A 144,179-nucleotide genomic window follows, 5' to 3' on the forward strand; every position below is an offset into this window, starting at 1 on the left:
TTACCATCGGCTAAGTGGTAGATACGACAGGTTTCGGTCATACAAATGGAGTCGATGCCCCCACCCTGGTCATCCTATCAGCTTATTAGTACTATTATTATTACTATTATTTGCACTATTATTTCTATTCTATCGTTTTATTGTTCGTTTACTTTCTTTCTTTTCTTTTAACACATTTCATGTGTTGTCATGTATTATATCTTATTATGTCACTGACACAAATGTTCAAATATGTTTTTGGAGGGGGGGGGGGGGGGGAAAATCAGATGATAAGGCACCAATTTCATTGATTTTGATCCCTATATTTACTTACTAGATGTGGCTGTGGTATTAGGACCACCATAAATGTTGTCTTAATTCAACTTTAAAATACTGAGTGCAATTTTACACCTAGCCCTAGATCTCCCAACATTTTTTCACAATAATATCTTTCTTCCCTTCTCTCGTGTTATTGGTCAGTTCATTCCACTCGTTCAGACATATTATATTGTCGTATTGGCTCTTTTTGCGCCGCAAGAATTCCACCCACTGCCGCCTTACGTCGCCCAAACTTACACAATTTGTAATACATCGCTATCCTCTGCATAAACGCGTAACACACTTTGAGATAAATTGTTGATGGTGTACAGCAACCAGCCATAAACAGATTTTAGGTTACCTTATTCAAAAGGTACCATTAGAGTTTCGAATTTTTCACAGTTCATCACCAAACGACTTTCATATTTTCATCAAAACAAATAATACATCGATTTCCTGTGAGTTGCCCTAAGATAAACAAACTTGTAACAAAAATTATTGCGCTCCAGATTTGTGTTGGAATGCAACTTACGTGAAATGTCGTTCTGGCGCATTTGCTTTTGCAGTTTTCTTCCAAAGAAATACAGTCTCAAAGATTTCTCATATTTTACTATCACATAGGTTGGCTTGCATAGTAACATACTTTCGTTTGGTCACAAAAAGAATTTCCAACGCTCAGCACATGTTTTGATTCACAACATACTAAAACAAACAGAGAGTTCACAAAGTATGTGAGTGCCAAAGATGCGATACAATGATACAAAGATATGGCATTTTTGGGAAGGGAAGCGAAAATTATTGTTGTTTTAATCTGAAAAAAGTATTTTACATTAAATGTAGGGCATTAAATACAGAGAGAGAACTATAAATATGAGATTTTATGAATCACAGCATTACAAACTAATTTTATACAACGAGAGAGAAACAAATGTGGACAAGGAAGTATGTGATGTCTTTACATGCTATTTGAACATTGACGATGATAACACTTTAAAATTAATAAGTATTTAGTGCCATGAAAAATACTGACTATTGTAGGTACACACAATATTACAAGATTAGCTTCTTGATGTGCAGGTAGATGAACAAACATTACTTATATTGGAGCATGCAAAGCACTTTCTGGAAGTTTTCAGGAAACGAAAGTTAGCCATTGCATTCTGCTCGTTAAGGATATGATCAGGGATAGTGTATTTGTGTGTGTGTGTGTTTGTATTTCTGCTTACAGATTCATAGCGGATCATTTTCCTGCCAAATGTAATATTTTCATGTTGTTTTCATTGTTTCTCACTGAATGATTTTCTTCTACAATGTGGGCTGCTAACGTTGATTTATTCAAGTTTCCAAGTCATAAGGCATCAAGTTGGTCTGACAGGCAGAAGTTCTAAGATTAGGCTCAAAGAAAACATTAAGGTGGTCAGACAGGCAGAAGTTCCAAAATTAGGTTCAAAGAACACCTTGATGCCTTAAGGATTCGAAACTTGAATAAATCTACATTTGCAGCCCACATTGCAGAAGAAAATCATTCGATGAGAAGCACTGAGAACAACAAGATTTTACGCCCACATTGGAGTACTTTAATCAATCCACATACATTTAAGTCTTAATACTAGTCGTAGATTTGGCTCTCCTCTTCTGCTTCCAAAACTTCTTCATCCTTTCCGACCTGGCTGCCCTTTCTTCATCAGTTATGGTGTATTTTTTGCTTGTAAATGTCTTTAGTTTAAACCTTGTGTCACTGTTTTTCAGGATCTTCTTCTCTTCTCTGCCTTGAATTTTTTGCATTGTCAAGCCTAACTTGTCTAAATCATCTTGAACTTCTTTGAACCAGTTGTTCTTGGTCTTACTTTTCCAAAAGTAGGTGAACAGTCGTTTCAGTAGCCTGGTTTATGGTAGTCTGGAAATTTGGCAGAAAAAAGCAACCCTCCTTTTCCTCACTGTGTCAATTATTGACTCAGTTTCTTGGTATACAACTTCGTTAGATAATAGTCCCAACTGTCCCTATACTTGGTATTTTTTGTTTATAATTGGTCTAAGGATTCTTCTGTCTGCCTTCTGTAGTTTGTCTGTGGTTGATTTGGTGTTCATCTTGAACAGTGTTTCACTAGTATAGGTTACTTCAAGTTTAATAGCAGATTGGTAGTGTCTGAGTTTTGCATTTATTGAGAGACATTTCTTCTTGTATGTTGGCCAGGTGATGCGTTGTGCTTGTTTCAGTTTAGGTGTTCTGCTTTCTACTGACATTTCCTCGTTTGAATTCCAGCTCATAATATCCCCAAGATATTTGCATTTATTTACTATTTTAATTTGTTTGTTATCATTCAGTGTAATGGCTGGTGTTTCAACCTTTAAGGATGGCATCATTTCTGTCTTTTCAAACGAGATACGTAGTCCGACTTTTGCTGCTATTTTTTCGTGTTCGTCAATTTGGTGTTTAGCCTCTTTCACGCTTTTTGCGAGCAGCGCTAAATTATCAGCAAAGGCCAGGCAATTGAGTTTGATGTTTCTGCCAGTCTTGGTTTTTGGTTGGCATTTCTTATTACACTCTCGCATGACTTTCTCCTGTGCGCAGTTAAATAGTAGTGGTGAGAGACCATCCCCTGTCGAAGTCCCGTCCGGATTTCAAATTATTCAGATAGTTCCCCTCTGAAGTTAACTTTTGATTTAATATTCGTAAGGGTGAGTCCAATATGATTAAAGAGTTTCAGGTGCAATCCAAATTCCGCGAGGTTTTTAAAAAAATTGTTCAAATGGCTCTGAGCACTATGGGACTTAACTGCTGTGGTCATCAGTCCCCTAGAACTTAGAACTACTTAAACCTAACCAACCTAAGGACATCACACACATCCATGCCCGAGGCAGGATTCGAACCTGCGACCGTAGCAGTCGTGCGGTTCTGGACTGAGCGCCTAGAACCGCTAGACCACCGCGGCCGGCGAGGTTTTTAAGTAACGACTCACGATGGATACTGTCATATGCTTTCTTGAAGTCAACCAAAGTGCTGACCAGCTTCTTGTTTCACAGTCTTTGATGTTTCATGATCCTCGTACAATTATCTGCAAATCAAACAAGTAATCTTATAATATTGTATGAACCTATAATAGCCAATATTATTTATGGCACTAAATACTAATGAATTTTAATGCACTATCATCATCAATGGTCATTTAGCACATAAGAACATCACACACTTCCTTGTCCACATTTCTTTCTCTCTCGTTGTACAAAATCCCTTGTATTTATAGTTATCTCTCTGTATTTAATGCTCTACGTTTAATGTAAAATACTTTTTTCAGTTTAGCACAACAGTGATTTACGCTTCCTTTCCGAAAAATGCTTTATCTTTGTCTCATTATATCGCAGCATCTTTGACACTCACATACTTTGAGAATATATTTCGTTGTAAGAAAACTGCAAAAACAAATGCAAAAGATGGACATTACACGTAACTTGCATTGGGCAACTCATCAGCATTTAATTTCGTCTTCTTCCTCGTAGACAAAATCAGTGGCATGCTGGGAACCAATGTACCATATGGCTGTTTAGCCAACAGTCCTGTAGTCTCAGCAATACTCCAAGTCTTCCAAGCAATAATATTTGCATCTGAAAATGCTTCAAGGCCACCGTAATCTGCGTGGTTGCCCCACACAACATCCAGTGTCAGCCATGTACTATCTCCAAACACTGCTTGTACATCATAAGTGAAGTTCAGACGCAGTACACGAAACATATTTGGACCTCCAATTAATTTGCTGTTTATTAAACTGCCCAGCCAAGTCTATATCAATTGCTTTTAAGCTCCGATACACAGGTACACTGCGCCGCCAGCGACGACGGTAACCTAGACGTCGCAGAGGCATTGCTGAGGCACGTTATCTTAGAATATATCATAGACCTTTAAAGGCAGAAGGCCAACAAGAAAACCTTAAAAAATCAAAAATTCAATGAAGATGGCAATAAAATAATTTAAAACCCAAAAAGCAACATATGCAAGTTGCAACACAAATGGCTGAGGGCCACAATTAAATTTCAAAACTTCAGAATATATTACCATAGACTTTTAAAGGCAGAAGGCCAGCATGTTTAACAACAAGGAATCTTAAAAATCAACAAGATAAAAATACAATTAAGATAGCACTAAAATAATTTAAAGAAACAACATATGCAAGGTGCAATACCAATGGTTGAGGGCCACAATCAAACTTCAAAATTTCAAAATATATTACCATAATCTTTAAAGGCAGAAGGCCGCAGTGTTTAAGCTTGGAAGATAAATTTATAAATTAATTTGCAAGATTTTAAGAAACAAACAAATAACCGTGAGCCTAAAATTTAAAATAGCTGACAACAGATAATTAAACACCGTTGGCACTCAGAAAGCCGCCAGGGAGGTCGATCTGCCCTCGCTCACTTAGGCGAGACAGGTGGTGAGCCCAACTATACTTGATCCGTCGGAACCCAACCAGGGGACAGCCACGGAGCGACTGACACAACGACTTGCTTGCCACGAAAGAGTACATGAGAATTCAGATCAAAAGTTACGAGCGTCACTATCCACAAACCAAATACATTTGTGTACTAAGCTGCCAAAACTGCACACCATGCGCCGGCCGGGGTGGCCGAGCGGTTCTAGGCGCTACAGTCTGGAACTGCGTGACCGCTACGGTCGCAGGTTCGAATCCTGCTTCGAGCATGGATGTGTGTGATGTCCTTAGGTTAGTTAGGTTTAAGTAGTTCTAAGTTCTAGGGGACTGATGACCTCAGAAGTTAAGTCCTATAGTGGTCAGAAGAGCCATTTGAACCATTTGTTAGCCCTGACAACTCTACGAAAATGCCGCTGATCTCGATTGTAAAGTGAAGGCCGTCGGCCATTCCGTTGTGCGTGGTGAGAAGTAATGCCTCCCGGCACACATTTGACTGACTGGAAGACCCGAACTCCCGACACGAACTGCCGATGAACTCTCCTGCGACAGATAACAACCGGGAAGTAGCAGCAGTCTTTCAAAGATACTACAAGAGGAGATATATCGATACGCGGTGCTAACGCCGCTCACGGTCAGGCAAAGCAGCAACTTAGTGAAAGTAGCAATTTAAATTAACGTAGTGAGGTGGAAGTACATTAAAAACAGGGTGTAAAATACATGATGGCAGGAACACGAGCCACGCACGGCTCAAATGCGTTGTGTGCAATGTCCAGTCATGGAATAATCGGTGCGACATTCCTTGACGGCACGGTGACTATTGAACGGTACGTGAAGGTTTTGGAAGATGATTTGATCCTCATTATCCAAAGTGACCCTGATTTCGACAATATATGGTTCATGAAAGACGGAGCTCGACCCCATCGAAGCAGAAGAGTGTTTGATGTTCTGGAGGAGCGCTTTGGAGACGGCATTGTGGCACTGGGGTACCCAGAGGCCACTGGTTGGGCCTCGACTGGCCACCGTATTCTCTGGATGTGAACACTTGGGACTCCTTTTTGTGGGGCTTTATTAAGGGCATGGTGTACAGCAATAACCCCAACACCATTGCTAAGCTGCTAACAACCATTCAGGAGGTCATCGACAGCATCGATGTTCCAACACTTCAGTGGGTCATGCAGAACTTCGATATTCGTCTGCGCCACATCATCGCTAATGATGGCAGGCATATCGAATGTCTGTAGTGAAGTTTACATGTTGAATAAAGTGTGTGGACGCTGTAGTTTCCAACTAATTTACATTTGCTTTCATCTAGTTCGATAATTGTCACCCTGTATAATTGTATGAGACATATTGCGAGAGATATGACATCATATGAAGCCGACCTCGGGGAAGATCAGTTTGGATTCCGTAGAAATACTGGAACACGTGAGGCAATACTGACATTACGACTTACCTTAGAGGAAAGATTAAGAAAAGGCAAACCTACGTTTCTAGCATTTGTAGACTTAGAGAAAGCTTTTGACAATGTTGACTGGAATACTCTCTTTCAAATTCTAAAGGTGGCAGGGGTAAAATACAGGGAGCGAAAGGCTATTTACAACTTGTACAGAAACCAGATGGCAGTTATAAGAGTTGAGGGACATGAAAGGGAAGCAGTGGTTGGGAAGGGAGTAAGACAGGGTTGTAGCCTCTCCCCGATGTTATTCAATCTCTATATTGAGCAAGCAGTAAAGGAAACAAAAGAAAAATTCGGAGTAGGTATTAAAATCCATGGAGAAGAAATAAAAACTTTGAGGTTCGCCGATGACATTGTAATTCTGTCAGAGACAGCAAAGGACTTGGAAGAGGAGTTGAACGGAATGGATGGTGTCTTGAAGGGAGGATATAAGATGAACATCAACAAAAGCAAAACGAGGATAATGGAATGTAGTCGAGTTAAGTCGGGTGATGCTGAGGGTATTAGATTAGGAAATGAGACACTTAAAGTAGTAAAGGAGTTTTGCTATTTGGGGAGCAAAATAACTGATGATGGGCGAAGTAGAGAGGATATAAAATGTAGACTGGCAATGGCAAGGAAAGCGTTTCTGAAGAGGAGAAATTTGTTAACATCGAGTATAGATTTAAGTGTCAGGAAATTATTTCTGAAAGTATTCGTATGGAGTGTAGCCATGTATGGAAGTGAAACATGGACGGTAAATAGTTTGGACAAAAAGAGAATAGAAGCTTTTGAAATGTGGTGCTACAGAAGAATGCTGAAGATTAGATGGGTAGATCACATAACTAATGAGGAAGTATTGAATAGGATTGGGGAGAAGAGAAGTTTGTGGCACAACTTGACCAGAAGAAGGGATCGGTTGGTAGGACATGTTCTGAGGCATCAAGGGATCACCAATTTAGTATTGGAGGGCAGCGTGGAGGGTAAAAATCATAGGGGGAGACCAAGAGATAAATACACTAAGCAGATTCAGAAGGATGTAGGTTGCAGTAGGTACTGGGAGATGAAGAAGCTTGCACAGGATAGAGTAGCATGGAGAGCTGCATCAAACCAGTCTCAGGACTGAAGACCACAACAACAACAACAACATGACATCATAAACACTGAGATATGTGAAAAAATGCAGCATAATGATGAAGTTTTAATACATTTATTCCTTACCACCAACACACACCTACAGTCGAGTCAAATCAAGGAAATCCGTGACATCTGGCGTCGTCTTTGAGAGCTTTCAGCTGTGAAGGGCAAACGGCTGTAAGCCGAAAACAATAGCCGTCAATAGAGCTATGACGAGGCGAAGCCACACAGACGTTTACAAAATCGTGTTGTAGGTAAGCGAAGCAGTTGCGCTATGCGTACAGAAACTGCCCGTGACCCTCTCACACTGGGTCTACCGCAGGAGTACATATAAGGTTTCATTTCTAACAGAAAATTGGCAGAATGAATACCCAGGCAATGCCGGGTTTGTAGCTGATAAGTGCGCAATATATATTAGGAACTGTTTTGAAGAAGATGATGTTGATGTCGAGAAATAAATGGGTTCCTTTAAAAATAATCCCCTCAGTTTTTGAACACGCCTCGTATGTGGTATTGAACGCATGTTGGAAGAAAGCTGGATTCTGTCATTAATGACACAGCTGCCGATGGGCCATTAAACTTCCTCTCGAGGAATAGCAAATAATTTAGAGAAGTTTGCGACTTGCACTACATCGGAAATAACGAAACCGAGCGCCACCCAGAAGGTATGTACTCGCAAGCTGTTCCTTTGGCCGGCGCGGCGCTGCATACTGTATAAAGCCGGCACAGCGCCGCACCGGATGACGTCACATGGCGGCCGGTATTTGTGGCGGCGGGCGCGCAGAGAACCGTCAGTCGACGTTCAGCCACCGCGGGAGAACCAGCGCAGCAGCAACCCAGCGCACCAGGTCAGTAGCCTCTCCTCTCATCTACAGCCGCTCGTTAACTGCCCAGTTTCCATCAGCTGTACTGTATTCGGTTGATTTTAACTTCTCTTCAATCGGGTCGATAATCAGTGCAACATGCCAACTCCTCTCTACGAAAGATTTATTATTTCTAGCGATGGCATGTAAATTGTGATACCACTGTGGCCCAGTTCGCGGTAGTCCTCTGAACTGTTACATGTCATATAAGGCTGTAAAAACACTTAACATGACACATTATGTGCTCCGCAAGAAGTGAAAAATCCAGTACATAAATTGACAGACAGCAATTTTCAAAGCACTTCAACGTGATTCCTGCGATGCATAAGGTTTGATATTGCAGAGTCAATAAGGGCAAGAAACAGTGTTAAATATAGTTTGAAATCTGATGATCTACCAGCGCAGATTGTTCAAGAAATTACCGTCAACTAGACATAAAAATTACGGAATGAAGTAATCTGTTTTGTGATGTTTGTCATGGGACGAGAGTCAGTGACGCACAGTTTTGTATATCAAAAACCCTACGCACTATACGACGGCGAGAAGCCAAGTAACACTGTCCATAATGATCAGCCACGGGATGGAGCGTCAGGCAATTGCTACTTCAACCAAGGAAAGAACATAAGTCATTGAGTTCAATTTCAGGAGAACACGGAGGTGAGGCAAAGGCCCAGGAATCCAGTGGGAGCCGAACACTTTCATTATTCAAAATGTCCTGCAAGATGCTGAAATCTTATTCATGAGTGAGTTTCACTTACTCCACTGTCGTCTCGATTTTTATACGCCGGTTTTCGTGCACTAGGGTCTCCATTTCTCTTGCGCTTCCTGGTGCTTAACAGAGAGATGGTTCGCCGTTTCGTTCTCCTTCAGTTAGACTTCTCTGACCACACTGCAAGCGTCTGCGACACGAACACTGTGTCATATCATGGTACAGTGTTGCCGTAAAAGGATATGATCGTATGACATTCTTGGCTACTTGGTGCAAGAATCTGTGTTTGACGTCATTATGGCTACTTACGCGTCTCTGTGATGAATATGAGATAAAATGATTAGGACAACAGGAACACTCATTCCCCGAGTAAAGAAAATCTCGGACCTAGCCGGTCATGGATTGTTGCAAACAGTGATTTCCATCAAAAACAGAAAACTAATTTGTAAAATACTCCCCTGTACCAATGGGCTGCAACGCCTTTCATTGGCTCCTCTATCAGCGTGCTGCAGTAGTGTGCGGAAGTGGATTTCATTGTGTACAGGTAATGCAGACATGTACCTGTAACAAACAAAAAATTATTTACGTAACTTCATGCTAACGAAAATTTATTTAATAAAAAATTTTCAAAGTAAAAAAGCCTTTAATGCCTAGACCACAAGTTTCCTATTACAATTACAATACGATAACTAGTTTCGGTTGCTGTCTATAACCATCTTCAGATCGTCCAGAATGTAACAAAGCGATGAATATGCGTTGGAAAACATCATTAACTGTAGTCACGCAATGACATACATTCGTAAATATCAAGACAATGACAGTACATAGTTTAAAAACTTCGTCGTGAGCAAGTCGTGCTGTAGGCCGTAATCTGGCAGAATGACGGTAATAAAGGGAAATGGACAGATGCATGAGTAAAAGTTGCATCAGACGCTCATTTCTGCAGTAGTTTAGCTGGTATTGTACTGAGAACAGTGTATGCAACCATTCCAAGGATTGTCAGCTTTTCCGTAGCCTGGCTTACAAAGGATGATCCTGCATGGCGTATGAAATAGTCATCTTTATGAAATGTGCACTGGTTGAAGAATAAAAGGATAGTGTTGCATGCCTACCAGCCCGACAAGGCACGTCAAAATTAATATCTGATCACTATTATGACTTCCTCTCATACGTATAAAACTTCTGGATTATGAACGAAGCGCGAAAGTTAAGTTTTTCTGTGTATAAAAGTAGCTGCATAACGTCCAACGAATCCCCTCACACAGATGCAGATGACATGATGTATGCAGAGAAAAACGGCAACCGGATAACACAAAAAATGTGCCGCAAACAGCGAAAACAATTTTAAAACCGTGCTGTGACGTATACTAAATAAGAATTAAAGAACCCACTGATAAAGCCGATATTTGTTGCTGAACTAGTTTGGGGCCGGCCGGAGTGGCCGAGCGGTTCTAAGCGCTACAGTCTGGAACCGCCTCGGGCATGGATGTGTGTGATGTCCTTAGGTTAGTTAGGTTTAAGTAGTTCTACGTTCTAGGGGACTGATGACTCATAAGTTAAGTCCCATAGTGCTCAGAGCCATTTGAATCATTTGAACTAGTTTGGGCAATAAATAAACAAATAGACAGACCCACAATTCCCATGTTGTCTATGATAATGTATCTGTTATGCCTATCGTATTTTACCTGTCTGTTGTATGTAGTGAGCATGGTGTGCAACAATGAGCTGAAACTGACGCAGCGAGAAGCGAAATTGTATTTAAAAAAAAATTTTAAAAAAATAAAAATTAGTATTTTATGTCCCACTGAGGAGAAGTTCGTTTAAGACGAAGTACATATTTGGAAGTATAGGGGAGGAAATCGAACGTGTCCTTTCACGACACGCCTTAGTCGATTCAAGAACAGCCCGGATAACTTAGTTCTGAATGAACTGGAAGGTAGGAGACGAGATACTGGCAGAAGTAAAGCTGTGAGTACCGGGCGTGAGTCGTGCTTCGGTAACTCAGATGGTAGAGCACTTGCCCGCGAAAGGCAAAGGTCCCGAGTTCGAGTCTCGGTCGGGCACACAGTTTTAATCTGCCAGGAAGTTTCATTAGGTCTGGATGTTGGACGAAAATTTCGCTTCTGCCGAATGAGAGCCCATTACCTTTACCAATGGACTATCGAGCTTGGTATTTATGCAAAAGTAAGGTGTAAGTGAAAATTTCCTGTACTCGAAGATGGATCCTCCAAACTGGATGTGTGATTAAGAAAATTCTGGAAATTTGTGGTAAGTTCCTAAGGGACCAAACTGCTGAGGTCATCGGTCCCTAGGCTTATACAGTACTTAATCTAACTTCGCTAAGGACAACACACACCCATGCTCGAGGGAGGACTCGAACCTCCGACGGGGGGAACCGCGCGAACCGTGGCAATGCGGCCAAGACCACGCGGCTATCCGTTGCGGTTTGTGATTAAGGAGGGTTTCATACTTATCATTAACAATTATCAACTTTTACTCTCGAAAACTAATCGAACATAATATTTCGAAAATCAACAATTCTGCCTTTTTGCAGTGAATGATCTCCACTGATTTTCTGAGCAGCGTTTTCAAAGCTACTGTATATGTATTGGAACGGAATAATTACTTTTCCCCCTTTCACCGACGCAGATAGGCTAAAGTAATTCTTTTCTGTACTGGAGAGTCAGATCAGTACACTCTGGGGTAGACTGAGTCTTCGTACTTCAAGTTGGAAAAAAAAAATAAAAAAAATAAAAGATCAAAGATTAACTACGACAACACAGAGAGGTCTATTTCGACGCCGATCAGAATAGATCTACATCTACATTCGTAATCTACATCTACATTTATATACCGCAAGTCATTGTACGCTGAATGGCAGAGGGTACCCTGTACCACCACTAGTCATTTTCCTTTCTTGTCCCACTTGCGAACGGAAGAGGGAAAACCGGCTGCCTGGAAGCCTCCGTACCAGCCCTAACTTCTCGCGACTTATCTTCGTGGTCCTTACCCGAAAAGTACGTTGGCGGCAGTACAATCGTTCTGCAGTTAGCGTAAAATGCCGATTGTCTAAATTTCTGCAATACTTGCGAAAACAGCGTCGTCTTCCCTCCAGGGATTCCTCTTTGAGTTCACGAAGAATCTTGTGTGCTGTTCGAACCACTGGTAACAAATGTAGCAGCCCGGCTCAGAACTGCTTCGATCTTTCGACCTGGTGGGAATATCAAACCCTCGAACACTAGTCAAGAGTTGGTCGCACTAGGCTAATACATGCGGCCTTCTTATGGACCAGCTACAATTTCCCGAAATTCTCCGAATAAAACGGAGTCTAGATTTTTAACAGACGTGACTGTGTCAAGTAGCACCCTCATAATGCTGCATTCGAACGTTGCAGGATTGTTTTTCCTATTCACCCGCGTTAACTCACATTTTCCTACGTTTAAAGCAAGCTGCCATTCATCATACCAACGATAAATTCCGTCTAAGTCATCTTGGATATTCCTACAGTCACCGTATGACGAATGCTTCCCGTACAACACGGCATCGTCAGCAAACAGCCGTAAATTGCTGTTCGCCCAGCCTGCCAGTTCATCTATGTAGACAGTGAATAAGAGCTATCCTATCACACTTCCTTGGGGCAGTCCTGATGATACCCTTGTCCCTGATGAACACTCGCCGTGGAGGACAACACATTAGATTCTATTAATTAAAAAGTCTTCGAGCTACTCACACATCTGGGAACCTAATCTGTATGTCCGGATCTTTGTCAACCGTCTGCAGTGGGGCACAGTGTCAAACGCTTTCCAGAAATCTAGGAGTATGGAAACTGCTGTTGTCCGCCATCCATGGTTTGTAGAATATCATGGGACAAAAGAAAAGGCTAAAGTTTTAAGCGAGAGAAGCTGATTTGTTTACAGAACCTTTCCTGTCTCAAGGAAATGTATTTCATTCGAACTGAGAATGTGTTCAAGAATTCTGAGGCAAACCGATGTTAAGGATATTGGTCTGTAATTATGAGGGTCCGTTCTTCTACCTTTCTTGTCACTTGTGATTTTGTGCTACGCGAGGGACTCGCGATAAATGCAAGCTAAATAAGTGGCCAACGCCGTGGAATACTCTGTAATAGCGAATGGGGCTGCATTTGGACCTGGCGACTTACTTGTTTCCAACACTTTGAGTTGCTTCTCTATGCCACGGATGCCTGTTTCTATGTCCTCCACGCGGGAATCTGTACGTCGATCAAACAACTTTATGTTTGTACTATCGTGCTGCGTGAATGATTTCTAAACATGAAATTTAAAACTTCAGCCGGCCGAAGTGGCCGTGCGGTTAAAGGCGCTGCAGTCTGGAACCGCAAGACCGCTACGGTCGCAGGTTCGAATCCTGCCTCGGGCATGGATGTTTGTGATGTCCTTAGGTTAGTTAGGTTTAACTAGTTCTAAGTTCTAGGGGACTAATGACCTCAGCAGTTGAGTCCCATAGTGCTCAGGGCCATTTGAACCATTTAAAACTTCAGCTTTTCTTTTGCGTCTTCTGTTGCCACCCCAGACCGATCGACGAATGACTGAATAGAAGCCTTCGACGCCTTAGTGACTTTACGCATGACCAGAATTTTCTCGGGTTCTCGGCAAGATCTTTCGCTAAGATCACGAGCTAAGCTACATTCTGAAATGACCATCAGAGCAGGAGACTTGACTGTACGGTCAACAATGGAATTTGTAAGAGTTAACAGTTATAAAATTTCTACCGAACAAGAACTCAAAGTGCCTATAGTTTGGAGGTTAGCAACTCTGTTAACTAGTTCCTTTTTCTTACCCTAACGAGTCCTCTAGATTAGTGTCATCTCGCTTTGACATTCATACCCTCCGAAAAGCAATTGGCGCTTCTTGCTTCATTAATTCATGTATGAAGAAATTAGTATTTTAAGCTCTTCTATTAACTAAACAGCTTGCACTGTTTACCTTCTAATAACTAACAACATTCACAAAAGAAGGAACCTTATTTTAGTATTTAAAAAATTCTGTCACTTTATGACAGCCTGATGCCACACGAAGTTTTCGTAATTTGGTAAGAAAAGATATACTTCATTACTTTACAGCCTACACTTCAATTTACTTTTAGCATGTAAAATCTAGCGTATAAGTGCTATAATATAAAGACTATTATTGATTTCTTCCTCTGCGAAAGGCTTTTCTAAAATGCCGGGGGATTTTGAGATCAGCTTCGATATTTTTCAGAATTGCCTCCACGAGATTGTTCCTTGTCGTTTGTGCTCCTTGTTAGGAGGCAACATTTGTGGGAGAGAAGATTTTGTTAACAGTGTAAAGATGGAAACGAAAACAAATATTAATATATTGTAAAATAAGTAATTCGATAAGACGATCCATAAACTTTTACCTCAATGTTTGGTATGTAATACGGTACGAATTTCACTTGTAAGGCTCCTTCAAAATTATACGCAAGGCATCGCATTACTCATTTCACGAATGGGGAAAAGATACTGATCCGGCTATGTAGGTATAATCTGCACTATAACTGTGTAACTTTTTGCATCTGTATGCAGCAGATTATAACCCAATTCACTTTTTGACGTTGAGTGAATCTCGGGACAACTGGCGCTACTACTTTTTGTATCATGCAGAACTGAATTGAAAACATGAAAACATGCGGAACGGATCTGAATCTCTAGGCATTGTTGAAATGATATGAGAGAAGACAGCCAAAATGCGCGCTCTACAACTTTTACAAGGAGGACATCCAAAATTATGTAGTTCAGAGAATATGTACATGTACCGCGCGAGTAATTTTATCTGGGAAGTGGCTCAGAACGGACCGAAGATCTTCAAAGCTGCTTAATCATATACACCAAGGCCATGCTTCTGGTGAATGACTTTCTGGTAGTTTCTCTGGGTTCACATTGATTATTTATTAAACTCTGAGGAATGTTGAAGACAGTATACATGATAAACACTTATATGTTTCCTTAAAGCACCATTAAAATAGCTTTATACAAGCAAACTATTGTGTTTCGAAAGCCTCCAGAGTGATGTTCCATATTCCATGTTCCATTTCAACGTACTCTTGCATGATCACACTGATGCTTAGGCACCCCAGCTGAAGAGATATACTTTTAAAAATAGCGCAGTACTACTATAAACGTAGTATTGAAAGTTATTGATATTATGGAACTCGTTCGCAAGTAATCGTTATTCGTAGCAAGGAGACAAATACTAGTACATAGTCAACAATAGACCATCGAAGTTTGCAGTCTAGTTTTCAAATGGCTCTGAGCGCTATGGGACTTAACTGCTGAGGTCATCAGTCCCCTAGAACTTAGAGCTAATTAAAGCTAACTAACCTAAGGACATCACACACATCAATGCCCGAGGCAGGATTCGAACCTGCGACCGTAGCGGTCGCTCGGTTCCAGAGTGTAGCGCCTAGAACCGCTCTGCCACTCCGGCCGGCAGTCCAGTTTTCACTCAAACACTTTTTCCCCCAGTGATAATTTTTTGCACTGAGAATCCGAAGGGAATATGTCGATGCATTGTGAGAACTACTCAATGTCGGAATTTGAATGTTATATGAAAACAAGCGCAGTAAAATCCGCATACAATCTGAGAAAACAACAAGTGATATATTTGAACCAGTTACAATCTAAATTCTCATGTCACTGCTTTTCAGCTATTTCACTATTAGTTTTTTCGTCGCGTTTCAAAAGTCTTTTCGACTTTCCCATCACTCTGCTCACAGTCTTTTTAGTGTCTCGTACACTATCATTACACCGAAAATAAATTCTTTTTGGAATCATGATAAATGGATTTTCAAGCACCCTAAATAACTGACAAAACGATAAAAGTTTTCACGGTGTATGTGATTCTCTTTGTACATACTGCAAGTTTTGAAGGCTTAATGTTTCCCTGGATTTAAGAGCCACCGGTGGAAGATAAATTTAGTTCAGCCTACTTCAGATCAATTTCACTGTGACTTTTTGCTTCTGCAGGTTATTATCACCAATTTCAGTTTTCCGATATCGTTACTGTAATACACTCATAAGATCTTAATGAAAATCGACTTTCGGCCCTTATTGAATTTTAATTCAGTTTCAGATTCTGGCACTCAAGTTTGCTGTACGGTATATTCGCAATCTCGTGAGGCTGCATCCACTTGGAGACATATAGAACACTTTTGGAGACGAAAGGCTGGAAATAAAGCAACGACATTTGAATGAACATTTAAAATATAGCACTAACATTGAACAGACTACAAGCCAGGGACTGATGCTTAATGGCTGAGTGTTTCCTTGTAATTTGAGGGAAACAGTCACTTAAAATTAAATAATTTACTTTATATTTGACGATGAAAATGTTTTACACTTCGAAAAAAGTGTGATAGTAAATTGGAAAATTAAAGGTGGTTGAAGGAGTCCATTTGTTCTCTAAGGAGATACGCAGGGAATTTTTTTCAGCGGAAGTTCTCTGTTTCTTGAGATGTTTTCTGTTAGTGGATTTTTGCATATGTAGTTCACTGAGTGACTGCTGTGATGTTTGCTTCCAAACACATTCGTGTCTAGCCGTAGTAATAAACCCAAACTACCCTGTCATCTGAATTGACACAAAATGAATTTCATTGATGATACATGTACTTAGCGAACAAACATACTTCGACAGTCACAACTGTTGCACCAGTTTCACTGATGTGTTCCTCCTGGATGGAAAATATTTCCTACTGAAATGTAATGTTATCAGTTACTTTCAGTGGTCAGGTCCTAAGACAGTATTTGGAAGCTTTCAGTCTTTAAACCATCGGTTTCTGGCCAAATGACCCTGACACGTCAAACGTACTCCTTTAACCGTCTTTAATATGACTATGATTTACCGTACAGATCGTATCCATTGTACTCCTAGGCATTAATAACACACGGTGATATGAATTCCTATCATACAACCACATACAGGGCCAATAAGGTGGATATAATTACCATGTAGATCTTTGCGGTCCCTTTATTTTAGTGTTACACTGTATTGAGTGCAATTTTTAGTGTTCAAATAAACCTGTCTGTTCGTGCAATTTATGGCCTTCAAGCGTGTTTATTGACAGAGTACACGGGCGACCGCACACTGTAATTCCGTAAGGCAGCCCTGCAGTTAATGTCATTGTATAGTGTAAAATGAAAATGTAGGTGTTACTGAAAGCTAGTATTTACTCAAAACGTAATCAGTGATTAGCAGTACACTCCCCACCAACGACAGTAAATAGATTACGAATGGATCTGAATATTTACTTTTTCTCACAGTTAAAAGAAGTATATCACATGACTATCTTTTTTAATTCTGACTGTCTGCAAAATTCATTTCAGCAGTCCATTTACAACCTTAGGTTAGTATATTTTATTAAAAAAGTCTTGATTTAGGTACTTTCTGAAAGGAAATATGTGAATCAGGAAATGCGTTTGCATTCAAATGTGTCTTGAATACCGTCTTTAATTAGTAGATGCGGCTGTATGCGTAGAGGAAAACCATCATCAACACAGAAGGTGTACTAAATTCTAGAATGATGATACTAAAGCAGAATCCACGTGGTCTATACGGCGAGTACCCTTAGATTAACCGAGATATTTGAATATTTGTTTTCACCTCCTGCGGCGCATTTCTCGCCATCGAATTTCAAATGTAACGAGACTGTGAATTAAGATGGTAGTTGTTCTTATTTCTTCGTCATACCTTGTTTTCTGGAAATGAACATAAAACATTTAACATTGTTGCCATGATCTGTTAAGTACCGACGGAATATTCACATAATGTCATCTTCTCCAGTTTTAATTTTACGAGGGCGTGCTCTAATGAAATGCCTCCGAATTTTTTAAGTGACGTCTCTTAAAGATATTTTAATAAAAAAAATTGTTGGCATCCTTCTTCTACATACCTACATATTTGCAGCCCTCTGGCGCCATAGGGCTCCGAATTTTAGCGTGAAACGTGACGCGATGTCATATAACTATGTCGGTGCATGAAAAAAAGCGAGTTGTAATCGAGTTTCGGATTAGAACAGTTCATCCACACATTGAGCACTCTCTCCTTATACCGAGCTAGGTGGCGCAGTGGTTAGCACACCGGACTCGCATTCGGGAGGACGACGGTTCAATCCCGTCTCCAACCATCCTGATTTAGGTTTTCCGTGATTTCCCTAAATCGTTTCAGGCAAATGCCGGGATGGTTCCTTTGAAAGGGCAGGGCCGATTTCCTTCCCAATCCTTCCCTAACCCGAGCTTGGGCTCCGTCTCTAATGACCTCGTTGTCGACGGGACGTTAAACACTACCCACCTACCTACCTACTCTCCCCTTCAGCTTGATAACATTACAATGCCAGAGCGTATGCGAACACTGCAACATCTGCAATTGCACGTTGGGTTCTCTGTCACCGATCATCCTCCAAGCAATCCAGACGTGGCCCGATCCAATTTTCATCTGCTTCCGAAACACTTTCGACAACGTCACTTTGATAGTGATAGGCGGTGAAAGCAGATGTGAGGTTGTGGATCCTTCAACGCAGTCAAACATTCTACACTGACCGTATCAACAAACCGTTTTCTCGTTGGGAGAAATACGTTCGTTCCGAGGGTAACTAGATGAGAAATTAATATGTAGACAGGAAGAATAATGATGTAGAATATTAATAACGTTTGTTTTGTTTAGAAAGCTGTAAGAGTTTTGACATAAAAAATTCGTAGGCATTCCCTTATATGTTTTATAGTTGTTATGGAATTCATATTTTACACATTACTTATACATCATGTTTGTAAAGCATACTTTCTTCATTCACTGAAATCACACATATCCTGCAGATAACGAAATAAATGATTCCGTGATACGCACGTTGTATACAGTAGCTGTAGTAATAATTTTATACAGCTCCTATCTTGCCCGAATGCGGCTCTAGATGAAGACATCTCAGCAGCTTCTGTGTCGGTGGCATTAAGTGTGGAAGAATGATGAGAGATTGGAGTCGTTAGCACCGAAAGAGGTGGCGTGATAGGTAACGGCCTGGTCAGGAACGGGGCTCAAATCTTGTTCCGGGCATTCAGATTTAGATTTTACGTGCTTTCCCTGAATTGTGAACGATGGATGCTGAGAGGCTACTTCTGAAAAGAACACAGCTAATTTTTCTCTTCGCCCTTGTCCAGTCTGTGCTAGTGGTCTGTCTCTACTGACCTTGTCATCGACTGGACGCTAAACCTTGCTGCTCTTCCCCCCTCCCCCCCCCCCTCTTTTAAGAGTTTAGTGTCATATTTGAGTTGTTGATAACGAGAGAGAAGAGAATGGATGAAATCCGGTGCTGGCTCTCGAATTGGAACCAGGGCCCCGTCAATTTATACGTTCGCAACGGATCACACTCTGCGGTACCGCATGCTGTCACTTGTAATACACAGGTGAGAGTTTGGGAACTTAACCCAGAACAATTATGTAAAATCTAGTGGTCAGTAACTATACGCCACTATCTCTCGTTCCATTATCGGCCAAACTGCGATGATAATTACTTCCACCACTAGTATTCGAAGCGGATGACTCCAGATCGAGCGCCGCTGCAGTAAAGTTGGTTCGTGAGCACGAATATGGAGGTGGCTGCAGCTCCGTTCACAGTCCCCATAGTTTCTAATATTACGAACTGGCCGTGCTGAAGACGAGCAAGTGCGAAAATCCAGTCGCGTCGCTGTTCAGACCGGGTAACGGGTCCGCCAAGAGACCGCTGGCGAGAGCTGGTTAGCAGCGGCGGTGCCTGACCTCCAAGTGACGTCACCGCCGTCCGGGGCCCGCCACGGATGCTGGCGGCAGACAACCATCGGCAACGTGAGGATGCCTTGCAGCAGCAACGTGCCAGCAATTCTTACGTCTGAAGCACACGGAAATAGTCACCGGCCGCTTTGTTTGCTTTAGCCTTTAAACTATCACCATCTGGCACGATAAGTTCTTCCTTTATTAATTACGACCCGCGAAATCCTGAAAGACTTCCGAACAAAGGAGTAAGGAAAAGTTCATGTAATCATCTGTCGTATTGCCAATAAAGATCCCATTAGAGTCTGCTATATGGAAATGGAAATGTCGTGTGGCTAGGGCCTCCCGTCGGGTAGACCGTTCGCCTGGTGCAGGTCTTCCGATTTGACGCCACTTCGGCGACCTGCGCGTCGATGGGGATGAAATGATGATGATTAGGACAACACAACACCCAGTCCCTGAGCGGAGAAAATTTCCGACCCAGCCGGGAATCGAACCCGGGCCCTTAGGATTGATAGTCTGTCACGCTGACCACTTTTTTTTTTTTTTTTTTTTATTTTTTAATCTCATTTTGTTCGCTTTTGTTCGTTGCATGTGCTCGGCGCGGACTCAGCTACCGGGGCGGACAGAGTCTGCTATAATGTTGGTTACATACGTATTTCAAAAGCAATGAATGTCGTTATATTATTTTTCATATTTGTTTCCTAGCTACGTGTTTCGACTCTGGCGTTAATTTACATGTATCGAACAGGCAATCTGAATCCTTAGTTGCTATGTATCCCAAAAATTATTTTGTACTCTTTTGTTTGTATAAATAAGAACTAAGTTTTATTCAAGAAATGGCTCTAAGCACTACGGGTCTTAACATCTGAGGTTTCAGTTCCCTAGATTTAGAACTACTTAAACTTAACTAACCTAAAGACAACACACACATCCTTGCCCGAGGCTGGATTCGAACCTGCGACCGTAGTAGCAGCGCGGTTCCGGACTGAAGCGCCTAGAACCGCTCGGCCACATCGGCCGACTAAGTTTTATGACTAAAGATAAGCAGCAGTGGCTCGAATCTCGTCAAAAATAAACATATATGATAACAGTACAGCAAGATTTATTAGCATGTTGCGGAAAATATATACAACCTTCAGATCATGTTAAGAAACGTGTAATGAAGGGAAACTGCTTCCGAATGTTTGTGAAGCTCGTATGTATAAGAAGCGAAGAGGGAACGGAAACAGAATTTCAGAATGGGAGTGAAAGTTTAAGGCGAATAGGTATCAATGATAAGGTTCACAATTGAAGATAAGAGCGGTGGGGAAGAAATGCTAAATAGAACAGTCAGCCTGTTTAGCACAAAATTTACGAAATAAATGGTTCAAATGGCTCTGAGCACTATTGGACTTAACATCTGAGGTGATCAGTCCACTAGAACTTAGAACCACTTAAACCTAACTAACCTAAGGGCATCACACACATCCATGCCCGAGGCAGGATTCGAACCTGCCACCGTAGCGGTCGCGCGCTTCCAGACTGAAGCGCCTAGAACCGCTCTGCCATACCGGCCGGCTAAAATTTACTACTAAAGTAGTAGATAGGTGAATAAACCCAAAATGGAGAAGATACATACAGAAATTGATGGTTACTGATCGCTTCAGGTCTACTCCACTATATTGCAGTAATTTAGCTCCTCCCATACAAGAATATCATGAGCGATCCTGAACTTCGCCGGCCGCGGTGGCCGTGCGGTTCTGGCGCTGCGGTCAGGAACCGTGGGACTGCTACGGTCGCAGGTTCGAATCCTGCCTCGGGCATGGGTGTGTGTGACGTCCCTAGATTAGTTAGGTTTAAGTAGTTCTAAGTTCTAGGGGACTGATGACCTCAGATATTAAGTCCCATAGTGCTCAGATCCATCCTCTTTTTTCACATTATAAACGATGTTTTTATTATATTGTAATACCGTGTGCGCCATACGGTAGATAAAATAAAATAAATAAGCCCTTCTCCAAAGGCAGTGTCCTATTTCTTGTCCCCTCCTCACTCGACTGAGGTTGTATTCCATCATGACAGAACTCGACGAAACGTTAAACTCTATTCTGTCTTGTTCTCCAAATATAGGACTATCACGCATATGAAATAAAAAATAAAACGTCACGAAATCGTGTATTCTTTTTAGGCTCATTTTTGAAAGATATTCAATAAATTCCGTAACATGATACGCTGGCAGCTAACTTCCTTTAAGAGTAAATTCTGGTCCTTTCTGTGTTAACAGCTAACTGCACGAGGAGTTTTCTAGCAGTACGGCGCTCGCTCGCTTACACGGAAGCGGCGGAGAATTACGCGACGCCGCGGCAGGCTCGCTATTGACTGAGCGCCGGCAGTCACGAAAGCGCAGCCCGCAGCCCAGCACAGGGAAAGGGTTGCGCGGGAAGCGTTCTTTCTCTATCGTGGCGCGGCTAATTCAGGCACAGGCCGCAGTCTTCCCCGAGCACAAGTCTCGGTCACCTCACTCCATAGGGGAACAGGGTAGACAGTCCAGGAATAACAGTGACTCTCTCTTGAAGCCCCCAAACCTATGGGAGGGATTGTTGATGTTGGGCTTTCTACTTTCTACATCTATACTCCGCGAGCCACCTTACGGTGTGTGGCGGAGGGTACTTATTGTACCACTATCTGATCCCCCCTTCCCTGTTCCATTCACGAATTGTGCGTGGAAAGAACGACTGCTTGTAAGTCTCCGTATTTGCTCTAATTTCTCGGATCTTTTCGTTGTGATCATTACGCGAGATATATGTGGGCGGTAGTAATATGTTGCCCATCTCTTCCCGGAATGTGCTCTCTCGTAATTTCGATAATAAACCTCTCCGTATTGCGTAACGCCTTTCTTGAAGTGTCCGCCACTGGAGCTTGTTCAGCATCTCCGTAACGCTCTCGCGCTGACTAAATGTCCCCATGACGAATCGCGCTGCTTTTCGCTGGATCATGTCTATCTCTTCTATTAATCCAACCTGGTAAGGGTCCCATACTGATGAGCAATACTCAAGAATCGGACGAACAAGCGTTTTGTAAGCTACTTCTTTCGTCGATGAGTCACATTTTCTTAGAATTCTTCCTATGAATCTCAACCTGGCGCCTGCTTTTCCCACTATTTGTTTTATGTGATCATTCCACTTCAGATCGCTCCGGATAGTAACTCCTAAGTATTTTACGGTCGTTACCGCTTCCAATGATTTACCACCTATGGCATAATCGTACTGGAATGGATTTCTGCCCCTATGTATGCGCATTATATTACATTTATCTACGTTTAGGGAAAGCTGCCAGCTGTCGCACCATGCATTAATCCTCTGCAGGTCCTCCTGGAGTACGTACGAGTCTTCTGATGTTGCTACTTTCTTGTAGACAACCGTGTCATCTGCAAATAGCCTCACGGAGCTACCGATGTTGTCAACTAAGTCATTTATGTATATTGTAAACAATAAAGGTCCTATCACGCTTCCCTGCGGTACTCCCGAAATTACCTCTACATCTGCAGATTTTGAACCGTTAAGAATGACATGTTGTGTTCTTTCTTCTAGGAAATCCTGAATCCAGTCACAAACCTGGTCCGATATTCCGTAAGCTCGTATTTTTTTCACTAAACGTAAGTGCGGAACCGTATCAAATGCCTTCCTGAAGTCCAGGAATACGGCATCAATCTGCTCGCCAGTGTCTACGGCACTGTGAATTTCTTGGGCAAATAGGGCGAGCTGAGTTTCACATGATCTCTGTTTGCGGAATCCATGTTGGTTATGATGAAGGAGATTTGTATTATCTAAGAACGTCATAACACGAGAACACAAAACATGTTCCATTATTCTACAACAGATTGACGTAAGCGAAATAGGCCTATAATTATTCGCATCTGATTTATGACCCTTCTTGAAAATGGGAACGACCTGCGCTTTCTTCCAGTCGCTAGGTACTTTACGTTCTTCCAGCGATCTACGATAAATTGCTGATAGAAAGGGGGCAAGTTCTTTAGCATAATCACTGTAGAATCTTAAGGGTATCTCGTCTGGTCCGGATGCTTTTCCGCTACTAAGTGATAGCAGTTGTTTTTCAATTCCGATATCGTTTATTTCAATATTTTCCATTTTGGCGTCCGTGCGACGGCTGAAGTCAGGGACCGTGTTACGATTTTCCGCAGTGAAACAGTTTCGGAACACAACGAGATGTGGGGTTTGGAGGCGATTATAAAGCGGACGCAGTCTCTAAGAATACCTGTTTGCAGAACTATCCTACCTCGCTGTTGTGCTCTCATCTCACTTACAGAGTTGAAAATCATGAGTGATTTGGTAGAAAAAAAGTCGGCAGTAACTACGGCGACAAGTGTCGTGCGATACCTCTTAATATCGCGTCGGGCATCCTTTTATCCGGGGTAGTGCAGCAACTGGCCGTGGCATGGACTTAACGACTCGATGAAGATGGTGACAATATAAAATTAATTGTTGGTAATGCGGGTGTCAGGTTGAGATTCATTGGGAGAGTCCTTAGAAAATGTAGCCCATCAACAAAGGAGATGGCTTACAAAACACTCGTTCGACCTATAATTGAGTATTGCTCATCAGTGTGGGACAGACGAGATAGAGAAGATCCAAAGAAGAGCGGCGCGTTTCGTCTCAGCGTCATTTGGTAAGCGTGATGGCGTTACGGAGATATTTAGCAAACTCAAGTGGCAGACTCTGCAAGAGAGGCGCTCTGCATCGCGGTGTAGCTTGCTGTGCAGATTTCGAGAGGGTGCGTTTCTGGATGAGGTATCGAATATATTGCTTCCCCCTACTTATACCTCCCGAGGAGATCACGAATGTAAAATTAGAGAGATTCGAGCGCGCACGGAGGCTTTCCGGCAGTCGTTCTTCCCGCGAACCATACGCGATTGTAACAGGAAAGGGAGGTAAAGACAGTGGCACGTAAAGTGCCATACGCCACAAACCGTTGGGTGGCTTGCGGAGTATAAATGTAGATGTACATGGTAGCCCCCTGCGGAAATATTGAGCCATGCGCCTCTATAGCCGTCCATAATTGCGAAAGTGTTGCCAATGCAGGATTTTGTGCGCGAATTGACCTCTCGATTATCTCCCATAAATGCCTAAGGGATTTATGGCGGGCTTTCGAATTGTCCAAAATGTTCTTCAAACCAATGGTGAACAATTGTGGTCCGGAGACACGGCGCGTTGTCATCCATAAAAATTCCATCGTGTTTGGAAACATGATATCCGTGAATGACTACCAATGGTCAATGATCGTTTCATTTGGACCAGAGGTCTCAGTCCATTCCATGTAAACACAGCCGACCACAATTATGAAGCCACCACCGTCCTGCATAGTGCGTTGTTGACAATTTGCGTCCATAGATTCGGGGGATCTGCGCCACACTCGAGCCCTACCATCAGATGTTACCAGCTGATGGTTCAAATGGCTCCAAGCACTATGGGACTTAACATCTGAGGTCATCAGTCCCCTAGACTTAGAACTACTGAAACGTAACTAACCTAAGGACATCACACACATCCATGCCCGAAGCAGGATTCATACCTGCGACCGTAGCAGCCGCGTGGTTCCGGACTGAAGCGCCTAGAACCGCTCGGCCACAACGCCCGGCCTGTTACCAGCTGAAATGTGGACTCGTCCCACCAGGGTTTGGTTTTCCAGTCGTCTAGGGTCCAACCGATATGGTCACGATACCAGGGTGGCGCTGCAGGCTATGTCGTGCTGTTAGCAAGGGCACTTGCATCCGTCGTCATCTGACATAGCTCCTTAAACCGAAATTTCGCAGAACTGGCCTAACGGACATGTTCATCGTACGCCCCACATTGATTTCTGCTGTTATTTCACTCTGCACTGACAACTCTACGCAAACGCCGCTGGTCGTTAAGTGAATGCCGTCGGCCATTGCGTTGTCCGTGGTGGGCGGTAATACCTGAAATGTGGTATTCTCAGCACACTCTGGACCTCGGAACATTGAATTCCCTAACGATTTCCGAATTTAAATGTCCCTTGAATCCTTGCATCTAGCTTCAACTACCGTTCCGCGTTCACAGTCTGTTAATTCCCCTCGTGCGGCCATAATCACGTCGAACACCTTTTCACATGAATCACCTGAGTACAAATGAGAGCTCTACCAATGCACTGCCCTTTTATTCCTTGTGTACGCGATAGTACCACCATCTGTATACGTGCACTATCCCATGACTTTTGTCACCTGAAGTGTATACAGCTCAACAATAGAACATGGTGAACGGAGTTATGAAACGATATGATAGACATTGGGTTCATAATAGGACATTTCCTTGTGATCCACAGATGCATCCTTAAGAAAGAGAGGACAGAACAGTGTGAAAGGAAACGCTATCAGTACACCACATTTGAAAATTATGTGATTTATTTGCTAAGGGCAGCCTGCAATGTTCTGAGGATCAGTCATCAGTCTGATCTGACAACACGACTGCCGCGAAAATTCTAAAACTGCATATTGAGTAACATCTTCTACATAAGCCACTTGCGCGACTGCGGGAGAGGGGGGAGGGGGGGGGGGGAGGAAAGCAGAGGCAGATTGTAATGTGTAATAGCGAGTGCATCAGCCACTTTTTATCAATTAATCAGTCATGGTTATATGTAGCTCTATTTTTGTCTCTCTTTTATTATTAATTTGTATGTTCTTTTGCTAAGTATTCTCTTTTTCATTTGAGGAGTTTCTTTGACGGTTCAGTGTATTATCCGTGTTGGTTGGTACTATCTTCTGGTAAACCTTCCGGGATGTAAGGTCGTGGTCCATGAAACTCTTCAGCACCTAGCGTTTCGTCCAGAGCTGCGCTGGACATCTTCAGAGGGGTGTCTCTCCTCCGGTGAGTCTTGCCGTACAAGTCATTGCGTCGGGATGAGGCTCAAGAGACAAGTAACAGTCAAGTTTACAATACAATCCACAGTGACCGAAACACTGACAAACTTCACTCAGACAGGCCAAAAGATCTTGCAAAATGAAGACGACAAATCGATGCAGTGTAACATGCAACGCCGGGGGACAATCGCTGAAAAAAATCTGCACATGATCAGAAAGCGTAAATTGTCATACAGGTAGTGGTTGAGTCGTAAATTCTCCATTACCAGTCTGTTATAATAAATGCATCTCTAGTTGGAACAACCTTGCGCAGCTCTCTTAAAAAGTTCAATCTGACATCATTCTCCACGGAATTGATGCTCGGACTCATTTGCGGTCGCGAAAGTCCACTGTGACTCTCGTTCCAAAATTAGGTACAAACAATGACAATGCATTATATAACCTCCTCTGGAAACTTGAGAAGGTCTTCCACAAGAAGCCCCATGCCTTTCGTACGAAACGCATGTCTTCTGTTGAAAATTTGTGTGAGTGCAGTTAACACCAAAGACGAGAAAGGATAAATGCTTATCATCTACGGCGATTGTAAGTTAGCAGGACAGTTAAGTGTAATGATGTCGTCTTATTTACAGTACGGCTACAAGTCGTGCAGTAATGTAGTACTTTTAAACGACGTTTAACATTTCTACCGTCTCTTTGTTGGTCTTCGTTGCGCCCAGAGAAAGCTTCCAGTGAAGGCGGTTGACTGAATGACCAGTGCGCATTTTCTCTTGATGTTTTATTTGTTTTGTGTCAACTCAAGCAAGTGGACGAGTTTGTATTATCGCTAAATAGGAGAGACAGTGTCCGGATATGATAAGCGAGTTAGGATAGCAATCATTAAAACAAAGGAGTTTTTCATTGTGGCGAAATATTTTCACGAAACTTCAGTCACCAACTTTCTCCTCTTAATTTTATCGTCGCAAATTGCTTAGGTAGAAATGGTCATCACAATAAAATAATAAAAGACATCAGAGCTCGTACAGAAATATTTACGTGTTCATTTTTCTCATACGCTGATAGAGTGGAATGGCAGAGAAACAGTCTGAAGGTTGTTCGAAGAACCTCCCGTCAGGCTCTTAATTGTGAAATGTAGAGTAGCCATGTAGATGAAGATGTAGATGTAGTTCCGTGAGCCCAGGTGCTTTCTCTGTTTGCTAGTACAGGAGGGTGATAGTTTTGTGTAACTTTTTTTAATAAAGTCGTGTTTATTGAATGGTAAACTGTGATAAATTTTTGAACAGATTATGAGAGGAAGTGGATTACCGAACAAAAAAATGTAGGGTGCTGTTTAAAAGAGACATACTGCTGTTCATATCCCTTAGGACAAAGTTACAAGAAAGGCAGTTATGCTCGTTAATGTCCTTCTGTCAGCTAAACAACATTTTCTTGATACATCTTTTTGGGATGTTCTAAATGTACTAGCTTTCAACAACATAAGTGTTTTCAGTTATATAGGGTGAACATGAAGTCTTTCCCTGATTACAAAAAAATTATTTCTAAGGACATGCGCTAGATACAGCTATGTAGTTTGTTGCAAATGTAAGCTTAACTCGTGAAATTTTTGTGGATAAACTTCTATACTTTACGTGGCACGACATTTACAGGAATTTCAAACATGAGTAGAGTTTCAACAAGATAGTGCACCGTCACACTAGGGTCATTTTGTTCGCAAGTTCTTGGATGAAACGTTCCCATGCAGATGGATCGGCAAAGACGGTCCACGTTCACGGCCACCATGTTCACAAGATTTAATTTCTGTAGAGTTACGTTAAGGATGAAGTGTTCAGTTCACCAGTTCTTCATGTGCAAACTCTTACGGCACCAATACAAGATGCTGTCGAGGGGCGATGACGAAAGACATGTGGGATGTATCTGTAAAAAAAGTTTGAATTAAGCTACCATATGCAACAAATCGCGTAGTATATTCTTTAGAAACAAATTTTATTGTTGAACTAATGTACGGAAAGTCGCGGTTGAAAATTACGATTTATTTAGAAATAAAGGAGTCGACTCACAGAAAGGCAGATGCGCTGCGTCGTCTGTAGGCACACAAACACTACGGAGCTTGCCTAGCTTTCGGCAAGCACTTCCTTTTCCTAGCTTCAGTAAACACACACACACTCACATGCACACGCCTGTCTCCCTGTATTGTGCTCAGTCGATTGCTCCGTTATTCCTAAATGATTCGTAATTGTATTGTTGAAAGCTAGCAGAACGTGTTAATACGACGTTTGCTAAGATGGACGAAGCAGGTGGTCGGAAACGCCTGCAGTAACAGCTAGCGTCTGCCAGTAGCCAACGAATAAGGCATATGTGGGTCGCGAGACGATCCACATTCCAGGCGGATGTTGCTGCGCTACGTGCTCGGGAATCCCGAAGAGACCAGCCCGTCGCCTTCCAGTTGATCGAGGAGCGGCCCTGGCCTTCGCAGTGGACGACTTGGTACATACGCAGCTATTACTCAGCTACCGTAAATGCTGAAAAACGCCCACTGACAAAAGAATCTGAAAACTCAATACACTACGTATGTTACCGAGCACTGGCATAATGCCTATTGGAGATTGTATCCATGTGCTTAATATAACTAGCACTTAATTTTGAACGCAGTTGCTGTATCACCAATGCTATTGTTATTGTGATAAATGTCAGATGGTTCTACAAGTGAGAAAAATATAAATTAATGCCTATGAGTAGGAAAAATAATCATTAATGTTCCAATTCAGTATTAGCGGTGAACTGTTTGAGAGTGTCTCGCCGATTAAATATTTAGGCATAACTTTGCAAAGCGACATGGCGTGGAGCGAACATATAAGGTCGGTTGTAGGAAAGGCGAATGGGCGACTTCGGGTTTTTGGAAGAGTCCTACAAAAGTGTGGCTCATGTATAAAAGATAGCGCGTACAGAATACTTGTGCGACGCATTTTTGAGTACTGCTAGAGCGTTTGCAGTCTCCACCAGGTCCGATTAAAGTTAGACGTTGAAGAAATTCAAGGGTGTGCTACTAGATTTGATTTTCGCTAAGTGCTGTGGGGAAGGTTTAGAGAACTGGCAAATGCGACAAACTGCAGAACGATCCTACTTCCGCCAACATTTATCTCGGTTAAGGACTCTGAAGACAACATAAGAGAAATGAGGGCTCGTAAGGAAATATGTAGACAGTCATTTTTCCCTCGCTCCATTTCCGAGAGGAACAGGAAAGGGAATGACTACCTGTAATAAAACTACTCTCCGCCATGCACCGTATAGCGATTCTCGGAGTATTGATCTAGACGTTGAGTAGAAAATCTTGTATATCTGTTAGTGACTTAATTGCTTCTGTGTTTCTCTCCTTCTCGATTCTATATTTGGAAGAAGTTCTTCCAAATTTCGCCACTATAAACAAAAGTCAGTAAGTAACTAAAAAACTGCGCGTTTTTTTTACATATTGCAGTAAAGTCAACAAAATAAAGCGGACTCTCACACATCGAAAACATTACGTTAAAATGGCATGGTACAAAGAAATACGCACTTGAAAATGGGAATCATTTCCCGAAATCGGTCTAAGGCGCTGCAGTCACGGACTGTGCGGCAGGGCCCGGCGGAGGTTCGAGTCCTCCCTCGGGCATGGGTGTGTGTATTTGTCCTTAGGATAATTTAGGTTAAGTAGTGTGTAAGCTTAGGGACTGATGACCTTCGGATTTAAGTCCCATAAGATTTCACACACATTTGAACATTTTTTTCACGTTTCCCGAAACGCGTCGTGTAAATTATGAATAAAATAAAATCGTGACAGGTAGCAGAAAAGTTATTTATAAACAAACCATTAACATTTTGAGTGCCATGCCCTTAATATATGTTGCCTTCTATCCTGAAAAGACTGACATGTTCGTAATATTTCGAGCACAGCATCTTACTTAGGACCGCCAAGTCCGTAATGTTATTGGGTGCCAATCCCAACTACGATTCTGTCCCGAAATATTACGGGTAAGGCATTCTCACGAACATTGTTCTTCTTCTTTTTCGGCGTTACAGCCCATGAAGGGCCGGTCCTTGTCGATCACCAGTTTTCTACATTCCTTTCCCGACTTCGCTAGCCACTTCCGTACTCCTAACTTTTCAGAACCGTCTTGACATCATCCTGCCGTTGCAGTCTCAGTCTAACCACTGAGCGGCTATCCTCTGGCTTCGCAGTTAGCACCTTCTTTGGCAGTTGCTGTTCTTCCATTCTCCACACATGTCGCAACCACTGCAACATTCGTGCCTTTGCTTCTACGGTGGACGGTGGATTTTTAAGAAGTTCATAAAGTTCTACATTACTCCTGATTCTCCAACCACCATTTTCATATACTGCCCCATATATTTTGGGCAGTACTTTGCGTTCTCGTGAATCCATGGCGTTTCTGACCTGTCCGTGTTTAGAACATATCCATAACAACTGGTTTTGTAATTGTTTTGTAAACTGTCGTCTTCAGCTGTCTTGAAATGTTGGAGGATCCAACATGCTAAGGAAGCTGTAATAGCACCTGTTACCTGCAACTGTACTTGCCCTTACCTCTGTTGGTACCATATCATCTTCCGTAACAATCTTCTGAAATTCTTAAGCTGATTTACTCTTTCAAACCCTTCAGTCTGTCTAACGCCTCTGCATCTTGTTTTGTTTCTCGTTTTCATCATACGTTTTTTTATTATTATTATTATGACCAACCGAAATACAGTGACTTCACGTTCGAACACTACATAGCTTTCCAGGAAATATTCTCTCTTTCTCCCAAGTATGGCTATGCCGTCCGAAAATGCCATATTCTGAATGGTCCTGCTGGAAAAGTACTACCTGTTTAGCATGGTAGTTTTCGCATGACAGCTTTCAGCGCCATGACTACATACTTTTTACGTTGCAGGGCAGTCGCCCCTGCACTCTACCGCCAGCAGGGCTGCCCCACTACAGCCTGTTGGGCGGCTGTCTCTTCCGTCAGGGATGGTTCCTTAGTTTTTCAGAATTCCTCCTCCTACAAAGCAGTAGATTCCTACTGTCACGCTCAGTAGGCAGCCACTACGTTGAGACAGAAAAGGAAGAACGAAAGACACCCTCGGACCTCGAAACCTAACACCGATGATGCCGACACAACCAAGTGTTACTCAAGGGATGCCGATGGGAAAGACAACAGAAACAGCCTGACACAAGTAAGTGGGGTGATGTCAGACTTAGCTAAGAGCCCATGTGATTACCATTCCCATACTATCAAGAAAGGAGTCTCTATGGGGCTACACTTTGTCTGGAGTCTCACTAACTAACTAGTTTCGCGAGGGTGACTGCCACCAGTATAGTTCAGTGAATCTCTGAAACAAACAGACCTCTCTGCCAACTGCAAGGCGACAGTCCAGGGGGATGTCCAACATTGAAGGCAACGTATTATTATGGGCATGGCACTGGAAGTGTTAAAATTTCTCTGAAGCCTTGGTGTATCTGCCAGGATAAATGGAAAATGTTTCCCGCGGTAGCACTTGCCCGACCACCGCATACCTTGCGATAGGAATGGCAATCGCCGTTTCTCGCCGCGTCACCAATCATTAGTGACGGCGGGACAGCCGCACAAGCGCCAGCGGCGAGGTGCCGCATTACGTCATAGCCGGCCGCAGCATCACCACCCGAAATAAAGCAGGCAATTTGCTCTGTCCACGCCGATCATTATTTTTTTTTCCACTGGTACCCCCGGGCGTTACGTAGGCCTTTGACCGCTATGTGCAGTGGAAAATTATTCACAGGAAAAGGATGATCTCACAGTCTATTTCGAGTTGCTTTCTCACTATAAATGGAAGCGGTCCTTGAGCGTTTATGAATAATGAGCAACATTTCTCATGTAACACATTGCCACATTCCTCAACAATCAACTATCCTTGCGGCTTACATTAACTTTTCGCTTTGTACTAATACCACAGCATTCTGGAAAGCTTATGCAGTCAGGAGTACCTCCCCAGCATTTCGCCTTTCGGTAAGGTGTGGACTTCGCTCTAAAACAAATCTTCGTTGAATATAAGTGTTAAAAGTACTTTTTTTGGGAAATCACGCCGGCCAAGGATTTTATTTGTAAAAGACAAGAGTACAGTTTTCCGCATTCCCACATCCGTAGTACGGAAAATAAAGAAGAGTGAAGTGGCTGACGTTTCAGAACAAGTATAAAAGTGCACTGCTCACAGGAACCTTTGTTGAATTTCGCAGGCGGCGTAACCTCCCTAGCTTACAGTGTGCCAGACTTAAAACTACTGAATGGAATGGTCAGTCAGGCTGCTTATCAGTGTCTTACGCAAGAACAACAAAGCAAACGGATGCGGAAAAATAATAGCAGAAAGAACAGCAGATTGCTTGACTTCAAAACGGGGAATAGTACGAGGGGGTGCTGAAAAGTAATGCCTCTAATTTTTTATGTAAAACTCTCAAAGCTTTTTAAACAAAACAAACGTTATTAAAATTCTACATCTTTATGCTATATGTCTACATAATTATTTCTCAAAATAGTCACCGTGGCTACTAACACATTTCTTCCAACGAGAGACCAGTTTGTTGATACCGTCACCGTAGAATGGTTGACTTTGATGACGGAGCCACAATCTCACCTCTGCTTGAACCGCTTCATCACTATGAAAGCGAAGTCTTCGAAAGTGTTCTTTTAGTTTTGCAAGCAGATGAAAATCGGATGGGGACAAGTTGGGACGGCAAGGATGATGATCGATGACAGTGAACTCGAGGCGTGGGATCGCTGCAGATGTTGCAGCGCTCGTGTGTGGTCTGGCATTTTCGTGCTAAAGGGGAGGATGATCCCTGTGTGGACGAAACCTTCGAATTCGAAACTCGATTACAGCACGCAGTTTCTCACGCACAGTTGCACCGCCTTGTTAAACGCTACAATTCTGAGTCCTCCAGCGGCAGAGAGCTGCAAACACTGTATGTAGACATAGAGACTAGAGATGTAGAATGTTAACTGTGGTGTCACCGCCAGACACCACACTTGCTAGGTGGTAGCATTTAAATCGGCCGCGGTCCGTTAGTATACGTCGGACACGCGTGTCGCCACTGTCAGTGATTGCAGACCGAGCGCCGCCACACGGCAGGTCTAGAGAGACTTCCTAGCACTCGCCCCAGTTGTACAGCCGACTTTGCTAGCAATGGTTCACTGACAAATTACGCTCTCATTTGCCGAGACGATAGTTAGCATAGCCTTCAGCTACGTCATTTGCTACGACCTAGCAAGGCGCCATTATCAATTGTTATTTATCTTGGGATGCATGTACAGTCAGACCGATGTTCACCAATTATGGATTAAAGTTAAGTATTTCACCATCTGCGTCCGTTTTTCTAAGTTCTAATTTCCTTGTCATTTTCCAGACCTCACGCCAGCCTGCGTGAGCTTAAACGCGTGCCTTTCGGCTTCCTCCAAACCCCGTGAATTGGCTCCTGCCAATTCACAACATTAGCAACGTTTGTTTTCTTTTAAGAAAACCTTAAGAATTTTCACAAAAAAATTCGGAGGCAGCATTTTTCGCCGCGTCTCCGTAGATTAGAAAGGCTTTCGCTATGCAGGATATCCCGGGGGAATCGTCAACGTACAGGGATATAGCAGGAACTATCATTCGAACCAAACAAATCTAGTAAACATGTTCTCTAAAATGCGTATCTTAACAGCTAGGAGCACTTCTTCATTAGAAAAGATATGTTTCACAGTAGCGAAGATGAACAAGTACTAAGAGCTCCTAGCTCTTAAAGTATGTAATTTACAGTCCATGTTTAATAGGCTCTGACATTTCGAGTGATCGTTTCTGTCATACCTCTGAATAGTGACCACCGCTCCTACGACACCCTGTATATACTAAAACTGCACATCTCCCATTTAAGTTGGGGTAACTTCTACGTTATCATGAAGTACTACACCTTGCCACGCCATTCCATAACGGTGATTTTCGACAGACCCTTACACATTCTTCATTCTCCGATGGACATCTACAAGCGTCAGACCTTTGGCAGCCAAGAAAAGGATAACAGCGCGTTGGTCCTGTTTGGACGCATTTGGTAATAGCGTCGCCACAGTTTAAGCTTCCGCATTCACCACACGCACGTTCGAGAGACAACGAATGCTACACTGATCCATTGCCAACATGTCGATGCTTACATGCCGTCGCGCTGTTTCATATACGCTGCAGCAACGCCCTCAAATGGAAACTTTTTGATCGCCCCTTTTACATATAGTTTGCAGAAAACGATTGTGCTCCATCTGTAATGATCGCGTTATCAATGGAATTTTTTTTAAGTCCTGCTCTTCCTTCCTTGTATCAGAAAGTAACATTATGTACTGAAAAACAGCATGTATGCACAATGGATTTTACAAAGCTGTTTGTTTGGAGGGTATCGCACTGAAATGAGCCTTTTCTACTAGCAAATTCTTATCCCCCACAAAATTAACTGAAACGGATGTAAAGCACAGTGATTATAGAAACGAGTGTTGACGTAAGTATCTAATTCCACTGCTTGTTTTAGGTCAACGCGGCTTCACACACTGTTACACATTACACAAAAGAAATTGTGCAAGGGGGCAGAGAGAGCAGGAGCTTGAAACAGTGATCTGATACGGCTACGGTTCGTGTACGCTATACAGGTGTAAATATAACGATTCGCTCATTGCGCTTTGTTTATTCGGTTGGCCAGTGTGACGTAGCAGTACGGAAGTGGCCACAAAGGTGCCTCTGCATAAAAGTCTCCCACTATTCTTGTTATGAGATTTTTGAGCTACACAGTAGTCTATAAACTAGGGAACTGATGCAGCTTCTTGGATTTGAGAGTCTGCAGTGGAATATATACGTTACATAAACACAGCTAGTCACTAAAAAGATACTCAAGTGATGGAAATTCAGTTGAGGAGAGAGAAAGAGTGTGTGTGTGTGTGTGTGTGTGTGTGTGTGTGTGTGTGTCCACATCTTCTACGAAAGATGCAATATTATTTTAGTGGGCTATGATAATGTGCTTCTCTGGTTAATACATTTGCTGAATACATAATTAGTAAACTTGTTTTGCGAAACGAACAATTTCTATACGTTACGTGGTGGGACTATACAAAAAAGAAACAATAAATCTTTTGAACAACCAAATGTACTGAGATCACTGCCTCATGGGAAACACACACACACACACACACACACACACACACACAGAGAGAGAGAGAGAGAGAGAGAGAGAGAGAGAGAGAGAGAGAGTCTAGGAAGCACGCTAACAATGAATCTCTGAACTGCTCAGTTCGCTGGAGTGACACTATTCGTAAGTAATATTCAGAATTAACTGATAGTTAATGAATACATCAATGCAGAAATTATAGTCCTATGAAGTGTCAAAGGAACCTTGATATCAGAGGTCTTCCGAGGAGGCGGCCTATGTCATGTTGTCAAGACAAGTAAGCTTGTTTTAAGACACCATAAGTGCATTGTGCACTTCTGAAGGTTGATGTGGATTTTGTGAGAGAAAAATCGAAAATACTTGGCGAGAATCGGGGTCCACGGACGTTTGGCATGATTTGCACACATTGTCTAAAGCGGTAAACGAAGGAGTAAGTGACTAAGTCCGTTCGGACGTTACACCTGCCTACGTGTGCATAATTTCGAAAATCAATGGGATTTAAGTTACGCGAATGTACAAGCGTATGATCTGCGATTAATTATTTTCGACAAAACTGTAATTACAGATATTACTGAGTGCGGATAAATTCCTACAGGGACATTTCAAATAAATCTTCAATAGTGCAACACAATATTAGGCTGCGGAAACATATATCATAGTCTTCCACCCGGTACCGATATACGAGTAATTTCTTGGTTTTTTTTTTAATCCACCTTTACGTCTCTTTCCATCAGCCATCTACATATAATTTCTGATCCGTAGTACTTAATTCCTAAAATTTATTAACAGGTTTATTGATAGCTTAAGTAGACTGGAACACCACACTCTGATTATCTAAGCAGGATATACGACCTTAGCTCTATACAACAGGACCGAGAAGGTTACGGCAAACATTTCCCAATAGGATTTTCAACAGGACGGCAATGCAGCGTTTCTGAGTTGTCCCCAATGGCTGTTGAGGAGTGTGCGACTGATTACGCTTTAAAGGGTCATTGAACGATAGGGGCCTTTATAAACAGAAGTATGGTTCAAGTCTGCCCTTCCTCATATACTGTTATACAGTAGTGTATGTATTTGAATTTTATTTGATTTCTTCCCTTCTATCACTTGTTTCATTTAATTGTTAAACAGTTTCCTGTTCAACATCAAACATACCAAAGCGACAAAACTCATTTTCGTGTGTACACGCTTCATGTCAACCGAATAAAGCTTAACGAATTCTATAAATTTTCTCTAAAGATAGCAATGTTACATTTAAAAGAAACCTTGCTGCAGTGACATTTCGGAGTGTGGTGAGAGGTTTATTTCCTGCATTGTGCAGACTGAGCCAAGGCTACTACAGCTTTGGGACATGACTGAAGTGTTGTATGCCGCTGCACGCTCTAGGTCACCAGGAAGCGGCCTTTGTGCTGCTGCCGACGGGCATCAAGCGAACATCCGCCGCGGCCACAGACCGTGAACCACCCACCGGTAGCTGGTAACACATCCACTACACGTGCGATGCTCTCCTCCTGCTGTTCCTCATATAGCGACAAGTTAAAAACATGCCGTGAAGTGGCACGCGAACCAGTTGTTTGAATTACACCGAGTAATCCCTACAGTGCTCTAAGGGTGGTATTGGTTCGGTTTCCCGTGCGTACGCACGTTCTTCGTGACTTCCGTTTCTGCGTCAACAGAAATAGGCAATACGATACCTACAGTAGATTTTAAGTTTCAGCGAGATAGGGCGCTCCTGATTTCCTCTAAAATTTCACATTGTGGAATGTGATCGTTTTAGTGGTCCACGGGTTATGGTATAAGGAGGGATAATGTCGCTTGGGCGTACTGGAGTAATAGAGAATTGCTGTGCAGGTGGTTCGATGAACACTCTGCCATGCACTTAAGGATGATTTGCGGAATATCCATTTAGGTGTAGATGTAGAGTGAGTGGATTCGGACCGCGGTCGCGAGTGTGACTTCGTACGGCGCCACGTTTCAGTTCTCGTGGGAAGGCCGCTCTGCAGGCCCCCTGCGCTAGGTATTACGTGTGCGCGGCGACAGGCGTGGCCGGCCAGGCAACCCCGTCCCACGTGCCCGCCGGCTGCGGAACCAGCAGCGAGTGGGCGACGACCCGGCCGCAGCGCACCCGTGTTTGGCCATCCGCGCAGCCAGCAGCCTGACTCCCACGCTCCGCTGGACGCCGTAAATGGAGCACAGGGCCGGCTGCTGGCCTTGAGATTGCATAAATAACGCCGGCCGCTGCACGAATTAGCGCCCCGCCTCACCTTGTCGCGTAATTGTTTCGCAGACTCCTCGAAGCGCAGGCGAGGTGACTGTCTGGTCTGGTAATCTCTTTGTTCGAAGACTATCACACAGCGGCGTCCCTCCTCGGACCAAATCGTTGTTCGGCACATCACCTATACTCGGGTTTCTGTGTTCCCAGTTAAAATTTGCGTAACATAGAGGGAATCTTGCTTCGTCTTTCACTTCTTCGTTCCGTGAACGTTTACCCCGTCTAGAACGGACTCCGCTGTTCTCAAGTTTTGGCAAATTTATTTAACTTTGCCGTCGTATACCCTTCCTGTCGCTGCAGCTGCCGGTTACCTAAAGGAGGGAAGTCGTGTTTATCGCCTGTCTCTGAATTGCTATGTGTGATCATATTTTGTTTGGGGACCAGTTCAGCATTTGCCTAAACGAGTGTAGGAAACAGCCTAAAAGCCACACTGTCCGGTGCGGAGTTGATCCTAGTCTGGCTCACCTTTGTGTCCCACAAGCTAACACTGCGGGGAAGATCACGGTGGAAGTCTGCACGCTAGCTAAATCCACTTATAAATCTCCTATGTGTATTCACGTATCCACTGTTGGATAGTTTTAAACGAAAACGTCACGGTTTTATTGTGTGAAAGATTACAAACTTTCTCAGACTGCGCTCTGTTACAACGCACATGATGGATATCAACATACATTTCCCGTGATCAGATTTATGTGGGAAACTAATCGCATCTACATCAATTCGATTAAATACGTCCATGTACGGAAGGAGTAGCCGACAACCACTGGTATCTTGCTATACCACATTACTACGTAAGTAAAATCATGTAAAGTTATGTGAAAACTTTTTTTTCCAGTGCACACAAAACTCATTCTGACGGTCGAGTGTACTAACTAAAACTTTCAGTTTGGTTGGTAAGCTCCACTGTCGGTCTGAGTTTGTGTGCATTGTGAAAATGTTTTCTCATAGTTTTACGTCATTTTACTTATGCATTAAAATGGTTCAAATGGCTCTAAGCACTATGGGACTTAATATCTGAGGTCATCAGTCCCCTAGACTTAGAAATACTTATACCTAACTAACCTAAGGATATCACACACATCCATGCCCGAGACAGGATTCGAACCTGCGACCGTAGCAGCCGCGTGGTTCGGACTGAAGAGCCTATGCATTAAAGTGTTATTATAAGAAAGACATTTTCACATAACTTCATGTGATTTTACCTGCGTCGTGAAGTGGTACCTGTCTCCGTAACTGAGGTCACTAACGCACGGTTGTGTGCCGATGCTTGACTCGGATGTAAGTCGGTACGAATCCAGGTGGTGGAATTTTTTCACTCCTAGTATTTGACCCTCAAGAGGAGGAGAGATGGTCCGCAAAGTTCCTGATGGGGCGTCTGCGGCTCCTTAGAGTTGACACGACTCGGTGGTGATGGTTGCCCCAGTCGGTACGACGTGGAACGGCGTCCGTCGCTCACGACACCACGCTGTAACTAGTAGAAAAACTCCTCGCGTGGTTTAGTCATAGTTCAGATACCGTCTTTCGTGATTAATGTCAATATTTCGATAGAGCAGCGCGTCGAAGTGTATAAGCCGCTCTTGCTTCTTCACTGATGAACGCGGCAATTGCACACCTCGATGACGCGATGACTCCCTTTACCTGAAATGATGACCACCAGTTTTCATTTGTTGTGAGTCCGCGACAGACCTTTCATCTTGCGCGAACTGGCTACCTGTAGTTCCTTTTATTATGTCCGGTTAGATAATGGATGTTGAATATTAATAATATAAGGTCTTGAATCTTCAATTCATCACCCAAGTCGTGGCCACATTATGGCATTGCGAGGATGTTGATAAATTGTTATTCCGTCGTCAAGACGTCGTTACGTTGCGTGTTCAATAACTACACGGCGTAATTCCAGAGATAACATATACTTAAGCAATGTTCAGAATGCGTCGTAATCTTGGGGCAAATCGATGACTGTTCACTTTTAAATAACCATGAATTCACTTTTCAATTCATAATATTCTAATTGTCAATTAATTGTCACTCGAGACCGCTACGGTCGCAGGTTCGAATCCTGCCTCGGGCGTGGATGTGTGTGATGTCCTTAGGTTAGTTAGGTTTAACTAGTTCTAAGTTCTAGGGGACTAATGACCTCAGAAGTTGAGTCCCATAGTGCTCAGAGCCATTTGAACCATTTTTTGAATTGTCACTAATACACATGATAATGTCTATTCAGTTATGTAGGCGACATGAAGAATAGAAGTTTGAATTCAATTTTATTGTTCTTTGTAATTAATTGTCCCTACGCTGAGCAAGCACACCGATTTCTCTCAGGGAATTGCTTCCGTTTTTATTAGTAATCCTTTCGCTGACGACTCGGTGCAATTGTAAGTTCTTCGTGTTTGCGTTTGTCTGTTACCTACTCGAGACTAATAATTGTTTTTCTGTCGGCGATCTTTCTTTTTCAGTGTCTTTGAATGTTCGTGCTTATTCAGTATCACGAAGATTAAGTCCCATCACAAATCTCACACGATTTAATTTCGTCGTTAATCTCCGTATCCCGTTATCTTGCTAACGGTAAAGATGACTTTGCTTTAGTATAACTTCTGAATAATACTTCAGTCGATATTGCAAACTTTCAAACTTCCGATTAGCTTAAAACAATCTAGCAGCGCTTACATGCATGCTACTATCGCAATAGTGCTGGAGAGCGACTAGATAGCAACTGAAGCTAACATTTCCATTTCCGAGTTACATTGTAGTCACATCGAACTTCCTTTTCGATGCGGCCACAACTCTCTTCTATGGTAAATGTTATCTTTGGCCAATTTACCATCTAGGCTTTAACCTTCGTTATTAGTTATTTTGCAATTCTTTCTTTGATGTTTTTGTTGCGTATCCTATCATATTCTTTCATTCAGTCTCTATTTCATGATAAATATTATTATTCACATGACATTCCTGTTGATCAAATTATCACAAGTGTAAATTTTGTCGTCAGTAGCTGTCGTCACTGTCAGGATGACTAATTTTCCTACTTCTTTTACAACAAAGGGTTGTTTATTAAGGTTTCTGTAATTGGGGCATTATACTGATCACCAGAGTTTATTCCATTTTCCTGGGTTAAATTCCAAAAATTTAGACAGTCTCTGCTGAACCGAGCGAGGTGGCGCGTCTGCTGAACCGAGCGAAGTGGCGGACGCTAAACCCTTCCTTCCTTCTCTCATGAAGTGAGGCCATGATCTTTCCGTCGAATAAGGACGTTAAGCTCGGCGGACCCTTCGTGCTATTCGCTAGGAGTAGGCCACTACCATGACAAGCCAACGCGTCTTGACTATGTGGCAGGTTAAGTACCAATGTGCTATTTCTGAGGCACCTCGCGTAGTGGTGATGGGACCCTCTGTAGCAGAATGGGCCTCTATTGGACGCGAGAGGCAGGCTATGTGACAGCTCCGGTTTCATCCCTTCCAGTCCCTTCATCCATTACAGCACAAAACCCAAAACTACACTGTACGAGCATTCCTCAAATTCAAGCGCGCGGCACAGCTACACAATTGACATTTCGGAACAGGTCGGATGATGGCAACGGCAAATAGCCTCCACTAGCGGCGATGCAGGATTCTTGCATCTGATCCCCCATATGCATTCCATGAGCATGAGACCTTTTTCACTGGTAAACCGGTATGGAAGAACAGAAGCCTGTGTCTGTTATCCACGCATGGGCTGAGAATGAACCGCTTCGCTTGCTCTTGACCATTTTACCAGTTTTTTCCTGAAATGGAAATAAATTTGCAGTAAATCATCAAATTTACAAATATTCTTGTTAAGAACTACATTTGGTATCTTGCTTTCAGTTGCAAACGGAAAAGGTTTTGTAATTACTCAACACGCTAACTCACAACATATAGTGTCTGTGGGAGAAACACGATTCTTTTAAATTCACTCCGCAACTTCGCAGCACTTTGTATGTGGGAAACCACCTGAAAACCACATCTAGGCTAGCCAGCTAAACTGACCTCGTCGTTAACCCGCAAAGCGGATTCGATCCGGAGCAGGCTTGCCTCCCACAATCGCGGCGGCGACGCGTTAACGCTCTCGGTTATCCAGGTGACACTTCGTTCACCTCCAGTTGTGTAAAACAAAATTTATTTCTGCCTTATTGGTTATCTTGATCATTACGAATGATACGAGGATGTATTATCATTAAGTAAGGAAGACTTCTAGAGTATACGCTGGATATGACAAACGGTAGATAAATAACAAAAGATACACCGACAGAGTGGGTTACATGCTGACTAAATTGTAATAAACTCAGGCATTAAGCCAGCTAATCATAATGCACTAAAACTGCTAAGACTTCCACTGCACATGTGTTATGACAAGAAACGACGGTTTTCACGAACACGCCGGCCGCTGTGGCCGAGCGGTTCTAGACGCTTCAGTCCGGAACCGCGCTGTTGCTACGGTCACAGGTTCGAATTTTCCTGACTGGGGCATAGATGTGTGTGACGTTCTTAGGTTAGTTAGGTTTAAGTAGTTCTAAGTATAGGGGACCGATGACCTCAGATGTTAAGTCCCATAGTGCTTAGAGCCATGTGGACCTATTTTTTTCACGAACAGCGCGGAAACTGATGATCGGCGGCCATGAACCAGCAAAAGCGCGGATGAAAAGCGGCCGATTGTTCTCAGCGGATGGGAGGTGGAGGGAGATCGCCGTAAGAGTACGTGACACCTTCACGGCCACACTACGTTTTAAGTTTGTTTATATTGGAATATGCGTGAAATGAGTTCGTTGCGTCATTAACAAAGTGACTTCTGACTCCTATGGCACAGAAATTGCGTTTAAAGTTACGTAACTGAAAGACTAGTGCAAAATCGGAGTGGGGAATTATAATTAAGTGTTTATTGTTAATAGTGTCGCGGTTCATAAGCTCTACCTGGCAAAGATACTGTCGACGTAGTTACTTCACAAGTGATCGTAGCAAATATTGTCAGTGAAAATGCGTCAGCAATTGTGTTTTGGATGTGAAAAGTTGCTTCACATAAGCTTCCATAAGATTAGTACAGAATTTTGAATAACAATAAAGTAATTGTTTTTACATCACGAAGGTCAATGTTTCATGTGGACTCTTCTAGGGCAGTTTGATTTTTGACGAGTCTACTTCACACGGACACAAACATAGGATACCGCGCCATTTAACATTCGATTTAACAATATTGCTTGTCTCTCAGCTAGTTACATTGCTAACTTAGTTTTCTGATTGGGCTATACCCCGTTTAGGCGCCATCATGAAAGGTAGACACTATTGTCAGTATACTATTTGACATCGTTTATTACTTTGTCATAGTTTCTGGCTTATTTATCCATAGCAGGTCGAGAACGGAAATGGAGAAATGCGAATATCCGGACGTAGTTTTCTAACGATGTCCTTGAACATTAAGTGCATCATACTATATTTTTTGTTATCTTCAAACGAATCTAATATTTAATAAGGACGATGGAAACGAAATGCGCCTCAAATATTTCACTTTCGAAGAGCCAAAGGCTGGGCACTCTGCGCTCAGTTTTAGGCAAAAGCAATGTCGAACAATGAAAAAAGGAAGAAAGACTGGGTTTAACGTCCCGTTGACATCGATCTCATTAGAGACTGAGCACACGCTCTGATTGTGTCAAGGTCAGGGAAGGAAATCGACCCTTCGAAGGAACCATCCCGGCATTTGCCTGGAGTGATTTAGGGAAATCACTCACGGAAAACCCAAATCTGGATGTCCGGGGCCGACTGGGGTGGCCGAGCGTTTCTAGGTGCTACAGTCGGGAACCGCGCGAGCGCTACGGTCGCGCGGTTCGAATCCTGCCTCGGGCATGGATGTGTGTGATGTCCTTAGGTTAGTTTGGTTTAAGTAGTTCTAAGTTCTAGGGGACTGATGACCTTAGAAGTTACGTCCCATAGTGCTCAGAGCCATTTTTTGGATGGCCGGACGCGGGTTTCAACAGTAGTCCTCCCGAGTGCGAGTCCAAAGTGCTAACCAAAGCACCACTTCGCTCGGTTCGTACAATGATACAATTTTGCAGGCACATTCAGTGACATATGTTGTACTGCGTTCCGAATATAGTTAGTTGTAAAGAAGTAGTAAATTAAAACGTCATGCCTGGAGCTGAAGTTTTATTGCGTGCCAATATAAGCAGAAGCTAGTTCTTCACGCGTGTAAGTGTCTTTGACGTCATACCTCCTATACCGGGGCCAACTACATAACGATCCATGCAACGAACTTGTGACGTCACACTAGTCGGCTTGTCCGGCATACTTCGCGAACTCTCGGTGCTGTGCAGAGCTCGCGGGAAATCAATATGTAATGGAATAGGTACCCACTGAAGGTCTTAACTTTGGCGAGTGCTGTCGAGAGATTGTATGCTTTTAAATGCCCAGTCAAGAATTACTAAACTCGTCTGAAGTAGTTACTTGCTCCCCACCGGGCACGGCTGCTGGCATTCACGTTGCCCGACGTAGCGCCCGGCGTGTCTTTCTCGTGGGTCTCGTCCTACACATTGTGTCGTACAATGATATAGTTTTGCAGGTATATTCAATGGCATATCTCAATCCTGTCTGTAAACTGTGTTGCGAATAGAATCGGTACTGAAAGAGTACTAAATTGAAACGTCATGTCTGATGTGCTGCCGTTTTATTTCACGAAAAGCGAAAACGTATTAAGCGATAAACTTCTTTCCTTTCGTCACTTTTTTGGGGGATACCAGCGAGAAAAAGTTTGCCAAAGTTTTGAAATTACGTGTTAAATTAGCTGGAAGTTTTAAGTTCTCTTACTGGCAAATACTGGATGAATAAAGTCCAAGCATTTGCGCACCATCAGTTACCCTGCCTTAAGACCAACCACAGTTCATAACTGCAGTACTCGAGTTACTGCGTTAAATCTTTCATGTAAGGTTACAGCTCTTATTGAGCATATTACGACAGCATTTACAATTACGCAAAATAATGAAAATAAAATTTTTGTTGCCCCTGGAAGCCGTTTGATAGGCAACCTGCGACTGGTTCCGGGTTCCGGAACAGTGGCTTAGTAATACAAATATTAGAGAAATCACCCTAACTTAGTGCATCTTGTGCAATTTCCAGCGTTACACATTGCGCACATTGTTGTGTGCTTTTGACCTCTTTGTAACAGGATGAGTGCTTCTCTCTAGGCCAGGCCGCCTGGCGTCGTGGTTGTGGAATGTAGCTGACTCCTCGTGGATAACTTGTGTTGCAGAATGGGAGGCATCACTCAGAGGCCGTGGACACCCACCAAGAGGCGTGGCCCGATCGCCGCGGAGTTCTCCGGTCCAGGACCGGCCTGCGTCACCTTACCCAACCTCATCGGTGAGTACCACATCCATCTACCATGGTGCAAGACGCATTAACACCACAATTTGTTTCAAGTTAGTCTAAGACAATAACATTCTTTTTACGTGTGGAGAGTTTGGCATTCACTACTGCAGGCCCATATTCGTTTTACAAAAAGAGAAAAATATGAGGAGGATCAACATTGGTGCTGGCCATTGTGTGAGGTTCATTCAAATGAAAACTGGTCAGTGCGTCTACCTGTCCGCAGCTCTGTCTTGCGGTAGCGTTCTCGCTTCACGCGCACGGGGTCCCGGGTTCGATTCCCGGTGGGGTCAGGGATTTTCTCTGCCTCGAGATGTGTCTTTCATCATCATTGACTCGCAAGTCGCCGAAGTGGCGTCAGCTAAAAAGACTTGCAATTTCGGCGGCCGAACACTCCGCATGGGGTCTTCCGGCCAACAATGCCGTACGATCATTTCATTTGCAGTGCGTCTACCTCCGCCTTGTACGTAAGGTGGCACCACGTAACTGCGGGTATGGTGACGCCATCTATTGGTAGAGATACTGACGCGTGCGCATCGTTTGATGTTGCATAGCGCCAGTGTGGTTTCACGCCAAAGAGAAGATGGTCACACAAGTTATCGTCAACTATCGAACATGCAGTCGGGTAAGCAGAAGTGATTCGATTTTTGGAGACCGTGAAATGTATTGGTGGATGAAGGTTGTGTATGGTGAGTACAGTCAGAGTTGCCCGCATCTCGTGGTCGTGCGGTAGCGTTCTCGCTTCCCACGCCCGGGTTCCCGGGTTCGATTCCCGGCGGGGTCAGGGATTTTCTCTGCCTCGTGATGGCTGGGTGTTGTGTGCTGTCCTTATGTTAGTTAGGTTTAAGTAGTTCTAAGTTCTAGGGGACTGATGACCATAGATGTTAAGTCCCATAGTGCTCAGAGCCACAGTCAGAGTCGTTCAAGTGTTGTTGGAATGGCGCAAACGATTCCTTGAGGAGCGCGAGTCACTGGAAGACGATGTTCATCCTGGACAGGCTCTTCGTGTCATCACAACGGAAATGGTTGCCGAAGTGAATGCTTTACAGAACCTTAGACGAGCCATCAAGTCGAAACGCCGAGGCATGTTGTCCAATGGCGATATCCTCCTGCATGATAATGCCCGCCCACACACGGCCAATGCGGTGAAGAGTGCAGCAGTTTCGGTGGGAAACGCTGGAACATCCACCGTACAGTCCTGACCTTTCACTGTGTGACTTTCATGTGTTTGGACCTCTAAAACAAGCTATTCGCGGACATCGATTCGCAATGGACGACGAAGTGTGTGACTGGGTCCAGGCCTGGATCCGACAGCACCCTACTAGCTTCTTCAAGGATGGAATTGACCGGCTAGTGTCGCAATGGGATAAATGTGCCGACAGTTTTGGCGACTATTTTTGAGTATGTGTACTTTGTGTAACCACATTTCTGAGTTAATAAAATCGTTACGGTTGCTTTACACTAGTGATAGGGTTTCATTTGAATGTGCCTTATACTATAACTGTAACACCATGAAGGTGGATTTACTTACCATTATGACTCTCCTCTTCTTCAGTGGTCCACACAGACTAGGTCTGTGTGATCTCTTCTTATGGGGTAAGTCAAAGATCGTGTGTTCCTGCCTCCACTGACACTCAAATTGAAGGAAGTATAATTAATGTGACCATGATGTGCTATGACGTGTGTGGCAAGAATTTGACTATGGTATTGACGTTTCCCACGTCACAAACGGTGCCCGTATTGAACACCTGTAACGCGAATTAAAACCTTGGAGAGGTGCTCTATCTACTACAGTGTGTCTGATTTTCGTATGTCTTAAAATTTCCTCGCAGTCATCTTCTGCAATCCTGGAGTTACTTACAAATGGCTTTACTTATTCGTTGTTTACGTCGCGGAATGTCTTCCATCGGGGCAAATCGCTGTTCACTACACTGTTACGAAACCAGCAGTGCCGCAGGTGTACTGCTCTTGTAAAGCGTACCTTACTTTACCCTCAGGTAAAGATCTTCATCATTTTGGGTAGTTTATACACCACGGATGTAGCGGAAAAAGAGCTTATCAACACATTTTCAGTTTCGAAACATCTACAATGTTACGGAGTAGCCTTTGTATCATTTTCATGGATGATTTCTCGAGCTTCTTTGGAATGCTTTTCACCGTTCATAATCCAGAGCGCCTAAAGTACTCATCAGTCAAATTATTCCGTTTCGAAATATAGACACTCATAGTTTGTAGCGTAATGCTTTTTTGTAGCGTTAAATTCGAGAAAATTTGCAGTTATTGTTTGAAATCATCGTCCACGGTTTCTTTAGGATTTTCAGTATCGCATGTTGCTAATGATCCCGTCGAGTGAGGTGGGTTGTCAGCCTTTCAGTGTTTCACCAACATACGTTCTTACCCAGACTATCGAAAAACAACTCGCCGTCATCGATCCTTACTCCACTGACACTGGCGCCAGAATGAACGCAAAGTCTAAATTTAGCCTGCACCACCCAGGAGCCCGTATTACCTCATCTGCAAAAAATAAATAATATACTCCGCCTGGGTATGTGTCACACTGCTTGCACCGTAACTACACAGTGAACAGTTGTTTCCCTACTAGGAGAAAACATGCAGCAGCATACTCCACTATTACAAAAGTCAAAAAACCACTTTTATCCAACACAGCTGTTTGTTACTTAAACATTGATCAACTTTAAACTAGTGATGAAAGTTTTTTTTACCTAAACCAGGTTTGGAACCAACCGTGTCAACAACCACCACATAACGCGTGCCCTAGCTACCTCGCATACGCAAGCAGTGTATTAGTTTTGAAACGGTAGACTTCGCAATAGACTGACCATCGGGCACGAACTCTCCACCAAGTGGAGCACCCCGTCATTCGCAGAAGAGTTCTCCAACACAAGAGGAGTCTTGTGTGTGTGTGTGTGTGTGTGTGTGTGTGTGTGTGTGTGTGTGTGTTTTATGCAGATGTCGGAACAGAGCCGTGCTTGTTCTGCCAGCAGCAGCAGCGACATACAAGGAACAGCTCTTGTGACTGCGACTAAAGTCGTTTGAATTATGTCAGCTTCCCCCCCCCCCTCCCCCCCCCCCCCCCCAGCTAGTTGTCAGCTAGACTTAAGTATCACATTCGTTGTTTTGCCATTTGCTTAACAGTTCTTCAGACGAATACGGCAAGCCGTTGGAAAAGAAGTGAAGAGTTCAGCCTCCCGTCGACATGGAGTCCAGCATTCTCGGAGCACTAGTGCAAATAGAGGACTGGTGGAGATAGTGTCCTTGAAGATTACAGAAAGTTAGTCCAAAACACTGGAATCTCTTCCCTTGCGAAGACTCTTTCCGAGTGACATTCGCCGGCATCAGCTTTTGCTGCTAATTATGATACACCCTCTAAGCATATTTTGCACTTACGCGCCTCTGACACATCTCTCAGCTTGGCGTCGCAAGTGCCGATTGCATCGCGTGGGACTTAAACCGACCTTCTATGAGTCTTTGGTGTGGAGGGAAAGGAAGACAGAAATATCAGATTACCGTCCAGTCGACGAGGAGATCATTAGAGATGGAGCAAGCATTTTGCTTGGGGCAGGAAATCGACCTTGGTCTTTTCATAGGAAGCAGACCGGCATTTGCCTCAAGCGATTTAGGAAAGTCAAGAAAAACGTAAACCGGAATTTGTACCGCTGTCCTTCCGCATAAGATCCCAGTGTTTTACTGCTGCACCACCTCGCTTCGTGGGTGTGGATGGAATATTCTCGAGTTATTAGCCGATCGACAGCAACGTGATAACGATTGACATAGAGCTAGATGGTTCGAATACTGACAGGGCAAGAGAATATCAGGTCATAAGACATTGTATTTTTGGGGCTTCTCGAGAGATGTAGCCTACGTGTAAAAACAGGATTCCACCCTTCCTCTTCTCCCATTCCTATCACCGTCAGTGCACCACGGAAGTACGCACCATAGTTACCGACTCAATACAAACAACAACTGACCGGTGGTACAAGTAAGCCATAGAAGTGCGTCCTGTGTAGAATGGTTTGCTTCCGATTAAGGTAAGAGGCGAGGCACTGGCAGAAGTAAAGCTGTGAGGACGGGGCGTGAGTCGTGCTTGGGTAGCTCAGTTGGTAGAGCACTTGCCCGCGAAAGGCAAAGGTCCCGAGTTCGAGTCTCGGTCCGGCACACAGTTTTAATCTGCCAGGAAGTTTCATATCAGCGCACACTCCGCTGCAGAGTGAAAATCTCATTCTGGAGACTTAGAAAAAGTACCTCAAGTGAACCTTTAAAATCAAACAACGAGATGAACTCCATGCTGCATGCCAAATAGTTAAAGAAGACTAAAACCTACACCTCCAGAGGATTCTGGGGAGTAACAAAGCGCTCTAAAAGTCAAAGTTAGTCCCATCAGCAGTGATGAGTTTTGAAGGCAGGGCAACAGTTCCTCGCTGCTTTTTTGAAAAGGCCCAGTTGCGGTGGTTAGCCGATGCCATCCTCCGACACTTTAGAGAAATGGAAACCGAGTATGAGTTTATAGTATGGACTACTGCTACTGATTATGCTGGTGTAGTGTTTGTTTGTTAGACGTCATTATAGACATGAAAGAAATGGAGAGAATGAAACCGAATTTTGGGATACAGCTTGTTCGTTTGGAATATCACCAATGGGACGCCAAGCTTAATGACACACCTGGCAGAAGAATTACCTGGTCAGTGTCACACGCACATACTCCATGAGACACCTATCAGAGATTTGGAATGTGATGACCAGTTTCTACCACATGATCATTATCAAGTGTGATCATATACATACATATGCTAATTGCAGGTCTTACATACAGTCACAAATAAAAAAGGGCGAAGTTTATCCAAATGTAATGATGGCCCACGTAACGACGCGCCACTTAGGCTCAAAATGGTTCAAATCGCTCCGAGCACTATGGGCCTTAACATCTGAGGTCATCAGTCCCCTAGAACTTAGAACTACTTAAACCTAACTAACCTAAGGACATCACACACATCCATGCCCGGGGCAGGATTCGAACCTGCGACCATAGCAGCAGCGCGGCTCCGGACTGAAGCGCCTAGAACCGCTCGGGCACACTCATTAGTTTCTTGAGACAAGATGTTCTACTGGCACTTTGTTGTGGCTGCTGCCAACCATTCTGATCGTGTTAACATCCATATTAAATGAGCGGAATAACAGCCGCCGCTCTCGTTTGTGTCCTCGTTACTCTGGCGCCACTAACTATTGCTAGTAATGACACGAGTAAACCTGCGGCCGTGTCTCGCGGACTACGCTTTCCAGGTGCGGTTTCATCGGTAAAACACCCGGCCGACCTTCGCGGGCAAGGTGGTTCGCTTTGTTGTCCGACCGCCTGGAGCAGGCGGGTCACCGGCACCGAGGCCTGGGTTCGATGCCCGCGCGACCCGATCACGGGAAAACGCCGGGCAGCTGTTAGCCGACACCTGCTTCTCACTCGCAGTTTTCCTCCTCATTACATACACCGTATCTTCTTGTAGAGTGTCTCCTATGTGACTAATAGAAGAAAGATTTCTTGTTATTATGGGTATACGATGCTTTCCCAATAATTAGAAACAGCCCATACATTTTTATTTTGTATTCTGTTTTTTAGGATTGTGCGAATTCTCATTTCGATTGGGCCCGCAGAGCAGTACACGTCAAAATACGATATTTTGAAAAGATTAGGTCCAGACTAGGTGCTATAAGTTTAATATTCTTTATTACGGTAGCTGTTTCGGCTTTATTGCCATTCTGAAATAACCTGTGAATAGCATTGGTGAAATTATTTACACATATGGTGGTTGTCTATATGAATAATTATACATTGGTACTTACGTCTAGTTTGAGTTGACGACCATACTGTACCTATAGCAAACTGTTGTTTTCCAATTCGTAGATACGACGTGCCACGCAGTAATCATAAATGTATGGAATACAGTTTGTCACTTATTTGTCAAATAAACGTTAAATCGTACGTTATACGAAAGAGCTATCAAATAAGTGACAAAATGTGTTCCACACGTTTATAATTACTACATGTCGCGTAATCTCTACAAATTGGACAACGACAGTTTACTATAGATGAAATACGGGCGACAAATCAAACTAGAAGTAAGCCAACCACCATATGTGTAGATAATTTCACCATTGTTCTTTGCAGGTTATTTGGGAACTTCAGTAAAGCCGAAACAGCTGTCGTAACAAAGAATATGAAACTTATTGCGGTTAGTCTGGACCTATCGCTTTCAAAAATTCTCCTGTAGTTTCACGTGCACAATTTTCTGCTACAGATGTTTGTCTGCGTTTATTATCCCTTACATAGGATGTGGGGCAAGCAATTACACGTACCGTAACTGAAAACTCTTAATTCTGAATGTGCTAACTGGGACAGAAGAATGCAATGGTTAATTTAGGCATTGCTGAAAGTTCCTTATATTAGGGCAATGTCATAAAAAAGCCGCAGTTGTTCTGGCCACTTACATACATTAAACAAACAATTATTGAGTCGTGGTCTGATTATGTAGTTTGGCCGATAATTGCCTGTTTTTAGAGTTTACTGTATTGTCTTCAGAGACGAAATAATCGCTCAGTTTTGGAAATGAATCGACATGAATCTTAAATGAGAAATAGTCCTAGTGTCTCTTGAAGTAATTTACTGAATTCAGCGTCTACCATTGCTCCAGCTCATTTAGTCACTTAGTGAGCCTAAATCCCATTATTTTTCCCAGGACACAGTCGAACGGAAACTCTACAAACTATCCCCTATGGTTTGATATACCTGGACGTTTGGGTACAGTACATTACGGACATTAAGTAAAAACAGTTAATAAGAGACATTTACCAAGATTTCTGATTGGCTTAAGAATTGGAAGTCAGACAAGTACCATCTTGAAGAGATATAGAGGTAACATAGAGTGTGCAAAACAGAGTGATAAAGACAATACTGTTAACACTGTATAATAATATCTTGGTAGCAGCTGACAACAAATTGTTCACTGATGATGTAGTGACTTCGTAGGAGATAAATGTAACGGAAAACCACGGAAATTATTAAGTACTCCAAATTTTGACAGGATTCTGAGCGTGGCGATAGGGAAAAACCTGTAAATAAGTTAATCTACAAGTGATATAGCCAATCACAGTTGGAATGAACCTTGTACAGGTACAAACAAAAGGCACCACGGTCATTCAGTCAACCATCTTTAGCTGAAGATTTGTTTGAGCACAATATACATTGTGTCCATAAAGTCCGTTTACAAATTCCAAATTTTATTACAACGGCATTTGTTGAAATATTTTAACAACATTTCTTTTATTGTAATCAGTGTTTATAAAAGTTTTTGCCAGTGTTTAATAGACCTCTATATGGGCGCCTTTAGTTGCAAGAAGCACATCAAGACTATACTAGATTTCTTGCCGTGTTCACTGTAGCATAGCGTCAACAGTGGTAGCAATGGCATTACGAATCCTTTGCTTCAAGTCAGCAGTGTCCCGTATCTGTGTTTGATGCACGATATCTTTTGCATACCCCCGTAAAAAAGACAAGGGAGTGATATCTGGCGAACGCAGTGGCCAAGGAATTGGCCCATTCCTCCCAATCCATCTGCCTGGAAATATTTCATTGAGGAACGGACGAACATGCAGTCCCCAATGTGGTTGGGCACCATCTTGCTGGAAAATGATAGTTGGTTGCAAGTGAATCAGTTGTGGTGCGACATATTCGGTCAGAAGGTCGAGGTAAACATCTGCAGTAATATTGCTGACTCGCTGAATAAAAATGGACCAATTATTCGGTTGCACATGATTCCACACCACACATTCAATTTTGGACTATCCCAGTGAAGCTTCCTAGTCACATGAGGGTGTTCAGATCCCCAGATTCTCACATTGTGTCTGTTTAATGTCCCAGAAACATGAAAAGTTGCCTCGTCACTGAAACAAACTCGCTTGAGGAATGCTTCATCCTCCGAAAAGCGTTCCTGCATGTTGAGTGCAAACTCTGTCCGTTTTGGCTTGTCATTTGGCTCAAGTGTCTGTAGCAGTTGCACTTTGTAAGCGCACAACGGTGAGTTCTTGTACAGTTGAACGTGGTAGTTGCAACTGTCTGGCAGCAGTGCGGATGGACTTCGTAGGTGAACGAGTGAAGGCATTTAAAATGCGATCGATGTTTTCCTCGGATGTTCTTGGTCGCCCGCTCCTCCCTTTATCCGACAGTCCATATCTCCATATGTTTTTGTGCCATGCACGGATTGAAGGAATCGATGGTGGATCTCTTCCATACTTCGTTCTGAAGTTTCGTTGAGTCTGAACATCCGATTTTGTCTCTATAAACCAGGACACACATTGTCCCTTCTCTTTACGAGTTGCCATTTTATAGAGTCTCAGTTCCATCCGCCAACAGAGTGGCTGAAACACAAAATTTTAGTATATATAAAAACTTTAAACATGATTACAATAAAAGAAATTTTGTTAAAATATTTCAACAACTGCCGTTGTAATAAAATTTTGAAGTTGTAAAGTGACTTTATGGACACACTATGTATAAAGAAATTGAAGGTAAAAATGCTACCCATCGACGACGAATCTAAGTTATCAGAACAGTAATTGTTTTCATTTCTTTACTGTCAGCCAACACAATTCTGTAATCCACTCCAATAGGACCACAGCTGATTTTCCAATTATTGTCCAACTGAGTTCCCATTCAGACTCTAACGGCTCGACGTTGACCGAATTTTAAGCTGTACTCTCCCTTTATCTCCTAAACGTCTGTCTGGAGATAACTCTTGAATTCTGCTCTTTAAGAACTCTAAAAAAAGGCCAAGGCACAAACCTAAACGGATAGAAAACTACAAAATAAATGAAAATTTGTGGCATGGCAGGATTTTTTACGTCATGAACTAATTTGTTACTCTTGGAGCAAATTAACACAGTACTGAAACTTCCTAGCAGACTGAAACTGTGTGCCGGACCGAGACTCGAACTCGGGACCTTTGCATTTCGTAGGAAAGTGCTCTACCGAATGAGCTATCCAAGCACGGCTCACAACTTTACTTCCGCCAGTACCTTGTCTCCTACCTTCTAAACTTCCTGCGAGCGGGAGAGCTTCTGTGAAGTTTGGAAGGTAGGAGACGAGGTACTGGTGGACGTAGAGCCGTGAGGAAGTGTTGTGGGTCGTGCTTGCGTAGCTAATTTGGTAGAGCACTTGCCCGCGAAAGGCAAAGGTCCCGATTTCGAGTTTTAATCTCCCAGGAAGTTTCATATCAGCGCGTACACCGCTGTAGAGTGAAAATTTCATTTTGATATCACGCCAGTATTTGTGAATGGGCTGAGATGGGAAGTAGCCGAGCCATTCTGGTCGACGTTCGAGTGAAATCACAGAAATTTCCTAGGAGAGTTGCACACGCCTTGTAAGGAGCGAGCGCAAGTAAAACTCCTTGGCTGTCCCGTGAGACGCACGTCAGTCCGCCGCTCTGTCGCGAGTTCTCCGAAAAGCCCGGGGACGCGGTAGCCGAGGAACTGGTCTGTTTTCCTGTTCCACCGACCGCTGCGTTTCTGCTGCTTCGGGCTTTCCACTCGTCTTTCCATACAGGGCGAGCCGGCTTCCACAGCCGCCCATGCTGCTTATGGAGAGAAAGCCTTTCTCAGAGTGGAGCTCATTTCGTGCCTTCTCGTGTATCACGCTTACACTGCTTTGCAGTTTTACTGTCGTCCGCTTGGAGAACTTTCTTCTAGTCCAGTAATATAAACTGGGTATCCCTTGGACCGCGAATGTCACTAAGGGAGTAACAGAGGTCGAACGGCTGCAGCCGAATAAAAACTATACAAAATAAACAAATGCGTCTTTTTCGTCACCCATCACGACCATTTAACTGCAAAACTCTGCATCTGTGGACAATCGATATTTGCATATGATGCTGTCGTCTGCTGTGTAGTTAAGTGCTCAGAAGATCAAAGCAGTTGAAAATGATTTAGACAAGATATCTGTATGGTGCGAAAAGTGACAATTGACAGTAAACAATAAAACGTGTGAGGTCATACACATGCGTACTAAAAGTAATCCGTTAAATTTCGGTTACAGGATAAATCAGACAGATTAAATGTCTGGCAGTTGAACTAAAAACCTATGGATTACAATTACTAGCAACTTATATTGGAACCATGATATAGAATATGTAGAGGGCAAGGCGAACCACAGACTGCGTTTTATTGGCAAAACAGTTAGAAGATGCAACGTATTTACTAAAGAGACTGCCTACACTACGCTTCTCCGTCCTCTTCTGCAGTGCCGCGCAGGGTAACCACGTGGTCGTTGGCGTCTTTCCGCTCCTCGCGCGGCTCCCCTCATCCGAGATTCGAGTCCTCCCTCGGGCATGCGTGTCTGTGTTTGTGTGTTGTCTGTAGCGTAAGTTAGATTAAGTAGTGTGTAAGCCTAGGGACCGATGACCTCAGCAGTTTTGTCCCATAGGAACTTAACAACAATTTTCTTCTGCAGTATTGCTGCGCGAAATGGGGTGCTTACCAGACAGGATGACAAGAACTCTCTTGGCAGTCGATCCTATTCCTCAGTAAGAACGGTGCGGAGGTCTGGAAGTGTCGGGATGCAATTCACTTCCCCAATGCAGCCCTGGCATATTCTGTAGGATTCAGGTCCGGGGATCTCTATGGCCTTGACCCTCAAAAAACTTAGCAGGGGGAGCGACTGTTAACAAGTTTTTGAAAACAGCCATAAGTCGCACTTCGTATTTTTATAAAAAATGTGTATAAAATATATAAAAAATACAAAGTGTGGCTTGTGACTGTTTTCAAAAATATACTTCAAGAAATTCATCCACCAGAGCAGCTCGATGCGGACGGGAGTTAACGTTCGTAAAGAGCAAGTGTGGACGAACTCTACCTCTAAAAAGGCGAACACGTTGTAGCAGTACCTCAGTTCCATACCTCTGAGCGTTTAATTATTCCTCCGACCACCAACGAAGATTTCGTGTGGCCACTCAGCATGCCTCCCCACATTGTGACGCCATCACTACCAAACCGGACTCCTTCCATGAAGTTCCCCAGGCTGTACCGGCTACCAGGTTCTCTAGGTAACATGCGTCTAGAATCATATTGCAAACTGAAGTGGGACTGATCTGTGAAGAGCACATTCCTTCCTTCATTCAAGGTTCAATTTCGATTCTGCCGTCTCCATAGTACATGGCCCCGTTTCTGTGGTAGAGTGTGCTGTTCTGAGACTCCGATATGCAGTTCGTCTTTAAACAGCAACTCCTTAGGCAATTACAAACTCTGCAGCCAATTGTCTTCAGGTGCACTCAGATTTCGTAACGAGCGAGGTAGCGCAGTAGTTCGCACACTGACTCGCATTCGAGAGGACGACGGTTCGAACTCGTGTCTGGCTATTCTGATTTAGGTTTTCCGTCATTTTCCTAAATCACTTGACGCAAATGCCGGGATGGTTCTTTTGAAATGGCACGGCCGATTCCCTTCTCCATTCTCCCCTAATGCGAGCTTGTACTCCGTCTCTAACGACCTCGTTGTCGACGGGACGTTCAACTCTAATCTCCTCCTGCTCCAATTTCGTCGAGTAGTTACGGCCAGGTATCGGTCCTGCTATGGAGTGATTATTCTTGCTCGACCCTGTACTGGCCTAGGACATATACACTACTGGCCATTAAAATTGCTACACCAAGAAGAAATGCAGATGATTAACGGGTATTCGTTGGACAAATATATTATACTAGAACTGACATGTGATTACATTTTCACGCAATTTGGGTGCATAGATCGTGAGAAATCAGTACCCAGAACAACCACCTCTGGCCGTAATAACGGCGTTGATACGCCTGGGCATTGAGTCAAACAGAGCTTGGATGGCGTGTACAGGTACAGCTGCCCATGCAGCTTCAACACGATACCACAGTTCATCAAGAGTAGTGACTGGCGTATTGTGACAAGCCAGTTGCTCGGCCACCATTGACCAGACGTTTTCAATTGGTGAGAGATCTGGAGAATGTGCAGGCCAGGGCAGCAGTCGAACATTTTATGTATCCAGAAAGGCCGGTACACAACCTGCAACATGCGGTCGTGCATTATCCCGCTGAAATGTAGGATTTCGCAGGGATCGAATGAATGGTAGAGCCACGGGTCGTAACACATCTGAAATGTAACGTCCACTGTTCAAAGTGCCGCCAATGCGAACAAGAGGTGACCGAGACATGTAACCAATGGCACCCCATTCCATCACGCCGAGTGATACGCCAGTATGGCGAAGACGAATACACACTTCCAATGTGCGTTCACCGCGATGTCGCCAAACACGGATGCGACCATCATGATGCTGTAAACAGAACCTGGATTCATCCGAAAAAAAGACGTTTTGGCACACTTGCATCCAGGTTCGTCGTTGAGTACACCATCGCAGGCGCTCCTGTCTGTGATGCAGCGTCAAGGGTAACCGCAGCCATAGTCTCCAAGCTGATAGTCCATGCTGCTGCAAACGTCGTCGAACTGTTCGTGCAGATGGTTGTTGTCTTGCAAACGTCCCCATCCGTTGAATCGGGGATCGAGACGTGGCTGCACGATCCGTTACAGCCGTGCGGATAAGATGCCTGTCATCTCGACTGCTAGTGATACGAGCCCGTTGGGATTCAGCACGACGTTCCGTATTACCCTCCTGAACCCACCGATTCCATATTCTGCTAACCAACGCGAGCACCAATGTCGCGATACGATAAACCGCAATCGCGATAGGCTACAATCTGACCTATATCAAAGTCGGGAACGTGATGGTACGCTTATCTCCTCCTCACACGAGGCATCACAACAAAGTTTCACCAGGCAACGCCGGTCAACTGCTGTTTGTGTAGGAGAAATCGGTTGGAAACTTTCCTCCAGTCAGCACGTTGTAGGTGTCTCCACCGGCGCCAACTTTGTGTGAATGCTCTGAAACGCTAATCATTTGCATATCACAGCATCTTCTTCCTGTCGGTTACATTTCGCATCTGTAGCACGTCATCTTCGTGGTGTAGCAATTTTAATGGCCAGTAGTGTATGTCCTGTGTGCGTCTCGAAACCGTGGCCGAATCCTCGAAATGACACTTCTTAGCACGTTCAAGGATACGGAGACTTTGGTCAGTGACTGGCCTGCTTGCAGGCGGTCGAGTATTGCACCCTGCAAAACGAGGTTCATACGGAGTGTTCGTGGCATTACGTTGTCAACTTCACCAAGAGACTACACTCTGCTCATTATGAGTGGCCAACAAGACTAAGACATGAATGGTCTCATGCACTGTTTGTGTTTACATTTCGGTTAAGCCGCTGTTCACAGCACGGAGCACCCCTTTCCTATACATAGCGAACAAGTAGGATTCGCAGGTAAATATTTACAGTGATGTTAGATGTTTGCTCACCTTTTCTCTCTTCATTTTCGTGTTTTCGTGATTATGCTTGACTTTTGGACACTAATTCATCGGCAAATCAGCACAAATGCCGACGGTAAGCCGTATTTGGAAATAAACTTGTTCTGTTTACTTACGGTACTTGCTACTGACTAAAGCCTACTTCACTTTTCGTCCTAAAGCTTTCATTCAGTTCTGCTCGCTTCTGTCTCGCGTTTGTTTTTACGGTAATATTATTTGAACGTCAACAGTGATGCGCAGCAGTACAGACCGGTTTACTGACAGAGAGTCGGCTGATATGCATAACTCGTGTACCGATTCACTGAATGCAATGGAAATGCGGCACGACTCTACACTGAGCTGTTCCCGCAGCGATGTTTATCACATCCCAGTACACTTGCTTCGGTCAGAGGGTTGGTAGAATCCTCTGTGTTCTGTGTTGTACGTTTTGGTGGTTGAATATTATTCTATAAAGAGACATCAGACACCGTGGATCTTTTGTGCCAAAATTCTCAGAAAATATACCTGAATAGCCCTTTAAGTGTTGTCGGTGGCGTTGGGGGTTGTACTGTATATGTTAATATTTGTAGAACTTACAACCGAGCGAGGTGGCGCAGTGGTTAGCACACTGGTCTCGCATTCGGGCGGACGACGGTTCAATCCCGCGTCCGGCTATCCTGATTCAGGTTTTTCGTTATTTCCCTAAATCGCTCCAGGCAAATACCGGGATGGTTCCTTTGAAAGGGCACGGTCGATTTCCTTCCCCGTCCTTCCCTAATCCGATGAGACCGATGACCTCGCTGTTTGGTCCCTTCCCCCAAACAACCCAATCCCAACCCAGAGAGACAGAGAGAGAGAGAGAGAGAGAGAGAGAGAGAGAGAGAGAGAGAGAACTTACAGACTCATGTTCATCAGAGGAATTGAAGAAGAAATTAGGAAAGTGCCTGATGACGCTGCTGGAGAAATATGACGTGAAGCATGAAATGAAATGATCGTATGGCATTGTTGACCGGGGGTCCCCATTCGGGTGAGTTCGGCCGCCGTATTGCAAGTCCTTTTTAGGTGACGCCACATCGGCCACTTGCGGGTCAATGATGATGAAAATGATGATGAAGGACACACAACACCCAGTCCCCTGCCGGGAATCGAACCCGGGGACCTCTACGTGGTAGGCGGTAACGCTACTGCTACGCTACAGACTGAAGGAACACAGCTCTGTTCCTTCAAGATTATATGGCCTCCCCAAGCTCCACAACGTAAGAGGGGCGTTCAATAAGTAATGCAACACATTTTTCGGAAAGCAGGTTGGTTTTATTCAGGATTCCAATTCATCGTATTTCCAGCTCTTTTGGCTAGAAAACCAGTTCAACGCGACGGTCTTACCACCCTACTGGGAGGGCCTGTATGTTCGATGGTACCATCCTACTGGTCGACGTCGGAGCCAACGTCTCGCTGCATGTATAACCTCCCCATCATCCAAGTACCGTTTCCCGGGGAATGCATCCTTCATTGGCCCAAACAGATGGAAGTCGAATGGTGCGAGTTCTGGGCTGTAGGGTGGGATAAGGAAGAACAGTCCAATGAAGTTTTGTGAGCTCCTATCGGGCACGCAGGCTTGTGCGAGGCCTTGCATTGTCGTGGAGAAGGAGAAGTTTAATTGCATTTTCTGTGGCGACGCACAAGCTGAAGTTGTTTCTTCAGTTTCTTGAGGCTGTATGAGGCCGACTGGCACGCGAGAAATCGGACAGGTTTGCGCGACTTTGTTGCCATGATGACGGACACCTCACCAACGACTCAACGACTCACCGTGCTTTTGTTCACTACCAGGTCTCTGTAGACATTCTGAAAGCGCCTATCAGTATCTGCGCTGCTCTGGTTTTCCGGCAGAATAAAGTCATTTACAGTTCCCTGCTTGGAAAGCACCTTCGTCACAGACGCCATTCTGAAGGCTACGTATAACGCCGCCACCTATGGTAAGTTAATGAAACGACAGGTGCTGAAGCAGGAATATTCGACGATGTCCCACAACGAATTCCGTATTTTTTTCAACCGAAACTGGCCGAAGAAAAAGATCTGTTGCATTACTTATTGAAGGTCCCTCTTAAACATAAACAAAATAAGTGGTTCAGAAGGTGATGGAAGTTATAAATCACGTTTGAGGCAGATATTAAAAGCATTGCCGTTTACGTCAATAGTGAATAATATAAATCTACCTACTTATTGGTTGGCCAAATATTTAGCCTCGTTGTTGAGACCTATTCTAGATAAAAGTGAGCATCATTTCCGTAATTCAGAAGATAGTATTAGTAGGTTAAAAACTAAGGAATCTAAAAACTATGGCAGCTTTGACTTTTGACGTTGTTTCCTTGTTCACAAAAGTACTTATTGTTGGCTCTCTGTCACAGATTGGAAGCAAGTCTGAAGAACATATAACGGCATTATTTAAGCATATGCTAAACTCCATTTACTCTTTATTTGATAACCAATATTTTGAACAAATTAATGCTGTTGCCATGGACAGTCCTCTCTCACCCATGATAGCTAATTTATTTATGGAGGATTTTTAAGAAAGAGCAATCAACTCTGCAGTTTTAAAACCGATAATTCTCTGCAAATATGTCGATGACAAATCAAATGGCTCCATGCACTATGGAACTTAACATCAGAGGTCATCAGACTTAGAGCTACTTAAACCTAACTAACCTAAGGACATCACACACATCCATGCCCGAGGCAGGATTCGAACCTGCGACTGTAGCAGCAGCGCGGATCCGGACAAAAACGCCTAGAACCGCTCGACCACAGCGGCCGGCTATGTCGATACACATTCATAGTTTGGTCCCATGGCGAGGACAAACTGATCCAGTTTCTTGTACATCGAAACTCCATTCACGAAACTATCATATCTGCAATGGAACCGGAAAAGAATGGCAGTCTACCGTTTCTGGATGTACGAGGCGTGTTTTTAAAGTAAGTACCGTTTTGAAATTCTGCCGTTGCAGCGTCGCAGTCGGCATTTGGCGCATGCACGCTGTGTACTGCACTCTGCTGGCAAGCCACGGACGCCATTACAAAGTCATTCGGCGTGTTTACGTTTGTTTGTGAGTACTTGAAATGCCTCCTCCTATTGAGAATCCAGACGACTGTGAAATAGGCGCTGTGATCCGGTTTCTTAGTTCTAAAGGCTTCAGATCAGTGAGTGTATAGAGAAAACTTAGTGGGCGATGGAATGGTACGGAAACAGGTGAGAGCTTTTAAAGATGGCCGTACGAATGTGCATGATGAGAAAAAAATGTGAGCCACCCTTAGTAATTACTGACGGTTTGGTGCAGAAAGTTGATGGAAAAAGTGAGAGAGAACAGATGCTTTACGACTTCGATATGACTAATAAGTGTTCCTGCATTTGACGAAGCACCTGGGTGGTCAACACCACGACAATGATGAAGATGTCAAAACGATCGTGTTACAATGGTCGTGTAAATCAGGCGACGGGTTTCTGCTAGAATAGTATTCCAAAGCTGGTCGTACAATACGAGTGCGTTAATATTGGTGGAAATTATCTAGAGAAGCAGGTTAAAGTACAACCTCTCGTGTAAAAATAAAACAGGACTCGTATTAGTTAAACAAAACATCCGATTAAGGGAGCTCTGCTAACGAAAACGCCCAACCAACCAAAAGATGAGCAAGAAGAGACTTATGTGGAAAATATTTATTCAAAAAGTGCAAGAATAATGAAGAAGAATACAGTAGGGGTTAACTTCCTACCGCGTGCCAAGACGACACCCCTTCTGGGGTCTATGAAGGATGATTTGCTTTTACGAACGGTAGGTATATGTGAAATTCCTTGTGAGAGTGGTAAAGGTACATAGGACAAACAGTACGCACTGTAAAAGAACGTTGCATTGAACACCCGCGATACACTTGCCTACTACAGCCTAGCAAATCCACAGTGGCTGAACATTTTATTTCCACTGTCTATATCATGTATTACGGGGAAGTTAAGATACTGACCACAGCCTCATCCTACTGGGATTCAGCGGTCAAGTAAGCTGTGGAAAAACAATTAGCAGACAACCTGCTTAGCCGAGACGAGTGTTGCCAGCTAGAAAAATCATGGAAAGCCCTCATTTCACTTTGTGCTCTCAAAGGAAATATTGTTCTAGGTCTTCACTGCCTGGCATTCCAACACATGCCATAGATAATAACCAACCAAATACTCCACAAGCATTGTGGATCCATTGACTGTGCTTGCTTTGCCATACTCTTAGAGGTGTAAAGTTTTGTCTACGAGTGACGCTACTGTTACCAATAGTACTATCGTTGACGCATGCGTGTTTACTCCACAATGTTAAGAGCGTTAGAAATCCTGCAAGCGACTCACCTTGAGAATCGCTTACAGGTTGTCAGCTGAAAAGTAATATCCTGGATCCATTCCCAAGAAATGATGGTATAATTTACAAGTCACAGCAAAATAATAAGGCACAGAATTTCACCAACGAGCAAGAGAAAACTTCATTCAAAATAGACAAACAACAAAACGTTTGGAGGACAACTAAAAACCAGCCACAGCTCAGGAGAAGTCAAATACAGCCGTCATGACGTGGTATACGGATTTATACCTATGGCTGATTTCGGATGTTAGCCACTGGGCACACACAAGGTACAAAAAAATGGCCAACGTATCAAACACTCTAAAGTAGTTCCTTAGGCTAGCCCGGACATACACAGCTCGTGGTCGTGCGGTAGCGTTCTCGCTTCCCACGTCCGGGTTCCTGGGTTCGATTCCCGGCGGGGTCAGGGATTTTCTCTGCCTCGTGATGACTGGGTGTTGTGTGATGTTCTTAGGTTAGTTAGGTTTAAGTAGTTCTAAGTTCTAGGGGACTGATGACCATAGATGTTAAGTCCCATAGTGCTCAGAGCCATTTGAATTTTTTGAACCGGACATACAAAATCTAAACATTGTAATGTCTCTGTCACGACAGCCCAGAATATATATACAATGTCCTAAATACACAGTAGGATCCCTTAGACCCACTTCGACAGTTAATTGTAAATCCTAACGCTGTAAGCAATCAATGAGATCTCCACAACATTGCTTTGTGAGATGTAGTTCGCAAGAATCGAGAGTCCTCGCCTGAAAAACTGGTCAGGCAATCCCTAATCATTCCGAATATATGATATTCAGAAGGAGATAAATGAATTTATCCCTAGTTATCATTGTCATGTCACTATGTGATGACGGAGTGTATGTTTACCCTTGCACACGTCTGCCATAGCATGTGTTGTGTGTCTGGCGTTTATTAATACCGTGTATCTCTCTCTGTCCTCTGCTGCTGCGTCGTTGTCCTGTATGACTGTGACCACTATGGTGAGTACTGGTGGCAGAGCATTGGATCACTGAGACCTGTAGGTGCACCAGTATCACTAGCGCCTTGAGTCCTTAGCTGCACGCTCAGTATGCATGCACTCTGATGTTTGGATTTCCACCATCTATAACGACTCCTCTATTCCTGTTCATAGCATAGACAACACCATCATAGTACTGCACTTGTTGAGTGTGTTGCTTTTAAAAATATATACACAGAAGTAATGAGTATGCTTTGTGTTTTCTCTTTTGCATAACTTCTTGAAGTAGTTTTACAGTAACAAATCGTGCACGGTATATAGTCACATGTTAATGAATTACATGTTAATGAATTACATTCATACGACACGTTTCAAAGAATAAGAACAGTCTTGAGTTCGTCTGCTGCCAGTCCTGATGTGATACTTAGCTGAGGTCTTTGAATGACATCATTCTCATTCTAAACGGCTGCAGTAATATTATCGTTTGCGTATCTTGTACTACGAATGAAAAGCAGACATTTACTAGACCGATTTAAAGTCAAAAGCAATTGTTTTATTTAATTATGGATTGCCTCAATGTTTGTTGAGAGAACACCGTAACATGTTTATTCGAGCACCAAACCGGAACAAATGAAGTGTACCTGCACGGCGTTATGCCTACACAGAAAATAATTTATTAAACTATGACTATTTACTCTATGCACAGATTTTATGCCACCGGCTTACACATCCGTAACAGTTTCACACGGAACGCTTGCTTTCGAAAAAGACATTATTACTGTACAGAAAATTACGAGCTATGACACAATCCTGAATTTAAGAAACTCTGGAAGAGGAAGGAAGGCCGACTGGATATTTAATGTGCAGCGCTGACGAAAAGTACTGCCGGGAGCAAGTGAAAACGTAACAAAACAGAAATATACGAGAAATGTTGTTGCAACACTCCAGTCCAAGTGAAACGGATTTCGTGACGTAAAGTTTGTTTCAGTTACCCAGCTCGTCCGCGAAGTCAACTCATTCACACTCCCCCACTGCAAAGTCAGTTACCTGTACCAACACTGTTCTAACCTTCAATCCTTACCCCCACTGTAACAGCTGCAATCAATCCGATCTCAATCACTCCTGTAAGTTTACAGCTAATATCCCACCAACCAAACCTGAATCGACCGTATCAGTCCGCCCTAGCGACACACGACTTCACCCAGACAACTCCCAACGTTCTGTTCCCACAGCTAAAGATATCATCGGCTTCATTACCACTGTCTTTCAAAGTATACACCAGTTTGAGCGTCCACATGTCCTCCATCAAGTCACCCTAGCTGTCAGCTCAGTTTTCCTTTAAATGTCACTGCCACGTGCTCTCGAACCACTCCCACTTTCGATCTTCCTGCCTAGACGCTCTCGCCTAATTTTTTCCTACTCAAACTTATGCAGCGAATCCAACCCCGCAGCATCCATCACCATGCCACACCATAGCAAGATCTCTCCTGTCAGTGCAATCTTCACAAACCACACACAAAATTATCTTTTTATATATACACCTCCAACGCCACCTCCTCATCTTCTGTACATTCTCCATCATGATTTATTCGCACGTATTCATTACCTGGAGCTAGTCATCAAGCAAGATCCCATACCAGAATCATTTTCAGCAGTCTATCACCTCCGAGCAGCTCAACACACAAAGTCAATTCGACTGATCACCGTCCCTCTTATTTGAAAATAATGTAACATTTTTATCACGTTTCGATGTTTTTAATACCATTCTTAAATTAACTGTAGGCTGGAGAGCGACTACAACGCTGTTGCCAGCCCGGCCCCGCATAAGGGAATGAAGTGGCAATAAAGAAATAAAAATAAGTTCATCAGCTTCTGTCTTATTAATCGGAAGTATAAGGTTTTATTGTAGCCCAGAATGGAGATACGGTATACGAGGAGGATTTTTTTGTGATTTGGGAGTTGTGTTACTCTGAAACATTAATTTCTGAAGATTAGATGGGTAGATCACATAACTAATGAGGAGGTATTGAATAGAATTGGGGAGAAGAGAAATTTGTGGCACAACTTGACTAGAAGAAGGGATTGGTTGGTAGGATATATTCTGAGGCATCAAGGGACCACTAATTTAGTATTGGAGGGCAGCATGGAGGATAAAAATCGAAGAGAGAGACCAAGAGATGAATACACTAAACAGATTCAGAATGATGTAGGTTGCAGTAGGTACTGGGAGATGAAGAAGCTTGCACAGGATAGAGTAGCATGGAGAGCTACATCAAACCAGTCTCTGGACTGTAGACCACAACAAAACAGCAACAAATCAACATTAATCATATGTCATCCTTTCATTGGTTTCTAATGGTTCCTTTATAGTGCAGTTTCTTTTCATTCAGGGGTATATATTTTTTATCTTCTAGTCGAAGTTTTTACTGCTCCTTTAAACATAGATTCCTGCACAAGGAAAATCTATGATTTACTGCGTAAATCTGTGACACATGAAAGTTACTTGCGACTTGCTTTACAAGTTTCAAGTACTACGACATATACGTTCGTGCTGTATCTCCAGCTCAGCTATCACTGCGTTTACAGTTCCATCTACATGATTACTCTGCAATTCACTCTTAAATGCTTGGCAGACGGTGCAAGACATAACTTCGAAACGTTATATCTATCGTTCCCCTCTCTAATACGGCATGGGTCAAATGAACACCTAAATATTTCAGGGCGAATCCTGAATTTTCTTATTTGCTAGCTCAATAAAAAATTTTGGCATTTGGAGGCGACATTTGTTGATTGAAACCATGCGAACACCTATATTTTCATGGCATTCCGACTCGTTTATCACATCTGTGATGATCTATCCCCCATTTCGTGATAACGCAAACAATTTCGACGTCTTCTTCCATTCCTGTCTCGTTAGTATCCCATACTGCACAGAACACTCTAGTAGAGGATGGTCATGCGTAGTACAAGCAAGTTCGTCAGTGGATGTAAAACTCATTCCGAGTTTATCAGTAAAATCCAACCTTCAGCTCGTACTGTCGGAAACCAAGTCTATATGATCGTCTCGTTGCTCCTATATGTAACCCGTAGGCACGTAAACGAATCGACAACCTCTAAATCTGTGTATTTTATAATGTAACAAATTCAAGGGAATTCGCTTAGTATTCATGTGAAGTTTCACACACTTTGTTATTCAAGGTCAAAAACCGCTTATTATACCGTTCAGTTAACGTGTCTAAATAATTGTTATTTTTATCATCTGCTGTCGACTTCATTACGAGGAAATCATCTGCATACAATCTAAGGGGACTGTACAAATAGTCAACGACATCATATTTTTAGAAAAAAAGTCCTTCGAGAACGCCGCACATAACGTTAGTTACAATAATGAGTTCCCGTCGGTTAAAATGTACTGTAGCGTCTCTGACAGGAAGTCACGAATACATTAGCATAACTGGAACAATTTCTCACAGCCTCTGTCAAATCTCGCAACAGTTTCGAAGAGAGTAAGGAACTGCTAATTTTCAGCGTAATCGAGAAATGACTTGTGTCTACTGGACCGTAAGACTGTCACTTCGCTGTGGGTGGCAGTAGTCCGCTCCTGTATTATACACGGGATGGCGTGATGCCACACACGATAGCTGCGGGCAGTCCTTGTCTGTCTAGCTGCTCGTTACGGTGGCGAACTCCGTCGCGTGTACGTCTGCTGCCTACTACGGCATTCTGGCAAATCATTTACAAACTGGCAGCACAACAGCCTTCCGTGGCGATGCCAGTCTGCAGCGCTATGCAAACGAGACACTGGCGCCTTCTTACCACTCAAACACGGCCACTCGCCATTTTACTGCAGGATAATTCTTCGCATACAACTGTATACGGTAAACATCTTATAAGGACAGCGGCTAATGAGAAGTCGTACAACCTGTCTCAGATACAGATGCTGTCTAAACCAGTGAATGTGTGGGTCTTTAAGTTTTCCCGGCGTATTTAATATTCCATGAGGATTAGCGATTTTCTTTCCATGATATTTCGGCTGAAAACCAGGCAGCCATATTCAGATGAATGTGTTTTACAATGTAAAACTTGCAATAAGATGGCTGCCTGATGTCCAGCCGGAATGTCGTGGCAAGATGTCGATGTCATTCGCCCGCACTCTCTAAACCTTGTGGAATAATAAGAAATGAACTTCAATGAAGTGGAAGTCGCTTATTAGCTCGTACCACTGCTGTGCTACCCATTGCCACTAAGTTTCCTTACTTCTGTCAATGGCTTCGAAATTTACAAATGTTACCTTCAGTGCTCAGGTAACGCATAATTTTAGTTGTCCCAGAACCTTGTCTTTATCTGTGTACTATTTGTTTATAAACTTACGAAACTCGCTCTGAGACAGTGGGAACTTCCTCTACATCTACCTCTACATACATATTGCGCAAGTCGTCATAAGGGACATGGCGGAGGGTACCTTGTACCACTGCTGGTAATTTCTTTTTCCGTTTCGCAAATGGAGCGAGGGGAAAATGCATGTTATGTGCCTTCGCATGAGCCCCAGTTCCTCTTACCTAGTCTTCGTAGTTCTTACGCGAGATGTGCCTTAGTGGCAGTCATTCTGTAGTCAGTCTCAAATGCCAGTTCTCTAAACTTCCTCAACACTGTTTCGCGAAAAGAACTTCGTCTTCCTTCCAGGGATTGCCATTTAAATTCACAGAGCTTTTCATTAATCTTCCCGTGTTGATAGAACGTACCGGTAATAAACCTAGCAGCACGCCTCCGAATTACTTCGATATCTTCCTGTAATCCGACATGAAGGGGGTCCTAAAGACACGGGCAGTAGTGGTAGCCGTTGGTGCGTACGGCCTGAAACGTCTGAAAGCAAAAACTGCCACAATCGTCAGAGGGTGATAGTCTGGGGAACGTATTCGTGGTTCTCTCTGGGTAGTCTGACACAATGGATCAACGCAAATATGCATCTATCCTTGTGGACCATGTTCACCCTTAAATGCAGTTTGTTTCTCCCTGGCAGGATGGCATCTAACAACAGGACAACGCAACGTGTCACACAGCTCGCAGTCTACGTGCGTGGTTCGAAGAGTACCGGGATAGTTGAACGTACTCTCCTGGCTACCAAACTACTCGGGTGTAAACCCACCTCGATGGACTTTTCGCACCGTGGATCCTGAACAGAGAATCCTAGCGCTGCTGGCCACGCACTGGAATCGGTGCGGTTCCACATACCTAACAGATCCTTCTAGAACTTAACTGATTCTCTTCCTGCACGTCTAACGCTCCAAAAGGCAGTTTTTTAGGCTTTTGACAGGCGGACACATTGTGGCTGGACGGTGTAGATACTGTCTGCAAAGTGTGCTGCGAATAGATTCGATAGTAAAGTAGTGATAAAAAGTCATGTCTGTGCTGAAGTTAAACTGCATGAACAGCGAAAGTGTAGTTAGTGATAAACTTTATCGTCATTTTGTGGGGGGTGCCAGCTATAGGAAGTTTCGCAAAGGTTTGAAACTACTCGTAAAAGTAGTGCTCTCATTGTAAAATACTATATGAATACAGTCCGGCTATTTGCGCGCTGTCGGTTACTCTACATCAAGACAAACTCGTCTTATTGTTAGAAACTCTTCTAACTTGTCTTACCGAGTTAAACTTTTAACATAAGATTGTAGCTCTTTAACACTTTGAAGACCGGCCGCTTAGAGGAATAGTGAGTGGGCCAAGAAGGCCAGCCATATATGCCATTATTTAAAGAATCACTAGCACATGTGCAATTTGTATATCTTTAAGAGTAATAAATAGTCAAGCAAGGACCAAACCTCATGATTTATTTTTCATATTTACTTTAGTTCTATGGTAGATTATAAGTTTTAGAACAATGATGACAGAAAGTACAATTATCCTTCCCAAAAAAAAAAAAAAAAAAAAAAAAAAAAAATAAGGTAAATTATTGAGCAATTTCTTCCTCTTGAACTTCCAAAATTTCTTGCTTACTTAGCAAACGTGTAGCAGAACTACAGCCAACTGCAAAATCTAACAAGTACATGCACGAAATTATATCAGTAAATGGAAATGTCGTGTGACGAGGGCCTCCCGTCGGGTAGACCGTTCGCTGGGTGCAAGTCTTTTGATTTGACGCCTCTTCGGCGACTTGTGTGTCTATGGGGATGAAATGATGATTAGGACAACACAACGCCCAGTCCCTCAGCGGAGAAAATCTCCGACCCAACCGGGACTCAAACCCGGGCCCTTAGGACTGACATTCTCTCGCGCTGACCACCTTTTTTTTTAATTAATCTCATTTTGTTCGTTTTTGTTCGTCGTCTGTGCTCGGGGCGGACGTCGCAAGACACCCGTTTCAGTTCGTCGATGATCCATTAACTCAGTTTTTCATTACAGAGGGCATCTAACCCTCCGACCGAACACGCTGAGTTACCGTGCCTGCTCTTATAAAGACGTATCATGACAGCCGTTCAGGTTGTTTGTTGATCCGTTCACTCAGTTTTTTTTTTTATTACAGAGGGTAGCTAACCCTCTGACCGAACACGTTGAGCTACCGTACCGGCTAACCACTCAGCTACCGGGGTGGACATTATATCAGTGCGATGACATCCTAACTCAGCCATTCGCAACAGCAGCTGTTACATTCGTTTATGTTTCTTTCGAAATAATCTAAAATTTAAAACAGAAGGCATCATCTGTCAGGGAACACGTAGTGAGACGTCTGTATATTGTTCCCATAGGACATGAGTCCAGTTTTCGAGAGACAGGTGGCTCGCGCGTTGCGAAAATCGCAGCCCGAGCTACATTCGGGCGCGATCTTTTGAACACAGTGGTGTGACCCAAGCTATGCTCGGTCTTTATTTCCAAAGTGTTAATGAGTAGATTATGACAGCATTTTAAATTAATTTAATTAATTTAACCCTTTATTTGGCAAATGGTGAAAATAAAAGCAAAAATTTTTTTCAGTGCTTATATTTATTTATTATGCTTAAAGAAATACAATTCAGTCAGTTTTAGAAATGTTTGACAAAAATTATGAAATGTTGCTTACAAGCAACATTGCCAGCAGTAGACCACATTTATACATATTATAGAAAAAAAAGTGTTTGCCAATAACCTCAAGCAAAAAGTTTCCGGTACATGAATAGTTTAATTTATAAACACATTTATGCATTCCTGCTGTGTAATAGAACCGTTTCATTTTCCCTTCTAGTTCTTCTCGCAATGGAATTTTTGGAAACAGTTCCTCTTTGGAACGAAGCACAATACTAGATTGCATTTTGAACACATGGCTGTAGAAAATCCAGATGGACAATAACGACAATGACCTTTGGGACCGTATACAGGCCAATGCGACATATCAAATCGAACATCTTGTGTAACAGTCAGAGCTGTTGGCTTCCTCCTCTTATTTTGCGGTGGTGTTATGTCTATTAGGGCCTTCCTACTTTCATTTTCCCTGAGAACGTCAAACCATTGGCAATATCTGCCCTGAATGACTTCAGTGAGGTCTTCTTGTCCAGAGATTCTCTTCGAAATACCAGCGAGGCATTTACAACACTCAGATCTAGCATAAATCCAAACAATCTCATGTACCTACACCTAGTTTTCATTGTTACTCTGTAGAGCTCTATCAGCATACCAGCAAGATCAACTCCTCCCATATGCTTGTTGTACTGACGTACAGTACTGGGACAGGGCACATCAATTCTTCTTTTTTCATTGCTGTCCCATAATTTTACTATTGAGAGTGGTTAGACACCACAAAATGAGCTTGCAAGTGTCACGATTTTATTGTTTTGAATATCCGCCGTAAGCATATGTAATATACTAATGGCGCATGTCCCAACTATGGGCAATGTTGCTACATGCAACATAAAAGTTTTATACTACTTACGTAATTCAAAACAATATTAGATTGAAATATTTCTGCTGTATACTCACCTCTGGGTATTTCTTGAAGAAAATCTGCTAAGATTACTGCCAATTTATTGAAATCCACTCTTTTAGAACCAAAATAAGACACCCCTGTTGCTCACACGTGGAGATCTCTGTAACACCACTGCACAAACTGCCATCTCGTGTGGAAAACCTTGAACTATTACAAAAACTGGCATTCGCAGTGTGTAAAGGAACGTTGCCTGGAGGCAGCAATGCCAGTAAAAGGCACCGGGAAGTGTTTGTTGTCCCATAAGGCCAACGCAAATTTGATGTTGCTTGAGAGCAACACTGCCAAATAAAGGGTTAAATGAAGCAAAATACTGAAAAACAAATTTTTGTTGCCGATGAAACTCGTTAAACAGCAATCTGCACTTGGAACTGGATTCTGGGATAGCGGTTTAGTAAGATGTGTCAGACCATGCACCTGTGTCGCCCATAGCAGCACCACCTGGCTGTTTAGGTGGCAGTGTTCATAGGCGCGCAGCTGCTAGCCCGAGTGACAAACCCGCAGCGCCGCGCGACGGACGTCGAGTAACGAATAGTTTTAATCAGACTGGCAGATCTGTGCAGAGCAGGGAGCGGGCTTGCTCCGCGACGCCGTCCTAATAAGGCGCGACCTCCGGCGGACGATTTCCGAGACAAGGTGGCGCGCCCACGCGGAACGTTACGTGGGCGGAACTGCTCGTGCTCGAGTCGCAGTCTGCGGCCGTTACCGCCGGTGGACTGCGCTCGCCTTTCCGATAATTACAAAGGCACTTTTCCCCACATCTTAGTCGAACACCTATCTCCACACTTGATCTCTTCGCGTTTATATGGCAGGCTCATCGAGCGACGTTGTAAATGCCAAGCAACGAGAGATAGGCACAGTGAAGTCAGGTTCTTTATGACGGCCGTAGTTCAGAGAACCAGAACTACTGTGGTAAGTGTGGTGTCACCGCCAGACACCACACTTGCTAGATGGTAGCCTTTAAATGGCCGCGGTCCGTTGGTATACGTCGGACCCGCGTGTCGTCACTATCAGTGATTGCAGACCGAGCGCCGCCACACGGCAGGTCTAGAGAGACTCGCTAGCACTCGCCACAGTGGTACAGCCGACTTTGCTAGCGATGGTTCACTGTCTACATACGCTCTCATTTGCAGAGACGACATTTTAGCATAGCCTTCAGCTACGTCATTTGCTACGACCTAGCAAGACGCCATATTCAGTTAATGATAATATCTTCAAGAATGTATTCTGAACAGTTAATATTGTGAATTATGTACCGTCAAGAGCGACGTTCATCATTAACGGATTAAAGTTAAGTATTAAACTAATTACGTCCGCTTTCTGAATTCTAATTCCTTGTCATGTTCCAGACCTCACGTCAGTATAGTTCTTCCCTCCTCACGCCAGCCTGCGTGAGCTAAAACGCGTGCATTTCGGCCTCCATTCGTAACACGGTGTTGGCTCTTCTGCGAACACAGCAGTAGGGCCAGAACAGATGGTGATGTACAAGTTCCGTCCTGCAGTTTCTACTCTAGTGACATGTATTTAGCCGAAAATTCCCCGAGAGAGTATAATAGATCTGACAGTGATCCGTCTATTCCAGCGAATGCTAACCATCTCATATTTATGAGAGGTATCATGCATGCCAACACGTGCTTCTGTTTCCTGCTTTCACTGTATTTTCAAACATGCCAAGCGAGGTGCAGGACCCCCCCCCCCCCCCCCCCCGCCACCCGTCCCCCTGCAGCTTCAACTAGGAAGAAAAAGAACCATGATTTTAACAAATCGAATCCACACAGGCTGGCATATCACTTTCGTACTACCCCGAAGAAAGCCATATCATGTAATAGGTACTGACTAGTAGTAACTGTACCTACAACCAGACTTCCATATAGTAAAAAATTGTGCTTCATTTCCTCTATGCCTCCTCTCTCCATGAAACCAACAAGACCCTCCCTCTAACTCGAATCCTGGTACGCTCTTGTGTGTTGCCACTTACTTAAACTTCGATCTTCCATTGCATTTCCAAACACAAACAGGAGAAAAATGCGGGGCACATTCCAAAATACCATTAAAGACAACTCTTTTCCTGACGTAAGATTGGAGTAGCACCACACAAGTACTTTCGTTGGTGACTCAGGAGGTCGATGCGAGAGTCCACTTGGCACCTTAAGATATGGCAACGGTATATCATTCCGACAGAGTGGTTCGTCGCAGGTGATTGTCTATACTCCCTTTACGCAGCTAAGTTGTTGAGCCAGGTGCTATCGTGGAACTTACCGCCGTCCTTGATGAGTTTCCTCCATCTGCTGCACGCTTCGGCGAGCTCCTCTCATTTGTCGCACTCGCGTCCGTATCTATCTTTATAGCGCAGTGCTGGTCTTGCAGAGCGTCTCTTGGCAAGTGCGTCGCGGAAGACGGGAATGGTCCACAAAACGTAAGTAAGTGTCGGTGTTACTCGGCAACTTCGCTGCATTCAAGACAACTCTCTAAAATGACACTTTCACAATACATATACACTCCTGGAAATTGAAATAAGAACACCGTGAATTCATTGTCCCAGGAAGGGGAAACTTTATTGACACATTCCTGGGGTCAGATACATCACATGATCACACTGACACAATCACAGGCACATAGACACAGGCAACAGAGCATGCACAATGTCGGCACTAGTACAGTGTATATCCACCTTTCGCAGCAATGCAGGCTGCTATTCTCCCATGGAGACGATCGTAGAGATGCTGGATGTAGTCCCGTGGAACGGCTTGCCATGCCATTTCCACCTGGCGCCTCAGTTGGACCAGCGTTCGTGCTGGACGTGCAGACCGCGTGAGACGACGCTTCATCCAGTCCCAAACATGCTCAATGGGGGACAGATCCGGAGATCTTGCTGGCCAGGGTAGTTGACTTACACCTTCTAGAGCACGTTGGGTGGCACGGGATACATGCGGACGTGCATTGTCCTGTTGGAACAGCAAGTTCCCTTGCCGGTCTAGGAATGGTAGAACGATGGGTTCGATGACGGTTTGGATGTACCGTGCACTATTCAGTGTCCCCTCGACGATCACCAGTGGTGTAGGGCCAGTGTAGGAGATCGCTCCCCACACCATGATGCCGGGTGTTGGCCCTGTGTGCCTCGGTCGTATGCAGTCCTGATTGTGGCGCTCACCTGCACGGCGCCAAACACGCATACGACCATCATTGGCACCAAGGCAGAAGCGACTCTCATCGCTGAAGACGACACGTCTCCAGTCGTCCCTCCATTCACGCCTGTCGCGACACCACTGGAGGCGAGCTGCACGATGTTGGGGCGTGAGCAGAAGACGGCCTAACGGTGTGCGGGACCGTAGCCCAGCTTCATGGAGACGGTTGCGAATGGTCCTCGCCGATACCCCAGGAGCAACAGTGTCCCTAATTTGCTGGGAAGTGGCGGTGCGGTCCCCTACGGCACTGCGTAGGATCCTACGGTCTTGGCGTGCATCCGTGCGTCGCTGCGGTCCGGTGCCAGGTCGACGGGCACGTGCACCTTCCGCCGACCACTGGCGACAACATCGATGTACTGTGGAGACCTCACGCCCCACGTGTTGAGCAATTCGGCGGTACGTCCACCCGGCCTCCCGCATGCCCACTATACGCCCTCGCTCAAAGTCCGTCAACTGCACATACGGTTCACGTCCACGCTGTCGCGGCATGCTACCAGTGTTAAAGACTGCGATGGAGCTCCGAATGCCACGGCAAACTGGCTGACACTGACGGCGGCGGTGCACAAATGCTGCGCAGCTAGCGCCATTCGACGGCCAACACCGCGGTTCCTGGTGTGTCCGCTGTGCCGTGCGTGTGATCATTGCTTGTACAGCCCTCTCGCAGTGTCCGGAGCAAGTATGGTGGGTCTGACACACCGGTGTCAATGTGTTCTTTTTTCCATTTCCAGGAGTGTATAAGAGATCGAATATAAGACTATCACGAATTGTACTTGAATACCGTCAAGGTGCTTTAGAGTCGGCTGTAACAACAATGATTTGGGTTTAACGTCCAGTGGATGACCAGGTAATTGGAGACGGGACACAAGCTCCGATTGGGAACGCATGTGGGCTGTGTTCTTTTCAAAGGACAGCCATTGTTTCATAACGAAAAACTGCCACCCGCACAAAGACGATTGTCTGTGATACGTACGTAGGGAACATTCCTCGACAAGGAACTTACAGGCAACAATTCAATGTACGGTGCAACAGGATGTAATGTCCACGAAGCTGGACAAATACACAAGCGCCAAACCAGATGGAAGAAACTGTCGTGAACAGCATCTTACATAATCTGGAGCGTTACAGCAACACAAAGCTACGACTTTGAACAACAATTTTAGTTCTGTCAGTGACTTAAGTCGAAGTGTACACAGTGAGAACGACGGTTGTCATATTGAAAGGTTTTATGAGCTTGAGTCCTTGCTATAAGATGTAAGCTATTTATCGCAGTAAAAAACTAAGAATTCGTTTCCAACCATTGGTTCCTTGTCGCACAATACTTGATTTAGGGAGCCGGCCGAAGTGGCCGTGCGGTTAAAGGCGCTGCAGTCTGGAACCGCAAGACCGCTACAGTCGCAGGTTCGAATCCTGCCTCGGGCATGGATGTTTGTGATGTCCTTAGGTTAGTTAGGTTTAACTAGTTCTAAGTTCTAGGCGACTAATGACCTCAGCAGTTGAGTCCCATAGTGCTCAGAGCCATTTGAACCATTTGAACCACTTGATTTAGGATCCTCTACAAACTGTATAATTTTAGCACTAAAACTTTTAAACGCCCTATATAAGCTCATTTTGGTGACAATAGGAGATCACGCAGTCTGTGACGAACGCGAAGCCGTCTCTTCCACAAATACAGAGAGTCGAAAAAAGTTTGGAAACGCTGCCAGAAATGCATGCTTGAACATAAATGCAGATGGTAGTCACTCCTGCAGGTTGCGCTGATGTATTTCACCACGAACGGTGCCTGCGAAATGTTCTCAATAAGTTGCAAATGTCAGTAGTACTAAGAACAGTATACTGTTTAGTCGGAGCTAAGTGACTTTGAACGTGGCCAAATGCTTGGTGCTTGTTATGTGGGTGCCTCCGTAACCAAGGAAGCCGAAGTATTTGATGTTTCAAGAGGCACTTTATCCAAGATTTATAACTCATATGAGGAAAGCGGAAAAACATCAACCGCTAGTCACAGACGAAAGTGTGTATCGAGTGATCCTGACAGATGGTCATAGAAAAGGACTGTGACGAAAAATCAGAGGGCGACAGCTGAAAAAAGTTACTGCCGAACAGGGTCGCACTCGCGAACCCTGTCAGCACAAAACCAATACGAAGAGAGCTCCACAAACTGCGAATTTCAGAGTGAACTGAAATTCCCAAATCACGCAAAAATAATGAAAATGCCAATAACAGGGAGATTTGGTGCCGGAGCTACAAAACGTGGACTATGGAACAATGGAAGAAAATCGTTTGGTCGGATGTCTTTTGTTTCACACTGTTTCCAACTTCTGACCGAGTTTACGTCACAAGAGCGAAACCTGGCAGGGGTTCCGTGATGATTTGGGCAGCCATATTGTGGTATTCCATGAGGCTCATGGTTACTCTGCAAGCTTGCATTACCATTTCGGCTGATCAGATTCATCGCACGGTACGATGAACGTTCCTGAATGGTGACGCTGCGTTCCAAGACGATATGGCCCCTGTCCACACAGGGAACTCCCATGATCATCACAGTCACCATGTCTCAATATTATTGAGCCTTTGTGGTCTATATTGGACAGATATTTGCGTAATCCTGCCACGATTTTGCAGGACGAATTGTATAAATTTCCTTTGAAAACCATACAGGTCCTGTATTTATCATCCATTTTGAGACTGGCAGCTGCTTTAAATGGCAACGGTTTTCCTACACCGTATTAGGTCTGGTAATGTGTTGTGTTTTTGCTGTTTCCATATATGTGTCGAGTGAAAGACGAAACGGCAGTTGGTAAGGTTTTTTGAGTTCTGCAATGTATTAGTGTACAGAGAGCCTTTTGCTTCTTGCTTGGTGACATGTTGTCAAGTCTATAGCAAAACGATAAAAACTATGCTCAGCACAGTTCCTTTGTAACATAGGCTTCTGCAGAGTTTGGATCGAGATCGAAAAGCTGCCTCGTAGCTGGAGATGTGAGAACGACTCCCGGCGCAACTTTCCCCTCTGGTAAGCTTCACGTATGTAGAGTATGTCAAACCACACCGTAATCTGGAGTGCGTGTATAGCTGCAGTGCGGCGATATCGACTGAGAAACCCGTATAGTAGGTCGGAGGAAGATCATGGAAATTATGCCGCTGGCGACTCCTGGATGATATCTATACAAAGAGTACTACCGGATTTTTGCAGGTAAGACTCCAGGTGGAAAGATACAGCGTGGAATGCTGCGCTTGTAGAGAATCGATTGTGTGTTGATAGTTGTGATTCTCATCGTCAAGGCCTATAAAGCTATCTACAGTCTCGTGAAATCTGTCCTTATAGTATTTCACATCCCCAAGCGCCGTCGAATCGACAAACTGATGCATCTTCTTGACGAAGCGCGTAATATCGGCTCTCTCTCTCTCGGCCGTTGCTTGGATATACGATTACAGGATGTATTTCCGCATGTAATTCGGATTGTTGCGTATAATGCGAGCTGCAAACAAAACAGCTGACAGCGCGAATGAAGTAAACGGGAGGGATATAAATCTCTGTGCTGTTAGTGAATATAGCGTGCATATGTACGCCACAGGAATATTTTACGTTCGGAGAATTCTGCCACAGCCTGTTCTGTCATGCTTACTAATTCACAAACGTCCTATTGACAACGCAATGGTGGAGATACGATAGAGTGTTCATCCGGCATTGTCGAAAGAGTGACGCTCGACCATACGTTACGGTTTCGTCATCTTATTATGCGGCGTGCAGCAAGTGTGTTTAAACAGTCTGCGGTCTTGTACCGCGTCCTATGCGTTTCAGCGTTAGTTTCGCGTAGCTTTTATCCTGAAAATAACAAAACTAGCATGTCTTTAGTTCTGTATTTCCGGAAATATCACATAGTGAAAGACGTAACATTCATAATCCGATACCACAGTTTAACACATACAGTCACGATACACCCGCTCATTGTAAACAATGAACACGGTTGAATACGGTATCCGATTAATACGGATTACCGTTTACATTTTTTGTAACACGGTTTGTACGAAAGGGAGCGTACGTAGCGCAGAAAACTGAAGCAATAACAAAAGGAAGACATCAAATTTATCAGTCTTTATGTTCCATAGCGGCCACAAAGCGGTATGGAAACATCATATTACAGGACTATTAAGCTGCCAATTTTTTTTGTAACCTACGGACATTTACTGAAGAGTATCGTTTATTTTTAGAAACAAGAAGTAGATAGTAAACATCAAGAGGCATGATGAGTTGCTAAAAGACATCTTATATGTACACAGTAACGTGAAGTTTTGTTCATTGCAGTTCGAAACGAACCAGTTTATGAATGCATAAAATAGGAAACTCCTACGTAATGCAGAATCTAAATAATTTAACGTGCCAGATAAGTCACTATCACCGTAGCTGTATTGAAAACTGCCACATACGACGCTTAATAACAAAGCCACAAAAACAATAAAACTGCTTCCCAACTCAAAAGAACCAGCTCAGGAGGTCTTGTTACATCAGAGCCGGAAACGTCGTGTTTCGAAGAAGAAATAATTATCTCCATCAAATATTCGTGAACTAAAAAGTCGAGTAAAGAGTAACGAAGGGCAAATCTTTAGACATCGTGCAAAATCGGTGTTTGTCAACGAATGTGCCAATCACATGATCTTTCACCCACAGAAATATTTGCTTTTTATGGATAAAGTACTGTGTTTCTATTCTCTTGCTTTCAGAGGTATAAGCTACAGTTGTAAGCAATTCCGAGAGTTTTTTTTCACGAAGACACTGTAGTTTATGTCATTCAGGTAATGAGTTTTAGCTGTGTTTATATTTATTTTAGGATTATTCAGGTCTCTTGATGTTTTACTAACTCATAGGACGCAAAAATATAAAAGCTATTTTCTAAATTAAGTAGAGGAGGAATTAATAAAAAACATTAATGTTATGGTACATGTGACGTTACGTGACCAATGGCTTTCTTACCGCTCAGATGGTACCAACTTTCGCAGCTTAGAGTGTCGCGACTGCAGTTAGACTGTGTCATTCATGGAGGTAAAAAGTGAATGGAGGTGGCACTACAGACTTGCCGTCTATGTCGTTTTGAAGCCAGACTGGACGCCGTTTAAAGTAGCCCAAAACATTGGCGATTACTGTTTACGAGTGGTTCTGGTTCATTATTTCTGTCCTGTGCGCTCAATAACCGTTTAATATACTAAAAATTATAGAGCTTACATGAACGTAGTGTCAGGAAGGCAATTTCGAACGTTTATCTGTTCCTGAATGCGTATTTACTGTAGCAGTACGACACAGTCAAAGTGACTTCACGGGAAAGTGTGACAGTGGCGAATATGTGGGTATGAATGCAGTGAACATAATGTTTTGGACTAGTTAAGACGGCGGACATCGGCTTCAGATTTGTGACACCTCCCCTCTTTTTTTACCTCCATGGTGTCGGTACTACATAGTAGGAATATCTAAGAAATTTGCGTAGAGTAAAAATATATATCTCTACTATTTGGCGAAAACAACCGACCTCATGTTACCATCATACATCCATAGGCCGGAGGACGATTGTTGATAAGCCTCTGTATAGGCTCGATCTCATCTTATCTTCATGGTCTTTTCGCGGTATGTACGTAAGAGGAAGCAATATATTGACTGATTCTTCCAGGAAAGTACGCTCTCGAAATTTTCACAGTAAATGACACTGCGATACAGAACGCCTCTCTTGTAGCGTCTGCCACTAGAGTTTGCTGAGCATGTCCGTGACTTTCTCGCGCTTACTAATTGAACCTGCAAGGAAACGTGCTGTTCTTGTTTGGATCTTCTCCTTCAAAATTATCTGGAAAGTATCTGTCTGACAAGCAATATTCAGGTATTTGTCGAACGAGTGTCTTGTAAGTTACTGCCGGCCGCGGTGGTCTAGCGGTTCTAGCCGCGCAGTCCGGAACCGCGCGGCTGCTACGGTCGCAGGTTCGAATCCTGCCTCGGGCATGGATGTGTGTGATGTCCTTAGGTTAGTTACGTTTCAGCAGTTCTAAGTTCCAGGGGACTGATGACCACAGATGTTAAGTCCCATATTGCTCAGAGCCATTTGAACCATTTTTTTGTAAGTTACTTCCTTTGTTGGTGGACTATATTTCCCGAGGATTCTTCCAACGAATCCCAGTCCGCCGTCTACCTCACCCGCGATTAAAAATATGTGGTCGTTCCACTACAAATCCCTTCGTAGGCATATACCTAGATCTTTTATGGAAGTAGCTGCTTTCAGTTCTGTTCTGCAATGGTGTAATCACACAGTAATGGGTGTTCTGTCTACGTACACGCAATAAATTACATTTGTTTATGCAGAGGGTCAAATGCCATATAGCCCCCGAAGTCACGTGACTGTTACCGTTCGACGTTGGCGAGATGAGCAGTACTCTATGCTCACACCACAGATATCTTATTCCGTGTCTTACGCAAGCCTCAATACCTGATCCATTCCGGTGATCTACGGTAATCTGCGCCCAGAAGATGAGCTATTTATTCTGATATTAGACAGAAAATCTCAGTTGATACTCCATCTGATCTAGTGACCTTTCGAGTCTCTGGCGACGTCAGTGGTTTTCTTTTCCGCACTCGCTTATAGAATACCTGTCATTCTTGCAACTGCGTGACGGCTGAAAGTATGAACAATAGTACGATCTTCTTTAGCGAAGAAACTTCAAAAAACAGAATTCAGTATATCAGCTTTCATATTATCACTCTCGGTTTCGCTGTGGTCACGATCAACAACCATCTGGGCAGGAGCATTTTGTCCGGTAACTGATTTTACGAGTGACCTTTTATTTCCCTTTTATCCTCAACACGGCATGTTCTCGAATCCAGTGAACGCTTCTCACCTAGCTGTGCAAACGGTTTATGGATGTCTTTGTGATTCTACTCTGTAGATCTACATTCGAGTTACTGTGTTATTCTACAGACTGTGCAACGCGAATAAAGTCAGAAATTACGCTCGCGAGGTGCGCTCCAGAGGGCCACAGTCGGACGCGCTGGAGAAACCGGTTCCAGAGATGCGCCATGTGGAGGACCGTGACCTCAGCCAGCAGACGGACAAGTCAGCCTTTGCTTGCTCACAGTCTACAGACCGGCGGCTCCGTTTCTGATGTCAGTCACGGCAAAGAACGTATTGAGTGCTACGGAGTGACCTGAGTTAGAGGCCTGTTCTGAATAAAGAACGTTTACAGTATGACGAAGTGACGACTAGGAACTGACTTCGGCGGAAGCCTACAGCATTACGGCTGGTAACGTGACCAAATAGCGATGAGCGAATGCAGACTCCATAATGCTGTTTGGCCTTGACGGGCCGTACTTGCTTGGGCTACGTGGGTCCAGAAACAAGACGATATCCCTCAAGGGAAAAGAGTGAGGTGCTGCAGTTGTAAGGCACTGTAGTCTACTGGTATTCGAGAAGTTGGCATTTCAAATCCCCATCATTCCATCTAGATTTAAGTTCCCTGTGATTTACTTAAATAACTTAATATGGATACTGGGATGTAAGAAAAAAAAAAGAAAGAAAAGAAAAAACCCTCGACTACAAATTTCTTTAGAAAAAACAAAATGTATGACAAACACAAAGCCGCTCCTCGTTACCTGAAGACGGAGCACAGTAAGACAGAGTTGGCAGCTTTAAATATAACAGGAAAATACTACAAGTGAAAACTGGAGGAAGAAACACCAACAGCACCAGGTGAAAAAAGATGGCCATTGCTTTTCGCATGACACACGCTTTACTCACAAAGGGAGCTATCTCAAGGGGAATTAAACTATGACACCAAAACACTGATATTAAAACAGAATGATTTTAAGCAAAAGAATACTTCCGAATGACAAGAATACCAGGCGTAAGAGAACCCAGAAATTCGAAAGATCTTTCGCAAGAAGATGGGTCTAAAGATCATGGATGGACAGTATAGATAGTGAGGAAGGGAAGAACTATATCAGAAAGATAAATCGAGTCAGTTACAAAAAGAAGACTAAAATTTCACGAATATCTGCTTACGATGGGCGAGAAGAGGTTAAAAAAACAAGATTTTTAATACACTTGGCAGCAAAGATAAAGTTGCTGAGGAATGGTTTATGGAGGTGAGAAATTACCTCAGACGAGCTGAATTAAGTCGTGGAGACACCTCAGTCCGGCCCAAGTGTAGGTCAGTGATCGACAGCTTTAAAGGCTTTTAGGGAGAAGAGAAACTGGACAGGAGATGGATAGCGCAAGGAAGACAATCTACCATAGAAAGAATACAAAGATTTTGATCAGTAAAAAAGGTTCCCAATAATGCGTTTAAGTGTCACCTAACCTGGTCTTTAATAGCCTTTTTCGAATAAAAAATTAAGAAAAAGAATCACGGGATGGTTCCTTTGAAAGGGCATGGCCGATTTTCCTCACCATACGTCAGAATCATGAGCTTGTGCTCCATTTCTAACGACCTTGTGGTCGATGGAACGTTAAGTCATAATCTAAGTTGAGAAGAGGACCAAAGATCGCAGCACGAAAAAAAAGTGTTTTGTAGTGATACTGGACAGATTTTCCGCAGAGCTATGTCTACGAAATCTGTTTCCTTAGCTGACTGTTACCGGCACAGTAGCTCAGCGTGTTCGGCCAGGGAGCTGGCCACAATCAATAATTTAAAAAAAAACTGAATGAAATTTGCATCGACGGTGTTTGAGCGGTCTCAAGCGGCATTCACACAGAACTACTGACGAAAAATAAGGAAGAAAATAACAGATTTTAGGAAAGTGGTCAGCGGGGTTGGCTGCCGTGCGGAGGATCCGGATTCATTTCCCAGTACTGTCAGGGATATTTCCTTGGTGGGAGGACTGGAATAGGGTCCACTCAGCCTCGTGCTGCCATCTGAAGCGCTATTTGAGAGAGAAGCTGCGGATCCAAGGTTTCAGAGGCCGATAACGACCAGGAAAGCGGTAAGCTGACCCCACACTCTTCCACACCGCATCCAAATGACGCCATTGGCTGCAGGTGACATGGCGATCGGTCGGTCGCGAGTGGCCCGTCTGAGGCTTCCTTTCTTTGTCTACAAAAGAATTCTATCGCAATTTTGACCTTTGGCATCTGCAATTGGAATGTTTCGTCGCCCATCAGTAGAACATTTTCATATTTAAAAATGAAAAGCAAATGAAAAGCATTTTATTCCACAACATCTATTCATCACCAACCGATTTTCGGTGTTTCGGTCCGTCAACAGGTAACAACTAACGTACATTTAAAACTTAAAAAGAAATGTTACCAACGCACAGAATCTCCGTTCACAACAGTAAGCAGGATTTCTGCGTCTACATCTACAACTATACTCTGCAAACCACAGTGAGGTGCATGGCAGAGGATACGTCCCATTCTACCAGTTATTACGGTTTCTTCCTGTTCCATTCGCGTATGGAACGTTGGAAGAATGACTGTTTGTGCGTGCAGTAATTATTCTAATCTTATACTCACGAGCGGGAGCGAAAGGCTATTTACAATTTGTACAGAAACCAGATGGCAGTTATAAGAGTCGAGGGGCATGAAAGGGAAGCAGTGGTTGGGAAGGGAGTGAGACAGGGTTGTAGCCTCTCCCCAGTGTTATTCAATCTGTATATTGAGCAAGCAGTAAAGGAAACAAAAGAAAAATTCGGAGTAGGTATTAAAATCCACGGAGAAGAAATAAAAACTCTGAGGTTCAGCGATGACATTGTAATTCTTCAGAGACAGCACAGCACTTGGAAGAGCAGTTGAACGGAATGGACAGTGTCTTGAAAGGAGGATATAAGATGAACATCAACAAAAGCAAAACGAGGATGATGGAATGTAGTCGAATTAAGTCGGGTGATGCTGAGGGAATTAGATTAGGAAATGACACACTTAAAGGAGTAAAGGAGTTTTGCTATTTGGGGAGCAAACTAACTGTTGATGGTCGCCGGCCGGGGTGGCCGTGCGGTTCTAGGCGCTACAGTCTGGAACCACGTGACCGCTACGGTCGCAGGTTCGAATCCTGCCTCGGGCATGGATGTGTGTGATGTCCTTAGTTTAGTTAGTTCTTGAAACTTTGTTAACAGACTTCCTCAGGAGTCTTCCAGTGCACCTCCTTCAGTATATCTGTGACGCTCGCCCACGAATTAAACAACAAACCTGTCTCAACTGTATCGGGGAAGGACATAAGAATGGTCAAACTACAATGTAAATAGTGGTCACTGAACAAGGGACACATCTGGAAGTACAATGTAACGTGGGCTCTAATTGTTGATAAAACATACACATTTTTTATTGTTTTTTTCAGTATAGGAGGACACATGCTGCTATACAGAACGATTGTAACCTCATGATAGTTTAATTATAAAGAAGTATCAACTTAGTTCCTAAGCAGAACAGAGCTTATACACACAAAATTAAATTATACACGTATAAAGGTAATGATATTATAAGAGCGAAAGACATTTGCAGACGGCTGTCGGCTGTCCACGTTTACTTCACATTTATTGTGGTTAAGTAGTTGTTGGGAAAAAAGAACACTGATTGTTCGAAATCAAGCAAACAACTAATGCACGCAATAACAAATGTCATATAAACTTTAACAGCTGTTTGAAGATAAACCTGTCGGTTAACGACGCTATTTGTGCAAATAAACAGCATTATTAACAGTGGCTGGTTGCTGTTTTCTTCTCTGCAAAAGCCATTTTACTGATATTTAGTGCCAGTCAGTTCCCTGGTAAGACAATTAGAAAGTTACACGAAACATATTCGCAATTGCGAATACGGTCAGCCATCAGTTGTGTAATGGAATGACAATGAAAATTTGTGCCAGACCAGGACTCGAACAAGGATTTCCCGCTTATCGCGAACGACTCACGGGCAGACCCAAACTTCACATGTCGTCGATCATGCGTCACAACCTGCACTAGCATTTGTTGTGTAATTCCCGTGCGGGGCGAGGACATTTTAACTGAAAGTCACTGTCTGCTGACCGAGAGAGGTGGCGCAGTGGTTAGCACACTGGACTCGCAGCCGGGTGGACGACGGTTCAAACCAGCATCCTGCCATCCAGATTTAGGTTTTCCGTGATTTTCCTAAATCGCTTTAGGCAAAGGCCGGGATGGTTCCTTCGGAAGGGCACGGCCTATTTCTTTGCCCATCGTTCACTGATCCGAGCTTATGCTCTCTAATCCCCGTTACCGACGGGACGTTAAACACTAGCCTCCACTTCCTCCTCGCTGTCTGGTATCGGCAGTTATCGCTACTGCAGTGCCCGTGTTTGGAAGTAATTTTCGAATTTGTCTCATCATTTTTTCCCCGTGGTGCAGTAAACATAATAATTTTATGGTATCAGAATACCTTTTCAGCTTTGGGACACAAATCAGTTACCAACGAACCGAAATATGCTGTTTTTTCATTCTCATGAGAAATTTAGGTTTGGCAATAGGAACGTTTTCCATTTCAGATCTTCATATGAATCCCAACATGAAGGTTAGTGAACACATGTTACACTAGGCCTACGCAGAATGTACGAAAACTGAATTCTACAAAAGTAGATTTGAGAATTTCACACAAAATTATGTGTTCCTTTTATGGATTGAAATGCCAAAATTACATGACTTAGGACTGAATGGACAATAATGCAATGCATAACCGACGCCTTCATTATGTCACTATATCTGAACATGTCACCAAAGAAGACGAAGTAAATACTCCTTAATTCCAATCAAGAACAACTGCCAAGATGAGAAACATAGAAGAAGATATCCTCGGTGTAACAAAGCAGCTTAAATCACTTAATAAAGGCAAGGCCTCCGGTCCAGATTGTATATCAGTCAGGTTCCTCTCAGAGTATGCAGATAAAATAGCACGAAATTTAGCAATTATATACAACCACTCGCTCACAAAAAGATCCGTACCTAAAGACTGGAAAATTGCTCAAGTCACACCAATACCCAAAGAGGGAAGTAGGAGTAATCCGCTGAATTACAGGCCTATATCACTAACGTCGATTTGCAGTAGGGTTTTGGAATATATACTGAATTCGAACATTATGAAGTACCTCGAAGAAAACGATTTATTGACACATAGTCAGCACGGATTCAGAAAATATCGTTCTTGTGAAACACAACTAGCTCTTTATACTCATGAAGTAATAACTGCTGCCGACAGGGGATGTCAAATAGATTCGATATTTTTAGATTTCCAGAAGGCTTCTGACACCGTTTCTCACAAGCGTCTTCTAACCAAACTGCGTGCCTACGGAGTGTCGCCTCAGTTGTTCGACTGGATTCATGATTTCCTGTCAGAAAGGTCAGAGTTCGTAGTAATAGACGGAAAGAAATCGAGTAAAACAGAAGTAATATCCGGCGTTCCCCAAGGAAGTGTTATAGGCCCTCTATTGTTCCTGATCTATATTAACGACATAGGAGACAATCTGAATAGCCGTCTTAGATTGTTTGCGGATGATGCTGTCATTTACCGTCTTGTAAAGTCATCAGATGTTAAAAACAACTTCCAAACTGATTTAGATAAGATATCTGTATGGTGCGAAAAGTGGAAATTGACCCTGAATAAGGAAAGTGTGAAGTTATTCACATGAGTACTAAAAAAAATGAGCTGAATTTCGATTACGCGATAAGTCACACAAATCAGAAGGCTGTAAATTCAACTAAATACTTAGGGATTACAATTACAAATAACCTAAATTGGAACCATCACATAGATAATATTGTGGGTAGAGCAAACCAAAGACTGTGATTCATTGGCAGAACACTTAGAAGGTGCAACAGGTCTACTAAAGAGACTGCTTACACCACGCTTGTCCGCCCTATTCTGGAGTATTGCTGTGTGGTGTGGGATCCGCAGCAGGTGTGACTGACGGATGACATCGAAAAAGTACAAAGAAGGGCAGCTCGTTTTTTACTATCACGAAATAGGGGAGATAGTGTCACAGACATGATACGTGAATTGGAGTGGCAATCATTAAAACAAAGGCGTTTTTCGTTGCGACGGGATCTTCTCATGAAATTTCAATCACCAGTTTCCCCCTCAGATTGCGAAAACATTCTGTTGGCACCCACCTACGTAGGGAGAAATGATCATCACGATAAAATAAGAGAAATCAGGGCTCACACAGAAAAATTTAAGTGCTCGTTTTTCCCGCGTGCCGTTCGAGAGTGGAACGGTAGAGAGACAGCTTGAAGGTGGTTCATTGAACCCTCTGCCAGGCACTTTATTGTGAATAGCAGAGTAATCACGTAGATGTAGATGTACTTCGGATATCGGTTTTAAGTGCGTGGCAAAAGCTTGTTTTTCTTTTACACCATGTATTGACATTTCAAACGCGTCAACGGGAGAAGTGCGAGAAGAACTACTCATATGCACTCCGAATGTAAAGCTCTCCAGTGAAGAACCGCCAGTGCTACCTCTGAACGCTCAGAGGCGCTACATCACGGGAGTCTTGCCAAATGACCGTTATTTTCTCCAGCGTTTGGAGCCTGCTCTGAGTGGCGAAGGACGTTTCTTGCGGCTGCGCGTCGCGTCAGTCACTGCTACTCGCTGACACAGCGCGCAGTAATGTTCGTTTCAAATGTGAGAAAACAGCACAGGAAGCAGATAAAATGATAAAGGGGGCGAAAGAACAGAAGAATTTAACATCCCCTCTACGACGAACTCATCATACACTAAGTACAATCCCCCGTGTTAGACCCTGTTTGGGGAACGAACATCTCCTCTATAAAAATCAACATGGGTTCCGCAGACAGAGATCTTTGGAAAAACAGCTCGCTCTGTTCCCCCACGAGATCTATAGAGCTGTAGAAAACGGCGCTCAGGATGATGCCGTGTTCCTTGTCTACAGGAAGGCATTTGACACCGTCCTAAACTGCCGTCCAGTGAAAAAAAAGAAAAGAAAAAGAGCTTACTGAGTACCGGACCAGGTATGCGACTGGCTTCAAGACTTCCTTGCAGATGTAAGTCAACTCGTCGCTCTTAACAAAACAAAATCGACAGATGTGGAGGTATTTTCAGGAGAACCCCAAGAAAATATAAAAGGACGTTACTGTTTACAACATACAGGGTAGCCAGAAATGGTCTGAAAAACATATAAGGCTGCGGTAACAGTGGCAACGATATCGGTGGATTCTGACGACGACCGACATCGGCAGGCGACGGCCGATCTTTGCAAATCAAACGTCACTACGCGCGCGGTCACAATGTAGCCAATCTGATCGCCCGAACATGGTCTTCGGACGACAATCGGTGAAATTCAAATCAGCTTGTTTTCTTCAGTCATATTGCCCACACAACACGAAACGTGGACTGTGAGAAACTGATAAGCTTAGTCAAAGGAGTAGTTTGTGGCATCCTGAGAACGAAAAATATCATGATTGGGACATAGTTCGGAATCTATGGACTGAAGTCACAGATTTATTGGAAACCACAAGCAGACAATATCACTATCGAAAATTTTAGGCGTGAGTTATAACCTCAAAAAATAATTTCTTTAAGTAAGAAGAATGGTGTATACTATGCTTAAAGTTACTGTAGAGGGTCTTTTTCCGGTTGTAGTAGATGGACTTCAGCAGTCTACAAATTATTATTACTGCTTACCAACGCTTCTTTACCAGTAGGACGGTGATTGTGTTACACGAAGTGGCTTCTGCTTTTCAGTGCTTTAGGTGTCAGCTTACCTTCTAAACTCTTTCTTTCACACGTATGCTGAATGACAGTCATTGAAAGCTAACTGAAGTATCTCTCACAACCTGATATAAATGCAGCAAAACAGAGGATTTGTAATCTTGCTTTTCAAGGTCACTACGAATCATCTCGAGTATATAACAGAATGATTCTCATACATTCCTAAAACTCGTCTGGTAATTCCCAGAACTGAGAACACAGTGTACAGTACGTGCCACGTTATGTTAAAGATAGACACTGCTCATTCACATGCATTCGGCATCTTTTTAATAGCAAAAGCCGCACTGTAGCACAGAGGCGTTGTGGTAGCCATTCCACCCTTGGATGTTAAAATCTAACCTACTTCATACAGAGAACAGATTATAACCTAACCTTAACTCATTGACACCGCAAAAAACTATCGAAGGAGATCGGACGCACTGCGACCACACTGTCGTCCGAAAGTGTTGCAGAGTAGGCAATGCTGAGAAATAACTGTCGAGAAAAACATTCGATACGTTGCTCCGTTTCCGAGTTAATTAACACTGAAGTTAGCCAATCAGGGCGTTGTGCACAAATTCAAGTGGCCCGCCAGAGATGGTGTTGCTAAACGTGTTCTTCATTTGGTTTCCAAAAGCCGAATAAGAGAGCGATACAAATCTTAGACATGGGACTGTAGTAAGGATCGAACGTGAGCCAAAGGCTGAGCAGTCTCGAGTACTATCATCTACTGTATGAGGACAACTGACACTAATTATAGCTCGTCTGCCTGATTGACTAACTTCAATGGTAGCAGTACAACACATCGATTTTTTTTTCTTAACAGTTTATTTCCCAGCACAACTTGCTCTGCACCACCCTATATATAAATGATCTTTCGCGTAAGATGAAGATGTGTATAGGAAGGAAAGGACGCCAGAAGACTAGCGAACTGCAGCGAAGACCTGCAGAGTTTCGATAATTGGTGCAGGGATCGGCATTTGATCTAGAAAGTACTCGTAAATAAATGAAAGGCATTGGTGATAAATCACTTGAAACAGTAACCACTGTAAAAAAAAAAAACCTACAAGTTATCATTTGGAGCGATCTAAAATGAAATGACCACACAAAAAAAATTGAAGAAAGAGCAGATATTGAGAATAATTGGAAAAACCTTTAGGAAACACTGTTCATACCTTTCGAAAGAAATTGCTTATGCTTGTTCGACCGATTGAATACTGGCCATCAGTCTAGAACACTTATTAAATTGGATTAATAGACGAGACAGTTTTCAACAAAGAGCAGAGTGTTTTGTCATGGACTCATTTAGCTGGCGCGAGAGCTTTACAGAGCTGCTAACAAACTCCAGTGGAAGATTGTGAGAGGGGTGTTGTGCATAACCCATTGTATATTACCGAAATTCTGAGAGAGTATGTTTGGGTTTAGAGTTGAACAACATGTTACTTCGTGCCTCATACACCTCACAAAATGATCATGACCAGTAAATCAGAGAAATTAGATCTCTTACGGAGGTATACTGAGAGTCATTCCTTCCACATGCTATTCACGAATGGAACAGGAAAAGAGGGAGAGGATCAGAGAGGGCTAATAGAAGTACCCTCCACTATACACAATTAGATGTAGATTCAGAAAGAAGCCACCTCTGCATATGGCCAAATGGTGATTTGAACCATTGCCCTCCCGAGTGTTTGTCCAGTCCTACCACTGGACCATCCCACTTGATGAAACAAAGTGTGTGTACAGCAACGATTCATTATCACAGACAAAGGATGCTCGTGTACTATATTTCTCTGGAGAATTTGCAAACAATGATCTGCAAGAAACTAGTTTCTATTAATCCATGAGACCTATAAGACGGTAGATACTTGCTGCCAGCTTGATGCCATATTCCTTGACTTTTGGACTGATGAGTTCCTAGCATACAGAACACAGCGTATCATTCTTGATGGAGAGAGATCTTCTGACAAAGTATCATCGGGTGCACCCCAAGGGAGCATTACAGTCAAGAAAATTACTTTCCACCATAAACATAATTGACCCTGCAGAAACTCCATGAGACTGTCTGTTGATGTTGTTAATAAATATACAAAAGTTGCTATGCCAGAAAATCTTACTTAAATGCAGGGAGACCTGCAAAGGACATATGCTTGGTGCATGGATTGACAATTGGCCTTCAAAATAAAAAAAATGGAACGCATTGTGTGTAAATGGGCAAAAATAACAATTATTTTTGGTTCCATAACTGCCAAAAAAATCTCCAGAAACACATTCATTAAATATCTAGGAGAATGAGTACAGGGTGACTGCAAATGGATAAACTGCATAAAATAAGTTGACTGATGGCAGATCCCAGACATATTCTTTTGAAAAATCCTCGGAAAGTGTAGTTGCCACATGAAGAGTATACGTCACAAAACCATCTTTTGACTGATACTTAAATACTAGTACTCAGCCCAAAACTCTCATGAGGTACAATTGATAAAGTAAATACAGGAGATACACAGAAAACAGAGTGTTTCATCACTGGTTCGTTTGTGCATGAAAAGATGCCACAGAGATGCTCATCCAACACCAGTGGCAGACACTGTAATAGTTGTATTTTACATCACAGTGTTTTGTTTTCACAGAGTACTGTAGCTTTTATGAAGCTACATTGTATGCATATAGAGAAGACTGCTTGTTTTATTGTCCATTTTTATTTTGAGCGGACCATTACTGGTCTACATGCGAATCTTCAGTGATTGTATAATTATTCTCGTACCCTCATAGAATATCTGTAGGTTCTTCCTAAAATTATACTTGAATTTTTAGTTGGTTTCTAGCATGTCTCCGTTGTGTTACAGGTGAGCCTCATCATTGCCTCATCTGTAACACAACAAGGATTTGGTTGAAACCATTTAGGGATTAAAGTAATAAAATACACACCTACTTAAGTGGGCCTATAGCCTGATACCAGTCTGGCACAAATAAAAATAAACAATAAAGCACGCAGCTTTGCCTATGTATTTACAAACAGGGTCATTCATCAGCAATATAGTGTGCTTCACTATTAAAATTCTGAGAGCTTACTTTAGTAAGAGAGTCAATCAGCATCCTTCTTCGTCCTACATATATCTTGTAAAAAGATTGTGAAAGTGAAATTAAATAGATCTGAGCTCATACAGAAGGTTATCAACAGTCTTTTTTCTCAAGCACCAATCACTGCTGGAACAGCAAAGGGGGGAAGTAATAGTAGTTCATTAGGTGCTCTCCACCACACACCATTCAGCAGCTTACAAAATCTAGATATAGATGTAGACTTTCTGTAAAGAGTGATTTCTGATATTTTTATAGTAATTAAAATTGTGTTCTTTCTTCCATAAGTGACAAGGACAAGCATTCGCAAGGTTGCACAGCTAATCAAAATTACTGTTAAAACCATTTCACATGACATTGTGGAGGGAAAAAACGTGCATGAAACCTTGACTAAGGTGCTTCACCTGGTCACAGAATGAACTGTGGTTGCAACTGCATGTAAATTTTATTACAGAAGTTAACAATAATTTCCTTATGTACATCTACATTAACAATGAGATGTGGTACTTCGCAAACTTTACATCCACGAAACACAGAGCAAGTGAATGAACGATCCACAGAACCCAATGTCATAAAAATAAAAGGTGTGAAGTCAAAGACCAAAACAAAGCTTTTCAAATTCATCAAAACCAAATTTGTGCACAGAGTGCAGGCTTTCACTTATGTGTCATACAGAGACACAACACCGTGCTTTCTGAAAAAAATCAGATATTGATAATGAAATTATTGCAAAAAATGGATGTCACTTGCTCATTTTATGACAGCTTAAAGATGGAAAAAGTCAGAACCCCAAGAGCCTAAGTAGAAAAAAATGACAAATCACAGTGAAATATTAAATAATGAATGGGAATTCCTGGTAACATTAATACTAAAGTGCATATATCAATGAGGCAAGTTCTATGGTTTGTCATTTGGAGTGCTTCTTTACTCATAGACAAGACTCCATTAGTAAGACAGGTACGTAACTGACCTCCACATTTCCATTTTTGCATAAATAGTGTAATTGCCCCACACTATGTGCTGCACAGCATTGTTGTAAAATGACAGTTTCACCATTTTATCTTTGTTGTTTTTAATCTCTTCTGCATGTATTATGTTATGCATATGTTTTGCAACTCATTCACTGTTTAGTTTTGTAGAATATCACTATTATATCAAACAAGACAATAATCAAACAGCTAGATGTACAAAGTGCCTTATAGAATACTGCTGACCATTTGCATAGCTTTTCAAGAATTACTTGTTCCTTCAATCCTTTCTCTTTGCAATCAGAGATTTTATCTAAATGGCTAAAGCACCATGATACAAAAATGTACAGCATTTGAGAACTGCTCACAGGCTTTCTGGAATGGACAAATCATTTAAGTTGTACAGTCAAAACACAAGTGAACTGTAAAAGACGGTAGTGCCAGATAAGATCCATAACACTGAACAAGAACAGCTTTGCCTATCATATCAACACAAAGCTGTTTTTGAGAGAACTGCTACAAAGTAGACACTAACACTATTCTCAAGGAATGTAGTTATGAGATACACAGTGCATAAATTTCTTAGTCATTTTTAGATAATTAATTTAGCAAATAAACTTGGAGATCTTTTCACTAAAATGTCCTACACAAGCAGCTGCAGTAACCAAATAGGTTTACTATAACAGGTCTCAAAATTAGCATTTATGTTGGAAATGACAGAAGGGGGAAAATAAAGTACATTAGATGTGCTTGACTTTCACCAAGACGTTTGCTCATTCACATTCATTTCTGGGTAAGATGTTGGAAATGACAGAAGGGGGAAAATAAAGTACATTAGATGTGCTTGACTTTCACCAAGAATTTAGCTCATTCATATTCATTTCTGGGCAAGATGATTAACTATGAAAAGGCACATGAGAAATCAGTAAAAAACTGAAGATATAAAATTTATGGTGAAATTTTAGATCGACGACCGCAGGAGATAATCTGAATTTAGGAAAATATCCTAATATTGATGTTAGCAACATAACAAAAAAGATCATAATTAGTCAATGAGGAACAGAGAGTAAGAGTAAATTATGGGATACAGTCAACAATCATTATTTCTTTTTAAAAAAGTATCTATTTAGGTTTAACATTTTTCATTCTAGCAATTCACGTAAAATCATTTTCACACTTATTTTGTCAGACACATTGCCATACTATACATTGCTTCACACACACACATACAAAATATTGGTTTCCTACACAAACAATGTGTCTGAAAGTCTTGTTTGAATTCAGTCATGAAACTGCTACAGTCTATAATGTGGTCTACATATCATGCAGTTGTTAGTCTTTTTTTAATGATATTTGTTATTATTGTATGTTATTCTTGACATCAGTCCTTCCATCTTAAATTTGCAATTGTTTGTAGTGTGACCAGAGAATAAAATGTTTTTGATAGCAATATTAAGCAAAGACACTTCATTAACATAGCAGCTAAAGGTGCTGCACTAAAGAAGCAAAATTTTAGTGACAATGCAATGAAGGATAGCCTTTCTAAAACTGATGATTGCTATTTTATTTCTGCAGGAGGTTCTGCTGTTCCTGATTCTAAACGGGGACGTGCTCCGGCATTCAGCTTTGGCAGCAGGTAATAACTTTGACAGCTCATTTTGTGCAATTTTCTGGTTTTATGAAAGCTAATTTTTGTGGATGAAACTGATAAGTTGATTTATCATACATAGTATAGCTAAAATGTTTTGTGTATATGAGAAACACCAAATTTCGTCATTGATTACTTCCTGTAAAAACATAGGTTTACAATTACTGACTGAGTGAGCTAGTTCCCTACATGGAGAAACATGGGCAGACCATCTCTGACAGGAAAATAGCTGATACAACATTACTGTGCCAAACCAACACTGACTTCATGACATCTTTGATTATGCAAGAACAATAAGTATTCTTTAAATTTCCCAGCAGATTAAAACTGTGTGTAAGATGAAGAATTGCACCCACGACCATTGTCTATAGCACACAAGTGCTCCACGGACTGTCATATCCAAGCATGGTTAAAAGTGAGTTGTGCTTGGCTCAGGGCGATTTGTGCTTGGATAGTTCAGTTGGTTGAGCACTTGCCTGTAAAAGACAGAGGTCTCAGATTTGTGTCCCAGTCTGCCACACAGTTTTAATCTACCAGTAAGTTCCAAATCAGTGCACACCCCACTCCAGAATGAAAATTCATTTATGAAAGAAGTAGATTTGTTTTTCTTATTTACAGAGATGAGAAAACTGATTCTGGAAAAGAAGAATTAACACTAAAATATATGCCAGTGATGGGGTAGAAAGAATTTTCAAGTTATGATAAAGCTATCTTAAAAATAATGCTATTGAGAAATGTGCCAGTTTTTTCTTTTCAAAACTCACCATGTCCACTAATACTTTCTTTGCATACATCTAAAATTTGGAATGCACTATGTCATCAGCAAATAATCCACTAACTTGTCTATAAAATGAAAGTTGAATGATTAGCAGTATATGGTACTCAAACTGAAATATAGCTGACAAAAATTAACTTGACATTAACATCCTTAACACGTCACAGAAAACATATTTCTAATTATATAGTCCCTAATGTCAAAACTGACAGCAATAAAGTAGCTAACAGTAAGACACAGTTGAAATAAAGCCAGTATTAAGATCAACTGCATATCCCATATAAAATGTAAATCTAACTAGTATCCTTTGTGCTTTGGCCAGTACCTCCAAAACTAGAAACAATGAGATCAGAGCTTGTAGTCTATGTCCTACAGGAGCTAAAACTGCATCCTTCACTATGCTGGTAACTGCAGATGACAGCTGTCATGAATACGTGCAGATCAGGTCACTGGGTTTTCAGTGCACTTAGTTAACTTTATGTTAACTTGTTATTTATGCCATTATCATTATATCAACATAATGTAAAAATGAGTGATTAAATAAATAATAATAAACTTTCTTCAGAACCTAAAACAAGAAACAGAAAGGACAATTAGATGTCAAAGTCCCGATAGTCCCTGCCTACATCGAAAGTGATTTACAGAAGCTACTGAAAATGTAAACAAAGATTCCCTGACATGAGCTTCTCCTCCCCAGCATTAGTTGAGTCTTATAACTATTACTCCACCTCATTACTGTTGTGAGAACTGGGACATGTTACAGAAGAATTGACATGTTTCAATTCACAGCTCATGATATGATTTGTTGTTTACTTTTCTGCATATTAGCACCCAGATTATATGTTTCATGATATTTTTTTCAGGCACAACAGCAAGAATGACAGTGCAGGTCCTGGACCAGGCCAGTACAATGTGACTGGTCTTAGTGCAAAAGGTAAGTTTCTGATCACACACTTTCTTTGTTCATTTAGCACACCATCCTCAGATGAAATAAAAAAAAAGGAAAATAATGATTTTATGTGCTTCCCCATTCTAATTACTTCTTATGATGCCTACAGTGATACAATAAATCACAAAAAATTCTTTAAACTGATTACAATGAACTAAGAATTACCTAATCATTGAAATCAAATTGCACACTGCCATGCTGTGTCCAAAAATGTAAATATTGAATGCGATTATTGTAAACACAGATTAATAATTTATAGCATGTTAATCAAATCCATGAATGTGTCAAGCTGTTGTGCCAGCAGCACAGAATACCAGTTAGTGACCCACCTATTCTACGAAATAAATGAATATTTCAACTGTAATATAATAGTGTGACACTAATAACAAGCCCACTGTTTTGTTATATTGTGTTATATGTGTGACATTGTCAATTTCTGTAATGGCTAAATGACAAAAAAATTATTATTATCGTCATCATCATCATCCATATAAAAGCAGATAAAAAGTGTAATTGAGGTATATAAGGAAAATTGCATACAACGCACTTGTTTTAAAAAAAAATGTTCATTTCTGGACATATCATGGAATTATGCTTCTGTGAAGAAAGTACTCACTTCTACTAAACCAATAATAAGTAATTTTCTGTAAAACACTTCTTATACTTTACATAACTGTATAGCCAAGGCCTAAAGATGTATAATATCCCTTAAATTGTACACTTCTGAAGATACAGATTAATTTGTCAAAACCAGTACAGCAAAGTAATTCTATTCTGAAATATATACTACAATTGCCAAAAAATAATATCTATTACTAAGATAAGAAAGTTCATTTACATATATGTCAAAAAAATCATTTGTTTTTGAGTCATTAATGAAATTTGACATTCAATGGCTTTTCAGGTACAACCCAACAACTCCATTTACTTACACACACATTTGACTCATTGTATTCTAGAAGGTATTGTATCAGCAGGGAGACAGACTTGTCTTCAATGTGTCCATTATGTACATGTGCTACAGGTTATAAGTTAACTGAAAGTGCCCTGTTCAAACATGACAGGATATTTGTTTCGTGAGCAGGAAGACATGATTGTTATGTATAGCCACACAAATTGCAATGGGCCCAAGGCTGCAAAGCTGTATCAAACAGTGTTTCCAGACCAAAGATAGCTGAGTCATCTGAAACAATCACAATCACATTTTATGTTGCTTATCATTGCATACTGAGGCAGCGTCTATACCACCACAGACCTTGGATTGAGACAGTCTCAACCCACACATTTGCCACAAAATGTTAGGTATCCAGTTGTAATACTATAGTCTCACATCTGCTGCAGCCTCTTCCATATATACACATCAATTTCTGTTGAAAAAATGCACTATGGATCTTGATTTTTTAGGGAAAGTAATAGGGTTAATTTAGGCAATGAGGTTCAATTAGTTAAATTGATCTGAGCAGGATGCTGCTTACTACATGCCAATTAAATTTTGAAACACAAGTGAATGATGGAGAATAACAAATATTTATTGGCTGCTCAGAGAGTGAGATTCTCTGAAGGTGTTTGCCTGGACAACTCTAGAAACACACATTATACAGGAACAAGACTTATGAAAGACAATAGATTACCTCCTTCCAGGACATATTGATGGTACATTATGTAGAAGTAGGTAGTAGAAAGAGCTGAAGCCACAGCTTCTTCTCATGTGCCTTGCATACTTGGCTATGCACAACAAATTTTGGAGCATCTGCAGGAAACCCACAACACTGTAGCAGCAAAGTGTGGAGCAAGTGGCAGTAACAGACATGATAAGTGCCCATCTCAAAGAAGTGAGCCATCTTGACCTTTCAAAGACTGTCACAGAACAGAACTCTATGTATAAGTGTATCCTGTCGTGAAGTGTTCTCCTGTATCTCATGCTTTCCTCTCATTGAATCATCTGTGGTACATTCTCCAGACACAATATCAAGGCTTGCACTAGGTCTTTTTGGTGACACTTTGTTCGTCAAACAAACAAGTTCTCCCAAAAACATATGGCAAAAAGAATTTTTTTGTTTAGCCATCATGTGCATTTTGCCATGGGAAAGTTTCTTCTAGAATGATTATGTTCCCTTTCAGATGCTATTTTACACTGGCACCTTTGCTCTATTTGTTTTAAACTGCTTCAGTTGTTCTCCAGGGACAGACCTTTTTCCATTTGAAAGTGGATGGCCTAGGGGTTAGTCATATACCAAGCCTTACGCTGACAAACAGCTAATGGGCCATTACCATAATACCTCTTCTTGTTGTAGTGGTTTGCTTTTCTGTTCCACAAATTACTGTTGTGGAATGGAATGAAATGAAATGTACACAATTCTAAAACCAGTGACTGGAATTGTATCACACAGAACTACAATCACTCACATACAAAATCACATCACTCCCACATTTACTATCAAATACACAAATTTCTGTCAGGTACTACAAAATTCTACAAAGATAAGCAATTATTTTTGATAGGTTCAGACACTACTGTGTCCCTTATCATTTGAATGATTACCACTATTTAAAATACCTTAATTTTGGACACTATTCCACTCAAAATGTGAATTCAGAATGGCTGTGTTGATTCCACATCCCATTTATGGAATTTTCTTGTAGTCACATAACATTCCAGTCATGTGTACTGCATTGTGAGAGCTGATGAAAATTTGGTAGTTTACCATATATATGACTACATGTGACTATCAATGGAATTATACTGCAGACATAATCAGCATTAAGGAAAGAGTAAACACCTTACCGTACCTCTATTATAAAGAATCATAGTAGGGAATAAAAAATGGTAACTCTTACAGGAACAATTACCCTAAAGACACCCAATAATAGCTGCTGTTTATAAGATGCCACCAAAAACTTTTTGGCAGTTTAAAACAGTTGGGATTTATGTAAAAATACTAATATTTTCATGTCTCTTTGTTTGTTAGGAAAGGACAGTCCTCCAGCTGCCACTCTTCATGGGCGCCCCAAGGACCCACGTCATGACAACACACCAGCCCCTGGTGATTACAATCCAGAAAAATCAGAAAAAGTAGTCCTTGACAACTCCCCGAAGTACACTTTTGGTCTGAAAACTCAGGTTGAGAAGCCTAGCACTACTCCAGGCAAGTAGTTTTTATATATCTGGCTTAAATATCCTGCTATTTCTTAACATTAATTGGAATATTTATATTGCCACCAAAAATAAATTTTAACACTTGTTATATATATTATTGTTATATATATTATTGTTCATTTTTAATTTGGCAGTTCAAGAACAACTGACATTTCCATTTTTTGAGTAATTTCCTTCCATTCCATGTAGTAAACTCCATGACTAAACTGCACAGTAAGTAAAATTCCAAGTAGTATTCCCAGTGACTGCAACAGTTGGTAAATTACTTATTTGATTTTTATTATTTCTTGTAATCTAGAGCATGCTATTTGTCTATGTGTTCCATTTTTCTTAAGGGATCCTGCTTAGCTCCAGTACGCTTCTATCATTTCTACGGATGCAGAACACAGGAACATTTTCTGAAGATTAATATAAAGGAGTTTTATTTTCTGTTGTTACAGCTCCTAATGTGTACAACATTCCAACAGTGTTGGGTGCCACAAAGGAGGGTAACAAAAAGCAGGCTCCAGCATTCACCATTTCTGGGAGGCAGAAGGAACTTACTGATGACCGTATTCTTGTGCCAGGCCCAGGTACCTACAACGATGCACGGGCAGAAAACTACAAAGCACGCTCTCCAGCATACTCCATCAGCTCACGTTACCAGCTACCTTCAGACTCAACACAAAAGCCAGGGCCAGGGGCACATTCTCCAGAGAAGGTAAACAGCACACCACTAACACCTTAGGAATACATGTTTTAACTGTAAATAAACAACATCAGCGGCACAATTGAAGGGCAGTGCTTTGTTTACTAATTGAAACCATGACTACTACTGACTGAAGTCATTCATCTATAACAGTATGCATTCTTCATACAAGGTGTCTTTCTGAGAATATTGTATAAAGACAACAAGTTATGTAAATGACTAAGTTCATTCAAAATAGTCATGGTTTTGGTAAGTAAAAATTCACTGTTTGATAAGTGACTGTCTGTTGTTGTTTGTCACCACTTGCTTCTAACAAACAGGGAAACCCATCAGTAACACAAGCAATTGATGTATGTTATGCTGTAATTAAGAGTCATCTGTGATTTCAGTAACACTACTGGGGGTTCGAGTCACCTAACAAATGTAACAAAGTTCATGAAATGTGCTAAATTTTCTAAAAATGAAGATGTGCTTCAAGCATACATAAAGCTAGCACAGATTTTGTACAGAAACATAAGTAATCAGCAGCTTAATTCATAACCAACAATTACTTAACACAATGAAGAAAGAATGAATTAACCTTTGTGACACACACACACACACACACACACACACACACACACACACACACACACACACAGAAATCTTCAAACAGAACACTGTACAGTAATTGTTTTAAAGATCTAATTATGTGAAAAAATGTTCATTTCTGAAAACTAGTTGGGACCCATAACTTATGTTTCAGCATTTAGTTTTCAGTATACCAGAGAAGGTAAATATCACTGTCTAACTGGAACTGCCAGTAGTTCATAATAAACGCTATCAGAGAATAATTGTCCAAGAATGTGTATGAACAAATATATTATGTATTAAATCAAAGAGATCTAATTTTACAATGTGTAGAATTACAGATGGAAGATAAGAATTTAATGTCCAGTGGAAATGAGGCCAATAGAAGTGGAGATCTAGGGGGGGTTGGAGAAGTGCAGAAAAGGAAACTGACTATGGACCTTTTCAAAGGAACTAGCCTGGTATTAACCTGAAGTGAACTAAAAAAAACACAGAAGGCTTAAATTTGGATGGTTGGATGTGGATTTTAACTGCTGTCCTCCCAAATGCAAGTTCAGTTTCTTAACAACTGTTCCATGTTACTTGGTTGTAAAATTAAAGAACTCTATTAATATTTATAAAGAAGGCAATTAATTGCCAATCCCTGCTAATTAGTTTGAACAATTAATATAATCATCATGTATCACTATTTTAGCATATGTTTTAAACATTTAATTTAAAAAATAAAAAATAAATAAATAAGTAAAACCACCAGATTCCCCAAAGACACAACTTCCTTGTGAAGAGACAAAGTGACTGGCACAGTATTAGAAAAGCAGATTTGCATTTGAAAGTTGTTCTACTGATACTTCATTACTTGAATGTTCTACTACATGCCAAATAAGCTTAGGTAAAGGCATGTGCTGAATGTCATAATTTAATTTCTTCTCATTCTTTTCAGTGCTGATTTTGTAGTATGTTTTTAACAATCTTACTGTCAAAGATATATTAGCAAGCAGTGTGACACTATAGTGAAGGCAATAGACTAGTATTTGAGAGCAGAATGGTTTAAGTATCATCAGTTTTATTTGGTTCTATTAAATCACTTCAGGTGGATACTGGGATCATTTCCTCAGGAAGGCCATGTCTAATTTCATTCCTCATCTTCTTTTAGCTAGTGCTACACCTCTCAATGATATAGATGGTGATAGGATGTTAATCTTATCTGCCTTCCTTTTCTCTTCAGTGAGGTGTTAACATCCTCTCCCTTTCAAATACAGAAAAAGCAATGTGTCTGAGGTACTAAATCTCACTCACAATAATAATTAAGTTCTAGATAGGCTACTCATTCCTACAAATAAATTTTATGGAGTGAAAGATGTGAACTGTTCAAAACTCAATTATCAATTTATTGTTCTACGTTCCACACATGTGCCTACTTTTCAGGTTATAAATTCCGTTATCATCATTTCATTGTTTTTGTCATGAGTGAAGCTGTATTGCTAAAATGACATTCAATATTCATTTAGAAGTGTGATTTTCAAGTCTAATAAATACAGAACTAGTTAACATATCACATTAATTTTGTACTATTATTATAACAGTTAGTGAAATACCAAATACTTGGTACCAGCACAGTATAACAATGCACCAATCTGAGAGGCAACTAATTAATTTGATTCCCTGTGCAAATGTATATTGCTTTTTTGTAATTGTATTATTGAATAACCCATTTATTGATTTAACCACAAGTACAAAATATGTTGAAATCAAAGAGCACAGTATATAGCCAGTAGACCCTGATAAATTTTACTGCACTAATCTTGCCTTGAATAAATTTGTACTAATTTTTGCAATAATGCTTTTGAACAAGGAATATTAAAAGAAAATTTCCAGAGATGAATGAGGTATGGAAATGTGTTCCATCAGCACTGACAGTTATATTAAAGACTAACTATGTAACTGCAACGGGTTGCACCAGGTAACCCTCAACAGGCCATGGGCCCCTGCTCATTCGTTTGGAATCAAGCACTCCCCATATGTGGGGACATCGAGGGCTGATTTGCTGGCTGAGCAGAAGCTGCAACTCTGTGGCCACAGGAGGGGCTCCTGCTAGGTAACGTAGCACTCTTAGTGGGTGCTTGCTGTGGGTTAGGGTGCAATTTTCTGGCTTTGCTTTGACACATAAATGGGACAGGTTTGCTGCTGTGCTTGAGTGCTGAATGCAAAATGCTTCTATGTTTACACGTTTGTTTCTACCCTTTCTTATTTTATAATTGAATTTTACACTGATGAGCCAAAACATTATGACCACCTGCACAACATGTTGGCCCACTTTTGGAACACAATACAGCAGCAATTATGCGTGGCATGAATCTGACAAGCCTTCGGCATGTTTCTGAAGCTATGATACACCAGATGTCTACACACAAGTTGCATAACTCCTGTAAATTACAGGTCAGTGGTATGGGTGCAGGGCTGGTGCCCAACAGCGTTACAGATGTGTTCCATCAGGTTCAGATCAGGCACATTTGGTGGCCTAGACACCAACATGAGTTCACTATCATGCTCCTAAACTGCTGTAGCATGATCCTGGACTTGTAAGAGGAGCATTATCTTACTGTAATATGCCACTGCTGATGGGGAAAACATCAATCATGGAGGGATGCATGTAGTCTGCAATAATATCCATGTTATCCTAGCTGTCATGGAGCCTTCAATTGCTACCACAGGTCACATGGGAGCCCAGGTGAATGACCTCTACATAATAACACCGTTCCCACCATCCTGCTTCTCTGATGTGGCATATGTTTTGTGTAGCCATTCGCTTGGACAATGGTGTATCTGGACACGACCAATAACCTGGTGTAATGGGCATGTAATTCATATAACCAAGTTATATGTTTCCATCGATCCATGATCCGAATGAAACAATCCTGTGCCCACTGCAGTCATAACTGATGATATCATTTGGTTAACAGGGGAACATGTAGGGCTCACCTACATAACAACTGTGTCTGCACTAGATTGTGTTTTGGTATTACATTTGTCACAGATCACTGCATATGCTGCTTTACAGAGTGGGCAAGTCTCCAACCTTCACATTCCATGAATAGTGTTGTGTTGACCATCTCGTCATCTAACCGCAATCATTCAATCTGTTTCCACAAATGCTCGCAAACAGCCAACCAGCTTCACCATTTCCAAGTGCAGGGCCATAACAATCATCCTTTTTTCAAAGTCACTCATTAAGTGAATTTGCCTGCTTTCTGCCCTTATGGCCACTAGAATGATTCCCCAGTCATCTTTGGTCCATTCATTTGTGTTCATTACCACATCACATGCTCGCAAAGCCACCAGGTGACACTGAGTCTTGTGACGGGCAACAGTCCTAATGTTTTCGCGCATCAGTGTATATTGGTGAGGGAATTGGTGTTTTCTATGTAACAGAAAGTATCATTGCAAAGAACTTCAAGCATAAAAAAGTACAACTTAAGTGGGTGTAATATCTGTGTTGAAAATTTTATGACTAGTGGCTTATTATTCCGCATCCTAAATACAGTGCGTAATGCACACTGGTAAACAACTGAGGTAAGAGTTAGTTTTAACATTAAAGAAACAGAAATCTTGTCATCCCATTAATTAGAATTATTTTTGCCAAGGCATGCAACTCTGATGTCTTCAGGACTTGTACTTGCTATCTGTTTGTCAAGCACTTACAATACATGGTGGGAAAAAAAAGAGGTTTCAGCAAATCTAGTATAATCCAAATCATGGGAGCCAAACCCAGAGAGCAGTTATCTTCTAATTTTAACATCTCTAAAGTTGGTTTTTGATGGCTCTCCATGGCAAGACTGCAAAACAAGTATTTAAATTCACATGAAGTCACTTCTGCTCACATCAAATATGTTTTGTGACAGTACCTATCACTGGCTGTTGCAGGTTGTAACAATGGACAAATGAGTCACTATTTAAGTCCAGTGCTAGACAGTAAAATGTGAACAGCCATGGTATTTCAAACCATCCACGTTATTAATGACACTGCAATGCTATCCTGCCATGAGGCCAAGAGAGAGTAGTAAAATCTACATATTGAAAAACCTATGACTGGCAGAGAAAAATAGTTTATGGCACAGTCTTAAAATTCTCAATGAAAAGGTAGTCAAAGCCAGTGATAGTGGTGAGCCATTACCATCCTATCAGTCACTTCAAATTATTTACTGCTATATAACTTGTAAGAGCTGGTCACCACGTATTGGATTAATATGATTGTTTCAGGAGAGAAGTACTTAACCACCAACTTCAGTCTGTCTTTTAAGGCACTTTTTTAAATTAGAGGTAACACTTCAGAGCTGAACAAAGTTCACAGATGGCTGTCCTTACGGTCACATGGATACAACCAAATCATTATTTTATATATTTGGATTTCCATCATCTCTTTGACTGTTAGCTGCTATCCTAATGAAGACAATAATGTTTGATACAGTAAATCCAGTTCTGGCACAAAAAAGTGTGCTTACAATGCACGGTTATTGCCACCAATGTAAGAGAATGTTATGATCTATTAGGGAAGTTGTCCTTTGGAACATTCTTAAATGTAGTTTCAAAATACCCATAATCACCTTAAGAAATGCTTACTTCTTAGAAATGAGGTACACCAAGAGTAATTTAGATCACACTTGATGATAACTGCAATCTGAAACAATGGTTTGTGGCAACGAAAGCTGCTGCAGGCCGAGTATGTTAAGAGACTGCATGAAATAGCAATTCTAATTAGGCCCAAAAGAATTAACCTTTCAATATGTTAAAATTATCACCATGTGTCTGATACAATGAATTAATCCTTATGTGTTTGTGATGCTCTAACGAAAAGATGAAAGAAAAGGTAGTGAGTGGGTTATTTGCTTTTCTTTTAATTTGACTCCAAAATAAGTGTGGGATCAGGAAAGGAACATGTGTACATGCATTATGAAGACTCAGAGGATAATTTGATAATGTAAGTATTACTTTTCTAGTTATTTAAATTAAAGAACAAATTCCAGAAACTGATACCAAAATTATCAGATACCGACTGGTATATTGAAAGAACCATTGGGGAATAAAGCAAATGATTATAGTGGACACTGCAAGGATGGCAGCAGCGCTGGAAGCAGAAATAAAGATAAGTGTGGTACCAACAACAATACCCAAAACAAAAAAAGCAGCAATATCCAATGTGTTGGTACAGAAAATACATCTGTAACAACCACACTCCAATTTTCATCTCTGACAATGACCTGTGCCTATTTCAGAGCTATTATTCATATACATTATACTGGCTTTTTGATGACATGTGCTGAACATACGAAAAAATAACAAATGATGTGAAAGGATAGATAAAAAAAAAATCTACTCACCAAGCAGTGGCAAAAGAAAACACATTTAAAGGTATTAAATTATGTAAGCTTTCAGAGCCAGTGGCTCCTCCTCCTGGCAGAAGGGTTGAAGGGGAAGGAAGAGGGGTGAAGGAATAGGACTGGTGACGTTTAGGGAAAGCGACAGAGTTAGAAAAAGTCACCCAGAAATGAAGTCACAAGAGACTAACCAGATGGGATGAGAAGTGAAAATAGCAAATGAGTTTCACTTTGTCTCCATCAAAGTACACTTGGGACAATGATGTTGACTATCCTACATCCTTTGGAAGCAATAACAAATCAGCCAGTGAGCTATAAAAAGACTGATTACTAGCATTAATAACGAATGAAAGCTCTGCAGCTACAAAATAATTAAGTATTTCAGGAGGGTATGCTTGGAGCAATCCATATAAGAGAAGAAAAGGATTTAAATTTTAAGCAGCTAGATGGAGAGCCATTTTCCTAGGCAAAAGGGATGGAAGCAGATCAGCACTACAAAAATGAGATAGGCTAAAAAAAAAGCCAACATACTATATTATAAATATGAGCAGTATAGAAAAAAATCATCAAGTGCGAGATGAGGCCAACAGAAAATCAAAAGAGAAATGAAAGCTGAAGGTCACAAAAGAAAAGGTAGGGTGAGGAGCCCGAAGTAAGCACTATAAAGAAAACACAAACTGATAGAAGGGAGATCAAAAGAGAAAGGAAAAGATAAGGAGCAGTGAGAACATGAGAATATAATGATGAGGTTCCTTAGAGGTCTTAGCAGCGAAATTTGCCACATACTAACACTATTGCATACAATTGCATACATCTGAGCTGGTATCTGTAATGTTCCAGAACCAATAATGCACTTCTTCGTTGTGTAACCAACACACTGTGTGTGTGAAGAGAGGGGGAGGGGGGAGGACAGGCAGATGGGAGGGAGTGTCCAAAATAGACGTGTGTGTTTATGAAAAGCTGGAATGCAGAACAAAATTTAAAAATGGAACGTATTACAATTTAATGTAGCTACAGAGTAAATTTCTCCCAACAAATATACAGAATGATTATAATTAAACTTTCAAACCACTGTAGAAATAGCACCACTGGTCAGAATGACATCAAATTGCAATGGAATATTATTGGAGAAGGGGGGAAATGTATGGCAGAAGAAAAATAAATAGTTACAATAGATGGCCCTGTAAGCATCATAATTTAATAGTGGTCGACTACAAATGACAAATGAATCGTACGACAAAGCCTAAGGTGTATTTTTGACATTAAACAAACTGTACTATTCAGCATGCATGGGTGTACAGACATGATACTGTTAGTTATGTAAGTCCATCCACTACTGCAAGATCATATCACATCGGATAGGAAAAATCAGTTTTAATTGTCCTGAGGCCAAAAACCGCATAAAAAGCATCAATTACATTGGTTTTTAATTGTCCTGGAGCCAAACACTGCATAAAAAGCATCAATTACATCAGTTCTTAATTCACCTGAGGCCTAAAACCGCATAAAAAGCGTCAATCCAAATCAGATGGGATTATTAATTTCCATGTGACTGGCACAAAAAATGTTCAAATGCTGTCCACCATTTTCTGCAACAAGTTGAAATCAAGAAACAGCATGTTTCACATCTGATCAAAGTGTTTCTTGGGTCACGTTCAGAATGTGCTGCACAATGTGTGCCTTCAACGCAGCTAAGTTTGCAATCAGAACACTGCACACAACATCTTTCAGATACCCCACAGCCAGAAATCACACGGATTAAGATAAGGTGATCAGGATGGTCAGACTGTAGGGAAATGGCGGCTGGTAATTCTAGCATTTCCGGAATGGTGCTTCAGCAGCTGCTTAACTGCATTTGCAGTGTGTGGAGGTGCACCATCTTGCATAAAATGATCCCATCCACACTGTCGGAGACCTGGAATGATGTGGTTGTGCAAAATATACTCAAAGTGCTTACCAGTGATGGTACAGGTAAAGAATCAGAAGCACCTGTCTCATATGGCCATATGATAAATGATGCCGTAAACCTGCACCACACAGTGACCTTTTCAGGATGAAGTGGTGCTGGTTAATTTGCGTGTAGATTTTCCGTTGCCCTTATTCAACAATTCTGTGTATTGACATACACCGTCAGGTGGAAATGGGCCTCGTGTGTCCACAAAATCTTCCACGGCCAATCGTTGTCCACTTCCATGTAAGCAAGACATTCTAAAGCAAAAGTCTCTCTTGTTGGCAGGTCAACAGGAAGCAACTCGTGGACATGGGTAATTTTGAATGGAAAACAAACAGGGATGTTTCGAAGCATTTTACACACCATGCTCATGGGTATGTTCAATGCTCGGGCAATCATTCCCGCACTACACGTTTGCACACCACCACTCGTCTCCTGCTGCATTACCGTGGTCACTGCTTCCACTGATGTTAAATCGGTTCGTTTCCTCCCTCTACCAGGCTGGACACCAAAAGAACCAGTCTTTTTGAATTTCCAATAATTTTCTCCAGACTCGTGGCAGTCATCGGGCCAACACCTTTTTTCAAACCCTTCAGTGTCCGGAACTTTTGCAGAGCAACATGTGCACAGTCATCATTCTTGTAATACAGCTTTACAAGCAGAGAATGATCCTGCATTGAGACAGTCATGGCAGATGTCTCAAACGCCAAAGAAGGAAAAGCTGTATACCCAGCATGTTTATACCAGCTTCAATGGGTCATGCACATGAAAGGTCTTTTCCTTTATGTATTCTGCCACATACAGCGCCACCTATTGATCAATTTTCACACTATTTTTTTTTCTTCTGCCATACATTTTCCCCTTTCTCCGATAATATTCCATTGCAATTTGACATCATAATGACCAGTGGTATTATTGGTAATTTCAAAGAATGATTGCCTATTGAAGTCGGAGGGGTCCAAATCATACATATCAAACGTGCGACAGTAAATCAATTATGGAAGTCTCGTGGTGGGGGTTAACAGTATGTTTGAATTTGTCACTACAGCAACGACAAAAGAAAAGCGTTAGAGAAGCACTTGTAAATTCAAAGGAGACGACTTATCTTATTCGTCATCAGTGTTATCGTCTTGTGACAGTCCGTGTGATGTATAAGCTACAGGGGCAATTTCTTTTTTCCTGCAGCCAGGGTAAACTCTGCCAATATCACGCATGAATATCGGTAGAGTGTCGCATGCGTCGACTTTCCCCTGCAAACGCAAGTTGTGGAAGTATAGGTACTGGAACAAGTACAGTTCGTCTCTTTGTCCTGGATGCCCTTCTCTTTTTATAGTAGACTTGACAGACTTCCACAGCCGCTCAATATTCTGGGCGTGGACACTGGCGTCATCCAAAGAGACGAACTCCACAGAATGGTTCATGAATTTGTGGTCGAGCCCTTCAGCTTTTAGAGTCTTGTACAACTGAAACCCATCTGCGATGACTTTTGTTCAAGGCAGTATGAAGTGTTTTATGAGACTCACTAAAGTCACCTTGTCTCGGGACAATACCCTCACAACTTGCGCGACTCTCTTTCTATCCCACCAATTCCAAAATATGATCTATTTCACTTTTATAAGGTCGTCCTTTCTGGTTCTTTTGTCTAGCAATATGAGATTTGTCTACTTCTACAATTTTATTCTCTCCGACAATTGGCACACTATCCTCCGACAATTGGCACACTATCATTTGTCACTACCACGTAACAGACTTCTCGGTGAAACCCGAAACAGTCACACGCAGAATTTGCAGATAACTCCTTTCTGATGCTGTGGCTTCCAACGTGTAATCTCGAATCCAGCACGACACAAGAATTACACTCGCCTGAATGAATAATTTGGAGGACTCAAACCACGTATTTTTCCTGATGCTGGTTTGCTTCCGCAAAGTCCGCAATGAAATTTCAATGGTATCTCGGTGTCGACACTCCTCTTACGAAGTTTTACAGACTTCGCAGCACCACAGTCAACACAGTCCCTCCTTTCCTCGTCTGGGAGAAGTCCATATTTGCAGCAAAAAGTCAAACATTTGTCTATGCTGGATATGCACGGAATTTGTGTTGTCCATGTCAGACAATCCGCAGAAGAAACGTGAGAATCAGCAGACATTATACTCGCTATCAACAGAAACTGTGTGGGTTTCCCAATCAAATCACAAATAATTACGGCGCGAATGTAACGTACACGAACTAAAGGAACAACGAAAAACTGATAGAAATGACGATCACAAATAATCCATCACAACACCCGCCATGAGACTTCGATAATCGATTTACTATCGCACGCTCGATATGTATCGTTTGGACCCCTCCGACTTCAATAGGCAATCATTTTGAAACTTTAATTATAATCACCCTGTACACCGATGAATTTTTTGAGGTGAGCAAAAGGCACAAAAACTACTTCAACTGTTTACCAAGTTTGACACAAAATCATATAATACAAAGCGGTATACACAGTCCTAAAACTAATTATCTGGTGCATCCTACTCCTGCCCCTCAAATCTTATAGTGACCAATTTCATAAAACTTCCACTGAATTCTTCACAAAATTACATGGAATTCATAATAAGATGTGTTACCATTAACATGGCAGAGCAGCATCATCTACTGTGTTGCCATCCAGGATTAAAAATTGACAAATAATTAAGTAAAGTGTCTACTGAAACTTCCTTGCAGATTAAAACTGTTCTAATCCAGATATGTATACAGGAGAGCTTCTATGAAGTTTGGAAAGTATAAGAGGAACTAGCAGAAGCAAAGTTTTGATGATGGGTCTCGGATTCTTAGTTGAGTTCAGTCAATAAGGACATTCCCCATTAATGGTAAGGATCTCAATTAGAGTCCTATTCCAGCACAAATTTTAATCCGCCAGGAAGTTTCAAAACATTTCACACTCCACTGCAAATGAAAGATTAACTCTGGGAAGTATATATCAGTATTCTCGCTATAAAGTTTGCTTTATCAGGCTCCAATCAATTGTAGAATTATTGGTTTAGGAATCAGCAAGTACTGGTAAATCACTCAATATAATTTAATTATGTCTTGAAGTCAATTCTATCTTATGTCCTAGAATTTTAACTTAAAAAAAGGTTGGTTTTGTTCAATAAAACAAAGAGTGTTAAGTGACTGTCATTGAATCTGAACCACCCAATGACAAAAGAAAAAGCCAGTTAACTAATTAAAACTGCAAAACTTCAGTAATTTTTTGCCAATGAAATAGTTGTGGAATTAACAATTGTGCTAATCACAATAATAATGGTCAAAAGTGACTATAGTGGTGTGGTCTCTATCTGAAGATCAGGGTCTTTTCAAGCACTACAACCATTGAAACTTATGTAATGTATCTAATGATTTACTCAGCTGGACAAAATAACTGTTTCCCACTTGTCTGTCTGATAAGAGTAACGAGAAACTCACCTAAGGGTCAGCTGGCCAGGGATTAACCCTTTTAGTGCCAAATACGATGTTATCATGATCCAGATTTTGGGCGAGAAATGCCAGTAACGATCTGATCGTGATGGCCTTCTAGTTCATTTTTTCCGCGCTTGAAGGCAAAGTTGTTAGTATTTCCTAGCGAAGGAAGGCCGAAGGCACTGCATATCGATCTTCTGATCGATTGTCAGTGCGATATGTCGATTAAAATAAACTTCTCTGGTGTTGTTTATTTATCGACTATTTCGCGGCAGCGTGGCATCGTCAAGTAAGAAGTTGCGGTTGGATGCGAGTGATTTAGGCAATAATATGGCAAGCAGTGAAAGTGAAGATGAATTTGCAGAAAGTGTATCGGATTATGAGATGTCCGGTGGAGAAGAGGACTCGTTTTCTCCTTCAAGCGACGATTGTGCGTCAGCAAATGACGACGACGAAACACAACTGAATTGCAGTGCAAATACTTTCGTTGAAATAATGGATGAGGCATCAGACAATCCGCCCCCTCCAAGCTTTAGGATCTGGTGAAGCAGGGGATACAACCCGTCGGCTTTGACCAATGACGTCATATATTTCTCATAGATAGTAATGTCTTCACTTCGAGCCATAGATAACGAAACAACTCTCTGTTTCCGACATGGAGGTAAAAATAAGAGGAGTTGTCATGACGTCACAAACTTGAAGCCGACCCAAGTCGAGATCCGCCATGTTAGCTACCCCAAAACATTCGCTTCTGGTAGTTTGATTTCGTGTAGTAGTGAAGTGTTTTGATAAAAAATGCCGGCTTGCGTCGCTTACTGGTGTACTAATCGTTCTGATTGTAGTCTAAAGTTTAAACAAATCACATTTCATCCCTAAGTGGACTTATTTAATCGCTATTTTCTTATATATACTTGAAATTCTGATGCACTGTGAAGTAATACAGTATGGTTTTATTTCTGTGATTTGACTTTAGATTTCCTATCAGTCCAATGCGAAGAACTCTCTGGAGGTGAGCAATACACTTGGTTTTCATTGTTTGGTTATTCCCAAGTAACTGAAAAGTCCTGGCAATAAATACCCTGGAAATGTAGACTAATGTTTTAAAATGCGATAATTTAATATAAAAGTAGTGTAACTTCATGTAGTTAATTAAATCTTCAGTAAAATCTGTGGAACACATGTTACAGTGGTTAAATTATGAGTACTTAAGGTTTACATATTTGTTAAAGCAAAGTTCCCTATCAATGTCCAGGCTACTTAGATCATTATATTAATCACTGTGTTGTCGTGTTAACCTGTAAATTGCTGTTATTTGCCACACTGAATGTCACTTGGTAGGTACAATTTTAAAAAAAATACATGTGTAAACTACGATGGGCCTGACAATCTTAAATTCCGTTCTTTTCCTTCGTAATTTAACGAACCTTTCACTTTGTTGACATGACAGCTGGCTTGTTTATATCGTCCCTGCATACATCTATGGGACACCAAAGGAAATAAGGCAAGTTTCTTGCAAACCTGAACATTTGAAAATGCAACGAATACAAATCGGTGCCTGTAAACTATCAATCATTGTTTTGGAGTTCTGGCTTTATCAATCATCGGCACACACACAATGAAAGTGAACAGAAATGGATTATGAAAGCACGATTTTCACAGCACATACTTCTCTTCTCGGTTATTCGTTGTATAAACAAAAAGGAATTACAGTACTGAGGCCAGAAGCTTCATATTTTGGTGTCGTATTACTGCATCGAATATGCATTTAAGACCAGAAAAACGATTGAAGTTGCATTCCTTATGCTGTGTTGTTCACTAAAACAGTGTAACATTTACTATATAAAATAAATATCGCGTGCACTCGACAGAAATAACGAACACGAAAGAATTGTAAACACTCGTCTGCTAATGTTTTGGGGGATCCAAGATGGCGGCAGGCCCCACCCACTGGCTTCAAAACAACCTACAGCGTAAGTCTGTAGCGCCATCTCCCCTTATTCTACCTCCATGGTTTCCGATAAGCGGTATCATTATACTTTTAAAAAATTGAATGTGATTCTAAAACAGATCGCTTCATATTGCTGAAAACATTCCTCGTGTGCTTTTATTAAATTAATTGGTTTTTTATAATTCATTCGGTACTTAGTTTCATTCTTGGTGATATTGATGTAATTTGGACTATTAGTTTCTTATTTTAGAACAATTTTTAGTATCTCATTTTCGTTTGTAGGTATGGATTTATCAGTTGCAATGAACCTTGATGGTTTACGAGAGGCTATGGGCGAAGACATGTTGGCCACGATTTGTTTTTTGCAAATGTGTCGTCTCATTGCCGAATATGTTCGATGTCGCGAGTGCGGCGAACATATGCGCCTCACAAGTGTATCTCGTCGCCGTACTAACGACTAATTCGTATGGCGCTGCAGCAGAGATAGGTTGTGGCGATCCATTAGAAGAGGGATGTGGTTCGAAAAATCTAAGGTCGCCTTGTAGGGCATTATGAAAATCACTTACTGTTGGTGTTTGAGATACCCTGTGTGGCTGTGTGTGGATGAATGTCGTGTGAGTAAGCGTACAGTTGTGGATTGGTATTCTTTTTGTATGGAAGTGTGTGGGGAGTACATGAAGTACAGGGGACCGGGTGTTATGGTGGAAATTGACGAATCACATTTTGGCAAAAGGAAGTACAACAGGGGGAAACCTCCGGTGGGATTATGAGTTTGAGGGGCAGTAGTTTCAGGTCAGCAGTGTGACGATGTAGTGTTCAAAGTAGTGCCCACTCGAAGGAAGCAAGTTTTGGTCAGCTTAATTGAAGATCACGTTGCAGAGGGTTCCATTGTAATTTCAGATGGGTTTCCTTCATATAGGGATTTAGGGTAAAGGGGTTATCAACATCTCGTAGTAAATCACAATATTGAGTTTAGATCATTATCCACAGGGGCTTACACAAATAGTATAGAGGGTTGTTGGCTAGCTGTGAAATCTCTTGCAGGGAAAGAGAAACGCCAGATTTCCGCACTTAAAAGTCACCTAGACGAGTATTCGTGGAGACATACTATTCCCCGAACATATTGCCTGTTTAAATGTTTTATTAAACACGTTGGGCAAATGTACTGTCCGAAATATGTTAGTGAAGTTTACATTAGGATGGGGGTTGGTGTGTGTGTGTGTGTGTGTGTGTGTGGTTTTTGTTGATGCCTTTGTAGGCGAGCTTCGGTTATTTTAGGAAGTACTCGTCTTTTTCATTTTCTTCTTTTACTGTATTTGACCATTTTGACGTATTTCGTTGTTGTATTACACCAATACGTAAGTTTTTATGTACTCCGTAGTGAAGTACAGGATACAAATTGTATATGTGTCATCGTATTGCCTCTTCGCGTAGTTCAACTGAGGTATAGGTTGCAAATGTAAAATTTGTATCCCATGCTTCATTTAGGGTTTAGTGAAGCAGGGGATACTTACTTCCGGTGAACAACAGGACACTAATGCTAGTGAAATTGAAGGAATCGACGTACGCCAAACTTGTAACCAGTACTGCACTTAAGCAATACAGCTCGAATGAGGTTCGAGATACAACTCATATATGCGACGTGATGTAGTCTATGCTACCAATATTTTGCATCCATTTTCTCCCCTACATTTTCCAGAGAAATAATACGATACAAACACGCGATATCCTTGACGAGAAAATACTACTGGCCTTTATATATGTCAACTATATTTTTCGTCTCTCGTATTCCTTTGTTTCTGCACAGTCTTGTCAGCTCTTTCATCTGTGTACTAAATGCTCTCTGACCTATTTTAACGTCATTGGTCCTAGCCGACAGGTTGAATCCCCTGCTTCACTAGACACAAGCTTTGTTTATGTAGAACTACCAGGCCCTAAACATATACCAGCAAACGTCACACCAATTGATTTTTTCAGTTTGTTCTTTTCGCAGCAGCTTCTTACGATCATGGTGACTACCAGATACGCTCGCCAGGATTCAGTCAATGCATTTACCGCCAAACTCGAGAATCAAACAGTGGCAACCAACAACTGTAGCAGAAATGAGGGCTTTTATACTAGTGATTTTGAATATGGGACTGATAAAAAAGACGGTGTTTAGTTATTGGTCAACTGATGCAAACCTGCTGACACTGTGGTTTTCGCAAATGTTTTCACGCAACAGGTTTCAGTTGTTCTTACATTTTGTAGACAATTCGAAACTTCGCCCTCCTGTTCACCCATTATGTGATCCAAAAGCCAAATTTCAAGTGTTGGTGGATATTGCCAAACAGTGTTTCGCCGTCGCCACTACAGACTAGGAACTGAGTGTTGTTGAAAGTCTTGTTGGGACAAAGGCGCACTCACAGCTAATCTAGTACCTCCCCAATAAACATCATCACAGGTAGGGAGTCAAATTTTGGATGCTATGTGATTCAGTAGTAAATTACTGCCTAGCGTTTTATGTATACCGTGGTGCAAAAAGTGATGATCACAAAAATGAAATAAAAGATAATGGCCTGGGATATGTAGTAGTAATGAAAGTACTAGCTCTACATAAAAAAGGGTTACCATGTGTTCTGTGATAACTTTTTTACATCTATTCTTCTGGCAGAAAAGCTGTGTTCAGTTGGCACTTATGTAACAGGAACAGTTAGAAGAAACAGAAAATTCCTGCCATGTGGTCTTCTGTCGAATTATGCTGTGGGACAGCTAAAGTTTTTCAGGATATCGCTTATACTTCTCTGTGGCTTCAGACAGAGGAAATCACAGAGAAACCCAGTCCTCCTTGTGAGTGCATCACCCTCTGCTACATCAGAAAAAACAATTCGCAATAGACAGTTGGTCAAGAAACCAGATCTAATTTTTTAATATAATAAGTATATGTATGGCATTGTCTCATTTGATATGGTGGCATACTGCTATTTAGAGGAGAAGAGAATGTCAAGATGTGGAAGAAGGTAGCATTCAGCATAATAACTAGGATGTTCCTGAATGCATATGAATTTGTGTAAGGAAAGCCTACACTCCAATGACAAACCATTGACATGGCTGAAGTTGAACAGCATAGTCATTTGCAAACTTTCTCAACAGTGGTTTCAGGCAAGGGCTGCAACCACAAGTGCAATTGATATAAATGTACCTACTCCAACAGTATATGGTGTAGAGACTCTTCCAGGGAGAAAGGAATGCTACTGCAGTGTTTGTTGCAAGACAGGACAGCATTCTTCATGTGTTGGTCAGCAGGTGTGCAAGTAGTTGCCATAACTGCAACATTTGTCAGTGATTTATGACTGAGAAGACATTCAGAGCAAAACAATTTTTTTGTAATTTCATATTCTTTTTGATTTTTTTCCTTAGTGAAATAAAAAATTTGGTATTCCTTTATGATGTTTTTGTTAAGGAAACTACAGAGATTCCATATATACCTGAATTTTTTGAGTATATCATAATTTGATGGGTCTCAGAGTAAACTGAAATCAATGTTTTAATTTTTTTCAGTAAACCCCATCCTGAAAATTTTTTTCTCTGAAAATATGTTCTTTAACAATGTGCATTGCACATATTACTGTAGCCAGTAGCATTCTCTAAAAATTAAAAAATAAATACATTCCTTTATGCAACAGTTTAGATTTTATTGCAAGTATGGGAGAGGTCTGCATTTTACTGTAAAATTGCATGACACTTTTAACATGATCTTTTGAGAAAATGTCTGGCACTGAAAGGATTAAAAACTAAAAAAAAAATATTTATTTCACTGTGTAAGTTTTCCTTCCTTTTTTAACAGAATGCTAATGTGAGTTACCAGTATGCCATATTTACCCAATTACCAAAATAAAATTGCTTATTTATTTCCATTTTGGTCTGCATAATATGCTGCAGTTTTTAAGGTGAAATGTCCAATTATTATTCTTATAGGTGAAGCTGGACACACTGCCAAACTACAGCTTTGGCATCAAGCATTCTCCTTACCTTGGGTACCTGAAGGGGCAGATGGTGTAGAAAATCCAACCATGTGTGATTTCAAAATAAGAGGCGTTTCATCTATTTATATGTATGACACTTCAAGGAAGCTACTGTACTGCAAATATTTTAGCCGTTGGTTTTGGAGAACTATTAATTTAACTTGTGGAATGATATTTTCAGCAATACGACAAATTTCATTCTATAATGTGCCTCAGAGTGAGCTTATGTTTAGCAAGATAGCTTATAACAGCAAACCGTATACATTAAATATCAACTGCAGTGTGCTTAGTTTAGCTAACCTGCTATAAGCAGTATCATTCAATATTAAAGAAATATATTCATCTTTCCAATTTGTTATTCTATATACTTTGTCATACATAGTTAGAAGGGTGAAATCCATTCCTAAATGTCTTTTACTGCAGTAGAACTCCACTACAGAACAGTAGTAAGGCATGGCACTAATGAGATTATTTGCAGGGAAGTCCTTTGGTTTCTTGCTAAAAAACAAACAAGCACTTTTGACATTCAATAGATACTGACAAAGCTTGCACACAAGAGCTGCTGTGAATGACTCTATTGCTAAAATATTTGTAAGTAGGCGAAGCACATCATTTGGAAAAAAAATGTATGGACTTCATAAATAAGCCTTTGAAAGTATATTTTTATAGATGAACTTTTTGTCTACTAACTATTAATGAAGGAAAATATTTGTAAAATGTGTGTACTTGGGTAAAATTCAGGACATATTAATAACTGTTCTGTTGCCATTGTTATTTACACTGTGTTAAATTTAATGTTATATACACTGTTATCTTGTAATATTGAACTGTCATTTACATTTCTCATTTTACATAGAAATCATCCATCCATTCTGATTTATCTACTGTATTTGTTAGTGTAACAAGATGAGGCTTCAGTAACACATATCCTAACAAGTCAGGAGATCAATTTTAATACTTGCTGTGAATTATGTTCTGTTTTATAACACTGCAGGTGAAGGACTTCTTGTCAATGAAGAGTTCCTTTTGTTCAGAATATTCTGATGGCTTGTTACTTATATAATATACTGTTAAGTTTTGCATATTGTTATTGATGTTTGTGACTATAGGAAAGATTATGCCAAAATGTGATGCTCATTTCTGTTAATAACAATAAAGTCATTGCTAAATTTCAGCTAAACTTTATTTTTATACCTTTACCACAATTACATAAAATAATACACTGTACACTTTTAATTAATACTGATTGTTGTAAGACAATCTTGAAATATATTTTTCCAGTTTTCTGAATATTCAGAAATAAAGTGTGAAGATTGGTTTGAATATCACAATTCTGTACTAGACATGGTCTTGTAATTGTGTGCTCATGTCTTCCTCAGATCTATTAACTTACTTACTCAGCCTTTTATAGGGAGGCTTACTGTTTAATATGGAATCCAAACATTGCAAAATGGAATTTTTCTCGTACACATTCCACTGCACGAACAGAAGGCAGCAATAAATAATGGAAAACATCCTAGTAACAAGTGGAGATCAAATGTTGAATCTTTGGATTTGTTGTCTGATTCTCACTAAAACAAGTGACATAGACCTACATGAGAACAAGAAAATATAGTTCTCCACTTCAAATTTGTTTTGTGCACTTAGCAGATGGCAAGAAAATGAATGATTAAACAAAAGTAAGGATGTTTGTACTCCTAAAATATCTCGGGAAAATACAAAATAAAATACATAACAATGCTACTTCCAAACATAAATAAAACACATCATCAAAACTACATATTCACATAATTGATATCAAGCGCTGGTGGAATGTAGAACATAAACGTTTCAAAAATTGAAATAAAAGCTCTATTTCCAATCATAACACCACATTGCAACAAAGAATGGAACTCATACCAGGGTATCTGGCTTTCTTACCACTGTCTCAATACTCAACATTTCCAATGCCTGTAAACAATAGACATTTCTTTATTAACTATGCAGGAATACTTCTTCTAGGAAAAATTTCATGTTAAAATAATTATATATAACAGAGTAAGATTGGATTCTGAATGAAAAACCTGCATCCAGGATTAATTTCTGGACTATAACTCAGGCATGCTTTGTAGCACAAAGCTTCAGTGAAAGAGGCAAGAGCAATTATCAATAGCAGCAGTTCCTGTTTGCAAACAGCATTTAATTAATGTTTTTGTCATGTGCTTCTTTGAAGAAGTGACTGACATATGTATGTTTATCCATGTTCAGTAGTGTTAAAAATTTTCTAAGTGCTTGTGTAATTTTCTTGTACATTAGTGTTTCTATGACCTGACTGTCAAGCAAACTGTAGCTGTTTGTATGTCTGTTTTCAGAATTGTTATTTATCTTGCCCTAAGAGGTTGCATATTTAGTGATCTTTAGTGGAGAATGAGCTCTCTGTCAAGCAGATTTTAGTGCTTTTTCCTGGTCCACATTGCATGCACGTCATAACTGTAGTAGTACCACGGCTGTGTACTTTTACCTCCTTCTGTGGTCTGTCTGCCCTTTCTCAATTAGTCCCGACTGTTTCGGTTAATATACTTTTTGCATGATTTTATAATTTTTTTTATACAGTATGAAATGGACAGGAACTGTGTCTGTTGTGTATGGTTACAAAAAGAACTGGTCAAAATCTGGAAATAGCTAGAAGCTTCGTTGGCCATGGTTGACAGACTCCAGGCTGCTGCTCTCAGCTGCAATGATGTTGGGGCACAGCTGCTTTGATGCTGCTGGAACCTGTTGCAAACCCCGCTGTCACTGTCTCTCCCCATAAGCTCATTATCTGACCGGTTCATCCTCACGCTAGAGCAAGTGGTGGACAGCAGTGGATTGGTGTATCTCTGGGCGAAGGGTAAAAGTGGAAACTGGCCACACAACTGCCCCCTTTGCTTTAGCAACACGTTCAAAGTGCTGCCCCATGCTGATATTTCATCTGAGACAGAACGGGATGCTTCATCTCTTGGACCAATGGCCAATTTTTCTGTCAAAGGGTCATTGGGAGCTCCAACACAGGCAGAAAATGGAACTCCTCAGATGAAAAGCATGTAGGTCAGTAAAGAACGGCAGTTTGCACTCAGTCCACTTGCTAAGAGGTCTCGTTTGAGATGTGGAATGGATATGCAGGTAGCTACTGAAAAGATTGTATGCAAAAAGCTACAAACTGTGGCAACTACTTTTCTGAGGCCATCCTCACCTCCTTTAGGCAGTGGTTGGGTTGGTGAAAATAGTTGGCATTGCACATGGAGTCAAGTGCAGCTCACATACCCACAGTTGATAGGAGCCGAGTGGAGGGTCTAAGCCAGAGGCTTAGCTGATTCTGCAATGACCTCTGATGCAAAGTTCATGATTTCCACTATTGGGCAGAAAACTGTATGGCCTCCAATGGCAGCTTGTGGACTTACAGTTATTTCTGCTGACTCTTGATCACAAGGTCCTGGGTTCAATTTCTGGCCAGCTCAGGGTTTTTTTTATTTTTTTGTGTGTGTGTGTGTGTGTGTGTGTGTGTGAGTGTGTTTTGCTCATCATTTCATCACTGACATGGAAGTCACCAAAATAAAAAGACTTGCACCAGGCATCCAAACCCCCCAGGAAGGGACTCTTGGCTACAAGTGACATACACACACATTTCATTTTTGTATGGCCTTCCTCAATAGGTGGTTGTGTACTACACAAGGGAAGCAGTTACCTGAAAAGTAGAGTACATGTGACATGCCCATTGGTATTTTAAGGTTTGAGGAATCTCTCCTTGTGATCAGTGATGAAATTCCTTTTCAAATCCAAAGATAGATCAGCTACATTACTCTTAGAATACAATTGCCTTCACAGAGAGAGTAGAGAAAATATTAATGTGTTATTAGTAAATTGTGTGAACACCCTTCATGGTAATGTACCAAAATTACTGTTGCCTATTAAAGGTAATAATGCACAGATAGCATCAGTAACACAAAGTTGGTTGACACCAAGAATTTGATAATATCTAGTGAGTCTATTACTGATCCCGAATGTAAAATAATGTGGTGAGGTTAAGTATCAAAGTTGGATCAAATATGGTAAATGAATGCTTTATAGACCTCCTGCATAAGGAGCTGTAGTGGCAGAGTGCTTCAGAATGCACAGAAAGAATCGCACAAGTAAGTTTCATGATCATACTTTCATAATTGGGGAGTCTTTGATTTGGTAGCAAGGTAGAGAATGGCAGAATCATGCTTGTCGAAACTGGTGCAAGACGTATGGATCTGTACTGTAGGACACTGTATTTTTTGGTAAGTGGATACAGGGGGTGGACAAAAATGTGGAAACACCAAAAACACAACACATTATCATGCCTAATATGATGCAGGAAACCTACAGGCATTCAAAACAGCTTCCACTCATCTCAAAATGGATAAATACAGTTCCTGTATGGTTTTCTATGGAATCTTACACTATTCTTCCTGCAAAATAGTAACAACTTCAGGTAACAATGATGGTGGATAGCAATCACACATCCTTTTACACCACAAAGGTCAGTAACACTGAGTCTGGTGACTGCTGTGGCCAGGAGATATGCAAAAAAATCATTCTCATGCTCACAAAACCGTTCCTGGACAAGCTGAGCTGTGTTAAAAGGGGCCCTGCTCTCTTAGAACACAGCATCACCACTGTGGGATGGACCTGGTCAGCTAAAATGGTCACATAATCCTTGGTAGTAATGTGACCTTGTGGAATAACCATGAGGCCTGTGGAATACCACAATATGGCTGCCCAAGAAACTCAGCCAACATTAGAAACTGTGTGAAATGACTTTTGCAGCTGTCGCCCTCTTACTTTTCATTACAATCACTCAACAAACACACCTTCATCTCTGCTGTGACTCAGTGGATGGTGTTTTTCTGTATGAGGTATAACTCTTCAAAACAGTGCCTCTTGAAACACCATACAATTTGACTCCCTTGGTTACAGAAGCACCCACCATGCAACCGTCAACAATTAACCCACTTAACTCACAGTTATATGGAACACTGTTCTGATGACGACTAATGACTGCAATGTACTGATGACACTGCACAGGTCGAATACAACAGCTAAACCTGCAGGATTGACTGGATCTCTATTTATGTTCAAACAAACATTTCTTGCAGTGTTTCCTTATTTTTGCCCAACCACTTAGGAAAAGTGACTCTTGAACGCATTCTCTTAGACATCCCAGCAACAAACAGACCCGAACTTTCCAAACTGATTAACAAAGAGCGGGCATCAGTGACCATGAATATGGATGTTACAAGGAATAATAAGAAAGGCAGGAAAATATTTTTGCTTAGAAAGAATGATAGGATACGAATTACAGAGTATGTGAGGAATGAACATCAAATATTTAGCTCTGAGGATGAAGTGAGGAATATAAATAGGTAAAATTCAAAAGCATTTCTCAATATGCTGTAGGTCAGTATGTTCTGCATGAGGTTTTAAAGAACAGGAAAAGGGACAAAAATTAGAGTTTAACATCCTATCAACAACGTCACTGGAGACACATTAAGGAAGGAAATTGGCTGTGGTGTTTCAGAGGAACCATCCCAGCACTTGCCATTAGTGGCTTATGGAAGTCATGGCCAGATGGATATTGGAACTGCCATCCTCCCGAATGCAAATCAAGTATACTAACCACTATGCTGCCTCTTTCTGAGTGGATGGGAAAGACCCACTGTGATTCAATAGCCACATTAGAAAGTGGCTACAAAAGCAAAGAGAGCTTCATCACAGAAGCATAGTTAATAAATAAAAGCTGAATGAAGTGAAAATGAGCATAAGGAAATCAATATGAGAAGCATTCAAAGAAACTGAAAGCAAAATTTTGTCAACCGTCTGACTAAGAAATTTAGTCCCATGTAGTCAGTAAACAGACTGCAGTCACTCAGTGACCATACTGTTTCCAAACTGAAAGATGACAAAGAGAGGCCTTAAATACTGAATTTGGTCTTCTGAAACTGTTTCAACATAGAAAATTGTAATAGGGTACCTACTATCAAAACTTGTGTGAATGCCGAGATGGTAGATAATAATACAAGTAATTATGGATTAGAAAATCAACTAAAACTGTTCAATAGAGGAAAGACACTTGGACTAAATGAGATACCTGTGATATTGTACAGATATCACATGAAAGAACTTTCTCCCCCTCTAGCAGTAGTTTCTCATGGATCACTGGAGGGTACCTAGAAAGTGGAAAAAAGCACAGGTTACTCCCATTTTCAAGAAGGGTCATAGGACAGATGCACAGGATTATACACCTATAGAGAAAGTGTGGCAGATATGATACGCGAGTTGGGATGGAAGTCATTAAAGCAAAGACGTTTTTCGTCACAGCGAGATCTATTTACGAAATTTCAGTCACCAACTTTCTCTTCCGAATGCGAAAACATTTTATTGAGCCCAACCTACATAGGTAGGAATGATCATCAAAATAAAATAAGAGAAATCAGAGCTCGAACAGAAAGGTTTAGGTGTTCGTTTTTCCCGTGCGCTGTTCGGGAGTGGAATGGTAGAGAGATAGTATGATTGTGGTTAGATGAACCCTCTGCCAAGCACTTAAATGTGAATTGCAGAGTAGTCATGTAGATGTATTAACATCAATCTGTTGTAGACTTATTGAACATGTTTTATTCTCATGTATTATGAGGATGCACAGGACAAAAATCTCTTCTATAAAAACCAACATGGATTCCGCAAATAGAGATCTTATGATACTCAGCTCCCTCAGTTCATCCACTATGTATGCAGTGTGGCTCATCACACCAGGTGCATTATTTGCTGAAGTCAGTAAACTCATAAAGTCAGCAGGATAATTTCATGGATTTTATTGTCTTTTCTGGTGGCTTGAATGATATTTGCAAAAACAAAATGCATACTGCCTGTCGAGAATTAAAGAAATGTCTTGAACTCCTAACTCACACCAATGTACTACCATTTAATACTCTACATAGATATGTTTCACCACAGTGGCCCTGCATAAACTAGGAAATTAGTGAAGTGAACAAGCTATATGTGAAAACATGCAAACACTCTAAAACATATCTACTACAGATATAAATGTAAGCCATAGATTCCAAAGAACACATGGATTACTTCTAAATGGGCTAGAGAAGAAATTGTTTGCTAATTTAATGCTCAATGAATTAGGGAAAAAAGGAAGAACAAAATGGTCATTGTCAGCACAGTCCATCAGCAGATGCTTATACATTTCCATTTTTGGAGTAAACAACTGATGGACTAGATCAGAAAAACCCCAAACATAATCTGTAAAGACACACAAGCAAATACTACAAAATACAATGAGGTAAATGTACCTCAGTGTACCAAAAAATACAATTCTACTTCACATTAATGTACAATCACTTAGGGGTAAACTTAATGAATTGCAGTGCTGGCTTGAACGAATTGCAGTGCTGGCTTGAACAAACTAACTGTAGCATGCTCTGTATTAATGAGCAATGGCCAAATAGTTAATGTATAAAATTATGAGTCCCATTTGATACTGATCCCAAGTTATTGCAGAACAAATATTGCACATGGTGGGGGTCAGAGACAGTCTACATATAGAGCATTCAGTTATAGATGTTAGTGGTCCGTAACTAGAAGGTGCATTTGAAGCAGCAGCAGTGGTACAACATTTAAAAAAAAATGTAATAGTGTCACTCTATCCTACACCAGGAACTGGTGATAAACTTAGTGAGCTATTACTATCAGTTTCAAGATATAGAAGTCACAAACTTTTCATACCTCAGCTAGTGAGATATAAGAGGAAAAAGAAAGAACATATCTCACTTAATCTCTACTGCATCAATGAATAATCCACAATGCTAATAGTATGCTTAGGCAACATAATAAGTAGTCAGCATGAAGATTATGTGCGAGTCTTTTTGTTGCACCTATCTGTGACTCAACATCTCCGCTATATGGTGAGCAGCAACTGTTAAAGTCCATCATGGATTTTCCATTGTTAGATTATGCAGAATGGTAGATTGTAGTGTGGTTAGAATGGTAGATTGTAGTGTAGTTAAATTGGGAATGTATGATCACGAAGGACTATGTCTAAAAATAAGACAATTAGCCTCTGAATGTATCAAACGTTTTGAGAAGTACAAAATACTAAATAAAAATAACATTGAAAATGCGATATGGAACTAAAATCAGTGGACTGGTCCTATAAATTGTCCTCTGAAAGAACTCTTAATGAATGTAGTACTGCGTTTCTAGACATTGTACAATGTATACTAAATATCAGCTGTCAAACAGACTGTAAGAAAAATATTAATGACAATGTAGACCACAAAATACTATGATATGGCACACTCCAAGAAAGGAGGAAGAGGAGATTAGTGTTTAACATCCTGTAGGCAATGAGGCCATTAGAAATGTAGCACAAGCTTGGATCAGGGAAGGGTGGAGAAGAAAAGCAGCCATACAATTTCAGAGGAACCATCATAGCATTTGCCTTAAGTGATTTAGGGAAATCATGGAAAACCTAAGCCAGCCGGTGTGGCCGAGTGGTTCTAGGCGCTTCAGTCTGGACCCGCACGACTGCTACGGTCGCAGGTTCAAATCCTGCATTGGGCATGGATGTGTGTGATGTCCTTAGGTTAATTAGCTTTAAGTAGTTCAAGTTCTAGGGGACTGATGACCTCAGATCTTAAGTCGCATAGTGCTCTGAACCATTTGGAAAACCTAAACCAGGAAGGCCAGATGTGGGTTTGAACCATCATCCCTCCTGAATGTGAGTCCACTGTGCCAACCACTGTGCTAACCCATTTGGTGACGCTACGAATAAATAAGAATACTGCTTCTTATAACTGAAGGCAGATGTGTCAGAAATGGTGAAGCTAAGAAAATATTCACAAAACTAAAACAAGTCTACAAAACAAAAATTAATAGCCAAGTTCAAAGCAAATGATAGCTATACTTTGAAATCTAAAAAAGTCATAAAGCAGCATTCAATGTCATTAAAAATGAAATGAACCTGTGTGAAAAAGACAATCTCATTCTCATAGACTCTACTGTATTAAATGAGTACTTTATAAACTGTACAGATCATTCAAGCTGCAACAACAGTTCTGTTGTTGAGACACTTCCACGTCAAGCTAAAAATATAACTACATTCTCATGATCTAAAATTACTCCACACAATATTAGCAAAGCAATTAACAAGCTTGAAAATTCTTAAATAGGGAATTATTGTAGAATGAGTACCTTTTTCATAAAGAGCATAGCCGATGAAATTAAAATGCCATTGCTTTATCCAGCCACTAGACTTATGGCAGATGCTATTTTCTCTGAAGCTCTTACAATCACAATTACAGACTCAATGTTGAAGAAAGGAGAAAAACACCCACTACTAACATAGACCAATCTCCGTTGTTTCAATTGTATCAAAAAATAACAGGAAACTGGAAAAAATAAACAAATATATGCTTTGCCAACGGCCTTGCCATAGTGGTAACACCGGTTTCCATCAGATCTCTGAAATCAAGCACTGTCATGCTGGGCTAGCACTCGGATGGGTGACCATCCGGTCTGCTGAGTGCTGTTGGCAAGTGGGGTGCACTCAGCCCTTGTGAGGCAAGCTAAGAAGCTATTTGATTGAGAAGTAGCGGCTCTGGTCTCGGAAAGTGATATATGGCTGGGAGAGTGGCGTGCTGACCACATGTCCCTCCATATCCACATCCAGTGATGCCTATGGGCTGAGGATGACATGGCGGCCGGTCAGTATCATGGGACCTTCATGGCCTGCTTGGGAGAAGTTTAGTTTTTTTTATGTCTGTTTTGAAAATAACAGGTTATGGAATGCAAAGCAGTTTGGTTCTAGATCAAATCTGTCAACAGTAAAAGCTGTACAAAATTTTTTAGACATTATACATGATGATGTAAACAGACAAGCTACATGTGCTATCCTAATGGACTTCAGTAAAGCCTTTGATGTGATATCACATGAGACTATTAACAAAATTAGCTCAGTATGACATTAGAGATAACTAATTAAGTGTATTTAGAATCTATATAATGACAAGCTACAGAAAGTATATGCAAATAATCAAGCATCACAGCTGTTGAAAACAATACATGGAATACCACAGGGTTTGGTTCTCAGGCCCTTTCTCTTCATAGCTTACACAAATGATTTCTCAAATCATATACCATGAGAATACATGCTGTATGTCAATGACATCACAGTGATAGCAACAGCTGAAAACTTACAGTGTTCAATTTACAGCAGAGAAATACTCCGCTATATGGTGCATAGCAACTATCCTTTCATTATATTGCAACAGAGAAATAAGTGAGATGATTAATTATTGGTGTCCAGCCAACCAGCTGACTATCAGCAAACCAAAAAATGAAAAATGTGAACTATATTTCAGTCTCCAAGCAAAGAAGTCTGAGAATGAGGATGTAAAATTACTTGGACTTGTGACCGATAAAAGACTGTCTTATTTGGACACATAAACTACTTAAGCAGCAAAATACCAAGAATATTATTTTTGTTTCATCAATTAAGACAAAATGTCAGTAGGAATCCTCCTACTATAATCTTATTATGTATTCTTCCAGTTACACCTGCAAGTGGAATAATGTTTTGGGGAAATGCACCACAGTTGAGCCATAATTTTTAAAAGCAGAAGAAAGCCATTAGATATATTCTAGGTCTGTCTCCCAGAAACACTTGCAGAAGTTAGTTCAGATCAGATAATATTATGACAGTTCCCTACATCTACATCCAAAATTCTCTAATTTATCCCAGAGAAAATTGAAACAAACTTAGACTAAAAAATGTTCATTTTTCACAATGCAAGAAATGAACCATGAACCATGGACCCTGCCATTGGTGGGGAGGCTTGCGTGCCTCAGCGATACAGATCGCTGTACTGTAGGTGCAACCACAACGGAGGGGTATCTGTTGAGAGGCCAGACAAACTTGTGGTTCCTGAAGAGGGGCAGCAGCCTTTTCAGTAGTTGCAAGAGCAACAGTCTGGATGATTGACTGATGTGGCCTTGTAACAATAACCAAAACGGCCTTGCTGTGCTGGTACTGCAAACGGCTGAAAGCAAGGGGAAACTATGCCCGTAATTTTTCCCGAGGGCATGCAGCTTTACTGTACGATTAAATGATGATGGCATCCTCTTGGGTAAAATATTCCGGAAGTAAAATAGTACCCCATTCGAATCTCCGGGCGGGGACTACTCAAGAGGATGTCGTTATCAGGAGAAAGAAAACTGGCGTTCTACGGATCGGAGCGTGGAATGTCAGATCACTTAATCGGGCAGGTAGGTCAGAAAATTTAAAAAGGGAAATGGATAGGTTAAAGTTAGATATAGTGGCAATTAGTGAAGTTCAGTGGCAGGAGGAACAAGACTTCTGGTTGGGTGACTACAGGGTTATAAACACAAAATCACATAGGGGTAATGCACGAGTAGGTTTAATAATGAATAGGAAAATAGGAATGCGGGTAAGCTACTACAAACAGCATAGTGAACGCATTATTGTGGCCAAGATAGATATGAAGCCCACACCTACTACAGTAGTACAAGTTTATATGCCAACTAGCTCTGCAGATGACGAAGAAATTGAAGAAATGTATGATGAAATAAAAGAAATTATTCAGATAGTGAAGGGTGATGAAAATTTAATAGTCATGGGTGACTGGAATTCGGTAGTAGGAAAAGGGAGAGAAGGAAACGTAGTAGATGAATATGGATTGGGGCTAAGAAATGAAAGAGGAAGCCGCCTGGTAGAATTTTGCACAGAGCACAACTTAATCATAGCTAACACTTGGTTTAAGAATCATGAAAGAAGGTTGTATACAGGGAAGAACCCTGGAGATACTAAAAGGTATCAGATAGATTATATAATGGTAAGACAGAGATTTAGGAACCAGGTTTTAAATTGTAAGACATTTCCAGGGGCAGATGTGGACTCTGACCACAATCTATTGGTTATGACCTGTAGATTAAAACTGAAGAAACTGCAAAAAGATGGGAAATTAAGGAGATGGGACCTGGATAAACTGAAAGAACCAGAGGTTGTACAGAGTTTCAGGGAGAGCATAAGGGAACAATTGACAGGAATGGGGGAAAGAAATACAGTAGAAGAAGAATGGGTAGCTTTGAGGGATGAAGTAGTGAAGGCAGCAGAGGATCAAGTAGGTAAAAAGACGAGGGCTAGTAAAAATCCTTGGGTAACAGAAGAAATATTGAATTTAATTGATGAAAGGAGAAAATATAAAAATGCAGTAAATGAAGCAGACAAAAAGGAATACAAACGTCTCAAAAATGAGATCGACAGGAAGTGCAAAATGGCTAAGCAGGGATGGCTAGAGGACAAATGTAAAGATGTAGAGGTTTATCTCTCTAGGGGTAAGATAGATACTGCCTACAGGAAAATTAAAGAGACCTTTGGAGATAAGAGAACCACTTGTATGAACATCAAGAGCTCAGATGGAAACCCAGTTCTAAGCAAAGAAGGGAAAGCAGAAAGGTGGAAGGAGTATATAGAGGGTCTATACAACGGTGTTGTACTTGAGGACAATATTATGGAAATGGAAGAGGATGTAGATGAAAATGAAATGGGAGATACGATACTGCGTGAAGAGTTTGACAAAGCACTGAAAGACCTAAGTCGAAACAAGGCCCCCGGAGTAGACAACATTCCATTGGAACTACTGACAGCCTTGGGAGAGCCAGTCCTGACAAAACTCTACCATCTGGTGAGCAAGATGTATGAAACAGGCGAAATACCCTCAGACTTCAAGAAGAATATAATAATTCCAATCCCAAAGAAAGCAGGTGTTGACAGATGTGAAAATTATCGTACAATCAGTTTAATAAGCCACAGCTGCAAAATACTAACATGAATTCTTTACAGACGAATGGAAAAACTAGTAGAAGCTGACCTCGGGGAAGATAAGTTTGGATTCCGTAGAAATATAGGAACACGTGAGGCAATACTGACCCTATGACTTATCTTAGAAGAAAGATTAAGGAAAGGCAAACCTATGTTTCTAGCATTTGTAGACTTAGAGAAAGCTTTTGACAATGTCTACTGGAATACTCTCTTTTAAATTCTAAAGGTGGTAGGGGTAAAATACATGGAGCGAAAGGCTATTTACAATTTGTACAGAAACCAGATGGCAGTTATAAGAGTCGAGGGACATGAAAGGGAAGCAGTGGTTGGGAAGGGAGTAAGACAGGGTTGTAGCCTCTCCCCAATGTTATTCAATCTGTATATTGAGCAAGCAGTAAAGGAAACAAAAGAAAAATTTGGAGTAGGTATTAAAATCCATGGAGAAGAAATAAAAACTTTGAAGTTCGCCAATGACATTGTAATTCTGTCAGAGACAGCAAAGGACTTAGAAGAGCAGTTGAATGGAATAGACAGTGTCTTGAAAGGAGGATATAAGATGAACATCAACAAAAGCAAAACGAGGATAATGGAATGTAGTCGAATTAAGTCGGGTGATGCTGAGGGAATTAGATTAGGAAATGAGACTGTTAAAGTAGTAAAGGAGTTTTGCTATTTGGGGAGCAAAATAACTGATGATGGTCGAAGTAGAGAGGATATAAAATGTAGACTGGCAATGGCAAGGAAAGCGTTTCTGAAGAAGAGAAATTTGTTAACATCGAGTATAGATTTAAGTGTCAGGAAGTCATTTCTGAAAGTATTTGTATGGAGTGTAGCCATGTATGGAAGTGAAACATGGACGATAAATAGTTTGGACAAGAAGAGAATAGGAGCTTTCAAAATGTGGTGCTACAGAACAATGCTGAAGATTAGATGGGTAGATCCCATAACTAATGAGGAAGTATTGAATAGGATTGGGGAGAAGAGAAGTTTGTGGCACAGCTTGACCAGAAGAAGGGATCGGTTGGTAGGACATGTTCCGAGGCATCAAGGGATCACCAATTTAGTATTGGAGGGCAGCGTGGAGGGTAAAAATTGTAGAGGGAGACCAAGAGATGAATACACTAAGCAGATTCAGAAGGATGTAGGTTGCAGTAGGTACTGGGAGATGAAGAAGCTTGCACAGGATAGAGTAGCATGGAGAGCTGCATCAAACCAGTCTCAGGACTGAAGACCACAACAACAACAACAAGAAATAGCCACATGATAGATTTACCTTATTCAAGACTTTCCAATGCACAAATTAGCCATGAACACATCAGCCTAAAGTTCTTTAACAGATTGCCTAAAAACAGCTCACTTGACTCCTTTATGCAAGTTTAAAAACGTTTCAGAAATTTTGCTAATGTAGCGAAAAAGGAGAGAAGTAAAAAGACTGTGGGTGCATTAGTGGAATAGAGAGGTGTAAGTGATGGAGTGGGAACAGGGAAGGGGTAGGTGGGCGTAGGACAATGACTAATGGTGGTTGAGGCCAGGAGGTTTACAGGAACATAGGACACATTGCTTGGTTAGTAATTGTCCTACACCCACCTATCACCTTACCTGTTTCCACTCTAGCACTACACAGCCCTCTGTTCCACAATGCACCCACAGTCTTTCTATTTCTCTCCTTTTTCACTGACCCCCCCCCCCCCCCCCCCAAATCTCAGTCCAACCTCCTGATAGCACCATTCCCCTGACCTCCCTCCATCTCACCCTGTACGCTCCCACAAGCAGCCATTTACCATCCCCCACCTCTATGCTGTTATCCCTCCTCCTTCTTGCCCCAGACTCCTCCTTACCCCCAACTCTCAGATTGCTTCTCTCATCATGCACTGCTGTTTGCAGTCTGGCCTCAGCAGCTAGAGACTGTGGTCATGTGTGTATGAGTTGTGTTTGTGTGATGTGTGTGTGTTGTCTAATCCTGGTGAAGGCCTTTTTGACCAAAAGCTTACTTGTTTGACAGTCTATTTGTTGTGCCTATCTGTGACTCAACATCCACACTATATGGTGAGTACCAATCTACTTTTTCATAATATTGTCATTAGTCCATCCTGGAATTTTCATGGTTTGATCTTGCTTAACAGCTTTCCTTCTGTCCTATAATCCAGTGCTGTTTTCCTTTGTCACTATATTTTCTACTTATTACTATACTCAGTGTCCATACTGCTTTCTCTTCCTTCCTGTGTTTCACTCATTGCCTCCCAAACCACACCGCATGATCTACTTATGAGACCACACTGATTGTTGATGAAACATCTCACATTCCACATTACTCTCGCCAAAGTCATTAATCCCAGACCTACAAATTGATCTCTTTTTCCTGCATCACTCTCACATATTTTCATGTCTTATTTTCCATATCTTCCTGTGCCACATGAACTTGACCTCATCTTACCAACCCCTCCCCCCTCCCACCCCTCTCTTATTCCAGTTCGCACACACTAACATAATCTAATCATACCTGCTGTCCTCCTCCTTCATACTTACCAGCCCACAGACCTGCGACTGATACGACAATCTTTTTACTTTTTTTATTAACTTATTGTGTTTTCACGTTGATTTCAGTTGGTTTTTGTCTTTCACTATCGGCCTACTCCCTCAGGTTTCATCATGTTTCCCCAAACTTCATCTGTTTTGTCCTCTTCGTGATTTTTCCACGTATTTGGATGTATTTTTGCAAATTTTTTCACACATATTTTTACGTTATTTACATACTTTTACAGGTTTTTATCCTGCACCTCCTTCCATCTGCATAAAAACAGGAAAGTTTCCTGGTTTTTATCCTGCACCTCCTTCCATCTGCATAAAAACAGGAAAGTTTCCTGATCCCTAGCCAGAACCTAGTCCCACATACTGTCCTATGTTGCTTGGCTCATGGAATCTCACCCAGATGGCCATACCATCATTTTACCCATCTCTGGCTGCAACCCCTCATCTCACAATGACCTCCATCTGTTCAGATTCCACTGATCCCTAACTCTCACCAACACAGTCCTGTAAAACCATGTCAGTCAGGCCCAAACATCCTTGCAGTACCTCATCTCCATTGAGAAAATTCTCTTGCTATGCAATCCCAAATTACTGGATCACACACTGAAAGTCTTGCCCTCCAGGAGCCACAGCAGCATGCACAATGCCATCTAAAGAAACTTCCCAACCTGTTCATTTCCTACTCCCACCTTGGAGTACCACTATCCACCACATCTACAAAACCTCCAAACCTCCCCCACACCCCCTCATGGCTGACAAACCCTGCCCACAGACCTACTACATTTACCACACCCTCAGAAACTTCATCCCACCACAACACAGGATCCAGAACCTATACAGATGCAAAATACAGTCATGAATCTTTTCTCCAAAAGCCTTAGCCCCCAAGAAGTATCAGTTCTTTCCAAAGGCCTCACCTTTTGCCCCACTTCCAAATTCAATCATGCAGAACTTGTTAAAGACCTTCTCTCCTTCTCCTGGTCCCTATGGTGGAAACACTTTTTTGCCACCAACCCTACCAACCACTCTCAACCAAAGACCACTTTGAACACTGCCTCCATCCAACCACTGCCTGCAAATCATCCCCCATTAACATTCCAGAGTTTCTTAACCTCCAATCTTGCCCTCACGATCATTCCCCAAATCTGTCAACATGCAAGCTAACATTACATCTGCTGAAAGAACTGCAGTCCACCACTTAAAAACTGTTCTTGACCTTATAATCCTACCTTCTGAGAAAGGCTCCACCACTTTTTTTTTTTTTCTTGAACTGCAAGGATTACCTGGCAGAAGGACTCCACCAGCTGTCAGATTCATCCATCTATAAGCCCTGCTACAGTGAACACATTCCAGAAATCAAGCAGGATGTCTAATCTCTCCTCAAATTCTTAGGCCCATCCCAGAACCTCTCCCCAGGGTCCATCTCTCTCTCTCCTCACCCCTATTACTCCCCGCACTCCTACCTTCTACATGCTTCCTAGAGTTCATAAATCCAACCACCCAGAATGCCCCATTGTGGCTAGTTACTGTGCCTCCACTAAGAGAATCTCTTCTCCCGTGGACCAACATCTTCAGCCTATTACCCGCAACCTATCCTTCTATATAAAAGATATAAATCATTTCCTCCACTGACTCTCCACAGTTCCTGTTACTTTACCATATGGTGCCCTGCTTGTCACTATTGAAGCCACCTCCCTTTACACTAACATCCCTACTGACTGTGACCTTTCTGCTACTAACGCTGCCTTTTTCAATGTCCAACAGATTCTGAATCTACAACCTCTTTCCTGGTCACCACGACCAATTATATGCTCACCCACAATTACTTCTCCTTTGAAGGCATCACCTACAAACAAACCTAGGATATGGCAATGGGCACCCGCATGGCACCATCCTATGCCAACCTATTCATGGCCATCTAAAGGAATCGTTTCTAATCACCCAGAATTCCAGCTCCTCACCTGATTCAGATTCATTTACAACATCTTCGTGATCTGGATCAAGGCTGAGGACATCCTTTCAACATTCCTCCATAACCTCAGCACATTCTCCCTCATTCACTTCACCTGGAAGTAACAGCCAGCCAGTTACAAAATACAGGTTTATGAAACCTTGACAATGGTTTCAAAAGTTTTAAAACTGTCATCTTCAGAAAGTGTTGTATGTACATTCACATAATCTATATCCAATGTGGTAGTTGCTGACTGTCAAGTACATGTATACCTTCTGAAGAGAACAGTTTTAAAACTGTTGAACCCATGGTCAAGGTTTAATGAACATGTATTTAGCATTTGGTTGGCTGTTATTTCCAATCCATTGACACTCTTGCATGTACAGTTGCTGAACTGCAGCCATCTTCAAATATCTTATAACCTCTAAAAAGTAAAAAATAATATGTATTGGCCCTTTAAGATTAATGTAAGTAGTAACATTCTGATCCAAGCATCATCACGTCAGGGGACTGCTAAGTAAATAAAATACACTATGTGATCAAAAGTATCTGGACACCTCACTGAAAATGACTTACAAGTTCATGGCACCTCCATCATTAATGCTGGAATTCAGTGTGGTGCTGGCCCATTGATGACAGCTTCCACTCTTGAATCAGGTGCTGGAAGGTTTCTTGGGGAATGGCAGCCCATTCTTCATGGAGTGCTACACTGAGGAGAGGTATTGATGTTGGTGGGTGTTGCCTGGCATGAAGTCAGCGTTCAAAAACATCCCAATGGTGTTCTATAGGATTCAGGCCAGGACTCTGTGCAGGCCAGCCCATTACAGGGATGTTATTGTCATGTAACCACTCTGCCACAAGCCGTGCATTATGAGCAGGTGCTCGATCGTGTTGAAAGATGCAGTTGCCATCCCCAAATTTTTCATCAACAATGGGAAGCAAGAAGGTGCTTCAAACATCAATGTAGGCCTGTGCTGTGATAGTGCCATGCAAACTAGGGGTGCAAGTTGCCTCCATGAAAAACATGACCACACCATAACACCACCGCCTCCAAATTTTACTGTTGGCACTACACACGGTGGCAGACAGTGTTCACTGGGCATTTGCCATACCCACATTGTGCACTATGATTTTTCACTCCACACGACATTTTTCCACAGTTCACTCGTCCAATGTTTACGCTCCTTACACCAAGCGAGGTGTCATTTGCCATTTACCAGCGTGATGTGTGGCATATGAGCAGCCGCTCGACCCTGAAATCCAAGTTTTCTCACCTCCTGCATCACTGTCATAGTACTTGCAGTGGATCCTGATGCAGTTTGGAATTCCTGTGTGATGGTCTGGATAGATGTGTGTCTATTACACATTACAACCTTCTTCAACTGTCGGTGGTCTCTGTCAGTCATCAGACAAGGTCAGCCTGTACACTTTTGTGCTGTACATGTCCCTTCATGTTTCCACTTCACTATCACATCAGAAACAGTGGACATAGGGATGTTTAGGAGTGTGGAAATCTCACTTGCAAATGTATGACACAAGTGACACCCAATCACCAGTGCACATTCGAAGTCCGTGAGTTCCACGGAGTGCCCCATTCTGCTCTCTCACGATGTCTAATGACTACTGAGATCACTGATATGGAGTACCTGGCAGTAGGTGGCAGCACAATGCACCTAATATGAAAAACGTGTGTTTTTTGGAGTGTCTGGATACTTTTGATCGCATAGTGTATAAACAGAATACATCTGAAAATTATAAAGTATTAAATTTAAATATCTAGCTATCTAGCCAATGAATGTAAGTATAAAATCATTGAGTCTAAGTCTTAATCAATTAACTCTGAAAAATTCGTAATATAGACACAACTGTCAATGACACCTGTAACCACGCGACTGCCGATTTGGTTCGCAGCACTTGGTCACATCCCGTGCACTGCATACCACATTTGGCGTGACTTGAGGTTTAATGATGTATGAGTTAGTATGCTGTCATCAAACTGCTGCAGGACATAAGCCTCATAAGGTAGGTTAATGCGTGAAACTAATTTCATACGTAATTATGTGAAAGTATGACATAAAATAAAAAGGTAACTATTTTTTAACAATGTGAGGCTGGTTAAAGATCAATTGGTTTTCATATTTTATATTAAGTAATTATAACTTCTCTAGTTATTTTGAGTTGTGGATGTCGAATGTGCAGATTTGGAAGAGACGACACCAAACAATGGAGGCTTATACACAGCAATAATGAAAATATGTTGTTCTAGAAAGAACTAAACCCTTATTTTTATTTACTTAATGGTCCCTGTCATGATGATGCTTCGATCAACATATTACTATCTACAGTAATCTTAATCAAGATATTAAAAGTTATCCCAGTTTTTAAAAGAAGGTGACAAATAACTTCCCCAAAGCTAAGGAGCTCAATTGTGCCAACATTTTCAAAGATATTTGAGGCATTGCCACACACACAAATAAGCAGCTACTCTGAAAAACAAAAGCTTCTATGTGACAATCAGTTTGGTTTCTGCAAGGGAAGAAGCACAACAGCGGCCATTTTGGAAATTGTGTATCAAGGAAGGAAGTTGGTGTTTTATGGGGTGCATAGGAGCACATTGGCTGTGAGGCATTCTTATTTAAGCAACAGAAAACACTTTGTCTGTTAGAAATGTAAATTCCTCCTTAATGGAAATCAGCACGTGTTCCACAAGGATCTATTCTTGGACCCTTCTTCCTCCTTATAGCAATTATTGATTTGTCTAATAGTACAGCTCATTCTCATATGTCATGCTGATGATACAACACTACTTACCATAAATCAGAGAATTCCAGATCTGAATAGGCTAACAAAAGAAAGCCTTGATATGGTCGACTGGTTTGCAGCTAGTAAACTCCTGCATCATTCTGATGAAACCCAACTGCTAATGGGAATTCAAATGAAGTAGAAAATAAGTCAGTAAAACTTTTAGGTATTTACATTGACTCCAGACTCTGATGGGAGGAACATATCATCACGTGTATGAAAAAATATCTTGCGTGTGATATTTCATTTTGAAACTTAGGGGTTTAAAGAGCTTGGACTACCTTAGGGTGACATACTTTTTACTAATCCAGCCACATATGGTCTGATTGTATGGGGGCACCCCCTCACATCAAGAATATTTTAAAAATAAAAAAAATATTGCGCATAATGCGTAAAACTGGTCATATGGGGCACTGTCACCCTTGCTTTTCCGAGCTCAGAAAACTCGCAATTATAAATTTATACATATATGTGTCTTTGCTCTATATTAAAAATCATACTTCAGAATTCGCTGCTGTGGGGGAAACTCATGAACACAACACTAGAGGTAATACCACCAATGATTCAATCAAATGATTGTGTATAACATATCATGTGACAGTTAAGATCCTATTCTATTCTACTACATCCTATATTATACTACAATGACGGAGCCTATTTCATTGTAAAGTGATCTATGGTGAATAAAAATTTTTGACTCTTGAACAAAGATATTACAGAAGATCACAACCATCACAGCTGATGAAGGAGCATTACACAATATAAATATTATGGAAATGGGAGAAACCTGTAACGCTGAAGAAAGCCACGATTTGAAAACACGCATGTCTTCTGAACATTTTGATATAGGAATGGAGACTGAAGGACAGGATGAGAGCACCAAGAATGATTACTTGACAACAGATGATGACCATGAACAATAAGAACCACCATCAAATTAAAATTTCAGAACACATTCTGGGTGAGAAGTCAAACCAATAAAATGCCTGATAAACTAGAAGACGGGGGGGGGGGGGGGGGGGGGGGGGGAAGCATTTGTCGTGTGAAGCTGAAAAGGAGATTACTTCAAGAGAAAAGATCCACAGAGTGTAAATAAGCCATATCAGCTAACAATAAAAACAAAGTCCAAGAATCACTATGAGAAGAACTGGAAACAAAATGCAAAACAGGACGTAGATATACAGATGTTCTTCATGCAAGAGGAGGTGAAAGTCAACAACATAAAGTTTGAATTATATTGCAAGTAAGAAGAATGTTGCTGAGGCAAATGACAATTTGAAACTAAAAACCCATGTAGGTTAATGGAGACAGTGTGAAAATATTATTTATATGACACAACATGTAATAGTTAATTACACTGTGTAGTTGTGAACTGCAGAGAGCATCTATGTGTCATTCATTTATTTGAAGTTCACACACAGCATAGGTAGCACAGAGCCTACACTGCATCACTGCATATAATGTACCAGAAAATTTACTGTCCACCCCTCCCCTCCAAGTGTCAATGAGCTGTGACAGAAGGTTTAGCTTTGCTGGTGGGCACATCTAATTTTCTCATGAAATCACTTGTAATTAGAGTCTTGTTAACTGTTGTCCCCGAATCTTTGTAAGTCTCAGCTGGCTTAAGTCTGTTGAAGGAGATCATGATAGAACACCCACTGATGTCAAAATTCAATATTCTATTGTGGTGTGTCAATACTGTGTCTGAGCCATCATACGGCGGTTGGAGGGATTTTATAATGACATCATGTCACATTTAAACCTGTTTGCTGTACTGTAAGTCACAGAAAACAAATGCCTGCTGGACAGAATGTCGTTTTAAAGCAGCCAGAAAGAGCTTGCAAATCTTTTTTTGAGTGTATATTTTGGGCAAAGTCACAGGCTTCATTAGCATTGTTTGAAGTGTCAGTGAACAATTCTACAGACAAAGTGTTTGACCATGTGCCAATTCAGCTGCTGTCATGTTGAGATCTTCTTCAAAAGCCATTTCCAGGGCTAGAACAACAATAGGAAGGCTGTCAGCTCAATGCTCTTAGACATGGTACCTGAGTGCGACCTTTAATTGTCAATGGAATCATTCCACAAGGCTATTAGCAACAGGGTGGTAGGCACTGGCTTATGTCTGGCAAAAGTGCCTTAAAGACGTATGACAAAAAGTTTGCCTTTACTGGTAGTGATGCAGAAAGGAACAAATAAGTGGCTACAGTTGCTGCTATTGCAACTTTTATTGGATAGGCTACAGGCCAACAACTGAAATGGTCAGTCACTCTCAGGCAATGTCTATGTCCTCCTGATGGTGGTAAAGGTCCAACAATGCCAATGTGGGTATGCTCAAATAGTTGACTCGATGCTGTGCTGAATTTTGTCATTCTGACAAGCACTGCACTAGAGAACAAATGCCTTGCAATACTTTTCAATGTTAGGGCAGACAAAGGTCTTTTGCACTAGTCATACAGTAACCATTACTCGTGAATGAGAGAGGCTGTGGACAGAGTAAATTGCCTGCAGGTGGGAATCTGCTTTAATGAACTGTCATGCTTATGACATTGATATGTAGCTGTTTAGCACTATGTTCAAGTGTTGTGTTTGATTATGCCAGAGCTGTAGGCCTGATGATGTTTCAAAGAATGTCTTCAGCAAATTCTCTTTCCTCAGTTTTGGCAAGTGCTATGAAGTCAAGTTCCTTCAAAATGGCATTAGTGCCAGGTGATGGATCTGCTGTTCCATTAACAAATTGTCAGACATCTGTAGTAAATTGTACACTGAAGTCCAAATGGACATCTGACACAGTGCTAGCTTGTCTGGCTTGTGATGGATGGAAACGAGAGGCTTGTGGTCTGTGGTAAGACAAACTTCTAACTTCAAGCATGCACCTAAACTTTTTTTTTTATCAAGGCATATGCCACATAGAGTTTGCCAACATGCAGTGACAATTTTGCTTGTGACAGGGCTAATTTTTACTGAAGAAAGTTAGAGGTTGCCAGTCACATTGTACTTGTTGTAATACAGCTCCAATAGCAGTTAATGACTTTTCCACTGAAATTTTTCAAGTTATTTGGCTTCTGACAGACTAGTGCATGAGGTGTATTTTTCAGTGCTTAGTAGCTAAGTTTTTAAGTGGAGCCATCACAAAACTGTGTTTACTTTCATTCAAGGTGACATGGACCAGGATACTCTAGCTCTCAAATTGGGTAAACTGCAATACAGAATTATCCAACTAGAAGGGCAGGGATTTCACTGCAATCGGATCAAGGATAATGTCTGTGGATAAGCTAGTGCTTGCAGCATTCTGTATGTGTGTCATAGTGGGCACTGACTACATGACACAGTTGTCTGCAAGCAGGGGCGATTCTAGAAGTTGGTCAAGGGGTGGGGTGGGGGGGGGGGGGGAGCTAATGGGAGGGGGAGGGGGTTTGGGGGAATGGAATATTGGTTAACAAAATTAAAGTTGGGGTCCTCCACTGACAAACTGATAAAACTTGGTGTTGCTTAAAGTAACTTATTTTAACATGTGAGATTTTATAAATTACATAAACCATGAAGAAGATCAACTTACAACAAATATGTTTTCATTAATTTTTCTGGATAGAGAAGATGATATGAATGTAAAAACTTGAACATTGTTTCTTTTTACTGAATATGTCAATGATATTTTCAATGTCCATATCTCTTTCTTTATGAATATTCGCAAGTGCCAATCCATTTAGTCTCACCTGCCCCATTGTGTTAAGCAAATAACTCTTTATTTGTCTCAAAGTAGAGCAGCTTCACTCAGGAGTGCTTGTGGTGACTGGAATAGTCTCAGATATTTGAAGTACAACATATACATTTGGGAAAACTGCTTGTCACAGTTCTTTAAAGCTTCACTTGATGTATCATGTTTTTTACTTTCATTAACTCACTTTTTCTTCCATAGTTTCAGCTCTCCTTTCATTAATATACATCCAATGTATATTAATAAATAATGAGACACCCATTTTAAGTTAAATTATAGTTATTGGTTTAGACAGTGAGTTATTAGCCACTCTTATTCTTTTGTTAAAATGTGTTTGAAATACATTGCATCCTAAATTGCTATAATTATAAAAAAGATTGAATCTGTTGAAGTAATATATTCGCTGATTTCTGAAGCCATTTTATCAGTGTAATATGATACTCCTTTGGGGAGTGGGCTATAGACCCCATAGTTCTCCCCCCCCCCCCTTAACCCCACCCTAGTTTGCAAGTAGTTCTGTGTGATGTGGCTGACATGAAAATTTACATAAGATCTGATTTATCATTCTGATGCACAATTAAATTTTTGTGACTTGTGATGCAACTGTTCAGCACTTGTTTGGGAAACTAGGGGGTCACCAAATGTAAAGTAAAAATAAATTTTATTTTGTACAACACATAACATCTTACTACATTGACATCCATATATCACCCCTTTGTTCATGGTTCAGAGACAACACAAATAATCAGTCTACAATGCACATGTGTCAATGATGTGAGCTATCTTCCTTGTGACTTGGAAGTGGTTTTTTATATGTTATATTGTAAAAGTGACGATTTCCCCCAGTGTATATGTTTGAATGAAATGTGTTCTTGCAAATGTGATGTACTGTATGTTTACATATCCTTGCTACTGATTTTAAGAGAAGTTTATCAACTGTAACATGAATCAGTTTCGTATTTCTTTATCATATCTTAACTCAGCCCCCAGTCGTCCACAATTCCTTGGGTTAATCTTCCTTGAGACTGCCACTATACTTCAGTGTTCACATCCTTAGCATAAATACATGGAAAAGGTTGTAATATTAACAGGAGACATTGCTATTCACCATGAAGATGACCTGTTGACTTGCAGACAGGCACAATGAAAAGACTGCTATGTATTATAGCTTTTAGCCAAGGCCATCTTCAGCAAAGAAAACACAGACACATTCACACCTCACCTCACAGTATTGAGTGACAAGGGGTGCACTCTTTTGTAGCTGGATCTCAGGAAGCTACAAAAGAGTGCCCCCTTTGTCAGCCAATACCACTTCAGGCTGGAACAACTGAACCACATCCTTTGTCAGGGCTTTGATTATCTATCATCATGCCCTCAAATGAGGGACATGCCACCCAGGATCCTCCTCACCTCTCATAAAGTTGTGATCCGCCACCCATGCAACCTCCACAACATCTTAGCCCATCCTATGCCATTCCCAATTCCGATCCCTTGCCACAGGGATCATATCCCTATGGAAGACCAGGTGCAAGACCTGTTCAATTCACTCACCCAGCACTTCCTATTCCAATCCTGTCACAGGCTTATTTACCCCATCAAATGAGAGACGTATGTGGAAAAAAAACTGTGTTGTATACCACTTCTACTGTACTCATTGCACAGCTTTTTATAATGGTATGACTACCAACCAGCTGTCCACCAGGATGAATGGCAAAGAGCAAAGCAGACCACTCTGTGGCAAAACATACAGCTGAATACAGGATGCTTGATTTCAATGGCTACTTCACAACCTGGGCCATGTGATCCTCCCCTCCACCACCAGTTTTTATGAATTGTACAAATGGAAGTTATCCTTACAACA

At 41.6% G+C, this 144,179-nt stretch overlaps 1 protein-coding gene across 3 annotated transcripts; it reads left to right on the top strand.

The window, feature by feature from the left end:
• The first annotated feature begins 8,050 nt into the window (after positions 1 to 8,050).
• On the top strand, positions 8,051 to 119,606 carry LOC126412100 (outer dense fiber protein 3). Of its 3 annotated transcripts, none has more exons than XM_050081518.1 (8): positions 8,051 to 8,141; positions 45,204 to 45,313; positions 95,495 to 95,555; positions 97,206 to 97,276; positions 100,261 to 100,437; positions 100,889 to 101,148; positions 103,667 to 103,801; positions 118,386 to 119,606. In XM_050081518.1, the coding sequence occupies exons 2-7, from the start codon at positions 45,205 to 45,207 to the stop codon at positions 103,799 to 103,801; spliced, it is 813 nt and encodes a 270-aa protein (XP_049937475.1). In that variant the 5' UTR covers positions 8,051 to 8,141; position 45,204; the 3' UTR covers positions 118,386 to 119,606. The 3 variants fall into 3 exon arrangements, with proteins under 3 accessions (XP_049937475.1, XP_049937478.1, XP_049937477.1); XM_050081521.1 differs by having other exon boundaries at positions 101,015 to 101,148; XM_050081520.1 differs by lacking the exon at positions 103,667 to 103,801.
• Positions 119,607 to 144,179: the final 24,573 nt, after the last annotated feature.

This window comes from Schistocerca serialis, chromosome 7 (assembly GCF_023864345.2).
Source record: "Schistocerca serialis cubense isolate TAMUIC-IGC-003099 chromosome 7, iqSchSeri2.2, whole genome shotgun sequence".
Lineage (NCBI taxonomy): Eukaryota > Metazoa > Arthropoda > Insecta > Orthoptera > Acrididae > Schistocerca > Schistocerca serialis.

Coding starts and splice junctions, on each gene's coding strand:
- LOC126412100 (XM_050081518.1), top strand. CDS start 45,205: ATGGGAGGCATCACTCAGAGGCCGTGGACACCCACCAAGAGGCGTGGC. Junction 95,556..97,205: donor GCATTCAGCTTTGGCAGCAG/GTAATAACTTTG, acceptor TATTTTTTTCAG/GCACAACAGCAAGAATGACA. Junction 101,149..103,666: donor GGGCACATTCTCCAGAGAAG/GTAAACAGCACA, acceptor GGGTTGCACCAG/GTAACCCTCAACAGGCCATG.